At 47.6% G+C, this 124,146-nt stretch overlaps 1 protein-coding gene across 1 annotated transcript; it reads left to right on the top strand.

Annotated features, from left to right (window-relative positions):
- The first annotated feature begins 23,333 nt into the window (after positions 1 to 23,333).
- FGF18 (fibroblast growth factor 18) lies at positions 23,334 to 70,823 on the top strand. Its single transcript, XM_026061303.1, has 3 exons — positions 23,334 to 23,514; positions 49,908 to 50,014; positions 70,543 to 70,823. Exons 1-3 carry the CDS (start codon positions 23,334 to 23,336, stop codon positions 70,807 to 70,809), a joined length of 555 nt encoding a protein of 184 aa, XP_025917088.1. The 3' UTR covers positions 70,810 to 70,823.
- Positions 70,824 to 124,146: the final 53,323 nt, after the last annotated feature.

Raw genomic sequence — 124,146 nt, 5'->3', positions numbered from 1 at the left:
CGCCGGGACGCCCGCCCGGACCTGCCGGAGAGCCGTGTCCTCGCGCCTCCCCGGGCAAGGTCTCGGGGTGCCCTGGGGGGCGTTTCGGGGGCCCGGAGCAGCCCCGAGGAGGCACAGGGTGCAGGGGCGACGCCAGGCAGGTGGACGTGTCTCCCCGTCCTCTGGTTTTGGCTGGACGTGGGGTCGAGAGGCATCCAGGTGGAGGCGCGGTTTAAGCCAAAGTTTACGCTGAATACCCCAACAGGATAAATTATAACAAATGGAAACTGAGGCAAAACAGGCTTGAAAATTTTAATGGCACCAAGCGAGTTTGGCAGAGCAGGAATCATCTCTGCCCGAGGTGGCTGCGGGGTTGGAGGCAGCGAACGCCTGGACCGGGGTGCTGAAGGGATGCAGCCTCTAACGGGAAGGGACCTGGGTGTCCAGTGACTCCTCTGGTAACACTTTATAATAAAAATCACATTGAGATTAATTAATGTTAAACCTTGGCGAAGTTCCCTGGGACCTGCATATTGCATCCGTGCAAATACCGGAGTGTAGCAATTAATTAATAACGGATTGCTCTTCCTACTAGGTATTTCCACCACTGCTTATTGCTCCTACATCGTTTTTCTTCTGATGCATACTGCAGACCCCTTTCTTTCCTGCTAAAATGCTATCTTTGGCACCGTTTTTAAGGACAGCTTGTTAAAAAGCTGTTGTATCTTTTGGAATACCCTGAGCTAGTCTTCTGCAAAAATACAGAATTAACACAAAAATACAGGAAAGAGTGGAAAGCATATAAAATAACTAGGATGATAGTGTGTGTGCTGCATGATCATAGGCACGGCCAGCAAGGTACGTTTCCCCAGGCCCTGGGAATGTAAGTCAGAAAACTGGATGAAAGGCAGGATTGGTAGAAGGGAGCTTTACTACTTCTCTGCTGCGATGAACCATCTAAAGAGTGGTGGTCTCCTGGTTGCTTGTGAGAATTTACTCAGAAGGGAAAGACGGGTTTCGCAATTMGGTTCCTACCTGACAAGCGTTCACGTCATCAAACGCGGCACCCAAGTGCTGCAAATTGCATTTGCTCCCGTAGCTAGACGTGGAGCGTCTGATGGACGCTGCGCGGCTTTGACGTCTCCTGAGCTGGGATTCCTGCCGTGCCGAGTGCCTGGCTGTAGGCTCACCGTATTTCATGTCCATAAACCCTTCTGACACTGACCTTTTTTTGCTAGGTGATCAGGCAAAAGGGGGGGAGGGGAAAGGCAATTCAGGTTTAAGTGAAGTTAATCTATGCAGATTATTCAGTTACTTTGAGGGCCTTTGCCTAGGTGCAAGTGCGAGAGCTGATCCGGGCGGCTGCTCCGTTTGTCGCTCCGTGGATGGTGAGTATGGATATAAACCTTCAGCGATACGTTAGCCTTGATGCTCTTTGGGCTTGTTCTGTTGCGTTGCCTCAAAGGCAGATGTGAAGCTGAAGCGATGCTGATACTCATTTTCCCTAGTTGGGTTCAAACTGTAGGTGGAATTTTACTCAGTTATGCGGATGTACAAATTAATAGCTAATGGGCTTCCTGCTCCACTTGCAGCCATGATTTACAACTACAGGACGAAAGCGGATTTTGACCCCTTAAACTGCCAGGCCTTGGGGTTACAGTACTGTATGAGTCGCATTAGTGCTTCAATGTGACGCTGTACTGTAAAATTGCATGGTGCAATTTGCTATTGATTATCTGTAAAATAAATTATGATGTATGTAGTGCAGGTTTCTGACCCCGTGGTCATGACCTTACTCTGATTGGTAAGACTTCCGACCAGCTGAGATCAGAATAGCAAACAGCCCGTAGCGATCAATAGCTAGGGAAACCGCGGTTCCAATTGTTGGGGCCTTTTATAGGAATACTGTTTTCTGCTGTGTACGCGCAGCATTTTTCTCCCGCATTTTCAGTGCTTTGGCAAACTTCACCTAGAATTGCATGCAAAACTCTGTGCCTAATTTCCTATTTGTGTGACAAGGCGGTCTAACTCCAGGGGAATCACTGATAGAAAACTTTGCAGGACAAAATGGGGCATTCAGATCTTCACTTCAGCGTTTTTAATTATCAGCGGAAAAGCGCGTGCTTCAGGTTTAAAGAGCAGAGCGAGCGCCGGTCGGGCGGCAGAGCTGCCCGTGCCCAGCTGCGGTCTGCGGTGCAGATCCCAGGCAAGGCAGCGAGGAGCCACTGCGCCTATGTTACGTATTTTGCGAATTTGAAATAACGTTGTCTCAGTGCCTCAGAGCAAATTCTGCTGAAGCGCAGGCCAGACTTACCGATTTGGGGCAAAATGTATAAGCCCAGATCCCAGGGCTGGCTTTGCAAAGACATGTAGCTGCCTTACGTAGTTTCCTGGTTGCTGCCGACGGAGGAGAGACTCGGGCGGTTTGGCGGCGGGGAGGTTCCCCAAGCCGGCGGGTTTCTTCCTCCCCAAATCGCCCACCGACGGCTCGCGCTCCATCCGCCCCGGCTCTCGGGTCGGCTGGACCCTGCTGCTGTGATTTGCGGGGGAAGCAAATGGACGGGAAAAGCCTGCCAGAGCGGCAAAGCGCCTGCTTCCGCACTGTTTATGTTGAGCAAGCAGATAATACGAATTTAATTGCCGTTCGAATTTAGCAAACGAGAAAATGGAATTTGCTTGTGCAGCTTGCGTTTCTTTCTGGGAGCCTGATTTCCCCCGTGTGCACCGGAGCCGCGCGTGCCAAGAAGCCGCACGACACCAGGCTGCGCAGCGGGTTTCTGCCGACGGAGATCTGCGCTAGCCCTGCCGCGGGGCGAGCTCCCCGCGGCCCCAGACCAAATGGGACCCTTCTGGCTTCCCGTCGTCCGTTTTCCGCCGCCGTTTCGCTGCCGGGAGCCCGCGGCGCTCCGGCCCGTCTCGCCTCGTGGGAGGACGCGGGGGACCTGCGAGGGGGCACGGCGCTCTCCAGCATCCCGGGGCGTCGATGCGACCGCCGGTGTGCCAGCAGAAAGGATGGCCGAGGAACCGCCGCCTGCGTGTCAGAAGTGGCCAACGATTCTAATGGCTCTTTTTCTTTTTGTCCTATTTAAAGCGCTTCAGAAAGGATCCATTTTCAGAAACTGCTCGCAAGTGRTGCCTGAAAATGGGAAACCTGAAATAAGAAAATAATTAAAAACAAACAAGCAAAACTTTTCCCCAGCTCAGCAAAGCAGAAAGATAAGAAATCCTATTTGTCCTGCATTTGCAGTGTACAGATTTCCATGCAGGAGCACAGCTAATAGAGATCAGTACAAATCTTGTATTAGAAAACAAACTATGCTTTTYGTTTCTGGCCCTAGGCTCCTACGTTTGTTATATCTGATCCTGAAGGCAGATTGACAGTTTGGTTTGGATTAAATTCAACACATGGTTTATGCCATGCTTTTGATAAGGCTCAATATTAATCTGATTTTTTTTCATGCAGTCTCTAGTACATTAGCAGCAGAATTGTCCATTCCTAGGAATATTTTTGCAGTGTAACCATTGAGGAATTTATTTCTGGAGGGAAGATGATATTGCTGATTTTAGAAGCTTTCAAGATCCCGTGTAAACCCGAAATCCCTTAGCTTCAGGGGAGGCAGTAAGCTTGACATGATTTGGTCAGGTTTAGAGCTATTTTATCAGCTGATATAGAGAGCGTTTTCCTTGAATATCTTTGTAAAGGCAGCAACATGGATCCGGCTGGACTACTTAGAGGTATTAGAGCAGGTTTCTGTACTTTTACCACCTGGTCATTAGTTCATCGTCCTAGTGAGCAGGGAATGAGGTTTGGTACCGTTTGCACCTGTATGTGCTCGTGAGCTCAGTTTTCCTTGTGGAAATCACGGACATTGCCACCATCCACAGATTCCCTGTGTGATCTCCTGCGGTAGGTCCTGAGATGGGCGTTTGGGTACGTTGCAGGGCCAGGTGGAGGGACACAAGTTATATTTGTTCTGTTGACAAAGGGGCTTCGCTCTCTGGTCGATAGCTTTTAAAACCAGTGTCTTTCGCCGTTGCTGAGTCCCTGGAAAGAAAGTGGGGAAAAAAGGTGCAAGAATGGGGGTGGGGAGGGGGGGAACAAGAAGAGAAAAAAGCAATGGAGGAATTGCTTTTTGCCCTTGACATCTGTGGCTCAGCAGTTGTTTGTCTGGGAACGGAGCCGCAAAGCTTTGAGTTCTGCCCTTGCATGGAAAATACGCGCTGGGAGGCAGCTATCTGTTGTGGCCAGTTTGGGGGCCCCGTCCATCTCTGATAAGTGGGGTGACTTGCGAGTGTGGTTATTTTGTCAGGGATGAATTTAGTCCCAAAGCTGATTGCTAGCCCTTGGAAATAGCTGGCCCTGGCAGGAAGCCTGTTGGTTGTTTGTACAGTGCCAGAATCGGACACTTGAATAGCTCTGACTTGACAGCAACGCTTAAAGCAATTGAGATCCTTATCCGAACTGTGTATTAGCTTCACTGAAAATGAAAGCAACGGAGATGGCGATCAGCGTTGCCCGCGTCGGCGTTGATTGGAGGCTGCTTCCAGCGGCGTGGCGGGGAGCTGGACGCCGGGGTGCGCGGGGGAGCTCTCCCGCGGTGGCGGAGGTCCCTCYGGGCAAGCGTCCTTAGGGGACGTGCTTGTTCCTTAGCCAGACAGCGYGAGTTACCCGTACCCGCGCTGGGCGAGCCGGCCATCTCCAGGCTGAACCTGCAAACGTTGCGCTTGTGCCTGCACAATTAGCACGGCCCCTTGCTCCCCTGAAAGCCGAATAGTTTATTGATTTCTTTGGCCCGCTCACCCCCACCTATTCAGAAATAATGACCCTTCCACCCCAACTCTAAATCACCGCAGCCTGACTCACCCGTAAGCCCTCTAATCTTTTGGGGTTGTTGTTGGTATTTATGCTCGTGGAGGTTTATGATCTGTCGGCACTGGCTGCTGAAATGCTTTATTTATCCATATGCTGGGCCACACAGGGAGCGTCCTTATTCTGGTATCATGTTCAGGATGCTGTAGTTAAGGTTTGTGTCAGCACTTCCATGTACAAACCGTGTTATTCAGGGGTTTTGCAACTCTGTGGAAAAGAAAACCAGCAACCTGGCACAGCAGATCACGGCTCAGAGGCGCGCTGCAAAACCTAACAACCCACTGCCCGTTTAGGGATTATTAGATGGGCAACCTCTTTCCTCGGGGAAAACAGCCAGACACATCCTCCTCCTTTGGGCTGATTTTAAAAAGAAAACCCTCTTTTGTGTCTGCGTAGATGTGTCAGATGGGGAAAACACAGTGAGGTAAGACACAGACGGGAAGCTTCTTCGTGTACTTAAAAATGAATGCCCAGCCTCTTCAGAACAAAACTGTCCTTTTACTCTGAACAAGTTTTCTGAGCTTTCTACAAAAGCTAGAGACGATTTGCAAGAATACAGTCTTCCAGGCCAGCGACAGCAYGTGACTGCTGTACACCTACTGCCATCCAAAAGCTGCAGGATCGAGTTCAGCAGACAGAGCCAGAGATGCCGTTTTCAAGGCTGCAATTAGCTTGTTTAAGTAGCCTTAAAAAAAGAAGAAGGGAAAAAAAAGCCTGTTCCTTCAGCGGAGCTGCTCTTTACAGCCTCGTGCATGCTTCAAAAAACACCTCTGCCCAGTGCCCTCCAGACACGGGATTTAGGGCTTTTTTTTAAATGTTCCCATCAGGGTTGGGTTTAGCCGGCAGGGGCTGCGCGGGCGCGCGTGGCGGTGGGAAAGCGGGAATGCGGCGTTCCTGCTCCCTCTCCGCCCGCGTCGCCCTGCCCCGCTCCCGCCGCAGCTATTCCCACGCGCGGGACCACGTAGCCAGGAGGCTCCTCAGCACTGCAGCCCTCTGAACAGTAGGCGACGTGGTGCATAAATGTGATTTATTGGCATGTTAGCGCAGGAGCTTGTGGGCTTATAAATTACGCTGAGATTTCTCGATGATGGAGGGAGTGCGGTATAAGCAGGAGAGATAATAGGGCTTGAGAATGTGTTTCAAACAAGTTCTTTGGGGAAGGAAAACTTTCTTGGCTGTTTGCAGGTATGCAGCGATGGCTGGCTGGGGCGGAGAAAGAGCATTTAGAGACCAACAAGTCAGGATATTTATTTTTTCTATTGCTCGCTCTTAATGGCTGATGTGTTTTCTAGGCACTTCATGGAACAGCATGGAGCAGAGCAGATACGTCAGAGTGCAAATGCTCATGTATCCCATTATCCCGAGGCAGCAGGCTTGCGTTTGCATCGGGGGATAATTTGTTTAAGCGGCGTTTACCAGCCACAGGCTCTGCCACTTGCATCTGCAAGCAGGAGCAGGCAGCGATGAAGTGCTCTCCGGCCCTTTGTCGGAAAGGGAGCACGCTGTGCGGGCAGGAATTTTACAGGGAAGCGGGAAGGGCCAAATATACGCTCAATCCTTTTGTTATGAGGTACGGCGGCAGTGAGACACGCAGTGCAGTTACTGCTCCAAAGCTGTTTTTTCTCTTTTCCGGGATGGCGCCGGCAGGTGCTGCGCCCGCCGCTGGTGTTGCYGGCAGCAGTTGTCTCCTGGGAGAGCCGCGCTGCTGCCGCGACCCCGTGGGCCGGCCGTGCGGCGCCCGGAGCCGGCCGCAGTGGCTCCCTGGGGTCTCTCCCCTGGACTGTCGCGGTGTCCTGCGCTGGGTCTGCGCCGCAGCGGTAGCCGACAGCTGGCGGGGAAACGCGCAGTCCTGTTAGCTTGTGAGAAGGAACCAGTGGTGGGCAGCGGTCAGGGGCCGCGTTTGTCTGAAGGGACCCGCTCGCTGCTTGCGCGAGAAGTTAGTTAGCGCGCCGTGGGCTAAAAGCATCAGGGATGCTGCAGGAGCRGCGTTCAGGGGCTGCCGCTCGGGCTTGGGAAGCACCGGAGTATGTCTCCCTCGGGGCTGGGTGGGAGCAATCCCCCGCGGTGCTTGGTGCTCCCCTCCGTCCCCTTCCTCGCTTGGCAGGATAAGCGGGAAAGGGGTTGACGGGCTTTCACCGAGCTCTCAACGTAGACTTTAGAATAACTGGCCGATGAGGAAAATCTTGGGTGCTGATATTGAAACAGGCGTTTCACATCTCTTCTGTTTTAACATGGAGCTTTTGGAGCTGATCATACAGCCTGTTAGCAAGATGTGAACCTCTAAGCCATTTCTGAAAAGCTCGGGCTTGTGTCGTGAATGTTTTCAGCGTGAAATTTCGCTCTGCTCTGATGGCTCCTGGAAACTCTGCTGAGTGCCCTGGGGGGCTTCGTGCAGCGCTGTCTAATCTGACGTTACGTCATCTGTGGCTCTTCTCAGCACAGACCAGCGTTCCAGGTAGGGCTGTGCTGCAGAAATGATCTTAAACAGAAAAGGTTAATGGAAAAGTTAATGATCAGTTCATGTGAGTTTTGCTATATGAAGGTGGGTCTTCACAGGTAAGTTGATTTGAAGAGATTTATTTAAACTAAGTAGTATATTCTCAAATGGAAATCGGCTCTATCCGTCTTCTGCTTCAGCAGGGTTACCGTGGTGATATACTGGGTTCAGAGACCAGTCCAAAGAGCACCATCGCGCGTTAGATTTCATAAAATAGCTTGTGCAAAGCAAGCAAAGCGTACAGAAAGATCAAAAGAAAATATCTCCCTTGCAGAGATGGAGGAAATTTTGCATCCTGTGTTTCAAAGAAGTGAATTACTGATCAAAATCATCTCTGGAAAACCCTGTTCCAGAAATAGCTTGCGAGGTGCTTGTAGATAAAGATGTTTCTCATGTATGCTGGCAGAGGACTACGCAGGACAGACGTTTGCTTTCTAGGTGCTTGGTTGTGTTAGCTTGGGGGGAAAGGAAAGGGAAACTCGTCAGCTGTTGGCAGAGCGTGCGACTGAAAGGGTGAAAATGTCTTTGAAGAGCGTGGAGGTGCTCATCTCCCTGCCTGAGGGCTGTTGCTGAACAGCTACACAGTGCTGAGGACTGGCTTTCATAAATTACAGTTTATTTCTTTTTTTAAAGTAAATTGCTGGCCTGCTCCACTTTTCACCCTGTCTGCTCTTCCTTCAGTCTGTGTCACCGCAGGACTTTGCCTCCTCTGAGTACCAGTGGCTTCAGAGAGCTCCCAGGGGCTTGGTCCTTGGAGGTGMTTTTCTGCTGCATCGTGCTGTGGGAGGCTCGTCCCATGGTGTCCCAATTCCCTGCTTTCTCCTGCTCATGAGCCTCCAAAGCTGTTTCCCCAAAAAGCTAATTTTCCTAATTTTTCCTCAAACTAATTTCCTAATTTTCCCCAAAAAACTATTTCCAAACCTAACCCTTTCTTGTGGCACACCAGCTCTGAGCATCTCTGGGCCACTGAATGGACAGGGCAGATCAATCTTATGTCTCCTGCTGTGCATTCTTTTTTTTTTAACATAGCTCTGTACTTTGTTTTTTGGAAACAACTTTTGTGTCCCTTCCTCTTCCAACAATATCTCAAGTCAGGATTTGTTTAATAGACTATTTGGAGATGGTGGAAAAAGACCAAGGGTAGGAAATATGTTCTAATATATTGCCAGCATCACTGGCAAGTGAGAATCGGAAGGAGAAAAAGAAATGCTAGATTGTGGTTGGTATTTTATTGGGCTTTTTGAGCTGTGTAGAAGTCACTGTCTCTGTGAATCATGGTTTGAGGTCTGCAGAGATCTTATTTGCATACAGCTCCTTTCCTTTCACTGTCCTGAGGGCTTTGCTCTGCCTTTCTTTTTGCTCAGTTGTTTAATGGTCTTAGATTTCTGGGTTTGAGTGAAAGCATCTGATTATACTGACTATACCGGAAATCAAAGGGAAACGGTCCCTGTAAGGACCAGGCCAAGGAGGAAACGACCGTGAGGAGGCAATGGGGAAGGGCACCTTTTACCGTTATTCCTCACTGCTGACAAAGCAAGAGGAATCTATTTTGACACTAAAGCTTCGTATTAGTCTGGCAATTGGAGAAGGCCATGGCCACCCATAGTGCTTCCACGAGTCAGCCAAGCACGGCCTTACAGAGCACGTTGTAATACGCTTTATTTAATTAGATCAGGAGGAAGAAGGCACCTATAGCGTGTTGTGTAGCTGTACCATCAGAAGCCTCRATCGGTCATGTGGCAGGGATTCGGTTCTTCCTCGGCCGTTGAACCCATGCTGGTGCTAACCGTTCTTCTTAGAGGGGTGCACATGGTAACCGTGGGACACGCGGACGCGTGGCGTCCTCGCTGGTACCTGCTGTTTCCTCTTGGGGTGGTGTTTCCAGAGAGGTTTGCCACCACGCTGGGCGTCCCCCACCAGATGCTCCACRGAAGAGCTGTAACTCTTCCCTGAAGGAGAGAGAGCCACCCGGGAGACAGCRGGCTTGTACTCGGGGAACACAGAGCCATTGAGGTTGCTATGTATTTACCAGTTTCTGATAATTTTTTTGGTAGTTATACAGACATAAAACGGATTTAATCCTTGGCCCGAACCTGCAAACGTTTCCATTCAGAGTAGTGCTATTGGAGACAGTGGAACTACTTGTAGGAGTAAACAAAATGTTCAGTTGCAGGTGTCTCTAGGTCCCAAATGGTGGAGAAGACAAATTTAAATGTAGAGAAGGAAGGGAGCAAGTGGGAAGGATTTCGTGTCTCAAACAGTTGATGTCAGCCAATCCTAAAAGGAGGAATGGAAAAAAATCAGTATTGGAGGCAGGCTTATGGGAATGAAGGAMAGGCACAACTGAGATATCAACAACATAAATATGGATTAGCCTCAGAGTGAAATGACTCCTGCAACTTCAGGAAATTCCCTGAGGTGCCTCCAGATTTTGTTAGAGGGATTAACCTTCCTGTCTTTGCTCACAACCATTTTCTTATATTCCAGCACCACGTAAATACTAGCAAATCATGGCATGGCTGAGCAGTGACACCTGAGGAGGTTCCTTTCCACCTGGCAGCTTTCCCATGTTGGGCCATAATTTTGTTGTCTTGCCAGACTAAGCAGGAGCAAGACTGGGCTGAGTTTAGTGAAAGGTTTCCAGAGGGGAAGCTGGGTGGAGGAAAAGTGGCACGGGATAATTTGATAAGGTCTCCAGACATCTCTGCTAAATCAGCAGAGTAATGGGAGCGGTGTGCTTTTGGAGAAGCCACCTTTCACGTGAGATTGCTGCTCGTGGCTAATCTCCTTCGGCAGTAGCTCCCGTCTGTATTTTCTTTGCAACTTCAATGGAAAAAGGTGTTCTGAAAATCCTGCCCAAAACTGCTGTGCGCTGCTCAGCAGTTGCCATGATTTACCCTAGAGGGAGTTGCTTTTCTGCAATGGAAGCAAGGATTTCTGTGTGTTCCTTGGACAACATCAAGGGACTGGGATGAAAGGAGCTACCTGTGTAAACATCAGACCATTGCTGTTGTGCCGCCACTGCACATGTTTATTTCTTTTATGGGGAGATCAGTCTCTGGTGATCGTCTGTCTCCTCCTGACTGTTCTGGCGTTTTCCCGCGTATCTCTCGGATTTCCTGTGTCTTTTGCTTTTGCTCCTTTCATCTTGGAGGTCCCACCTGGGATGTTCCTTCACCGCTGACTGAATGGTGCTGTACGAATTGGGAGGGCTCYGGCCGCTCGGTGTTTAGGAAGACGCCCTGAGCCACGGCTGGGTTTTGGAAGGGCTGGACTCCTTTCAGCCGCATGCGTGCACTGGGACGAGGAAAAACAGTTCTGTGCTTCGGGCTTTTCCCAGGTTGTCTGGGTGCYGGGAGAGGAACCGCGGTTGCCTCTCCTCCCTGGCTGACGGCCCTGCGTGGCCATCGGGAGCTGGACACGGAGGACATGTACTCCCGAGGAAGCGTCGAGCAGAAGAGCCAAAGACGTGACTTTAGATTTGATGGGCTGGTGCTTTAATATGGCATCGTAGTTCCAAGGGGGGAATGATCCTGCCTATTTCCAGGGGGATCAGAACCCCTTTTTGGGGTAGGGGGCTTAGGTTTTCTTCTCTTTGTTGTTACCATGGCCAAGCAGGTTTGGATTTGGAGAACCTGCACTGGAAAGAAGTTGCTGCTGCCAGAGGGAGGGAGAGAAAAGGTCAAAAGTGGTTCAAATCTGGGCCCTGGCAGTTGTCTCAGTAACTGGTCTCCTCAGGTCTCACGTGAAGAAGTGAACAAATTGCTTGGAAGTGTTTTTAGGGGAGCGAACGTCGCTTTTGTCCCAGGGAGCACCCCGCTGTGGGGGCTGTCCTGGTTCCCCTGCAGCCCACGGGTGTAGCCCCGCTCCCACTTTTCGCTGGGCTCCTCGGCTGCCGCGCGGGGAAACGCGGCGAAGCGGGGGGACGAGCAGAGCACGGCTGTCGCCCCGCACTGCTGACCAGCGCCTTCGCCCCGTGCTCGGCCGGCGAGCTCGGCCGGCAGCACGCGGGGTGCGCGGCAAGCAGAGGGGCAGCCCTGCCAGCGCGCCCTGGCCATGGCCACCGCCGCTCACCTTTGCAGAGCGTCGTGCAAAGGCTTCTTCAGTCGCCGCCTTGGGAGCACGGAGTGGCTGCTGCTCCGGGTCTGCGTCAACCTCCCCCCGCGGCTGGCGGTGCAGGCGATGTGTGTTTAGACCCGGGCGCTGCTGTGCTGCTACCTCGTCTGGGACCGGGCTTGTTCTTTGTGCGGGTTTTGGGCTGGATAGGTTTTACATTTTCTTCTCAAGGTTTTGCTTTCAAGTGCCTGTTTTAACTGCTCAGAAGTACTAGCAAAATGCAGTCTGTTGAATGGTTCCCATTCCTTCATATCGGGGCAGTTTATTTCCAAGGGAGTATTTTCTCCCTGCTGGAAAGAAACACCTTTTTTTTTTTTTTTTTAGGGTAATGAAGGCATTTGGTCAAGCCTCCCCCCCCCCCCCCCCCCCCCCCCCCGAATTAAATTGCTGGTTTTAGTGGATATCACAGGTGTTGACGGTGGCTGTTGTGCAATGACTCGTTGAAACCTTACGTGGAACAGTAGCGGTGCCGTGAGGAGGATGGCTTTGGTGATGGTGGAAAGGGTCACGGGGATGAAACTACTTTGGAAGAAGGACTGCTTAAGTCCTGGTGTTCATGGCAAGGAGTGGTGGCAGCAGCCTGCAGCAATGYAGAAATCCAGGGAAATGCGTGACCCATGTGAAGACGTAAGCGTATTGCCACCAATTAGATGGGAACCTCAGCTGGTCAAAATTACAGCGGCACTAGGGGCCTCAGAGGGCCCTGGATGCTCTTAAGATGTGGTTGCCCGTGGCTGAGGGGCCTGAGCTGCGCATCATCTCGTGTCGGCGCTCGGGGCAGCCGTGTGCAGAGGCTGTGGACTGCGCTTCTTTTAGGAAGGGGCTGTGCGTCGGCAGTGCCAAGAAAGCCAAAACAGTTGATGCGAGCTGGGAATGCAGAGCGTGTGGTGAAGTAATGAGTACTGAAGCTTCCTCCTGAACGGCGAGCGCAGCCCTTGGAAGACGTGGTGGTGGTGGGGATTGTTTTGGGGTTTTGTTTTGCCCCCACTGAGCTTGCAGGTGTCGGAAATAGCTGTGGTGAAGCAGCAACAATAGGAGCTTAGCTCTAACCTGACGCAACCGTCTGGGGAGAAACCGAGGTAGGAGATTTCAGCCCTGAAGGGGAATGTTTTGGAAAGCTCGGTCTTGTGAAAACAGTGATTTTTCCAGATTGGGACTGTTGTGAAACCTTCACCGCTGTAGTGTAACACATCCTCCAGGGTCRTAATAAAAGCTCCTGCCTTTTCTCCGTGGGTTGTGTGTCGCAGGCTGGATTTGATGTGCATCATAGGAAGGGTCTAACCTGTGCTCAGAGCAACATAAGTGCTGTGAGACCATGGGTCCTAGGGAGGCAGGAGGGCTTGCAGCTGCCACCCGGGTTTGGGTTGCCATGGTCATACGCTATCRAGATCCAGGCCATCTAGGTGCAAGGCAGGGTGCATATGTCCACACACCTGCATCTGCCCTTGGCACTGTGGTGGGGACATAGACACAGAGGGAAGAATTAGGAGCAGCCCAATTTGGCACTGGCACGTCTTGTTCAGTCAACWTTTGGCACCAAAGACGACTAGGCTTGGATGGGTGGCCAGGCTGAGGGMTGGCAGGTGGGGACAGCTCAGAGGGGACACTGGGGCTTCCCCCTGTCCCTGCGCTGCTCCGTTGTGATCTAAGGTGAGCAGCAGAACTAAATAAGCAGCTGGATGATTTGAGTCTGGCTTATTCTTACGTTTCTTCCAGTTAAAAAAAAAAAAAAAAAAAAGGAAAAGAAATATTTAGTGCAGTTGTAAATGGGCACTTTGTACATTTTGGAGAACCTAGTGCAGAACACTGGAGCAGACTTGGAGCCCTGAAAACTAGACTATTCAAAATCCGCCTGGCGAGTTTGACAGCTATAGCATTAACTCTTTAGAGCTTCTTGCAGTCCAAGGTGCACAAACACACACCRTGGAAGCCTGAAGTGACCTCGCGAATCCTCCAGGGAAATTTAATGTATTTCACTAAACAAGGGGGAATTTTGTTCATTGAGTTGTCTGTTTGTTTTTATTTTAATAGTCTTCTATTTTTTCCCCTATCTTTTGGAAACACTTGTTCTTATTATTCTAGAATCATCACTCTATTTCCTATACAATACTTCCTACTGAATATATTTTAACCAAGCAGTGGCTGAATTTTTTTTTTTAATGGAAAAACAGAATGGATCTTGTGGGACAGAGTTGTAGCACTCCAGTGCAGGTAAACTGCTTTGCACCCGTGCAGGCCCTAAGTCTCCCTTCTTCAGTATCTCTTGTCTGAGACGACATCACTTGAATAAAAGACAACTTTGAGTCAAGATTGCATCACCCGTGTCCTGTGGAACCACAGRACAGTTTTAAAACTGTTAAGTTAAAATTTTAAAACTCTCTATTGATCTTGTGTCTCAGCTCGGGGACTCCAGAATGGAGAACCAGTTACCTGACAAATTTGTGCTCCAGCCTGTCCATCTGCAAAATGTAAGAGCTAAATTTTTCCCGTGAGACCTAATCTCAGTGAGCAATGGCCTGAGTTGCAGCAGTGAGCACCTGCGAAAGCGTTTGAGTGCAGCGGGACCTGCGGTCACTCCATGACTCAGAAATCAGGCCCTGTGCTTAACTCCCGCGCTAACTCAGGGCAGGTGAGRCTCCAAAGGGAGGGCGGCATAGGACAACTTATTACTGACATCGCTTGCTGAGATCTTACTTGTGCCCAGATCTCATAAAGTAGTCCAGCTGCCAGCACTGTCTGAAAATAAATACTTTAGTTCTTTGATGTCACGGGCTTGGCACAAGTCAGGACAGTAGGAGGAAGCAGAAGAAAAATGCATTTGTGCCCTGCTTYAGGGTCAGCATTTGCTAGAGACTGTCAAAATAAAGTTGCCAATGTTCCCTTAAAATTACTTTCGTATTGCTTCTGTAGTGGCAAAAGTGCTTGCTGGTGGCAGAAGGCAGGATTAGGCTGTCTGAGCCAAGGTGCTGAGTCCCTGTAGCGGCTTGAGGAGAAATGTGGGAACAGCGGTGTGGGCAGTGGCACCGGGGGGGAACGAGGCCACCTGAGCACGCAGCCAGTCAAAGGCACCTTTGAGCTTCGGAGGGCAAAACGTTTGCCAAAGTTTGTGCAGTGTCCRGTGGCTTCAGGTGGGATCGTACGCGGCTGACCTGGTTTCAGTGGGCTGGGCGCTCTTGCAAATATGGGGCAGAGGCTGCTGGAAGGCAACTTTTTGCCAATAACAGTGGAAGTCAGAAGGACCACCCAGTTCTGGTAATGGCAATTTAGAAAGGAAGGAGAAGGTTGTGAAAAGGGGGGCAAAGGGGCACAAAGAAAAAAAAACAGAACAAAATGAAGATCAAGACTCTGCTGTTAAACACACTGCCTGYGAGGGAGGTCTCGATCGTGCCTTTTCTAATCTAGAGCCAGCAAGGATCGTATTAACAGCTTCAACGCAATGGAACAAATTAATCCCTGATGTAATTGAAATCGGTGAGGTCTCACAATAGGTGAGTTTGACCCAGTGGGATAGAAATAGAACAAGTATTGGAATGAAGTAGTGAAATGAAGTCACACTGTTAAGACATTGGTATTTCATTCCTAGAAACAAAGGCCAGACGAATGCAGAGAATACATGGCTCTGCAGTGCATGGTTGAAAGCTACTCAATAATATCAAGCTTTGCAGGGGTATTTCTGTGGAGAGAGGAAGTATGTAGTAGAGCTATAACAAGCATTAAAAAGAAAGAAAGAAAGAAAGAAAGAGGAAGAAAAAGCCCTGCTTGCTTATTGCCTGTTTGATAGCTGTAGTAAAATAATACTAGCCCTGAATTAAAAAATCACAACTTGAAGAAAAATAAGAAAAAGAATCAAGTTCTCAATTGTATTTCCAGAGAATCATATCTCTCTAGAGACCTAGTGGCAAGAGACAATGTATGCTTCAGCGAGCCATGTATTTGAGATGTCCTGAAGTTGTACAGCTTGGCTACTGAACTGGTCCCACTGGGAAGGAGGTTTCTTTGGTGCTGGTAGTCCCGTGAGAGGGCAGCTCAGCCGTTGTCCCGTCGGTGCTCCTGCGCTACGACGGTGAAGCGCCGCGCCGGCTCCCGCGGAGGGAGAGGGCGAAGCCCGCGGCGTGGGCTCACCCGTGCAGATTGCCGAGCTGCCGTTGCGCTTGCTAATTGTATTAATAATTTGACTTGGGTTCCAGCCAGTGACCTAGTTTTGGATCAGTGAGAAAGGGAGACTGACAGATATAGGTAAAGATGTGGAGGCTGGTGATCCTGGCGCTGCTCTAAGAGGACTGCATTGCAGCACTTGAGCAAAACCCAAGCGCTGCTGTGCTTTGAAGCAGCAGGCAGAACTAGTCAGCACTGGCTAGAGATGCCTGGTCCTGTAAGCCTTCTGGTACCTTCTAAGCTTTCTCTGTTTTCATGTGARTATGTTTTTGTTTTTTTTTAAACCATTGATTTAATCAAGACTGAAATCCTGCTCTTCCCCAGACGGAAACATTTCCCTTAGTGGAAAAAGTTTAAAATGTCACCATCCAACAAATAGTACATTTTCACGGTTCTGGCTAAGAGTCATTTTGTCATCAAAAGGCGAAATCTGGTTTTCTTGAAGTGACCATCATCTTTCTGTAGAAAATGACAAAATATTCAGAGAGAAGGCCATAAAACATTTGTTTCTCAGACTCTCTCAAGTTCCAGTTTTTTGGCACTACCTCACACCTTCCTTGTGTTTTCATACCACCCTCGATAATACTGTCCTGTGTCATATGAGGGTTGAAGGATACTTTGGTCTAAAGAACTGAGTATCAAGTAGTACCCAACTTGGAGAGTGCTGAGGGATCTCAGTGAAGATGCTGGGCTGTTTGGTGAACAATAGCCAAGTTTCTGTGGGGCTGTGTGATGCAGGGAGGATGAGACCTGAAGCTCTGGTGCTGTCCATGGAGTTTTAATATGCTTCCCCTCCTAACGTGGCAGGCAGCTCTCCTAAGAAAATGAGGCTCAGCTTGCAAAGCCGCTTTTGGATCCAAGTATATGTCACCTAGCTGAGCTGTATGGCCCCTTTTCCAAACCCTAGAAAGTTCTTCTTTTTGGGTCTTGTTTAACATTTCTGAAATCCAAAGGGAAAGCCAGGCTTGACCCCCTCATCACCTTGTTTCCATCTCCTTTCCAGCTCCATCTCTAAATGCGTTTTACTTAGAAAGCATTAAACAAAGAGGTTTCTTTAGTGAGCATCATTGAATTTCACATACTACAGCAACTTAAAAGCACTCAAGTCAAAGAAATTAGATTCTGAGTGTGCTTGGTTTCGGAGCACATCAACGCAGGAGATGTAACCGCCAGGGAAGGGGCCCGCTGCAGATCGAGCCTCTCTGYGGACCGAGCCCCACGCGGCGCGGGGGCTTCGGGTGCGGCGCATCGTTCGGACGCCACCTCTGCGCTGGGCTGCTCGGCGCGGGGCGGCCGCGGTGCCTCCGGGAGGGAAGTTTCGGGGCGGCCCGGGGGAGCCCGGGGGGGACACGCTCAGCACCGACCCTTGCGCAAGGGCGCTGCGCCGCGCCGGGAGCAGGCGAGCGTGGACGGGCTGGACAGAAGTACGCAAGCTAGAATATTAAGACTTCTAATATTAGGGAAATGTGTTTCTGAAACAGCTTTTGAGGGAAGCAAGGCCAAAAGATGATTCATAATTCCTGACACGGGCTACAGCGTGGCATAGCTCACGTGCAGCAAAGTCTTTTGGCATCTGGATTTTGAATAGAACTTTCCCACTTCTACATGGAGTTGTGTTTTTTTTTTCTTTTTTTCCCAACAAAAAGGTCAAAACACAAAGCATGTCAATTGAAATCATTTGCAAATGCCGTTGGTGGAGTCTTTTGTGGAGTTCGGGTGTCTCGTGTCCGGCTTTGTGGGTTGAGTGACCTCTTCTGTGGCGCACGGTGTTGCCCTTTTCTTATAGTGCATCCTGGAGGTTGTATAGCCATCATTCAAGGTGACGTCTCCCAAGACGGAGAGTCTGACTTAGCTTTAGGGATATTTATTTTTCAGGGAAAATTCATTTTTCTGTGGAGAACAGGAATAAATTGTTCAGTAAGACAAGAAAACAAAGTTCTGTTATTTTGAAAGGTTTCCTTAAATTTGTGCAATTTTTGGCACTGCCGCACCATAGCCTCTCTCCTGTTGGATGCATAGAAATTTGCTTGGGATTCCTGCTGTGYGTCTGAATACGGAGCTGCTTTGTGTCAGGTTCATTTCCAAATGTGCATCTAAGCACAAAGAAGTGAATACGTCAAGCCAGCGCACATCCACGACTGTCTTGCTTTTAATGAGGCCGTATAACCTGAACCGAACAATATCCTGGCTATGAATTGACTTTGCAGTTGAGATGCAGTGAATAATAATAAGAAAAAGCAGCGAATAAGGGATACATCATGCTTCACTCTATGACTGAAAAATGACTGTAATGGTGAGCTAGCAAATCTTGTAAATTGGCATGGAGGAGTTTTGCCAAAGTCATGGGAGCAAAGTGGTTTGTTACTCGCCTTGGCAGATTTGAGAGAGATCTGTCTTGGATATCCTCTTGTTGACCTTATTAAGTCAAGTTTCATGTGTTTAAAGGTCATGGCGAAAATCATTAACATTAGGTTGATGGCTGAAAGGTAGTAAGTATTTCCTGCTTATCAGATTGGGTTTTGAAAGGACTTTGAATTGCTGGATTTGTTTATCTTTGGAAATCAGGAAGGCCCTCGGTGAGAGGGATTTTGTATTTCTAGTTCAGTTTTGGGAATGACATATGGTTTGCTCTCCGATGAGGTTTGGAGACTCGGTATGATAGCAAAAAAACAGGAAATTCTAAAGTCCAGCTTCCAGCTAATTTGGTTGTGCTGTGGGCCTCGAATGTCTAAGGCTGTAACAATTTGTGACGTGAACAATAACATATTAACGTTCCCTTTTACTGGAAAGCTAAAAACAGAAAATGAGACGTGTGTAGAGGTTGGTTGGATTGAAAGCCAGATGCTGTAAACATGGCTTGGCACTATCAGAATTTCATTGACCTTGGCRTGGCTTTGATTGCTTGCAGTTCAAAGCAGCGCATTGGTGTTTGCAGAGTTGTGGCATAAGTTTATGTAGGACCAACAGCGCAGTATTGCTGTCAGAGACTTTTGCAATTCCTGACCGTTTCTTGGATTACTTAATGCTGAAACCTTAGGCTGCATCAGCAAAATTCTCTTTCCCTCGCCCTCCATCTGGGATTTAACAAATATGATAGTTATTCTTTAAATTGATGGATCATTGTAAAGCCATTTAAAATGAAACCCATTCATTGTTTGAAAGTCATTCTGCAAAAAAGCTCTTGAAAATTTGCCGTTGTGGGCTGGCTGAAGGCAGATAAGACGTTGTTTCTAGTTTCTGTGTTTGCTTGAAAAGGAGCTGGGGCTGAATGCACCCACCTTGACTGTCTGGGCAGGTAAAACAGAGAAGGTGGAGAGATGGGAGAACATCCTACTGTCAGAAGTGCACATACTTCTGGGAGGCATTTCTGATGCACCAGTTCCTTGAGGTGACGGTTGTTTCTAAAAGGAATGCTATTTTTTCCCTTGAATAAACGTTTGTATTGCCAGCCATATTTTTAGTATGCCTTTGTAGGTCGTATGTTATTACTGGAAGATGTAATGATAAATAAATAATAAATGTACAAGGAACTGCTTGAAAAGAAAGGAAAAATAAAAATGAATCTGATGTTCTSTGTTTTAATGGCCGAGATCTTCTAGGCTATAAACAGCTGGCAGAGAATTAGATGGAGTTACATGAAAGCAGTTATTCTGAGACGCTCAAGTTGCCCTTCATAGACAGTGGCAAACACCAGTTGGGTAGGTTTGCAAAACAGACCACAAAATACAGTACCAAATCCCAACAAAATGCTGGAGGAGATAAAGTGGTACAGGGAATCATTTTCCTATCTCTAGAGAGCGTCCCCTACAGCCTGTTCCCCATCTGGAGCTAGAAGCAGAATCAGCCGTTTCGTGCAGGTGCAGGTGCTTGGCCGGGGGCCTGTTCCATGGTCCGTTGAAGCGAATTGGAAAGGCAACTGCAAATTTCCATGGGCTTGGGTTGTACGCGTCTCGCAGGATCGGTGGTTACAGGGCAGGTTGCCTGGATGCTCAGACTGAAAGTCAAAAGAACAGGCAGTCATTTTGTATGTAATGTTTTTTATATGCAGTAGTAGCACATAGTAACGATAAAAGGAAGATTTCATTTTGCGTTGGCGAACGGAAGTTAAAGCCCTTAAGTTCTTAAATGTGGCTGGGACTTGATAAAGACATTTCTGTGTTCGTTCTTGTGTGGTTGTGATTGTTGCAGAAATATATATGGGGGGGAACGGGCTTGGTTTTAGGTGACCTTCCTGAGAGAGTGTTGGCGATCAGTTACTGCAGGAGGCATATGTTACTAATTTTTTTTTGAGATTTATGAAAGAGAGCCTCTCTTATGGTATATGTAAATGGACTTCCTTATCTCAGTAAAGTTAGCTGCTTGAGGGAGTACACTCTTTAGGGCAGGGATACTGTGAGAGTGGATTTCAGCAACGATCAAATAGGTTTTATCTTATGAAATCAACACTGCATGAAATTTTATTTTAGAATATTGATACTCTCTGCTGTGGGCCAGATGCAACCCAGGCTGGCACAGCTAATTCACTTTGGCCATGCTCCAGCAGAGCATCCTGTTTCAGCAAAGTGATTAAGCATGTACTTATCTTTAAGCACACAGCTAAATCCCGGTGATTTCAGTGCTTCTCTGGATCAGGGCTTCTTGTCCAGGGGACAGTTCAGCCACAAGGAGAGCACTTGTAACTCTACCTTCCTCTTCCAGGATTTCTCCCCCTGCGAGAACTGTTTTAGAGCCGGGTCTGTTGCTGGCAAGATGATGGGGTGATAGGTACTCGGGTGGATTTGCTGCTGGGGCTCACGGTCCCCTTCTGATCCCTGCCAGGCCACAGCTCATCTGTTCTGGTGAGAAACCTTTCCCATTTCTCAGCTCTTCAGAAGGCGATTGCTTTAGCGAGCTGAAGATGAAGGCTGTCATCCTTCACAATTACTGCATTTAATGTTAAATGCTGGGGCTCGGTTGGACTGGCCACGTGGACGCGGCTCGGGAGGATCAGGGCACGGGGAGGAAGCCTGGTAGTTACAGCCTGGGAGATCAGACGGAGCAAGGGGAAATCTGGGGAAGYCGATCCACCCCAAAGGTGTTTCTGTGCAAAGAGACGATTAAAATGTGCTTTGGAAAATAGATTGCCTTTTCTATTTGAAGTTTCCAAGAAAGCAGAACAACCTTCCCTTCCCCCCACTTCCAATCCCACCTGTTTTGTTTTTTCCTAGAAAAAATGTGAAACTCATTAACATGTGGTGAAAGCAATGTACCGACGTCATCTTGATTTAAAATCTGTTTTAAATCTTAAAATGATGGAGCCAGAATCTTTACTGCAAATAGCCTTGCTTTTGTGGCTATGAGGCAGACTGTCAACATTATTTGAACATCTCTATTTTTAGTACTTTTGCATCCTTTGTAACAATGTTATTTGAAAAGAAAACAAGAAGAGATGTAGGAAGAAAAAAAAATTAGTATTATTCATGTTAAAAGCCAAATCCTGCTTGCTTTGCTCAGACTGAGCTCCGGTGACTTGGGATGTAGTAAAGYGAGCGGAGCAGGACTGAAGCAGAGGCCGGGAGCGCCGTTAACCTTGTGCGGTGTCCTGGCAGGTGCGAGGGCTGTTTCTGCTCTTGCTTCCCGAGTTTGAATCACTGCTTCTTGCAGGACTGTTTTCGGAGGGTGGGAAATACTGCTCCTGTTAACCGTAGAGTCCTCGTCCTTCACTTCTGTTGTCACCTTGAATGTCTGTTCAGACACAGTGGCTCCCTGTGTCTTCTTTTGTGCCACCTGTGTATTTAGCTCCTGCAGGCTCCTTTTGACTTCTGACAGTAAAATAAGAGAGTTAAATCGGTTTCTTTCCTAGGACTCAGGATTCAAATAGCATAATCCCAGCATTTAATGAGGGCAGCAAAGGCGAGCCTGTAACATCCCTGTGAACCTCATTGCTGTTGCCACTGTGTTGAATATAATGTTTTTGTTTGGGTTGCTTAGTGAAGGGCTGGTGCTAAGCAGCACTGCCTGCCCGAAGTTTTCCTCCTGCTGCTGATCGGTGTGTCTACTTGATAATTGGAAAAGCTAAAAAGTTCTTGTGAGGTTTTGACTTTCAGGGAGGATTTGTCTGTTTGGCTTAGACCTTTTCCCGGTATGAGATGACAGATGCAGAAGGCTGAAGTGGGACTGCTTTGTGCATTGCGGCCACTTGCTCCTGTGTGTTTCAGGCTGGCATGGACCCGAGCGAGGATTTATTGACCCTTTTCCATTTGCATTGCCCGCTCCATCCCCACACTAATATATCAGAACATTGTTGCATCCAAGCCTGAAGGAGAAGAATGCTGTAGCTGGAATGTATTAAAAGTAGTAACTCTGCTAGGAGTAAATTTTGTTCCTTTGCCAGCCCCAAACCTAGGCATCATTAAATTCCCATGTGATTCTTATTTTGCGGGGAATTTCATCTCTCACTTGCAGCTCGTACGCAGCATTACAGCTCATCAACGATGAGTAGATTTTGAACATTATTTGTCTTGGTCAAATTAAAAATTGCCTATTGTGAAGAAGTTTTGTGTGTGTGTCACTTGATAATCCTTTGCCGCTTTTGGTTTCTGAATGATTTATTGTCCCGTGAAGGGAGTCTGCCACCAAAATGTTGCCCATGCGTAGGATTTGTGTGGGCAGTGTGRGCACAGTGGTGCAGATGCTCTCAGATCATGGAGTGATTTCTCTCTCTTTTATGTTGAGCGTGAAGTGCTTCGGATGTGTGCTGCAAAGCCTCCCGTTCAGGCTGGCCTTCTCCAGAACTTCTTGGTCGCCTGGTCCTCTCACCCTGGGTGAGCTGGGGTGACTCTGGAGCAGAAGCAGGAATGCTGTTTCAGTGTTTTTTGGGAAACTTAAGTTAAGGTTGGAAACAGTATCTCCAGAGAAGGGCAGATGTGTCAGAGGAAGTTTCTAGTAGTGTTAGAAAGCTGTAGTTAACTAAGGTTAATTTAATCCGTAGGCCAGAAAAAACACGGGAAGTGGCTCAAGAGAGCAGATCCCTGCTGCGAACAGCTCCTTTGCTCCGTGCGCTGCTTGTGCTCTCGCTGACTCAAGTGATCTCTCCCCCAGYGGCGATCCCGTTGGGGCAGACAGAGATGCAGCGGTAGACTGTCAGCAATGAGCTGGCTTCGCTTAAAAGCAGAGCTGGCTAAAACGTTACTCTGAAGAGAGCCCCATATACAAATTCCACTTTTAGCTTAGTAGATTTTATGTCCATGCATATTCAGAATTGAGGATGCTAATGTCAGCATAAGTAGTTAGTCCTGTGGAAGCAACGTGGCTGCTGAAGGTGAAGCACAAAGCCTTTTCTTTGGAACCGAATCGTCAGCCCCCTGACTCCCATGCATGCCCCTTTGCCCTGGTAGAGGCTATGCATATGCAAGCAAGAGCCTAATTTATGGACAGTTGGGCTGACCAGGATTAAATCAAAGCAGGACTGAGCAGAAGTTTTTACTCAAAACAAAAAAAACCCACACAGTTTGATTGTTAAAATCAAGGTTTGGTTTACTGTCTAGAGCCAGCTCCGGGTAGAATTACATTTTGAGTGCCTGATACAGTGGCCTCAACTGTCAAGTGAAGGCCAGCCAAATTCAAGTACTGTTGCGCCATGTGCCCTTTGGCAGGTTGATGTGTAATCTTTCTATCCAAGATGCTTATTTTGTTTCATAGCCTGTTCTCTCTCATCTCTCCCCTTACCGCTTTCAGATGTTTGCTGCCGAGGAGAATGTAGATTTTCGGATACAYGTGGAGAACCAAACGCGAGCAAGGGACGATGTGAGCAGGAAGCAGCTTCGGCTCTATCAGCTCTACAGCAGGACAAGTGGGAAACACATCCAAGTGCTAGGCAGGAGGATCAGCGCCAAAGGAGAAGATGGAGATAAATATGGTAAGAATACTTACTGGGATCCCCAGACTCTAGTTCAAAAGCTTTAATTCACTATGTTGGGTTGAGAACTTTTTGGAAGAAAAACGAGATGAGCAATAAAAAACAGGATAAGAGGGAAAAAAACCTTTTTCAGATTAAGATCATGGGATTTGCTGTGTGAGAGCAGGCTGTCAGCCCAATCTCCCAGCTGCAGACAGTTCCCACAGTAATGTGATGCCCCAATTTATTAGTGTATGATGGTGCTTGAAGAGAAAATCTTTCTCTGCCCAACAGGTGGGCTTACAGTGTGTCTCATGTAATTCACAAATGATCCCAAGGTTGGTGATTTGGGAAGTTCTTTCCATGTGAACTCTGGCCCCAGGCTTAGGGACCTGCGGTTGTGAATTTGGCCTGAGTTTGGGTGAATCCAGTCTGATGCTTGAGTGAAGCATTCCCTTCTCTTCATTTCCAGGGGAGGGATATTTAGTTTGAGCTGGAATGAAGCAGATTTTGGAGCTTTAAGAGCTGGATCTCAGGGCATGTGGGTCCTGCTGGAACACAAATAACTGAACTGCTTGTAGGCCAGCAGTGGATTCAACTGTTTTCACCTTGACTTGCACACAAGAAACATGATAAAAAGTGCTGCTGAGAGACTGAATTGTGAACAAACTCCRTAGTCCTGGTACATTTTGAGATGGTTTTGGCAGAGATACTTTTGCTCCGCTTGGTTTAGGCCTGAATGACCACTGCTGGAAGGGTTTCCTCTGTTTTGAGTACTGTTCCTTTCTTCTGTTATGGATGGACAGCCCTGTGCGTTCATGTGTTGTTGCAGAAGTCTATTTGTATGTGTTGGCCAGAACGCATATCCGCATGATGCTGATTTCGCATGCAGTGCTGGTGGAGGTGGAAATGGGGTACAATGAAGGGCAGGTCAACATTTGTTTGAAAATAGTTGTTCCCAGAGGATACTTCAAGCAGGATGAGGGATGGTCCATGCCTACCACAGAGGGGCAGCTACTGGCACTGTGAACATATGCAGAGGAACAGGGTGAGTTGTGCTGTAGCAAGCGTCAGCTAGAAAGTACCTGACCGGTGTGAAATGAACCCCCCAAGGCTGTTTGGTAAAGTGACCCTGTGGCTCAGAGAAAGCTCTGCCCCGAAGGCTCATCTACGTTGTCCTTTGTCATTCCAAAATTTTGCGATAAAACAGGAGTGGAAAGTACTACCATTTGGTTGCTAATTATGGTGTCATTTTATTGCATTCATCCTCTTCAGGTTTGATATGCAAACTAGTTACTGCATGTGAGCTGCTGGCTTCTCAGGAAACGCTCTTGCCCACAGTAAATGGCAGGTAACGTGRTGCAGTTTTCTTCTCCGTAAAAGAAGGCAGCATTTACAGTGGGGTGCAGCAGGGAAGTGTGCCCGTGAGCAGCTGACAAGTGCTAATTTATGTGTCAAAGCCCATCTTGTCCCCTTCATACATATGCAATCATGTCTGAACAACAAATCCTCGCGCAGGAGAGTGCTCGTGGCCAGTAGAAAAGCTGCACGATTGTAGAGCCTTAGATTTCCAATCTGAGGAGCTCCCCGGTACGTGCACTGCTACTTGCCACCAAATCCTCTCCACTCCTGGTCGCCGGCATCCTTCTAATAACCCGAAGTGCTCCGACCATTGAGTCCATTTGCTAACGCCCCTGCCTGCTCCCTCCCCCGCTCCCACCGATAAAACTCCTTGATGTGTCAAGCTGCAAAGCCTTCCCATTTCTAGCCATGCTGAAAGGTTATGGAAATCTGTTCGTCATCTTGCTTGGCACAGGAACACTTAGAGCATGATAATCGGGGAGACAGTGAGGTGGGGCCTGGAGGTCCAGGATGTGACCATGCAGAGCTCCTAGCTGTGATAATGAAGGGGGGAGAGATGTCAGAGTTACTGAAGTGAGAACCATCTGTGTTACAGCCAAAACTGGATACAAAGGCAATGACACAGGATTCATTATGTGCTGGGAACCCCTCCCCCAGAGGCATTATTATGGAGTAACCTTTGATCAAGACCAGAGAGAGGCTTAAATCAGGTCTGGGGATCTGAACAGTTGCGAACTTTTGATCCAAATCTCAGTGTTGCTGGTCAGATCTGCCTCGGTAGCAGGACACCTTTCCTCTTGTGCAGCAGATGGCTGTTTTTCCTCCTGCCCTTTCTCTCTTTCCTCCTTTGCTGTCTCCAAGTTGGCACAGCGAGTTGGAGCTAGGCTTAGCATTTGGGAGTGCCTAATTCCCAGTTCTTTTTTTGGCTGCACTGCCCTTGCAGACAATGCTGTCTCCCACAGCTTCTCCACTCTCTTAACCCTGTCCCCACTAAAAGGGGAGATAATGGTGGAGGTGAAATGACGTTGTCGGGATTACAGAGACCACGTCTCAGTCCAGCAAAGGGTTGGGGAGGACAAGCAAGAGCCAGTGTCTGAGAAAAGGCAGCGTAGGAAAAGGTGGATGTGAAACTGGAACGTGAGCTGGCTCCGGCCCTGAATCCTCCTGCCTGCCACTTGCTGAGCCGCGGTACAGCGGCAGGCAGGGCTGTTGCCGACCGCTCGTGCTGGACACCTGCTCTGCAGTCCAGCGGGATAGCTATAGCTGGTCGGGCACAAGCGTGGGCAACGGAAAAACGTGCCAAAGTGGAAAGCTGTGAGACAGAACAAGTGATCCTGAGTGTGCCACCAGCAGCAGGACTCATTGCTTCAGCACAGCAAGGCCGTGAGCAGGAGGCTCCGCAGAGCTTACAGCGTGGAGGGTGCATCGAGGGGCCAGAAGCCCTTTTCCTGGCTCATCGAAGTGGCACTGTGTCCTTCCAGCTTAGTCCCAGTAAGAGAAGGCAACATTGGGCAAGGGCTATACGGACTCGATCTTGGTGCGGGAAGCAGGGGAGTCTCTGCAGAGCTGCGYGGCCATGGCTGTGTCCCAYGGTGCTCATCACGCGCAACTAGCACTGGCCAGTCCTGAGGATGGGCGAGCTAATTGAGCTCCTTTTTCCCCTCGCCCCCATCCACACACAACTGATTAAAGAACAGAGTGTCCAAGTGAAGAGGTGACCTTTTCTTGTGCACGTATACAGCTTCCAAATGGCTGGTGTGTGAGGGTTACCCTGCCTTTGAAGACCGGGAAAATTGACTAGTTTTATTGCAAGCTTTTATTGACTTCTGTAAAACTTCTCACCTCTTGGTTGAAGAGAATGCCCAGAAAAGAAGGGAAGYGACAAATCTTAGGCAGGGAATTGCTGTTTTCCAGGCACCATCATGAGTACAGCARAAAGACCAGCCAGCCACGGCTCAGCGAAGAGCTGAGATAGTGCGGGGTCTGGAGCAATCCAGCTGGAGGAAGCCCCTTGAATGYTTCATCTTGCCCTGCAAATTCCATGTGCAAAGAAAAACGCAGGCTCTGAAATAGATAGTTTTACTGGCATAATAATTCTGGTATGTGATTTTTGGTTTATGCCCTATTCATGGCCAAGATCTGGCCCCATGTGTCGAATTATTAAATGGCAAATTAAGTCAGTTAATAGAATTAATTGAGTCGATGTAATCCTTTTAATCAGATGGATTTGATCCCTTTGCAGATGAATTAGAATCCATTAACAGATAAGTCAATTATTGGACTAAATTAAATCTAATAATAATGCCTGCTGCTCACAGAAGCACTAATTAATCTAAATACACTTACCTATCTCCCATGGCTGKTTTTTTTTAAGGGTTAATTGATGTTCCTAAAGTGCTCTGAGATCTTTAGATAACAGGCGATCTATGTGAGCAAAATATTATCTCTTAACAGACTATAAACTAATTAAAAGACTGATCTATTTACCGATTGCATTTTTACTTTAATGTCTTCAGCCTATTCAGAAAGAGTTTGCACTGGCTCAGAAAAACAATATTCCTGTTATAAGCTTATTATTACTTTACAGGTTCCTAAGTGGTTCTTTCATTCAGAAAATGAAAGGGGGAAGGAGAAAAAACAACCATTAAAGAGCTTGACAAAAAAAAAGAAAAGGACCTGGAACCTTTATTTTCTACCTCCGATAAATGGTACAGATAGGGAAGAGAGGGATCAGTGACCTGAAACCTTAGATCCTTTCATTTATTTTCATTTCACAAAAGGCAGAAGACATTCTATCCTGTTTGTTCACTATCTTTGTATCCGGTTCACTCGGTGAGACAGAGCTCTCTTGGTTGGGTGAAGGCATTTTTTGCCTCATTTGTATTTCACAGCCATGTGATTTTTGTTTTAAAGTGTCCCTGTCTACTGTTGTCCTGGGGGGCAGCGTGAAGTGGTGGCCGTGAGGAGAGATGTAAGGGGAGTGTGAGGGGTGTTTTGGGCTGGCCCTCTCTCCGGAGTTAAGTTGTATCTGCAGTGAGGAGATTGCCTGGGAATACTTAAGGATAGGATGTGGTTATTAGYTGTTGGGTTATTAGGTAGGTTATTAGCTGTTACGGGTTATTGCCATTGGTATTTTGGCCTGAAGTACAACATTGACTTAGTCTATCCCAATTAAAAAAAAAATTCTTGAGTCCAAACCTCCTAGTTTATATTGTAAAAGTGGCTTGTTTTAAGATACCCCAGGCAAGGGGCACAGCGCGCAGGTGTGATCGCTCTCRCTCACAGCCTCCCTTCAGCCACCAGCATTTTCAGCCTCCCGGAGGACCCGGCCCTGAGCTGGCCAAGGATTTTCAAAAATTCCCACTGAATTCGGTGGGTTTGAGCTCAGGACTCAGCACGTCCTCCGCAGACAGGAGCCTCGCAGAGGTTAGCAGAGCATGTGTTTGCTGACAGAGCGTGAACAACTCTGGGCTCAGGTAGACCAAGGAGGGAGGCAAACTGCAGAGATGCTGCGCACGCGTGATGCCAGCCTTTGCCTTCGCTTATCGTGAAGACGCGTCCTGGCTGTTCCTCGGCGCTGGCATTGCACCCGGCACAGAAGTGCTTTCGCAGGTAGGAAGGTCTCTAGCTYGGAGGGTTGCACCGGGCACACGAATTCCTCCTGCAGCCTTACGGAGGAAGCAARGAGCTCGGGGAGGCCGGTGCCTCCTTCCTCGGCCACGCCAGGCTGGGCGAGGTGCTCAGCAGCTKGCTGCCCCCCCTTCCCTTCTAGCCGGAGCATCCCACAGATGCCAGTGGACAGGCCCATGTCGGGCACGTTACAGCTGTCTAGACATCAGCCACACTCCATCCCGACGGAGATTTCATTTGCGGTAGAAGTGGGCTCTGTTCCATGAGGAGGTGTAATACGTGTGGAAAATATTATTATAGCAAAATAGCCTCCTTTAATTGACTCTAAATTTTGCAGGATTCCTTCCTAGGTTCGGGTAATCCTGCGCTCTCCAGAATTAATGAGCTGACATAGCACTTCTTTGGGTTTGGCAGCCTGACAGCTAATTTAGAACTCCCTAAACTCATTTCACTAATGACTCCCATTTGTTCTATCTCAAAGCCGGGAAACAAATGCAAAATACCAGTGCCATTGTCCCATCTTTAGCAAGTCATTCTTTCCCCTCAGCATTTCTGGCACCTTAACAGCAAGCTGCCTTGGGAAAACTGATTAACCCTTTCCCTTCCTAGAATAGTTAAAATCAATTTTGACCCCCCTGGGAAGAGCAAGAAGAAAAACTATCTCATTGTGGCTGGAAGGCACAGAATTAACCTGTAAGAAAGACAGGAGATGCATCCCAAGTAGTGACTAGGGCTAGAAGGTATTAGACGTATTTCCACAGGCATGACGTTCAGAAATTGCTTTTCTTCCCAGGAACCAGGTATGTGCGAAAGAGCCTGTCTGGCCCAGTACAGATCAGCAAATACCCTGAATGAACTGTGATTTGCTTTGTAATTTATTCAGCTGAAACATCGGGATGGCTGTTTCCTATTTAAGCTACGTATTGCTGCCTCCAGTCTCTTCCCATTACAGTTTTGACATRACAACAAGACAAATAATTTTTTTAAAAGACCTTTTATCTTCTAAACCATTTATTTTCACTTACTTAGCCTGGGGGCAGAGCTGACCTCAGCGTAAGCGATGATCATTCACCATGGCAGCTGTACAGTCATATGGGGTCGGTGATTGGCCTAAGCCAGGCAAGCCTTYGCTGTCCAGCTGCTGTGTTGTCTCGGTTTTTTTCCCTCTTGCCCAACATCGCCCGATTCCTTTATTATTACTTTTTTTAACGTCTCCCCTTCTCATTTGGGCAGCGCGATCAGCCAGTGGCAAAGTTTTCCCTTGCGCGGCGGGGCCGAACCGGCAGCGCTGCAAGGCGACTCGGTGCTTTGCTGAGCCGCTAACAGCGAGGCTGGAGCTGGACCTCCCCGTTCCCGGCGCGGCCAGGAGGCTCCATTGCCGTCACCTTAGCGTCGGCTCTGAAAGGTTCAGCAGCCATTTGAAATATGTTGTAATCGTCTTATACGAACCATCTGTACATTCAAGACTTTTTTTTTTTTGCTGTATTCTGTGTCTGTGCCAATGTAGGGGGAAGCTCTGCTTAGACAAGATGAGAAGTCTGGGGAAAAAAAAACCCAAACCTTTTGCTTTTTGATTTATGAACAACCTATTTCAAACAATATGTTTTTTTGCCAAATTCCTAAACCTTTGTTTTTGATACCTGCTACTCCAAACTCCCACTGAGGCAAGTTTTGCACCTGAAGTTCATTTGTCTCTGCAGACTCTGCTTTGTATAAGTACCTGTAGTAGCCCCTGTAGCAGAAGCAGTTGTTCATTTCTCCTCCTGACAGTAAAGTGATTTTTGATTTCCTTATTTCTGGACCTTGAGATGTCTTAAAGAGTCTTGGCTTTTAGGAAAAAAAACCCAGTCACCTATTTTATGTATGTATTTCTGTGTCTGAAATTAAAGTCCCCTAAATCACTGGTCATGCTTTGGAAAACRTAGGCCTGCCTGTCAGTAAATATTAGGTACCCAGAAATAACGAGGAGAAGTAATTTAGAGGTCTGCTGATAATTTGTCACTTTTAATTTCTATGTGGAGTGGAAAGTGAGCTACAAAATGAAAAATCTTTATTTTCATGCAAGTCGTAAAAGGGTTTTTGTTAACAGTTTGTGTGTGTATATAATTCTATGCTGTGATTTAAGTGTTCCCATTAGAAATGCAGAATAGGAAATAGGATCCCATCTGTGAGCAATTTAAGAGGAAGTGAGACAATGGAGTCGATTGCTGCTTCAGTTTAGATAATCAATACAAATATTATTAGTATAGTGATTTATCTTCCTAGGCACTTTATGAAAATGTGAATGCCAGACCCTGAAGACAGGTCAATATGATATTATCTGTTCCTGCCTTGCTGTGATTACGCTTTTTTCCCATGAAGCTTGAGCAGCTGCTTTGCTAAATGTTCTTTCCTGGCTGTGATGAAATAACACAGAAACAAAGTTGGGGGTTCCCTGTCTCTTCTGTGATTCTGGAAACACATTGTGTATATTAGTACAAAAATTACTTTTATGCAGAATTTATATACGGGAACTCCCTTGTGGTTACTGGGAGAYGATGAAGTTCTAAAAGAAGTTTGCGTAATTTTAATATTTCTAGACCATGAGTGATTTTATGCACAAGGGCTGAGAGAGTCTCAAGTTTATTCTAGTTGTTTTATTTTCGTGTCTATTATCAAACCTTTTATTGTGGTATCTGAGGTTTTCCCGTATCTCGTCATTTGGATAGTCATGAATTCAAGTTGGTTCTTGGGGCACAATTAAAAGTACCCTGAGAATAGGTTACCCAGAATTTCTGAAAGGCTTTTTTAATTACTTTTGAGGGAGAGGGAACAGGAAAACATCTTAAACAAATTGACTTGTAGTAATTTGCTTCTTTGCCTTCTGCATGCATTAATGTGCGTTAGCAAGTGGCCGCTGAGATTTGTCCTTTGTCGGAAATGCAGCTTGGGGGAAATGAAGAATGTCAATAACTGCATTAAGAACATTCTAATTAATTTTTTGTTACGCATTCTTCCCTCTCCCCCTGTATTACTAAGAATTTCACAGGCAAAATGGGTTTGCTTCAAAAGAACTGAAGACAAGATGGGAAATTCAGAATTTGATGTGTAAAAAAGCACACTTCTGCTCGAAGGTAACACGTATACCTTGCTAGGCTGCAGTCTGAGAGACCTAAACTGAGCAGCTTGCTTTGCCGGAGACTTACGCCAGTGGTGGCAGCTGAGGCAATCAGCTGGAGCATCTCCCCTGCTTCACTCTCCCCAAATTAGATGATGAGACACTGGGGCTAGACCCTCTGGGCAGTGGCAGCCAAAGGACCCTAGCTCCTTACGTAGAGTGACACGGTATGAATTTCTTCCTCCCTCTTCGTCTCCTTGTGGGTCCATTCCTCATCCCTAAAAYGAGAGTTGCAACATTACCTTACCTCATAGGCGTCCTGTCAGGATAAAAACATTACAAATGGTGAGATGCTAAAGAGAGGGTGATAATGGAGACCCTATCAGCAGCTTGTTCAGAACTAATTATTTGGTGATTTTAGATGCTGTGAGATCATCCCTGTTTTTCAGGTTTGGGTTTCTCCAGGAAAGGTGCTAGGCTTTATAAAAAGCAAGGCACTTCAATTGCATAAGATTTTACCTTGGCTTTTTTAAAAAACAGATAGTTAGGAATTTCTGCAGCTGCGAGGTGGAGCACAGCAAATATTAACAAAGCCAGTAACATTGCGTGGCCGTCTGGAAGAGCAGGGAAGAGCCTGGTGCCCTACTAAAACTGCAGAGAGCCTTAGTCTGGGCAGAAAGGTGAAAAGTAAGAAGTTCTGAAGAGGAGAAATTGCTGACGCATGACACTTGGAAATCTGGAAGAGTCCAAAAAGGGAGCTGAAAATACCCCCCAAAAATGAGTATCTGTGGCTTGAATGAAATAGTGTCCGATCAGCATTCAGAAACCGCTGAATTCAGGCCGTTCCAATACTGGCATTTTCCAGACTGCCTGCCAGTCGGATGCTGAGGAGAACACGTGTAGAGCGTCTGCGGTCTCCTCAGCGTTCGCAAGAAGGGGAAGGCATGCTAGAAGGAAAGGGAATGAGAAGGCCCAGTAAAAAGCCCCATCTTTTTCTCACTGCGTGTGAGGAAGGAAAGGGGCACTGGGATTGGAGGGAGATGGTAGCATGGCTTGTACTGTGTGAGCATCCTTCTTAATGAACCATGCCAGCAACAGTACACACTCTGTCCATAATACATTTTCAGTATTTTTAGAATACCCGAAACAGAAGAGTCATACTTTTTTGCTGATAGAGAAGCTGAGAGCTTCTAAATGGCTCTTGAGCTCTATCTCCCTGACTTTGGTTGTCATAGCTTTAGAAATGCACCTTTTCTTTTCTTTGCTTATGCTACCAGGAGTGATTGAGTTTGAAGAGTCTCTGGGCAGCACTCTGATTATTATTATTATTWTTTTTTTGTCCTTGTGTCTCAGAAGCGAGATGGATGCATACAAGGCCTTCTCCTCCTTTGCATCCACTGCTGCCAAAAAGYGTGCCTTTCTAACCAAAGCAATAAGAAAAAATCCTGCCATCTGCTGAGACCCTGCCTTCTGCAACTGTAACGAATTTTGGGTCTTCTCCAACAAGCAGTTTCCCATTTATCACAACTGGATGGCAGCTGTTTTGGCTGGAAGGATCTGGTCCCAGGTAGCGCAGTGTAGACGAGTCCTTATTCTCTCCTGCTGCTCAGCTGCTTCTGTTCTCCATCAAAGAACGGGACTTGTGCAATGGAGGAGGAGCGGGTATTGTGCCTTGAATGATGATGGTGGCAGCCGAGATGTTTTCTGGTTGGCATTTGAGCATGTGGTAGGCAAAATACACTTGGGATTCAGGCTTCAAGTTGGTGTGGCAGGTATGGTTTGGTTTATACCCTTTGTTCTCAACTGCTTTTCAAGAATAAGTGGGAGTGGAAACTGGCAATTAARTATGGGGCGGGGGGCTCTAGCAGCAGGGGATAATCGGCCACAACCGTTGGAAGCGGTGAAGACCCCATGCTGTGGAGAAGCAGCAGGGGAGAGCTAAGAATAGGACGGCATATACACGCCAGAGAAGTCTAAAAAGTGGAGAAGACGTGTACAAATGGCCTCAGCACTGGGCCAGGGACAGCTGTGAGGSCCATGTTGTGTCCCTGGCTCCCACCACGTGGGATGGGCTGAGGGGAAACCTCAGTGCAAACGCCATTATTACTGTTGCTGGTTTTTGCAGTGGTGAGTGACAAAGCGGTCCGAGGGGTGCTTGGATTTCCCAGTTTCAGCTAACGTACTGCGTCGAGGCAGAAGGAAAACTCCTCAGCTGCTGCAATCTGCTCTTGTCCTGTTGGTATCAGTGATGTTGTCCCAGATTTGACCAGCTAAGCATCTTGCCTCATACCTTTAGTATAAATCCAAAATAATGTTTCTACTAGTTCCATGGAGCCAGAGGGATCACCAGGCTGCTTCTCTGCTACAGCTGAGGCCTGATTTTCCTCTTGCCTGCACTCCTGAAACTCTACTGACATCTGTAGAGCCGTTCCTGAGCCTCCTGTGTGAGACTGAAAGGAGATTAAGCGCCCAGCAGTGCCTCCCGTTCATCATGCGTCTTGCACCTTTGATAAGACCTTGCATTTCAAACCTTTTTAGCCAGTGGGAGGCAAATCAAAGCTGTTAAGTTTTAGCCTGTGATAATAGTCGGGTGCTGCGTGGTTAGCCCGGCCTCCCGGTCTTTGTGTGACATTTGATCAGCGGTGATTCTTACCTTTATTTAATTTGCTTCTGCATCTGCATTTTTAACAGTCTTTTTCAAGTTAAGTTTTTTAACTGGCAACAAGTTAGGAGGCAAATAAGAAAAGGATATTGACTTTACACCTACTAATTTGGGGGTGCTAACAAGTAAACCTAAGAGCTTTGTAGTCGCTGGGTAAATTGACCCAGCTGGGAGGGCTGGAGGAGGGGAGCTAAAAGGCATTGCAAAGAAACCGCGCTGTTGTTTCTAGCTGGAAGCCTTGGCTGTTCTTGCAACTATAATGAGTTTGGGTGAACACTTGGCTGGCACCATTGCTGTAACCTGTTTTGGGCTATGCCAGGATTTTCTAGGGCTGTACCAAGTCCACAGTGCCAGGACTATTAGACCTGCGTGGGCACAAGAAGAAGCTGAGATCCTAATTAGAAGATGCTAAATATGTTGCCTCCGAAATGAGGTGCCCTTTTCGGTGGATGGTGGAACAAAGCCTTCTTCCTGCAGCATATGTGAGTGCAGTTGGATGGATGAGTCAGGATGCTCGTAGTTATCAGGTCTGGCATGCTAAGAGGGTTTTTTTTTGACGTGATGTGTATGCTGCAGGCAGAAGGGTAGCTATAGAAGGTGCAGACATATAGTAGCTGTAACACAGCTAGTGTAGATACCAGCAGCAAAAAATGGCAATGTGGGAGCACAGCTGCTAGCAGTCCCCAGCGGCAGTGCGGAGGCACGCAGAGAGCGGGGAGGTGTGTGCAGGGAATGGGGAGGAAGCTTCAACCTCCAGAGCGAAATACTGGAGACGGTCATGATGGTAACCAAAGGAAGGAGCTGTGCGGGTGGGGACTGTAATGTAGAGTGTATATTAATGAGCACTGAAAAGGTACTTAGCAAATGCGAATCAGCGTGGCTCCATGGATGTTGGATGCAAGGACCGTGGAGGCCTGCCCTGGGCTGGGACACATACGTGGGCAGTGGGCTTCTGCTGCAAGCCACTCTGTCTGGACCACTGCTGTTGGGGCTCAAGGCAGCTGTGGATGTGTCTGTCCCTCTCCAACCGTATCTCTGACACCGTAACTACTCACCCTTATGTATTCTTAAACCAATGCGAGGATGTCAGCCTTCCTGGGGGGAGAAACCCATTGCAGGGGTGCTGGAGCCCAGCTAAGGAGTGATGGTCTCTGACCCTGATGATCGTCCTTGAGCCCAGGATTGAGCCAGATGACCTCTGGAGATCCTTACCCACCTAAATGACTCTGTGATTCTGTGCCTGTCTTTCAACACCAACTCTCAGGACAGACCTGGCAGACAGTCAGTGATCTGTTGCTTTGAAGGCAGTGGGTCTCCTTTGGGGGAATTCAGTGGGACCCTCAGGAGGCCTGTTCTGGAGGTCTGTCTCTCCCTGTCCTCCTTGTGGTTTTGTATTGCGATTTTAAGGAATTTGTATTCTGTAAAAATGGAATGGAGGCAAAATTCTCCATACATATTGTTGGGGTGACCACTTACATCTGTAAGCAGTCTACATTGTGCAGGATGGAATAATCTGTAGYTGGTGTTAAAAGGCCTGCACTGTGGCGTGGAGAGGCAAGCTTTGCGCACCACTGCCATAACCAATACCTCGTCATCTTTACCTCTTTCAGGACGTTAAACCAGTTTACTTTGCCCTTTGAGTGGGGAAGAAAGGCAGAGGTGAAAGAAATCTCTTGGCTTGAGCCTGTCTCTTTAGAGTGCTTCCCAAACTCCAGATTGTTTTACAGTCCTGTTGTATCTGTTGTCAGGCGTCCTTTCACAGTCCAACGTTGCGATTGTGACTTTCAGCCTCAGTCCTTCTCCTTGGTGTCTGACCTGGCTAAAACCAATATCTGTCTCTCAGCAGGAAGAATCCGAGGAAACACAGCAAATTTCAGCTCCTGGGGCTAAATTGTTGTGCTCTTTAATGGCAAACTGTGTTGAACTAATTGATAACCAGCTTTAAATATACCCCCTGATCAAGAAAATACATTGATTTATTTTTTCCTCTCTTCCCAAGTGTTAAGCAGCTTCCAGCTTGGTTTCCTCCCCAAGATTTGGATAGCTCATCTATTGTGTAGTAAAACTGATGGGCAGTTTTGACCTCTATACAATCCTTTCAGTATGTCGAGGGAGGAAGGAGTTTCTTATACTTGTATGAATGTTTGACCACTTAAAAAAAAACAAAACAAAAAAGCCCAACCCAAAACCACACACAACAACAAAAGATGATCCATTTTCTCTGGATGTCTTTGAAAGAAGCTTAGTCTAGAGACAGACTGGAGAGAAAGGCTATTGATTTTGTTTGACCTCCAAACAGACTGCGGTCAGTATATTTTCCCTGTTGGAAGCAGTTCAGGACTCTGAATTTCAGTGTCAGCGTTTGTATTCTAAAGTGCACTGGCGCTTTTGCTGCTTCTTCAATAAATAGCGAGCTGTAAGGAAAGGTAATGCTGGAACATATGTATTTCCCTCTGGATCTGCCCTTCCTTTCTTTTTCTTTCCTTTATAACTTGGTCGTGTTGCTGATTAAGCATTTGCAAGTCCTGTTCACTGAGCTTCGGTGCAGGTTAGTGGCTTCGGCCATGACTGCATGCAACGGTTTTGTAATTCCCACCTTGCTTTTTCCAGTGCTGAGCCAGGTCCTTTTCCAGCCTGTTAATTTCTTTCCTGCACTAGCACCCATCATATACCTGATGTTAGGAAAGACGGTCTGGATTTTCCGATCAGCTGGGCACATGCAATGCTGCTGCAATCTTTATCCCTTCGGCAGAGTGTTCCTAGTTTGGCCATATGTTAGATCTCATTTCCCTCTCTCTTCCCCCTTCTTCTTTTTTTTTTTACCCCTTCTTGTACAGAATAATAAACCCTCTGAGAAGTACCATCTCCATCTTATACCCCCAATTGCTCTCAACTTCATATAGGAAAGCCTTCCTAATYTGCACTTAGCATCCTGCAGCTAAATGGAGTATTCCGTTCTGTGACTGCCGTAGTACTGGAGGAAACACAGTTACTGCTCTGTTTGACACGGGATCGCATCATTTGTAGAAGTTCTTGTAAAACTTCTTGTGACAACTGATTTGCCCTTTTCCTGACAACTGCCTGCGGAGGAGTGGTTAAAGGGATGGATACATCTAGGACTGCTGTTAAAAAACAGGCCATTAAATCGGGGAAGTTTTTGGTCAACGAAGAGCCTAAAGCCACAGGAGATGCATTGTTAAGGCCACAGAGCTCTTAAATGTCAGGTTTCAAATTAGCTTCTCAGAACCCCTTTGAGATGAGCAATCTCAATCAGCATCTGTCCGTGCCGAGGTGTTGACTGCGTTATCTCCTCGTAATTTAACAATAATGCTTTACACAGTGTGGTTTTGGTTTGTGGATTTCCGCCTGCTTTGTGGCAAATTCAACCCAGTGAGCTTGCCGCTGTCAGCAAAGGATGCAGATCAAAGGGCAGCCAGATAAACCAGAAACGATTTAATCAAGCCGTAGGCAGAGGGTAGGTGATGCTGGATGCCGGTTGCTGAGTTCCCCTGTTGGCTTCGGTAGTACATGCTCCATTTCAGCCCGAACAGATGGACACTAACAGTGCTAACACTGACCCCTTCTTTAGAAAAATCGCTGGGCTTCATTGCCACCGCCGGCCTCGTGTGTGCTTCCGAGCTATGTTTTAGGTGAGGGAAAGGCTGCTGATACAGATGCGTGACAGCCTGCCTGCAGCCTATGTGGGCTGCTGACAATCATACAGCACCAGTTTTTGACAGAAGTGCTTCATTTCCCACAGTGCCCACTGCATCCCTAAGGAATAACGACTGACGGAATAGGTGTTTGCACAGCCTGTGCCAAGCCTGGCCGAGGCTGCAGCCTCTGTTGTGTGTGTAGCTCCAGTGACTCCCCAGAGCAGGACTTTAAGGGTCCCCCAGAACCTTTTCTTGCTGTCCTCAACCCAAACCCCCTCTCCCGACATCTGAATATTCAATTACGTTAACCTTTTGCAAATGGCTCAGCAAACACCTCTGGAAGTGGTGAGAAAGAGAACGCAGGTTTATGGCAACTGTTAAACCTTTGCACAAACACGAAGGAAAGCAGCCGACGGCCAGAGATTACGAGAAGTGATTGACTCGCTCTTAAAAACGCCCTCGCCTCCAGCCCGAGCGCGAGCCTGCCCAAGGTGGCACCTCCGTGCTGCACCCGGCAGCGTCTGCTGAGCGTCCAGCTGGCGCGGAGCTGGTGGAGGCGAGTCCCAAGGGTGCTATCCGCCAGCCCGCCCCGTTGCCCAGCCGCGCTTTACGCGTGCACCTGCCTGTGGGTGCCCGTGGGTGCCCGTGCCGAAACCCTGGGCACCAGCGGTGCCAATTATCCCTCAGCCCCAGCTTCCAGGGCCTCGTGGCGAGTGGTCCCCATCTGCTCACCGCGGGCCGTCAGGCGGAGAGGGAGTGCAGACAGGCCGGCACAGGCTGCGCGCCTCCACGGCCAGTCTCTGCRGCCACAGTAACTTTGTTCACCGTCCAGTTTCAAGTGGTTTCCTGGGAATAAGCGACAATATTCATGTGCCTGCTCCTCAGCTTGGGAGCAAGCAGCCACGGGCTTGCGCTCTGACCACCGGCTGCTCTGGCCGGTTWTTACCCCCCTCCAAGATATCATGAAGCCTTGCTAATTAGTAAGCAGGAAGTTTTGGAAGATGCCTGAGTGGCAGGTGATACATCAGTAAAATGTATCATTGGAAACTTAGGAAATCACTAGGAAAGCAGCAACACAGTGTGTTACCATATTGCATCTGCTGTCGTAGGCGTTCTTCATGCATTGCAATACTGGAATAGGAATATGACAGTTTCCCTCTAATGGTCTAAATCAAAAATTAAGCGTGTGTAGAAAAGCTAGGATGTCCTTGTCTTTTAAGTGCCTGTAATCTGTTTCTATGAGCTGGGCACCAAAATATCCCTTTGATTCTCAGAGGTAATTGTACCTCTTAATTAGCTGGAGGGAAAAAAAAAAACCCCACAGCCTGAGATCTTGCTATATAAATTATAATTAACCCCTTGGCACTGGAAGTTGAGATTTCCTGCCCCCAAGCACAAATGCAAAACGCATTAGCGGCACTTAACGTCAGGCGCTCTCGCCCGCCGCAGCCGAGGGGTCGGCTCGCTACCCAGTAAATCCTGCCGCCCTCGGAAGTCCACTCGGGAAGCGGCGGGGAAGCCACGGCAGCCCGAGGGGAAGCGCTCCGTGCGCCATGCGGGGATGCCTGACCTGCCGGTTTTGAGCGCCGCRAATGCCGCGGCGGGGAAGGACAACGCGGGAAAGCCCCGGTGAGGGGGCGCGAGCGAGGAGCGGTTTTGCCCGCCGCCGCGGCCGGTTGCCCCGCCGTGAGAAGGGCTTGCCAGCGCCCCGTTCGCAGCCCTCGGCGCCGTGGCTGTCCGCCGCYGGACACGCTCGGCTGCGCCTGTTGTGGGCCGAGCGCCCGGCCACGGGCCCTCGGCCGCCCGCTGCCCTCGTTCGCCAGCGTCCTGCTTTTTAGTCTCCCTTTCGGTCGTGCCCGGTGGGGGATGGATTTTAACCCTTCGCGCTGGACGGGGACCTGGCGGAAAGCGGCAGCAGCAGCTCGGCGCCGGGCTGCACCGCGCTGCAGAACGGGCTCCGGTTCCCCCGGCCGGCTGCCGCTCCGTGGGMCGTGCGGCGTTCCCTGGCCGCGGGGCGCCGCGGCTCCGACGGGATTGCCTGGGCGAGCCGGGAGAAACGCAGCCGGTGCGGGCTCCGGAAGGGCCTGCCGCTGGGAAAGGCCCTGCTGGGCTCCCGCGGGGCTTTCCGTGCGCTGAGGTTTTTGCAATGGGACRATACGAGTGATAAATCGCGACAGAACTGGGGCTTTCAGTAAAAGCGCCTGCAGGTGTACAGCCGAGCCTGAACCGAGACGTTTGGGCAACACCGCGAAAGTTCACGTAGAAGTAAACGTGGGAGTGAATCTGAGCTTTTTGGATGGGGTGCGCCTCTAGATGCATCGAAACCGGGCTCAGCAACAAATAACACCATAGAGATCCTACACTGTCAGTACTGGCTCTTGAAACCCAGAACGGCAAAAAGAAGCTGTTAGAGATCCTGCCTCTCTTCCTCGCGGCTCGTGTTTGTAGCCCGCGGAGGAGGACTGGCTTAGTCTTGTACTTCATTCACTTTTATATCGCGACTTAGCATGGGGTCTGTTTTCTAAATCCAAACGCTTGTGCTTCGAACAGAGAATTATATTTGAGATATTTAAAGTACATTTATTAAAACATAAAACTAATTTTACAGTTCTGACAGGTCTTATTTAAATATCCAGTGCCAGATGCCTTTTGTCCCAAATGATTCAAGTAATGAAAAAAAAAAAAACCTTTCAAACTTCTCACGCAATTAAAACGCACTAAAAGGCAAGTAAACAGCCTTACCTCTGCTGCGTACTGAGGGTAATAATTTAAGAAAACCTTCGTGAGAAATATGCTTCCAAAAATAAATATTCTCTCAAACCAAAGGTGCTAAAGGCAGAGTCAATGTGGTATCTGATTTTCGTTATTGTTGCCATTGCTGCTGCTCTGAGCAAGGCTGAAAGAAAATATCTCGGGGGGAGAGGCCTTTTTGGCAGGGCTGATGCAGAGCCCCGTCCTCCGAGGGACTTGTCTTGAGAGCGCTTGGTTCCCGAGCGTGTCCCCTCAGAGGAGGGACCAGGCGCTATAGAAGATCAGTCCTTGTTCCTCTTTCAGCCTTTGCCCCCCAAATAGTCACACTGTAATATTCTTATTTGAAAGCGATGGTTGCGTACGTCATTCAATAGTATTATCTTTTACATGGCAAAAGTGAGTGCTAGTAGCGTGAACATTAAAAATCAAGGTCAGGCTTATTTGATACTGGCTGTGCATCTGTTTGTCACAGCAGAGACTGTTTTTAATCTTAAAGCATAGAATAATCTTCCCCACGTTCAACATTTGTTCTTGTGGACTGCACTACTGCCTTTGCCTCTCTGAGTTCCAGAGCCCCAAGAACCCTATTGAAAGTGCTGTAGATTCGTGTGACTTTGCTTTCAGCATATTTCTTACTTCCTGGTGAAGTTACAGTGTGCCCCTTTGGGAAAATGCACAGATGATACACATATATTCCCATCCATAAAATTAATTGTCATAATTTCAGTTTTTACTGGAGGGCACAGAGTAATAAAACCTGCACAGCGCACAGAGAAAGTAACACCTTTTTATAGCAGGCACAGCTGACAATCTTAATTCGCTGCAAATTCTTTATGGATTTCTCCTGATTAGCCCCAATTTGGAGCACTCACAAGTCCAGCAGTGGAACCTGGATGGACTAACTTTTGGAGTATGTGAAGCCATCATGATGTTGGTATACAGAGGAGATTTATGTGTTTGGGACTCCTAGATAAGAGGATATGGTGGTGCTCACATCACRCCTACTTCACTGCTGAGGACGAGCAGCCAACCACCAGGCTGCCCAAGACGGATGGGTGAAGTGCTTCAGAGTAAATACGGTCTGTCCTAAACTTCTGGCTGCAAATAAAGCAGCTTTGAAGAAGCAAGAGTACATGGGGTTCCCATGATTGTCATTCACTGCTTATTATTATTTTCATGTACATCAGTATTTTTGTTGGGTTCAGCTGAGACTGGGAACAAGAGAGTCAAAATAACCTCAGCAGAGTTTGTTCTTGTGGTAATTCTAACCCTCTGCGGGACAGGAAAGGTTCATGATATTTCCAGACCCAAGAGATTCCAATACTTTGGATGCATTTCAGCGAAACACTCAGGGCCAGGCTCTAAGGTCCTTGTCTGTTGGTCTTTACTGTGTCAGTAGGAGTTTATTCAAATGAGAATGATCAAAGACATCAGAGTTTGGCCCTTTATTTTTCATTTTAGGTGCTTTTTCAAGCATAACAGAGCTTCTGAACTTTTTGAGGCTCATCCTTCACTAATTCCAGACTCGGAGCCTGGCAGCTTTTCAAGCAGTTTTCCTGCCTCTGTAGAAATACTGTCCACTTTTGAGCTGTGTTTGGAGACAGTAAGACACCCTGGTGAGATAGAGGAATTTCTGTGCTAACATTTTTAACGTTTCTCTTTCCAGGCCTACTTCTTAGTCATTGCAAGTTTGCAGGTGGTAAAGTTCAGTTCAGAATTTGTTCGTTGCCACTCCCCACCCAGACGTTTTTTTAAAGCACACAACCTATTGCCTCCAGTTTTACTGAATCTTGTCTAAATAAGCTTATTCAACAGAATCAAAGCTGCTGCCAAAATATTTTTAGTGCCTCTTAAGGTGAATTATGCATAAAACATCTGCAAGAGTCCAGGTCTGATTCTCCACTGCTTTATCCTGTTTTATTATATCTACAAATGGGTGCAAATGGCACCATGACAAAATGACAATATTTTGCATTCATTTTTCACATGGTAAATGATGAACACACTCTGGATAGTGGAGTCTTGGGCTGGTAACATGATACCTGTAATCTTAGCATTATCCTCATGTGTTTTGTGTTTTGTTTTTTCTGAGTTAAGTTGGGCAAAATTTCTAAGATCTACCTTGATATTTATTCTGGTCTTATGTCAGCCTAGCTAGCAAAGGATTTTCATAGGCACGGACTGATTAGAGACCTCCAGGTTTAGCATATTTACATTTAAGCTTCTCCCAAAATGTGGTGACTAGAGTTAGTTTATAGAGACCATGTCTGAAGAGCTTTGTCATCCTTTAGGCATCAGAGTGGGCAATACTGAAAAGAGTACTTTGTTTCAGGATCTTATTTTTCCTTGGCATTGCCATGCTGGCATAAGCAATACGTCCTCTACAGAGCTGTGAGGCAGCTTCGCCCCTGAGATGATCCCTGAGACGCTTGGGGAGCACCAGCAGATCAAAGTCATGCCTTGTGGATGTTTTAGAGTCATTGCTGAACGGGTGGTGGGAGTTTTGGGGTGGGCGCCCCTTATGGTTGAACCCCCGTGACGGTGGCCAGGCTCACATAGTGGATTTTGGCGGTAGGGCGCAAGTGGTATTTTAGTACCCGAATACTGTGGTCTGTGCACACTGCAGGGTTAAGTGCCTGAGGCAGTGTGTCATGCTTGCACATCTGTATTGGGCTGGGTACTCAGGCTAGCGTGGTTGGCACGAGCACGGATATTTCCGCATGTCTTGGCATCGTGTCATGTAGACGTGCCCAGTGAGCGCAGAACGGATAGCTCAGGAGCCTGGAAGTGGGACAGGACGGCCCTCGGTTGTGAGATTGCTGCTTGCAAACGAGAGTGCCTGAAAGCCGTTCCCTGACCCTCGAGCTCTTATCAGCTAGCTCGGAGGCGAAACCTCAGGAAGGTAAAGCGGAGTGCGTTAGGGAGGGGGTCTGAGCCCTCGTTGCTCTGTTAAAGTGCTGGGATCCTACACGCTTCTCCGGCTCTTCCCTTGTGCCAGCTGTAGGTAGGCAGAGCACAGAGACAGCCCAGCGGTGGGCTAGGAAGGCGAGCAGGGTGTCCCTCTGTCCCAAACCCGYGCTCCTGCCGTGTCCAGCCCCGTGGCCCATGGCAGGAGCTGGATGCTCTGCAGGGGTCTTCACCAGGACCTGTGGGACTTCTGTGTGTGTGAAGGCCTTGGTGTGAAAGCATTTCCAGGATCGGATTGCTGCAATGAAAGTGCCTTGGAGACCTTTGCAGCACTAGAGACCTTCCTGTGGTGGCTCCCATACAAATGCTCAGCCATGTCTGGTTCCTGAGACCTGCCAGAGCTGGTGGGCGCTGTCACGAGACGGACGGACTGTCTTTGTAGTCGTCCCTTTGTTTGCACCGAACTCTCCGTTCTGCTTCGCCTCAGTCCCAAAATCAGGCACGGAGAAGTGCAACAAGGGACTCGGCGCTGGAGGTGTATTACTGTGTTGTTGCTGTAAGGGCTTTATGGGCCTGAAATCTTCTCTTTTCCCTAACTACATGAGCTGACCTAATAAAAGATATTCATTATCTCTTCAGACCTGGATACTCTGGGATGTTAGAAAGAGAACCTCAGTTAGACCACAAAAAAGGCTGATTTAAGACTATTTTAGTGCGCTGTTCACTGCATAGTCTCACTGATTTAAGACTGGATAGTTCCCATTCTTGTACAAAGCGATGGCTTAAAAAACGTAAGTACCTGGAGGCTGAATCTTGGAGCTGTTGGTATGGCACCTCGCTGGAGAGGTGGGATTAGTAGAAACGTCCCGATGACCATGCCTTTTTATAATTTGACATCTATATTCTGTGCTCACTAAAGACAAACTTGATGAGCTAACTGTAATGGTATGTGGGTCAGAGCTCAGCACTCCTGAGCACCGACCTTCTTGATTTCTGTAGGTACTCCTGATTTGCACCTAACTGAGAAGGGAATTGGATTGTATGGCTTATAACTTTTTAAAATGATACGCTTTTGAGAAATATGCAAATGTGCAAATAAAACTTCAAATGCAGCGGATTCCCTCACTTGTTCATAGCCCGCAGGCTTTATTAGACCCTACAGACTTTACATAATTTTGGCATTATTCCCTCTTCATTATGTCATAAATGTGAAGTGGAGACAGGGTCATTCTGTCCTATGTTGTGGTCATGTAAAGCATTCAAAATTTTGGGGGGCAGGTTGTGTTTGAACAGGTTTCAACTATTTTAAGCGTGGAGGCATATAAGAATCCATGCTCAGCTATACTGAGCTTTTCCCTGGAAGATACAGTCTTACGAGAAAGTAAATCTTATTCTCCCGAGCTCTTTGAGGGTGAGTTAGATGTGGTACATGCTGAGAACTGTGGCAAGTGCACTCTGCCTCGGTTCATAGCAGTAGACTTAATAAATTGGAAAGCTGCTCCCTGTCACAGAAGCTGTGGTCCCAGCCTCGGCTTATCTGTGCATCATTTCTCTTCATTAGCTGGAAATGGTTTCAAGTGCTAAGAATAGTTTCCCTGGCTTTGTAATAATATGAGCTTGTAATGAGAAAAAGTGCAACAAAAGCTGGGATCCTGGTCCCCTCTGGGAGCCTTTCCCACAAAAGAGGTGTCTTAGCCGGCCTGCTTAAAGATGACGGTGGGCAGCAAAAGTGGCAATATTTTCTTTTCCCCCACAACTCCTTTTGCAGGATTTGTACCTGCAGAAAGCCCCTGTGGATTGACACAAGCCTGCATCGTGGTTAAATCTGGTTGGCATAACATTTCCTTGGGGACTGTTGCAGCCTGTGCTGTTCAGCCTTGGAGCTTTTAAAAATTGTGCTCAAGACCTTGTTAGTCCAGGAACTGCAAATATAGCACAGGCGTACCTTGGTTAGGCTCCAGCGCCCATCATTAGCAAACAGACTCCTCCAACCTCTGCGTTTTGTCTCATCCGTTTCCCCTTTAAGGCAGCAGCAGCATCGCTACTGCAAGACGGCTCAAGTCTGTCCACTGTGCTTATGGCCAGTGCTTCTTCGGAAACATTTATGAAGTGCCCAGTCCTTCTGCACCTTAACTGGGTTTTCCTCTGTCACTTAATTTATCTGAAACTTGCTGGAATTTAGGATTTTGCGATAGATACTGTGTGAGCCTTAAACGTCTCAGGTGCCTTCTTTCTCCTGTCTTTTCCTCTGCTTTTCTGGCTCCCATCCTCCCACTCCCGGGAAATATTTGAAAGATAATTTGGCATATTTTCTGCCACCTTCACATATCTCCCTGACTTCATGTTTTCTTAGCTGGAAGATAGCTTTTCAACATATATATGTAATCCTTTTCACCTAGACATGTGAGGAATTCCAATCTCTTCCAGTGGGAGTTTTCAGGAAGGTTTAGGTTAAATGGGCCAATAAGGCAAAAGCATGTAGCAGAAGATCTTACCCTCTAAAGACATCTTTTCTCTTTCTCTTTTTTCTTTCTCTTTTTTTTTTTTTTTCTGGAAAATATATCAGAATATCTAGCTGTCAAAGAATTTAAACAATAATACCTGATCTGGAGGCTAGAGTGCAGGGCTTTTGAAAATAAAGATTGTAATCTCCCTACAGTGTATCCAGGGACTAATGGAGTTTAAAGTAACACGTCCTGCAGGGCGAGCTAGCTGCGAACTGCCACGGGGACACTGCTCCAACCTGGTGTCACTTATTTCCACTGAGCGCTCAGGTAAAATTCTCTTGAGTCCTTCCTCACGCTTTTTTTGTGGCTGCAGTATTTTTATTGCAGAGTCAAACAAGACAGCAATCCAAGGCCAATTTACGTTTATTGAGATCCTGTTGGTGGTGACTGAACTTTTTTGCAGCCTCATGTGAAGGGGGTAGGAGACCTCAGCACCAAGTTCTGGTGGACAAGCATCTATGTCGCAGAAACTCTTGCTGCAGTGTTGGAGGGTCCAGGGCTGGGATTCATCCCAGGTAATTTTAGCTGTCTAGCAGTTAGACGTGTTGTCCAAGCTCACTGTTGAGGCTCCTGAGAGAATTTGGGGGGAGAGAGGCAAATCCTCCCCCCGTTAGATGCCTGTTTTAAAGAGGAGAGTCAGTTGTAAAGGGGAGCCTTCGACTGGAAGCCAACTGGGTGGTGAACCTAACCCCAAAGCCAAAATGATCTCTTGTAAAAGGAGGAGGATGAGGATCCCTAAAAATGAGAATATTTCCAGCAACTGAGGAAGATTAAGACTCAGATTCTTGAAAGATGGGTGCCTGTGCTTTGGCTTCGTCACCTGCGCCCTGCTAGCTAGCAAAGCCCGTCCTGATCCCACAGYGAGGAGCAGAGGCAGCGCGCTGACCCGCTGTCCCTGAGCTCCTGGCTCCYGACCACACCACGGCGTAGGGTGATCTCCGGGGCCTGAGAACTGTGGCGGGCAGTGGGGTGGGCTGGGGTATTTCCCGGTGGAGGTGTCGCACGGGATGTTTGCCCATCCACTGCTGCTCGGTCCATGTTGTGGCGCTTGGTGATGAGGCATTTAAGTGCAGGCATAACCTTCGCAGTCCACAGGAAAGGTGAGTCCCATTTAGTTCTAAATTATGACATTATTTTATTAGATCTTTAAACTTTATTTAAATTCTTTATTTAAAGAAGGGGGAGGAAGGTATCATATTTTAATTAGTAGCAGTGTCAAAGGAGACCTAGATTAATTATTTGAAATCACTCCATCCAGATGGTTTTAATTTTCACAGCAGGGAACCGGCATCTTTTTAAGGTGATATTTTTCAAATTAAAATCAGCTTGGATATTACTCATACTGGCTGCAGTGAGAGGGGGTGGGGAGCGCAGGATGGTGTGCCCCGCAGTTGTTAATCCGAGTACATGCTGCCCCAGCGAGCGCCAGCGTTGCAAAGGTGTGGGTGGCTCACTGGCACACAGGACTGCTGCTCAAGGCCCTAGCAGAGGCGTGCTGCGTTTTATGAACATCAGGCTGGCCAAAGTTATTATCTGATATTCAACATTATTCTTAGCAGTTTTGAGTAGCAGCATCGAGACTTGAATGGACAGGGAACGCCTTGCAGCTCAGACACCGTGTTTCCGGAGCAGGGATGAGCAGATGGCATGGGACACGCTTGCCGTGTCCTGTCTACAAGCTGTCAAGCCAGGCCCTTTGGTGGTCCCTGGTCCTTTTGCATTGCCAGGTGGATCTGCGGATGACTCCTTGGAGCTCTCGCAGTTGGCCGTGGTGCTTGGGCCAGTTTTTGGGATCTCTAGTGCTGGCCCAATGACCTGCACTTGGGCATGGGCTGCTGCGCTCTCCCTCTGCAGTTGACCATTAGTCCTCTGGCCTTTGCTCGTGGTGGGGAGAGGACTTTTCACAGTCACTTCTCTAAAGGTAGTCATACCCCGACTATCCCTGGTCTGTTTGTGTGGCTGGGAGAGCTCCTCTGAGCACTCTCCCTGAACTCCTTGAAGCTCTTGGTATTTACCAAGTTATTTACCATTTTGCTCAGCCTCTTCTTGAACGCCTCTCTTTGACCCAGCGTCATCTCCCCCATCGTGGCTTTGCTCATCTTTATATCCTTGCTATCATGCCATATTTCTGGTTCATGGAGCTCTTCCTCACTTAAGTGGATGGGATGTCGGTGGTTTGATACCTCCTGGGCAGGTGGGGAGACAAGGCCTGCAGCACCTAGTTATCATCAGTGAGCTGGCCTCTATCCCAGATACCCCAAAGTATGGATACATTTCTGAAAGACTTAGATAAATGCCCATATTTATGTGTGTTTGTAAGTAATGTGCTGGCATAATACAGGCATGATCCCATTTGCTATTAGAAATAAGTTAATCTTTAAATATCCCTTGTGATRAAGGTGTAATAGATATATCTAAATAAATGTGAACAGGTAGTTACTGAAAAACCCTGAACTTGCATATGTGATTGAGCTGCAAAGGGAAAACTCCATTTAGGGCCCTTGCGAGTTAAAGGTTTGTGATATTTGCGCTGCTGCAGAAGCCAAAAGCTGACTTTACAAGTGGGAAAAATATTGATGTGTTTAAATGAAACAAACTCCTATTTCTATCCCCATGGTAAATCCTTACAGTGAACATATTTGCTCTTAGAGGGTTTTAAAGTTTGAAATATGAATGCCAAAAAGAATGTGACTTTTTGCAGCACAGATCAAACATTCTCCAGAGTTTGGCAAAAGCAGGGTTTCTACGGCAAGACTTAGTTCTTACAAATGTGAGGATTTCCAGAACAGGATTGTGGATTTGCACTTGCTGACACTTACACATTCTTGCATTGTGTTTCGACCATGTCTACTTTCTCCCCTGCATATCAGAGATGGATCTGAACCAAAATGTCCAGTCTGCATGTTCCTGACTCTCCAGGGAAATTTGTGGAATCTGAACCTCGGGCATGACTGGAATTCACGTTTAGATCCTAATTCTGAAAGGAGACAGAATAAAACGCTGACTTCAAACATGTCCAGGTTTTAGTGATGATGGCAGCATGCTACATCCGGCTGGCAGCTTGGCCCACTTCTGCAGATTAAATCATGTCAACGCAGGTGACATATTAAGCTGCAGAAGAAGTCCATCCTCTGCCATGGCTCCTGGAAATGCTGCAAACCATGCGGCCCTCATAGACGGGCATTATGTGATTGGCCGTATTTCTCCCAGCCAGGGCAAGAGTCATAGACTCAGCTGAACTAGACTGACACAGAGCAATTAGTGACCTTCTGGGAACAGGTTTGGACACAAAGGACTTCTAAAGTGCAGGTGTTCATCATAAAGAGTAACTAGCACTGAATTTCTCCCCTCCTAGCTGTCTCAGTGACCTCTAGGAGGCCTGAAGAGTGGAGTGTTGTTTTGCCCCTCTAGTGTGTGGCTGGGACACTTTTGTGAAGTGTTTCAGGGCTGCTGACAGGGGAAAAAGGAATTTCATTCTTGTGCTGATCTTCTGCCTTCTGCAAGACTGTGATCTGCAGCCTCAGTGTGAAGGAGAACCTCTAGCTGCATATTACTGGTGATGTAGTAGTGTTGGGTGGACAAGCGGAGTGCACAGGTGTATATGCACGTTTTCTGGCATTAAACCTGGAGTGGGTGCACGGGACTCGGTGGAGACCGGGTCCTGCACCTGCGACAGGTTCAGCCTACGGACGGGTTCTCTGGGTTTCCTTGTGGTGCCCCACAGCTTTGCATGGTTCAGGTAGCTGTAACGGGAGAACATGGTGATGAGCCTTGCACACCCCATGACTTAATGTGACCACACTGGTAAATGTTTTTTCTTCTTCTTCTTCTTCCTTTACAAGCCCAGCTTCTAGTGGAAACAGACACTTTTGGCAGTCAAGTCCGGATCAAAGGGAAAGAGACAGACTTTTACCTTTGCATGAACAGAAAAGGCAAGCTAGTGGGGAAGGTAAGTGTTTCCTATTAATTCATTTGTAACATGAGTGTTACCTTTAGCAGCCTCCTCAAAGCCATAATGATGTGTTCGAACTTTGTCTGTCAGCCCCAAATGAGAAGCGGGACTGAGGGAATGTGGCCTTTCCAAGGCAGCCCGTGCATTTCCCAAGCCCTCCCCCATGTCCATAAAACCAAGCGCTGTAGCCAGCCGCTGGGGTTTTATGATGATGGTTTGGATATGCATGGGTTTGCAGTCGCATAAATGGGCAAAAGATGTCATCCCCCTGTCACAGTGCTGGGGACATTTCTGCAATACTGCACTGCTCGATAGAAATATAACGTACTTTGGGGTGGAATTCAAAAAAAAAAAAGGCAAAAAACGTGCTCAGAAGGTTAGCAGTGTAATGCTCATTTCAATAGTGAGTCAGGGTATAGTGTGGCAAAGCTAATACTGGAATCTGAACATCTTACTAGGGCTGGGCCTCACGGTTCTAACATTACAGGAATATTTTATTACTTTGGATCCCTGCACAATGGAAGCATGTAACAAATTACAGCATATTCGCCCGTGTAGCTGAACTTCTTTGCTGAAGTCATATTTTTTATGTATTAACTTGTTTTTGTAACTTAGGCAGTTTTTCTCTATTGTTGGCAAACCAAGAAGCTTAATAACCAGGCAGGAGGTTGTTCAGAGTTGAAGTATCACCAAACACCCATAAAAGGCCCCTTCCCCCGCTGCCCACGCTTTGCACCGCCAGGAATTAAAATCTGGCATCTCTGTGGCTGTGAAAAAGGGAAGCTGAGTTTTGTTTTGTGTCAACCAAGCCGGAGCAGCGAAAGCCGCGCTCCCAAACAGAAACCAGAAACCAATTGCTCTGACGAAACATTATTTACTTTTGTGGTCCCAAGAGTGACACTTGCGGGGCAAGTGCCTTTCCCGGAGGATCCCTCCTGCCACTTTGGTTTTGCTCGCAAGGAGCGCGGATGCTTCTTTTGAGACTCGGGCCGGATCTTTCAAATGCGGCCACGAGTTGTGGCACGCTGCCTAAGCCAGCTTCGCGAAGCACCGAGCTTCCAGGATGCTGCTTCAAATCAGAGGGGATTTGGAAATAACCTGGTAGGCTGGGAGAATTGGACCCGAACGGCCAGTTTGCTGCTGCTTGCGCTTCTGTGGTTTATTACCTGCTCCGAAGGAGACATCGTTGTTTGATCTTGGACAAGCAAATTAGTTCTTTAACTGGGCTTGGATTGCTTAGGATACGGATGGATGCTTTTGAAAATTGCTCTCAACACGTCTAAAATCTGACCCTTGATTTCTTTATGCCTTAGTTTTCCATCCTTTAAATGTGATAACAGCAGCTCCCCTTCTCTTAGAAATGTTATAAGGATAAATATGTTAATGTTTATGAGGTGCTGATAGCACAATAATGGAGGCCTTAGCAGCGTCTAAATTAGATGGGATAAAATGAGCATAAAATCTTACTGTTTTCTTTAATAGCATTTACCCTAGCGTGGATCACTAATGGTACACAGCAGCAACCCACTTCCTTTCCTCATCTGTGCCGAGTGTCCAGAAGCGCCCTGGCAAAGTCGGAGGCTGTTTTTCAAAACGTATAGTATGTTTTGGCAAGATCCGTCCCTTCGGTTGGCCCACTGGGCAACAAGGCAGGGCGATTCTTTAGCCTGTCACCTTTCATGCCACACAAAGCTTTTGTTTTTTCTCGATGTGCTTTTTATAACGTTGAGTTGGCGAACAGTTTGTTATTTAAAAAAAAAAAACACAACAGAAAAMCCCCTTTTTCTTGTAAATATCCCATCTGAGCCTTCCCGCCCCGCACTGCTGACAAGTTCATAAACCAGCCGACCTGAGCAGGAGGGGGTACTGAGCATTGCGCTTGGAAGGAAAATGTTCCAGACGCACTGCCCRTATTAACAGCTTCTCATGAGCAAAAAAGAAAATAAGAGCATGTCTTCTTGATACCAAAGAGTGTGGTTTTAATTAGTATCATAGTTTCAACTCTTTTTGTGGCAAGCGTCTGAGGGAATGCTTTTTAGACTGAATGCTCTAAACAGCTAGTAAACCCCAAGGAAAACATTAGATAAAAGTTACGCCTCGGCTTATACAAATATTTAAGTTCAGTCTGGGGGTGGAGGGGAATGAAACCCATAAACTGATTGTTTCACGGTTGCCCCGGTATGTTCATTTGGCAACGGAGGAGCCATGGGACAAAATTGGTTTTTTTCTCTGCTCGTTTCCTATTGCCTTACACTGCATAATCCCCAACAATACCAGCAGATGCCATCTGGCTTTGTTCTCCTTCTCAGTCAGCGTTTTTGGATCCCCCCCAGTTGAAAAACCTGCTTTGAATTTAGTGCTTTTTTGTTTCCCATAATCACCTACAAAGGGTATTACAAACCCGAGCAGGTTGTTGTTGCTCTCAACTGGAACGTCTGATGAATGTGACCACTCCAGAAACTGGGCTCCTTCCCCACCTTGGAGCTAGCTATGTTACATGCAAACGCACTAATCCGCAGGGTTCAAAAGAGCAGCCTTTGGGTTTTTTGTTGTTTTGTTTTGTTTTATATCAGGCCTTGCAGCCATGCCAGCTTTTCTGAGCTGCGGCCATCTGATGGAGCTTTCTCGGGAGCCCAAAGCCTTGCGCTTGTTTCTGCACGCGAGTTTGCGGCTCGCGTCGGCCAAGGGGCTCGGAGGTGTTACGGGCAGGCTTCTGACTTTATTTATTGTCACAGCATGCAGCTTTTGAGGTCAGTTAGGTTCTACATGGTGCTTATGAAAACTGGCGGCAGGGCAGGTGTTGCACGGGGAAAGACTTTTCTGCTAAAGACAACCTGTACCAGGCGAAAGCAAATTGGATTGCGTTTCTTGGTTGATTTTTGGTGTTGTGTTAAAGAAGGCCCAAGAAAGATCTCCTTTTATTTTTTCCTTCTGACCATATTTTTTTGCTTCTGGCTTCTTGGTGTCTCTATTTTAACGCATGAAGAAATTGTATGTCCCGACTTTTCTGATTTTCCTTTTCTATGGACCACTGAACTTTATGGTGGGGTTATATTACAAGGAGAGAGATTAAAATATGAAAATTCAGAAGAGGAATAGTAGATGTTTTTGTTAAAGACTTTTTTCTTTTATTATTACTGTTTATTTAACTCGGGCTTCCTATGAACACTGGGGAGAAGAGGACTCTGTGAAAGGTTCAGCCTCCCTTCCCTTTCATGTGAAAATGCTTCTGTTCGAGGTCTTTAGTATTCCTACACCATCTCTCTAGTTACCTCATTTTAATAATTCCTCCTAATATTGTGATTTCCATATTGAATAGAACCATTTTCAGATACGTTTCAACTGGTGCTCACACGTGCTCTCCCTCTCTCCYGTATCTGTAGCTTCCTACGTATAGACGTGTGAGGGTGTTCATGGCAAAGGGCATAGTGTGACTTYTCATGTAGAACATAGGAACCCTGAATATTTGCAATAATATAATGTTAGGGGAGGAGAGGAGCTAACGGTGTCTTTGGAGGAGCTCTGGGTTTCTAGCTGCGTTTCTCCCGGTGAATCCTCTTGTGGCTTTTCTCTCTGCCTCTGCTTCTCTTATCTCATGCGTCGAGATAATGATGTCAATAAAGCGGGGAACTTCACGTTTGTAAAAGGCTGTCAAAGATAAGTCTTTTAAATCTCCGCAGCAGGGAACAGCAGACAGGGATGTGAGCAGGTGGCWGTTAATTAGTTTGGCCACCTCTAACTGCTCTTGCTGCGCCTGCCCTTACTGCAAATTCGTGCTATCTAGAGTAGCAGGACGTTGCAGAGGTTTCCTTTCCCTTTCCTTGCCRGTCTTCTGTCCCCCTCACCAGGAGAGTGTTTGCAAGAGGTCACCGATCTGTTTGAAGACTTAGACGGGATCTGTCGGCAGGACAGGATCCCCTAGCAGAGCTCTGCCCCTTCCCATAGGGAAGGGCATCCCATGATCTGATTCCCCATCTGCCTCATGTAACATGTAGGCTTTGAAGGCCCCAGGTCCCTGGTAGTGTCTTCTGACAGACAGCAGCTTAATTTCTCCCTGTTATTTCCATGCAAAGACAGAGATGCTACGCTGTGATTTTCAGGGGCTGATAGCCACCCCATGCATCGTAGATCTTCAGCAGAGGTGACTAATAAAGGGCTCTGCCCTTCCTTCCTTTTCCATACCCTGCACCCCTTAGTCTGTGAGGATATTTGAGGTCGGAGCCAAAAGTGGCCCAGTCTTGCGTGAGGCTCTCCTAATGCTAGAGTGGCTGGTACTTGGTGATTAGAGCATCTTCAGTCCTCAGYGCGCTGTTGCTAGGGAATTTTCTGTGATTCTCTAGCAACCACCCATGGGATTATACAGTACAGTGAGCAGTAGCGCTCAGGTTATCAGCTGGTGTCCATAACAGGAATGTTTCACACTTCGAACCATAAAGGAGAGGCAAGAATAGGCCTGTCTGTATGGACTGACCAAGAACAGAGGAGAACAGACCTTGGCTTCCCTCAAAGCTGCAAAGTGGGAGGAGAGGCTGCTTACTGCAGGCCATGGGAAGGGAGACATCAGTTTTCAGAGCAAGATGTAGGAGCAGTGAAGGTAAGTAATGACTGGCAGGAATCCAAAAGATTTGAGATGAATGGGGAAGGAGCTAAGCATATCTCAAATTTGATCCAGAGATTGCTTCAGAAGGTGCTCCAAGCAGTCCCACTAATGTTCTTCYGTGGCTGGTCCACCTTATCTGGACTGTGTCTTTTCCAGATCCATAGGTAATATTGTTCCCTGCTTGTTGTTCCTTTCATTTTGAATACAGCTCCTCCTTTCAGTAAGCTAAATCAGTCCTGGAACTCTTCCAGGAGGGAGAAGCAGGTGCTGGGTAACAGAGCTTTCTCCTCATGGTGGCCAGGGCTCTTGACATGGAGGAGTCAGGACTGCGCTTGTCCGTTTTGTGCTGTGGTCCCATGTGATGCTGTTCCACATGGTGTGGCTGCAGTCTTGATACTGCGAGTCTTTAGGAAACTCCCACCCCACAGGAATTAGGGTGAGTTCTCGTCCTGACATAGGCTGCGACTATAGAGAAATGTCAAGAAACAGGAGCAGAGTTGGATAAGCAGTTGATGGAATAGTGTGTCTATCCCAGGTGTCATCCTCTGCCGGTTTATTCTGATAAAGGGAAGGTGGGGAGTGAATGTGAAAGTATGAGAAAAGCCRCAGTTACTTTTCCAAGGTGACTGCTATGACCAAGCCTGAATCTTTCTGGCTGATGGCTTGCTTAACTGTAAATCAGGCACAACTGTGTTTTTAAGGAGGGGGGGAAGTGCACCGCATGTCAGATCTGAAGTCAAACACGAGCAAGAATCCTGCTAGTCCGGATTCATAGCTCTGCGTTCAGATTTGGCTTTGTCAGACTTCCCTTGACAAAAGCCTTGGGATTTAGCCCAGTGGGACTACTGTCTGTGTAAGAAGTGCTGCTTACTCCGGGTTTTGTCTCCCTTCTGGGAGCATAGTCTGGGAGGGAGGGGAATACATTTTGAGCCCTACAGAAAGTGAGAGAAGTAAAGTCATGTCCCTAGAAGTCTCTGCTCGTTTGCATCAGTTCAGCTCCTTCTAAAAATTCAAGCCTAAGAGCATGTGATACTATAAAATACGTGTTTTCCCACCAAATCTGCATGCCGACTTGCACCATCTCACTTTTGGATTTCTTTAAAACACCCTCAGTGATCCTCTGTATAAACACTCTCAGAAAATCATTAGAATATATATGCATTATTCTTAAAAAAGCTTTTTAATGACTTTGTTTTTATTTCTCCCTTCTGTCTGTTTAATATGAATAGTGGGGAAAAAGCTGTTCATTAGAAGGCAAGGAGCCCCCAGCCACTTGGGATGCCTGGAGCGTTGCTTCAGCTTTGCGTTGAGCCCAGGAGGAGGATAGGTATCGCGGGTGCTTTCCAGGGCCAGCTCTGCGGTAGCTGTGTCTGCAGCGCTGAAGCCCTCGCAGCGCGCAGGGAGCGCGGACGGGGAGGGCTGAGCCCGTGCCCTCGAAGCTCAGTCCAGCTCCTCTCGGCCCGGGAGAAACRGCTGGGCCAGCCGAAAGGTGGCCGTGCCAGCAGCGCGTCATCCGTGGCTGGAGGTGACACGGCTCTGCTGGCCACYGTCACCTCCCCTTGCTCCCCCGACCAGCGCCGCTGTGCTGATACCAGTTTACAGCATAGACCTGCCTCAGAAACGTAGGATTTTTTTCTGGTGTGATAACTGCTTTCCAAGCCAATATATTTCTTAATGTTACCAGAAAGTTGCTAATACCATATGGCAAGGCGCTCTGTATTTTTGCAGGACAACAAACAAATTGTTGCTAGATGCCAGACTGCTCTGGCAGAGCTTTATCACTGATTCCTGCCAGCAGTAGCCTTTAGGGGATAGTAATAATTTGGGGTTGTTTACATTACAGCTTTAAAATAGGGGTTTTCTTGAAGCATGTGTGTGTTTAGTCAGGAAAGTTGGCTAAAAAAACCTCTGACGGCATCAAAGAGTGCAGGCGYTTGTTACGGCCCATGCATGCGGTCTTGGCCCTTCATAATACCTCTGGCCTTGCAGGAAAAGGAGTGTCTTGGGTTACACGAAGTCCAGGTTGCTCCGTGGGAGCCACCCTGCGGCTCAGGGAATCCCCCGTTGGACAAAGAGACGTGCCTAGGTGAGGAAAACCGGGCGGATTCTCCAAAGCCTTTGTTTTTAGTGCATCTGGAGCAGCCGTGGGTTTTCTTTTCTTTTTTTTCTCTTTTTTAATGCCTTGACTTTGGTGATCAAGACTACTGAGGTTGAGCCTTCTTGAAAAGCTACCTTTGAAATCCTAATGGTGTGAAACCRGAGCGTTTCTGTAAAGCTGGGGAGCTGTGGCAGCTGGAGGAGGAGGAGAGCCGGGGATTAGAGCGTGATGCCTGTAGCTTGCCTGCGYGCGCCTGCACAGCGTCTGGCCCCGCTCTTCCGCGTGTTGTGCCGAAGGCTGGTCCCCGTCGCGGGGCGGCGGGAAGCCCGGCGAGGACCGCCGGCCAAGCGCGTTGCAGAGACGGGGGCGCGCGGACGGGGGGCGCGCTGCCAGCCGCGCTGTTATTCAGCGCTTCTGCGTAGCCAGAGGTTTGTAGTTTGAAACCCTGATGCAGCAGATGAGGTGTTTGCGCTCCTCAGCTTGTATATTTAAAACCATGCCTAACTGCGTCTTGGATTTGGGGCAAAACTCTGCTTTTTACAGGGTTTTGATGCTTGTCCAGATTTTTTTTTTCCCCGAGTTACACAGTGTTAGGGTTGCTCGAAAGGGGCTTATAAAGTCAAACAATTTCTGGGCTGAATGTTGCACTTGCAACAAAGCCGGGACCAGATCTTGGTGGAGTGTCAGGTTTAACAGCGCACATTTTGCAGATCTTTGTGACATGTTGGATCATAAGCTATTCTGACTTGGCATCTCGCGTGAAAACAGAACTTGACATGGTTTTTGCTGGATTTCACTCATCTCGTTTTGAACTGCAGTGTGGTTCTTCGTATATGGCAGAACTGGTTCTTTTTTAAAGTGAACTGTTGCTGCGTTTTCACTCCCCTTTGAGTCTGCCTTCCATTTTAGTCATCCAAATAAACACCCGAAAAAGAAGGTGGATCCAAACAACCATGAACCTTGTCATACTTTTAATATGGACCTAATCTGAAACCAACCTCAGTTATCCAGAAATCTTGACCCAGGGCCCCTTAAATTGTAAGGGTCTTAAAAACAGTAAGATAAGAAAAATGATATTTTTTCGATTGAACTATTAGTCTTCTGAATTCACTTATTCAGACTTTTCTCTGCAACCAGTGGAAAAAAAAATTGAATTTTTGTTCTGGAAATTCAGTAGCTGAGATTCTCATGAAACTAAAAGTAGAAGCGGAAGCTAAAATCAGCCATCGCCCTCCTCCAGTCTGAGTCCCAGAATATCACGAGGCTTCGGTAACACTGCAGCTTTTCGCAGCTGCTCCTTTTCCACTGCTGGGCAAACTGAAACATCACACTCGAACTCCCGTGAACGCTGGTGGGACTTGTAACTGGCTCATTTGTCACAATTTCACACCTTTACAGTGCCGGAAGCGTGTCGGAAAGCCTCTCCGAGGAGGGGCGGGGGGGCAGCGCGGCAGGCACGTACAGTCGTACAGTCTCGGGGTACGTGGACACACAGTAATTGCGTTGTCATATTACTTCTCTGTATGCGCACTGCATTAAATGCTGGCCCGAGCCCTCGTGCACCTTGGTCCCTGGCGGCTTGTGACGATCCTCCCGTCCTTTGCAAAGTGGCACCGGGTCTGGGGGCGAAACGCTGCAGCCGGAGGGGCGGCGCGGTCGTGTCGGGTCTGCCCAAAAGCCAGGGTCAGACGGGAACGCTCCTTCCCTCGAGCAGAGCRCAGCCGAGGCGGCCGCCAGACGCTGCGTGTTACCTGGCTTTTCCTGGAAGTCTTGCCCTGAACGGCACAAGCCGTGTAATGATTCCCCAGAAGCCATTTATGGTGGAGCCTAATGAAACTACTTTCCAGTGTTTACTACGCTGCGGCGGCTTTGGCTCAGAAGCGAAGAGACGTAGATGCTGCAGTGGCTCCTTCAAAGCGGCAGGAGTCTGTGTGAACTAACTGGACCTTTGCAGCATTAATATTTGCTATTAGCAATGGGCCTTGTCCTGGTTCTGTGTTTTTGATCGTTTGTTTACAGCAGTATTTTGCATAGAGGTTCCCTGGAGGTAGAAAGGAGAGGGGAAAAATGACATAAACACAGGTAATGATTTCTATGGAAAAAGCTCAGTTTTTTTTGTAATGTTTTGGGATAGGAAACAGCTGATCTTGGTGTTTCAGGGAGATGAAAACTGAAGGTCGTTCTGGAGCTCCATATGCTCAGGAGAGGGAGAGCAGTTTTGTGGATGCTGATAAATATGGAAAAGCAGCAGAGCTTGGGAAGGAGAGATGGGAGAGCTCGCACAGAGAATGGGGATAGCTGGGAGATACGGAGGTGCTTGAGCTGATGTGCTGTACCCACTTTGGAAGAGAGGATGAGGCGATGGAAGAAACTGGCTCATATGGAGAAGGCCCCTTTGTTTCGTAAATGGCTAAAAATGGCATTAACTCTTAAGGAAGAGATTCTGACCTCGGTTGTGTGCGTGTGTCTGTGTATTTTTGGATGCCAAGGCTCTGAAGGGTTTTTTTAGCCAGAAGACTGTAATATTCATGCCACTGAATGGAGAGAGAAAAAGAAGCTTATCACTATTTAGGCAATTTTTGAATATATTCCCTTCAGCATTCATTCATTACTGAATGTTTAATCAATGATTTCAGAGGACTGAATAATGTATTGTATATTTTACCGGTGTGTTCTCATGGATTTAGGTTACAGGTTTCATAAATGGAGATTATTAAGAATGTATAAACACACACAATGTGGTTGTGGTTTGGTTTGGATTTAGCGGCTTTGCCAGATAGGACGCTTACGTCGTTGGTTTGACATCAGCTAACGTCTTATAGCAATAACGGGAATATTTAGGGTCTGTGCTAAGTTGTTGTAAGCTACCTTCAGTCTGTGCAGTCTTTCAAGCACCCTAGACTGATAGAGATACTCTTAGGTCCACCAAGGACCGAGGGTTTTCACTTCAACCAAGCTGTGGGTAGAGGAGTTGTGCATGACATGAGCTGTGTATCCTGCAAGCGGGACATCCTAAGATGGCAGCGGGAATATCTGAGATGGGACGGGTGCTCCACACACCATTTCACAGGACAGCCCAGGTGGTCCAGAGGGGCTAGTAGTCACACTTAGGATCTATCAAAATCTTCAGTTATCTTAGGTTTCTTAGTACAGCCAGAGTACTTCAAGTCAAGTGTTTGCTCAAAGATAAAACAAAAGGTGCCTTTGGACAACCACTTATCCTGTTATTTTAAAAATAAATTTCTTCATGATATGGGTTTATGTTAGGGAGCCCCAGTTGCTCAGCTGAGGATGTGAACGTTGGCTCTTTATCTCCAGGCTATATCTGGTCACCAGAGACCTGCGTAATAAGCATACGGATTTCTTGAGATTCCTCTTTAGCAAACTTCATGTTTTCCTTTGGCTATTCTTAAGGAGCACCAATTATCTGTCTCAGATTGAAGTTTCGCAAAGTCTAGGTTTGCATTACAGACCAAGCTTGTAAGCTTGACCTTTAAAGCTTTATCTTACTCCATGGCCGGAACCTGTATATCCCCTTCCAGAGAAAAGCTGTCTTTTTCAAAACTGCATGAGAATTTAATTTAATCCTTTCTGTGCTCAAGGAATGAGTATCACCACAAGCCTGCTAACATGCTGTCCCCTGTGTTTCGTGGTGTTTGCAGCTGTGTGTCGTATTGGAGCCGCAGTGGTGCGGATGGGAGGCTTCCTCTTTGGGCCTCATCCCTTCCCAGTGCAGGTGCAGGATTCCTGTTCAGTGTGAACATTACCTTTGCAGCGCTAGGAGAATGCTCCAGGAAAGACTATTTTGACCTTGTCAAACAGGAATAATTCAGTTTCCTAAGGTCAAACATTAATTAAAATTATTGGGAGGGAATGATCATCCCTGAGCACTGGCAGTGTCTCGCGCTGCTTGGGTGGAGAGGGTGTGTTGCATGCATCTTGTGTAGACGCTTGAATAAAGATGAATTGCATTGCTTTTTTCAGACCACCTTATCTCCCAAGTGCAATTTTTGTTGGTCTTGAGCCTCTCCAAGTTGGGGGTGATGTTTCTTTTAAATGTTACTTCAGAAATACACTTTTTTTTTTTTTTTTTTTTTTTTAAACTTGCAGTAAGGAGCAGAATAATACACTGTTGTCATTCTCAAGTGGATGTGGTTGAGATGCACATTCAGGTGAATCCTGCTGCTCAAGGACTGTTTCTGCTTGACTCTCGAGTGTGTTCTGAATATGAAGTGAGAACAGATGCTAATTTTGAAGGGAAGGATAAAACCTGTGCTCCAACTTCTGCAAAAGAGAATACATTTAATATGGCCATTACAATAGCATTTTTAAGGTCAAAAAAAGTAGACCTTGTTTAAATATATTTTTGGCCTAGACATTTTCTTGCATTATTTTTCGGGTACGTAAAGAAAGGTATTAGGTTTTCATGAAGGAAGACAAATCTTGCAACTCTTACATTTGTGGTACACAGAAGGAAGCTTTTCATTCCCAGGCTGGAGCAATCCTTGATGACCTGTTTTTTTTTTAATACATGACACTTGATTTCATCATGGGATTCTCTTTTTCTTAGTAATATAATGCTTCACTGAGAATTAACACTACCCTGCAACAGTCAGTGACCACCTTTCACGGTCTTAAATTCCACCCTGATTTAAACTTGCCCCAAGGAAACTGAAGTCATTACAAGAATGGCAGTTGAATGAGACTGCACTAGTTTAAAATGATAACTTAAAATGTCCATGCATATGTTTGGTTAGTATGAATAAACCTAGGATTTACCAGACCTGTTGCCAAATCAACACCTGTGCTCATTGCCTAGACCTGGTGTTTTATATAAAAGCTTTTTTTTTTTCTTTTAATTTTTGTGGGATGTCCTAGGCCCCTATATAATGAACTTAAGCCTACTTAAAATACGCTGCTCTTCTTAGTTATCTTTTGTAGAAAGTTTAGGACAGTCATGTGTAGTCTCAGTGGAGGCTAAAAATGACTGCTTTAAAAGGAAACGCAACACACCCCAGCAGTGTATTTAACGAAACAGATAGTCCTTTGTATGGGTGGATAGAAATGCCTACCCACCCCTAACCTTAATTGGCACCTAGAAGCATGCATTTGGTTGGATCAGGTGGATGCAGGTAATGATAGATGTCGTGAAATGATAAAGTATGTCCGAAACCTGCTTATGGTTTCGAACCTCCCCAAGCAATAGCTTCATGTGGCAGCAAGCCCAAAGTATGTGACTTAAATTAAATTTTCCTCAGTTTTCTGTTGGTTTCATAAAGTTCGTTTAGGAAGTGACTGACATTCTCATCATCAATAGTAAGTATACACTGTTCTCAGAGAGACAGTTTTGAATTTCTGTTAATCAAATTTACGTCTTTCTAGATGAAGCCATCCTAGTTTGCTCCAGTTGTGCATATTTGCCTTCCTGCCGTACTGTTCGCAATAAACTTGGCTGGGACCGAGGCAGCAGGTTAGGAGGCAGCTCCTGGCATAGCCACAGCCTTGCGTGGCTGACCTTTACAAATACTCGTTTGATCTCTTTGTGCTTCTGTATCTCCTACAGTGAAATGCTATTCCAGGGTAGTACGAGGGTTAGTGAGCAGATAATAGTGAGAAATGTGAAATTTTTGAATGAAAGGTAGAAGAAAAGAAAAATATAAAAAGTGCATCCACCTAGAAACCTCTCTTCTGTCCTTGGTTCTCGCGGTTTCTGCTGTGTCCTGCACCGTGAGTGCAACGGATGCTGTAGATACACGGCAGTTGGACAGGACACAGTGCCGCAAAGCAGTAATTCCCATCCCACGCAGGCAAAAGACTGTGCCCATGCTTGCAGGAGAGGTGGAAGCAACCCCCGGACACATGGGCAAGCTTGTGCGAAACTGGCAACGGGGCCTCCAAATGCAGGTGTGCCTTCTCTCCAAAGCGTCTCCTCTTCGCGGCCTGAGTCTTGCTCCCCCCTGCTTTATGCATGCACTTCGCTGTCCTGCACCCGTAATTAACCTCCCTGGTGCGCCGGCAGACGTTTTTATCGAACTGCCCGTGGTGACTCCTGAGTATTTTCCTCGGAGGATTGTGCCGGTTCAGAGGCCAGCGAGCGGGAGGAAGCGGGCTGGCGGCTGAGTGACTCTGGGCACTTAGGGATGCAGCTGCCCTGATTTACAGCACCGTGTGGGAGCAGAGCGTGCATTCGGGTCAAGAGGTGTCTTTGTGGTCAGGATAAGTGCCGTAAATCCAGGAGGCTGAGCACCAGGATGCTTGTGACGGGTCTGTCCTCTCATTTCCCATAAAGTGCGTGAGTCCGGCTGGGCCCAGCTTCCCGCCAGCCAGCGCGCCGAGATTCGCCGTGCTGCGGGGAGGGTGATTTCTCCCAAAGCTTTACCCAAGCTGGAGCAGGCAGCTGCCTCCCCCACCTWATTTGTCACACCTTCTGACCTGCTTTTAAAGGCCGATGCGTGAGGGGGGGGAGCGGGACTGCTAAAGGCTGCTGCATTACCATAACCGCTGCCTTACGTTCTTCCACTCGGGATTTTTCCAAGCCGTGTGGAGTGAGTCTGGAGGCTTTGAGCCTTGCCCATCTGTTCGGCTTTGAGCTGAGCTTGTGCTAAAGCACAGAGAAGTAGTATGCTGCTTGAAAATCATATGCCGCTGTGTAAGTGGGGTTTTAGAAGGGTACCAGTGATGCTGGGCGCCTCGGCCTTTGGCGCTCAGCTGGGGGTGATTTGGGAATGGCCTGTTGGATCTGCTGTGGGAGCAAAACCCTGGTGTAGCACTGACCAGGGAACCGAGCTGCGGGGGCAGAGGCATGCCAAAGGGTCCCTTTTCCAGGTTTTTCCTTAATAATAATTTTGTCTGAAAGATGCATATGTGTCTTGGAAACATCTTGGTTGGGTGACAGCTTTTTTGGGAGGAGGGGGCTCACAGAGAGGAAAGCGACCCCGCTTTGTAGGGAGGGCTCCATCTCCAGACCTGTGCTTCGAGCCTGGGGGGCTGCACTGGCCCAGAGGTGATAATTAGGCAGGAGACTCGTCCCAGTCTCACTTGAGAGGTTGAGTCTCGCTGTGGCCCATGCCAAGCCGGCATTCCTGGGTCGTACCAGCCGTGTTTCGTACAGTTTGTTATTATTTGCAGCACATCGCCGGTGCATTCAGTCACCCCAGCCTTACCCGGAGAGCTTCTAATTTCAACGTGGTTTGGGGGGGGGGGGAGCGTGTTAGCATAAACTCAGCTAACAACAGCTTAACGCAGCATTACTCGACAGGCTTAATTTGTGCCCTGATCTTTGCGAACAGAGAAACCTTTCAATTTTGGAGGCATCTCTCGCCGCACTGCGTTGTTATCCGAGCCGCTTGTGCGAGCTCATTGTTGCCATAAAAGCCGAGCGAAGTTTGGATTTGCTGGTGCCCACTGAGCCAGATTTGTGAAGCATAAATGAGAAAACCTGCCCTGGCCTCCCTTTCCCATAAAAAGCTGCTCAGGTGGCTTAGTGTTGCAGGCTAATGGGGAGAAGGAGGAGGCGGCTGCTGCACCTGCTAATGCTTTGGCTCCGGCTGGTGGCACAGAGGCTCCCAAGATTTCCCTCTGAGCCGCAAGCTGTTAGCGGCAGCACCGGCTCGCTCCGAGGAGCGCTCCTGCTCCAACAACAAAGAGCCCTTTGATCCTTTCCATTTGGAGAACTTAAAACACGAAAGCAAAACTACAATAAGACCAAGTTGGGCCATAAAAAAAAAAAAAGGAGCGCAGGAGAGAAGGAGCACCAAAGAGCTCCAGCGTGTAATTGTAGAAGCAGCAAATGCTTTGGCACTTAATTCCGCTTTAGTGTCAGTTCAACATGTTTCATGTTTAATACTGGAGGGGCTGTCGCCAAATGCTCTGCGCAAACAATCCAGCGCTCCGTGTTGGTAAGTTCATGGCACTCGGAGACACCCTGGCTGGCCTGCAGCTCCTTTGACTCCGCTGCCCGCAGTTGCACATGGGATGGAATTGGCCCACGGCGTATAAACAGCTCTGCGTGAGAGACATCCCCGCCTGGAGTGGGAGCCTTGCACAGCTGCTGCTGCTCTAGCCCGGCCTGATAAAGAAACTGCAACCATTTGAGTTTATTGCCTCGTTACTGGGCAGCAGTTCTCCYGGTCCGGAGCGGATCTCCGGCTGTTTTATACTGGAGATGCCCCACTGGAAGGATGGTGCTCTGTAACGCCTGGATCGCATAGTCCATCTGTTTGCCCTCCGCTGCTACCGCTTCTCGCACCTCTTTGCAGGCCTGGGTGATACCTGGGAGTTTTCTGTGGAAGGTGGAATTTAGGAATCGGGCATTTATAAGAAGCTGATCAAAAGCTAACAGCTACCACCTCTTCCCCCAGGTACTAGGGATGTGTAAAAATAGGCTCTGAATTATTCCTCTGCAAAGAATTGAGGTCGCAGGAAAGCCGTTTCTTTCCGTTCTCCCCCTGGAGATGGGTGTCGGTGTCCTCGTTGCGAGAGCGCGGGTCWGTCCCGTCCTGGAGCCCTTTCCGCCAGGCAGCTGCGGGCCGGGACCGCTCCCGCGGAGCGCGCAGGGAGTTGGGAGCGCAGCGTCGGCGCGGCGCGGGCGCCTGCGGAGGAAGGCTTACGTGGTGGGYGCACGTGAAGGGCGGTCTGCTGCAAGGAGTCTCTGCTTTCCGAGTAAAAAAGGGGAAGGAAAACGGGCCAAGCCGACATGCTGCATGGCGCYTTTGTCTTTAAAACTTCATTTACGCGCCATCCCCCTGCAGCCTGACCCCCTCCAGGCGGGCGTTTGCCCCTGGGCCGCAGAGGTAAAGGGGGCTGGGTGTCAGCGCGGTGCCAGGCCGGGGCGTCCCCGGCGGGTGGAGATGGCCTGTTCCTTCCGGGGCCACCCTGGCACCCCAGCTGGTGTTGACTGGGGCCGTGCCTCGCCGTTAATTGTGGATGTGCTGCCTCCTGAGGGTGAAGCTTTTACGTGCGATAGCAAGGCCTGGCAGTCCCCCAGCGCGTGACACGCCGCGGCCGACCAGCTCAGGGCGCGTTTGCAGCCTGCATCTGTTTTGCTCAGCTGGTGCTTGTCGGTGGCACGTAGGTGCCGTTACCTGCTTGGCTTAACGACGAGATGGAGAGGCACGAGGCAGCTCTTGGAGCAGTGCAGATGCTGCATTGCTCTCTGCCCTCTTTCCCGTGTGACGGTGATGGAGCCGGGCTGGCTCACACCAGCTGCTGCCCTGCCTCCGGCAGGGTGGAGCGACTTGCGGGTTAGACCAGGAGTGAGCAAGCAAGACTTTTGGATGGGAGGGAGAGGAGATCGAAATGCTCCTGGATATTTATTTTTGTGAGTCCTGGAAAYTCGGCAGTAGCCTGGGAAGGTTACAGACAGTAGCTTTGGAGAAGTGTGCATGAAGGAAGCTTGGAAGGAATGATCGCCATGACGTGTCTGTGAAGGATTACTCTGAGCTGTGCTCAAAATGGGCAAAAAAATTACTGTGTAGGGGAGGGGAGTGTGTGTTTGGCACAAGCATGTGCTCCTCCAAGAGCAACGTGACACAGGTTGTCCCATCAGTGGGATCTTGCTTGCACCTGGCAGTGACTTTCAGCTTTCGCTGGAGTTGAACGAGTTGGTAACTAGAAGAGAGCTTGTGCTTTGGAAGAGAGCTTGGAGCACGGCTGGGGTCTGGCTTCCCGAATGCCACGGCCAGTGCGCTGTCCTCCAGCTCTCCGTGCCCAGCACGTAGGTAACTGTGTGCGGGGGGGACAGCAGCGCAAACTGCCCTGCCCAGATTTGGGCAGGGAGGACCAAAGTAGCCCTGGAGCCATCTGGTGGGAGGACACATTATGGGGGATGGCACTCGCAAAAAGGTGCCTGTTTCTAATTCAGGTTGGCCTGGGGCAAGATTTCAGCTGCAACTCTGCAGGTGGAGTTTCTCCCTCTGATTTTCACTTGTTCCAAGTCCTAGCACAGTTCGACACCCTTGTGTCGCAAAGTCCTTGCCTCAATCCCGTCCTGTGGGGCTAGTCGGGAATTGGGGCTGCAGATAGTCCTCCTGCATTGCTCGGCAGTGCCACCGCGCTGGGGCCGGGCGGCTCCTGCCGTCTCCTGTGCTTTCAAGTGTTCTTGTTCATTTTAAAGAACCATTTCAACCTGTAAAAGTCCACGTTTGGAAGGGTGCGTGCTCTGCGAGGTGCATCCTGACAGCTAAGTATGTATGAAATGTAACTTGGCAGCGTCCCACTGCTGACGTCTGCCTGAGAGGGTACAACCCCGTATCGGTGGCAAATGTTTGCACTAAAAACTCTTAGGAAAAGGTGAGCAGGCAGCTGGAGCAGAGAGTACGGGTATCTTCATGTCAGGAAAGCCAGCTCTGTCTTGGACCTGAGGAGGGCCATGTCCCTCTTCTCGCGCATCCTTCCCTCTCTTTGAGGGCAGAGGGGGTGAGGGGACAGGCCCAATGAGTTGTTTAGCTGTTGCTTTTAAATAGGAACATGATTAGACCTTAAACAATTGGCACCCAGTGGAAACAAGGTAACGCTTAGAAATTATTGACATAAATTGCATTTTCCCCCTAATAGACTGTCCGGGGTCCAGCTCTCTGTGGTGTAGGTAACGTGTGTGAATGACTTACGTTCTGCTGGGGTTTATAACAGATGCTATAAAATCATATTGTAAGTATTTGAAGATCATTTGTCTGTCTCCGACATGTCTTAGCATGTACARGAATGCTCTGTTTGGGGAAGAGTGAGGTCCTTATCCTGATTTATCTTGAAGTACTTGTAAATGTTACTGTAATTTCACGTTATCAAATCGTTTAGCTCTTCCTCTTCCAGAACGAAGTTATTTTATCTCATGCACCTTGTTTACTTCAAATTAGCCCTGAGGYTGGCCTGAAGTTGCACCTTGTTATTCCTACACCTCCTGTCTCCGTCTTAGGCTCTGTCGGCAGATTTGAAGGTATAAGTAAATACTTCTTTGTTATTAATAGAATAACTTCCCCCTCCTACACACACGTTTTCTTTTAAATCCAGTCTTCATTTTCCATGAGAAACTGACATTGCAGTGCAAGCGGAAACCTCCCAAACTGCATGAAAATGCCTAAATTCTCCTAGCAACAAGCTCGTGGCTCAAATCCAGGACCTTTCTGCAAGTATGAGGGAAATGACCGTTCCAATTACCTGCTACCCCTGCAGTACAAATTTGGTCGGTTCATCAGCACCTGGTTTTGGGTGGATTTGAAACCCAGCCATGGTATTGTTTAAAAATTCTCCATTTATTGGTGAAAGGTTTGTAGTGGGCTGAGCCCTGAGAAACCTGGGGCGGTTTTTATGGCCTCGCATTGAAACCTGGTGGAACCCTGTGGTGTCAACTGATTTCCCCCTTCTCCGCTCATGTGGCTTTGATCAAACCCAGGACTCGGAGAATGACCCCCCCAGGAACCGAGACCCCTCCGCTTTGCCCGGTCCTGCCATTCATTAAGGCATTTGTGAGCTTCAAGTTGTGGATGATAAAATCAGGACCTTTGTGCCGAAGCAGGGATGGAGTTTGCCAGTTGCACGGCTTTGCCCCCGTGCGCAGACGCCGGATTCRGCATGTTTGTGGAGAAGGGAGGCAACCCGGCACCTTCTTTCAAATCCTTTGCCTGTTGTGAGCGCTCTGTTTTGCTGTTGCAGACTTGCTGCTGTTGCCCCTGCCTTCTTCATGAGACCTGCGTGTAATAACAACCGCTTCGGCAGGAGAGCACGCTGATGGCTGTAACCTTAACGTCACATATTATCGCATTGATCGAGTTGAAGGTCTGCTGAAGTATTAAACCAGGGAGGGATGGCCGGTTCCGGAGGCTGGGGATGAGGCAGCYTTTCCTCTTTGTTGCCTGCGTGAATCCAGCCTGCGTTGTTGTGCCGGACGGTTCCTGTCTCGCGGCCGCTTCCATAGCTCATCCACAGTTATTTGGGGATCGCAGGTGCCGCGAAGCCGGAGCCAGCTCCGGCGGCTCTGCCGTGCTCCCGCCCTGCCGTGCCCCGCCGTTCCCGCGCGCGGGCTCTYGAACCCCACCAAGCTCTGCTGTGATTTTGCAGGGCTTTTTAGAAAGGCTTTTAGAAAAGAGCAGGAGCGCTGGCTTCGCCGTGCCTGGCCCGGCCTGGCTCCGAGCGCTGCCGCTCACCGCCGCTACGGTTTGCTGCAAATACCCTGCTGCTTGGTTGTCTGTCCCTTTCCGTTCCCCTCAGACGTACGATGGGTGAAAAGGCTGAGGACTGAAAGGGTCTGATCCTGTTTCGTTTGTGCGGGGAGGGCGCGAGTTTACTAGTAAAAGTAAATATAGGCCTGCAGTACATTTAAAAAACCCGTGTTTGTCTTCAGCGGGAGTTGGATTGGACTGATGCTACAAGGGAAATCCTTCCTTTGGCTTTGCTAAGCATTAGATTAAATCCTGTATAATGTTCCATGTTGTGTTTACCGCTGTAAAGCGCCCAGCGCTGCGACGGTATCCAGGGGCCGAAATGAGCACGTGTCTCCTCCTTAACGTCTCTTGACTTACAGAGCCGAGGCCCGGTACACGGAGGGGAGGCACTCAGCGTGCGATACGCTCTAGGTGCGGGACCGGTAACTCGGCAGTTAAAGCACAAAACGTGTTTTCTGGCAGGAGGCTGGAGGCGAGAAGAGCTTCCCCTGCGCTGAGCGACCTGGACGTGCTATTGTGTGATGCTGCAACTCCCTCCAGTGCTGCCTGCGCTGCACAAGTGAGAGCCCGGCATCTCGGCCGAGCGCCGTGTTCAGAGTCCCCTTCCGTGTCTCGTTAAAGGTCCAGATCTTTCAGCTGCAGCTTTTTGCCAAAATCTCCAGCCCGCGAGTGCCTGGACAGCTGCGTGCTGCCGCTTCGGCGGTGCGTGGCCCTAGCGCTAGCAGAGGAGACGGGTTCACGTGAGACTGCTCCCTCCGTGAGCAGCGGAGTCATGCAGAGACGTGTTTTCCTAAGCCAGGTCCTTTGGGTGTCTGCTTTTAGGCCGGCGTTGAAAGGTGGGGAAAGGGGAAGTATCACTTCCCCTCTGCCACCAGGAACGAAACCCCCTCGAAACAAAAAACAGCCCTGAAAAAGCAGAGGCTTAAAGTTAGGATCTTTCGTGCTTGTGTTACCACCTCCGGCCGCAGCTCCTAAAGAGCTGGCTGGGTTCGGGGCCCTCCATGGTCCCAGGGACTCGCCAGGAAATTCGAGGTCCTTAGCACCCATGGGTGCTTCCAGCGCGCATCCATCGCCTGGACGAGTCGGCTCGTCCCCGGCTCCCCGTGCACCGTTAACTCGCCTGGCCCCTATGTGGTGCCTTGGAAACTGAGGGASAGCATTCCCAAAGCACCCCAAGGACTTAGGCTGAGGCTTGTAGTGGTTTTAGCGGGATTTGGAGATATGCACACAAGGCCAAAAGGTATTTTTGAAAAATATATCAGAAGTGAGCAGTAGAAGTGGAAGTGCTGTTGCCCATTTGGGATTTTGATCACTTTTCTTCCGTTGCAAATATGATGCTTCCTTGGAACAAATTCACTTCACCCTCCTTTCTATTAGAAAATGCAAAGCCAAACATCTTGCTTTTCTTGCAGTTGAAGGAGCTGGGTACCTAACAGAGCTCATCTATCTGAGGAGAGAAAGATTTTTCAAAGGAGTATATGGAAAAAAAAGTTGAATGATGCTCTCACACTTTTCTTATCRTTTCTATTTCAGTTGACATTTCTTTCTGCTCCTATTAAGATGTTTAAACCAAAAAACTGGTCCAAATGTGATGATTGTATTTATGCCAAGTTGGGTTTTGGTTTTTGAGTTTACGTTTGAATAATGGATTTTTTTTCCCCTTTTTCAGCCTGATGGCACCAGCAAGGAGTGTGTCTTCATTGAAAAAGTCCTAGAAAACAACTACACGGCACTGATGTCAGCAAAATATTCAGGCTGGTATGTTGGATTCACCAAAAAAGGAAGGCCACGAAAAGGGCCCAAGACCCGGGAAAACCAGCAAGATGTACATTTTATGAAGAGGTACCCAAAGGGTCAAGTGGAGATACAGAAACCTTTCAAGTACACAACAGTCACCAAGAGGACTAAGAGAATACGACCCACCAACCCCAGTTAAAAATAGACAAAAACAGTGTCACAATAATAAACCACAAAAAAAAAACTGCACCAGAGGAATATTTTTACATTAAAAATAAGGAAGAAGCTCTATTTTTGTACATTGTGTTTAAAAAAAATAAAAATAAAAAAATTAATAAAAGACTAGATGGCAAACGCTGGGGAAAAGCTGTTAGGGATTTATTGTGACTTGAAAAAAAAAATGAACTGCTCTATTTAAATTGACTTCTTGTTGTTGATGACACACAGGTGCTTATTTCTCTTTTTGGAAAGGACAACTTTTCAAGCATATCCCCAGAGGAAAAAGTAATTATTAAAAATAAATAAATAAAACCAAAGAAAACCAAAGTTCTTTCCCAAAGTTACTGAGACCCTGCCCTGAAACTTGCCAGTTTTGCAGTAATCTATTTATTGTCTGCTGCAAGCTGGACCGAGACAAGATGGTGTGTGCCGCAGTGATTGAGTTTCCGTGGAGTTCTCAACGCATCGATCTTCTGTAACCTTTTTGACGACATAAGGTGTCACGGCTCTGTGATCCTGCATTATGCTCAGTTCTGGAGAATGCTGCTAAATACATTCAAGTGACTACAAAATGACCTAGTACACCAATGATAAGGGAATATTTTAAAACCAGCTATATTATATATATTATATATATATAAGCTATTTATTTCACCTCTCTGTATATTGCAGTTCCATGAACCAAGTATTACTGCCTCAACAATTAAAAAAATTATTTAAAACACATGTACATTTTTTTTTTGCTGTTCACACTTCTTTCCCCTTGCTGAATAGTATTTTTTAATGAACATTTCTCTTTTAGCTGAGGGCAACAGGATGTGTTTGGAGTAGTTTCCCTACAGCAAATTTCATTGCTAACTCAGTAATTCCTCCTTTTCCGCAATGCCATCTTCTTTCTTCTCCCTAATTGCTCCCAAAAGAAACAAATCTTTTTATGTGGGGTGATGGGCTGAGAGTGGGGAAATACAGGCTGAAGTTTTTCAAGAGCAGGAGTTAAATTTGACACGTCTCAGTCTAATGAATATTTCCTAAAGCTTTGGCCAAGGAGTAGGTAAACTGGAAAATTAGCATATGGCTCAATTAACATGTGCATATGTACAGCTTGTTTCCTTCACCAGAGTTTTTGAGAGGGGCTATTTGTTTACGTGAGGTCAATGTGATTTAATATTGTATCTTTTAAAACTTACTCTAGACTGAAAGAACTCCCCAAACAAAGTTTCTTCCCTCCTTGCCATGAGTAATTCTCCTAGCCTTTCTATGATTTGGTTTCCTCATCAGTACAGCCAATTTTCATCGCAAATGTTTTGCATAGAATTTGGAGTATGTAAACACAAAGTGTAAATCTTTCTTTACCAACAGCGCATATACTGACCTACTTGGCCGTAGGCTGAGACAGACTTAAATGGAGAGTGGGAAAAAAGAAGAAAGATGCCACGTTAGAACTCAGTTGAAATAAGAATTGACCTCAAATTTTGACTGAAATGACAATTGATCCCAAGAGCAGCTTTGAGAAGAAGTTCTCCTAACTTTTTTGTTCTTGCTGTTTGCATGCATTGCTCTGCTCCCTGATTCCAGCCAGGGCTAAAAATGCTCAAAGCCACTAAGAAAGCTTTTTCTTGTTAATCAGAAGAATGACTCTCCCAAGAACAAGCTTTCTCAAGATAACTTTGAGAGCTCCAGCCAAATCCTGCAGATCAAAGCCATTTGGGAGATGGCTGAGATAAGCATGCAAACTCGAGGATGCTTATCTGAACAGAATCGCCAAACCTCGCAAGCCTAGAGAAAAATGAACAATGTGAAGCAGGGTCACTCCACGTTGCTCATAGAAAAGCTCCACAGCCGTACAGGTGATATCTTGCCCTGCAGCTAAGCACGGGTGGTCACTTGAGAAGCCTGTCTCACCAGGAATATATGGGGAGCTGTTCTCGGGACCCATCTGGGGCCAGCACTTGAGATGAGGACCTCACTGCCTGACGGTGCAGCGAAGGACTTGGCTGGTGGGGGCTGGAGAGGCTTGCCAGGTCTGCCTTTGCATTGATTCACGTGGCAGAGATTTGGGGGAAGTTCAGAGGAGCGTTGGGGCCGGGGAATTGGGAGTGGCAGTAGATTTGCTTGTGTTAGTACCTCGAAGAGGAGAAACCCAATTGATTTCAAGAGTAAGAAAGGATTTATGGATTTTTTTTTTTTTTCTCCTTGAAACACAGCCATGGCCCATGGCACTGGTGGTTTCATTGTCAGACCGACGGGACTTGTTTGCAGTAAGGGAAATCAGAAGGGGTGGAGGCGTTAACGCAGCAGAAGGGCTGGGCAGAAGGGATCTCCCCAGGGGTGAGCGTGACCAGGGGCAAATTCCTCCCCGTCCTGAAGAACCCCTGGGCAAAGGCAGCTTGGCATCCTTCAGGTGAGAATTAGAGGAGGTGCAATCTGTGGGAGAGGTCCCTAACACTTGTGTCAGATGATAGATGTCTCAGGCCATGAAAAGTCAGTGTGGTGAGAAGATACAATGCTCACCTGAGTCAGGTGTCTTTGGAGCAATTGGTTGGCTGAGGACGGTGTATGCTGAGCATGTGTGTATGAACAACTGCTCTTTATGCTTTATTGAACAAGACAAAAACGGCAGAAAAGATCAGAAGAATTCAGTCAGCAGGTTCCCTGTTCAGAGCACCTTCATGTAGGGCCATAGGGCATTCTGGGGAGGAGACATTCAAGAAATTAGAAGTTAATTAACAGGGGAAATTAATTGTGTGCCCAATAACCAACTCAGCCTTATGCTCCTAGTCTGCTGCCTGCTGGGTACTTGCAATTTCTGCCCATGGGCCATGGTCAGTGGTTGGACCAGAGGTTTGCAAGCAGTCTTCAACAGCTGAGTTGAACGCTTCTTTCTCTGTTGACCTCAGGCTTATAGAGAAGAAGGTTGTCTGTGTTTAGGTGTGATTCCTTGTGTAGACTATTACATTTGATTTACTTTATAATTGAAAATTGTTAATGAGGATTTAATTACTATTGTGGAAATAACCTCAATAGCGAGGGGTGTAACACTAGGTAATTGCTTGAAGCAACTGATGCCATTAATGTGTGTGGAGCTCTGGGTGGGCACGCTTTAAACAAGCATACTACTTAATTGAATTTAATAATAGCACGTTGTAGCTACTGTTTCAGAAATACTGCTAGATTTATAGTAAGGTTTTTATAGCTGAGATCAGATAGTGGCATGCTCTGATAATGCTGTGGTTGGTTTTGTCATGAATCTGGGCACCAGCGCTTGAGGACCCCTGGGCATTCTTGATATGTGAGCCCACCTCCGAGGGGAGCCTATGTGGGCTTGGAGAAATTCCCACTCGGTACCTTGAGCATGTTGAACAAACTGGGCTGCTGTTCAGTGAGACCTTTCAGATGATGGGTATCACGCTCTCCATGGCASTGAAGGAGCAGCAGCAAAAGCTCACAGCCAGGCTCTGCATCTGATCCGTGCYGCTGACCCGTGTCTTTATGCTGAGCCAGGCCAGACCCTCCAACAGAAACCCTGAAGGAGCTTTGCAAAAATCTGGATCCTAGTCTAGACCTGAACTTTGCACTTAGACATGTAGTAGTACATAAAATAACTTGTCAGAGATGCAACGAAGGGAGAAAGCATGTGGATAAAAATACGCCTGGCAGTCTTGGACTGCTGTCTAGACAGACACAACCTAAGGTGAAGGCTGTGGTGAAGTGCAGTGTATACGCAGCACTAGGGTCAGCTTTTTCCATTTCAACATCACCTTCCACAGAGCTATTGGCAGAACCGAGCGAGGGAACCCATTCCCAAGTTCATCGCCTCCTGGCTTGGACGCGTCTCTCACTGCGAGGGCAATGAGCGTCCGGCCGGTGTGTGGTGTGCGTTCTGACTCACCTGAGGCCTTTCTTAGATAATAATAATAAAAAAAAAAAGCTCTTAGCAGATGGTGATCAGCCTGCCAGGTAAGTTTACATTCCCAAAGCTGGAGTTTTCGGTTACCCAGACAAAAGCACGTGCGGTGTTTCCTGTTCAACAACAGAGTATTTTTGTTCTGCCCCTGTAGTGTTGATGCAAATGCAGCTGCCATTGCAGACTTATCTCTGAATCCGCGGGGTTGCTGCACCTGGGCTGCACTCAGGCTCTGTGAGCCTAACTTGCCACGATTGTAAACAGCTGGCTTTTATCACCCCTTCCCTTGAGAATGAAAGACGTCCCTKCCTACACTGGGGCTTGACAGTACTAGAATTTGTGCTTGTGTTCTTCTGCTGTACTTGCAGTCTTGTTTAGCTCAGTATCATTCACATAACACTGGCCCACAGACTAACCTTTAAAGATGAGCTTTTTGCAGATTTGAAGCAGTGAGAAAGTCTCTTCCAAGAACTCACTTGCAGTTTTAGCTGTGCCATTCTGCAAGCGCAAGATTATCCTGTAACCTACCTATGCAGAGCAGTCGGTCCCTTCCACTGAATCTCCTCTCATAAGCTAAYGTCTGTGATACTTACCCAGAATTAATATTAGTTTCTGGGAGCGTAGCTGATGACACACTTCTCCAACAAATGGCACCTCAGTGACRTAGGTTATAGTCAGGGTAAGAAAGATCAGGACCAAAATGATGAAGTCTGTGGAAGGGATGCTGCCTTAATGCTTCAGCGAGAGCCTGATCAGACCACATTTTTGCATTCATGATTCGTAGCATTAAGGCCATAGCTCTCGTGCCAGTGAACCTGGGTGTCTGCAGGGAGCCACAGAGCAGCAGAGCAGGACTTGGGGGCGCAACCCAGAGAGCGCAGTAAGGCCTGAGCTCGGCTCAGCCCTGCCGCCTCTCCTGCTGGAACCATTGTGGTCTTTGCAGTGGCTTGTTTACTTTGGCTCACAAAAATATTGCTAAAGGTAAGCTTAGCTTTGGTTTGCCTAACCTACATGAGCTCTGTGACCAAAGCTTGACAGGCACATGCCTGGAGGACTGTTGCAGGCTACAAGCAGTGTTTTGCTCCATGGATGCCCATCAGGTTTCCTAGATTCGCAGAGCCGTTTTGCTGCCTCTCCTGGCACATGTACTTTCACAAAACTAGTGGAGCTAGATCTTCAACTAGGAATTAAAACTTCAGCTTTAGAAGATGGTCTAGTAACCTCTCTTATTCAGGAGAGTCTGTCCACCAGTGAAGATGTGAMTCTAAGCAAATAGAGTCAGCTGCAGGGAGGATAGCTTGGATAATGCAAAGCATATGTGAATTAGGCTTTAAGAACATGCTATATTATCATACATACCTTTGAAAAATAAGGTTGTAATATGTGAAAAAGTGTTTGTGTGCATGGAGCAGGAGTGGCTGTTCTTTTTTAGGGCAGCAGAATGGATCTACAATCCAGATATCTGCCTTTGAAGAACCAGGAGGTGTGTGCGCGTGGCCGTGTAGCTGTGTGTAAATGCACCCTGCAAAGCCCTCCGTCCAGCTCGCCGCGGCCGAGACCCCACTCGGTCTCGCTCGGCTGCCCCTTGGATGTACCAGAAAGGGAAGGACTAAGCCTGGGTGACCCCCAGGAAGAAAGCTGCACTCTCCCAGGCACTCTCAAGGTATTAAACATTGTGATTTTAGTCTACTGCAAGGGAAAGCAGGTATATTCCTATGCATAATTTCCTGATTTATTGCCAAAGGGTGGAAGTTTATACTTAAGATTCACAACAGCTGTTTAAAGTGCCTATGTCTCGTGCCAGCCATACCACCTGAATGGCCAAGGGATATATATAAAACTTCAATTATTTTTTGAATGTTTGTTGTTATTCATTTGGAGACGGATGAGAGGAGATTCCTCACGAATGATGTAACCTACGTAGACTCTGTTATTTCCAACGGTGTGAGCTGAAAAATTAGGGAGGAAAAATCAGGTCAAACCGAAACTTTTCTTTTTTAAGTGAGGCAAAGTACAGGGTGGAGAGGTCTGGGTTTGTGCAAAACTTTTAATTCAACCTATTTAACAATTTATTTGTTTTCTTTAAATTTAGATAATTTTAAAGGGAAAAATGAGAAATCCAAAGCTTCATTTTGAAAATAAAAAGAAGTATGTGGTGTTTAAAAAGTCTCCCTGTCTATTTCTCCATTTAAACTCTTTTTTAAATCTTCAAATAGCTTTGATACCCCTCTCTAAAATTCTACTTTTGAGGCAATGTACCGTTAGTTTAGAAAATGCCACCTCACTCTGYTTGCAAGTGTGTCTAGTCAGGCCCTGGGTGAGGACTGCCACAGCCTTTTACTGGARCCTGCTGCAAGGGGTCCAGATCCCAAACCAGACCCAGGTTATTCGTCTCTCACCTGTTTCTCCTGCTCCTCCTCTGTTGCCATCCCTTTCTTCCTGGGGGATGGATCCCAGCTGTGCTGACAGGTACCAAAGACGAGGCTTCTCCAGCAATCGTAACCAGAGGAAAACATTCATAACATCGTTTCCTATCTCCTGTGGCCTTTTAAGCAGTCTGACTTTTGCAGCAGMCAACAGTCGTGTGCAATACCCGTGTCAAGGTGCAAATCCAGCGAGTGCTGGCTTGCAGTGGCCGCTTCAGCGTTTCCCCTGCAGGGACAGTCTGAGCAGGAGGTGCTGTCCTGCAAGAGGGTTTGACAAAGACCATCATCTCAACAGACGTAAAGACTCCTAGATTCAGTGGTTACCCACTGAGACAAGCCAACCCCTGAGCTCTGGACCGATGGAGGCTTTGGCAATACCTGGCTGTGTTTGTTTTGGGTGGGACCTGTTCCTAGTTGCAAAGTTATGGAAAGTTGTAGTCTGACCAGGGCAGCCCAAAGGTGGCCGACACCTCCTTGGGCAAGAGCTGATTTAAAATTTCAGACCAGACAAAAGTGTAAGTGTCTGAACATCCCTTGTGTTTGCCAGCCTGGGAGACCCATGGCTAAGCCACAGGAAGCTTAACTGAATTATGCTGGGCTTGGGAAATTGTYGGTTGAGTTTCCCAAGCCACATCAAACCAATCTGAAGAGAGATGAATTGGTCTGCTCRGGCCTAAAGTATAGAAAACACCGCCTTTGTTTTGAAAAAAACAACCTTAGGGGCCAGAAATAACAGAAGATGTAACCGCAGTGAACCCTTTAATGATAGTTTCTTCCGAGGTTAAACAGCACAAGTGTCGTGAGGTTCCCTGTGCATTTTGAGGGATGTAGCTGTTAAAAGGACAATGCAGACAGGCTGGGCAAAATGCTGCAGGTAAAGTGAGAGATTACCTCTTCCCAAACTGGAGCCAAGGAGCTGTTTTTCATCTTCACCTGTGTGTGCAGTCCCAGGCTTGGAAGTGCCATTTTATATCAGAACGGGCAATTCTGGACTTGCTTCCACCTTGAATAAAATAAGAGCTGTGGAATTCTCGAGGGAAATTTATAATTTGGAGATTTCCAACCCAAAMCTTCCAGCTAAGGACTTTGGAGAAACGTGCCTGTTTGGGAGTCCTCTGTCAGGCACCCGCTCACCACCTTCCTCTCGTCCCGCTGTCAGTGGGCCGAGGAAATGGGCCATCAGAGACTTTGGCATGGGTCGAGAAGAAAGAAAGAAAGAAAGAAAGGAAAGACTTTTTTCGGAGTGTTTTGTGATGCCTCACGGTAAGTCAGCTCAAAGCAGACCTCGGTTATTTTAGAGCCAGCTGTCTACTTGAGGGATGTTGTGTGCAAAGACAGGAGGAAGCAGTGTCAGTAACAACGGAGCAAAGCGATGGTGTAAGATAGGCCGTGGCCTGCGGCGCAGAACTGATTAGTGCATTAGTTTCTGGGAGGTAGCACATGTTACTTTGATCATATGACCATATTTGCATGAATCAGAATGTAAAAATCTTGGCYGGGATTTACAAAGGAGCCTAAAGGAATTAGCTGCCTATCTATCTATGTATCTGACACAAGCAAATAGTGAAAACCCTTCCACTCCCGCACGGTACTATTTCCGAAGGAGAGACRGCTATGTGGAGCTTAAATGTTGTTTACAGCAATGGCAGGCTTTAGGGCTGTGATCATCTTTGCTCGAGAGCTTTCAAAAGGATAAAATGAGCCTCCTATTATAAGGGTTGAAAATGATCCTAAATGAATAACACACATGCAGCTTTCGCAGGCACACATTTCTGAGACATTGGAAATGTTGGCACATGCAAACAAACAAAAACACATGTCTCGGGTCTCTGGTTTTCATAGATTTCTGCATGCCATGACATTTTGGGGGATGGCATTGCCAAGAACTAACGAACCAGATTCCCGAGTCTGGCTTGCACGACYGGCTCGGTGACACCGGGGCAAAGCGGGGAGGCCGCTGGGCTGTGGGAACGCGCGGGCGCCGGGGAGAGCCCTCGCCGGGTGCCATCCGGGCGTCCAGGACGTGGCTGCTTCCCGCGGGAAGGGAGCGCCGCTGGGGCGGCYGGGCGGGCGGCCGGGGAGGGCTCCTCACGGGGCTCCGCGGAGCCGAGGAGGGACCCTGCCACGCGGGGAGTGCGGTTTGCTGGTCATCTGCAACCCACCTCCTGTTACAACCGAAGAAATGACGGCTCGCGATTGCCCTGGTGCGGTTCGGGCACCCGCGGTGCCCCAGATCACCCCCAGAGCTTTCGGCAGAAAGCTTCGGTGAGTCGCGCGAGCGTGGCTCCTGCCAGCGGATCCTCCGGCCCTTGGGTTTCCCGGTGGGATCCCAAGAGTGCGCTGATGGCTACGCTGGTCGTTCCCGTCGGAGCCTCCGGGGTGCCTCGTCCTCACRGATGCCGGGTGGCACCCCAAAACGCCGGTGCTTCCGCGGGGTGAGCGAGCACATGGCTGGTGGGGCTCACCCAGCTCGTGCGCACCGGCCCGCCGTCTGCCTGCCTGTCTGGGTCTGAATTGCTTGGGAAAGGTAAAATAGCATTTCCTCTGGGGTCAGATATTTTGGAGAGGGAAGAAAGCAATTTGCGGCTGTGTTGTCTGCCTGATCAAAAGTGTTACCGGACTCTGCTACACAATGTGCACTCTTTAAACCAGTCCCAATTAGCCCTTCTTGCTAATGCTGTGTTTCATTCCTGGGAGACTGCACTCGGAGCRCTGTTATGACTTTGTGATTGTGCACATACCTTTATGTGCTTTCATTCTTAATCCCCTTTTTGCAGAAGCCAAAAGGTCTTCCAGCCAAAAAGGAAATCAAAACCTTTTGTTGGCTGCTTCATAAGAATTAAGGGTGGGATGAAGGTTGTAGCAGGATCTTAATTAGCCATTGTAAATAATGAGAGCGGCAGTGCCTGCAACCATATACCACCTTGGGTTGCGATATTGTCAGACCACACAAAGCTAGGTGAATGGGCAGCACAATGGCAGATGCAATTCTCCGCTGACAATTGCAAGGCACGGCACACTGGAATGAATAATTCGAGCTACGCATGCACGCTGCCGGGCTCCAAATTAATTGTAATCATTTGCGCTTTCATTGAGCTGTCCGCATTGATTCCTGGATCTCTTTTTCCTTTTTGCTGTCAGAAAAGTAAGACAAAATATGAGGCTAGTTAAAGAGAGGGATGTAAAACGTTACTGAAAACACACCCGCTAAAATCAGAAATCCAGAGGAGACCCTTGCTCAAAAGCTGGGTTCCTCTCTGGATATCTGATCTCAAAAGAGGATATAGTGGAAATAATAAGTGTTCAGAAGCTGACAATGAAAATGATTAGAGGCCTTGTGAGGGAATGCTTTATGAAGAGGTATTGAAAGGACTGCGCCTGCTTCGTTTGGAGACAGGAAAGTAATGAATAGTCTAGACTGCAGAGAAAGTAAATTGGGATCTCCTACTCACCTGCCCTCATAGCACGTAGATGGGGGAAGTTCAATGAAAGGCAGGAAACTTCAAAACCTGGTAAAAGGGATTAGTTCTTGACTTGATGAAAATTAACATATGGAGCGGCGGTTAACCTTGGGAACTCGCTGCAAAAAGAGGTTAGGGCATAAATGGGATGGGATGCTTATCAGGACTGGATTTCACCCCTTCTGCCTTTGGGCTCTGGCTGTGTGAGCGTTCTCATAGGGCTGATAGCACTGGTCTGGAAAGTGAAACCAGTTCTCAATATTCAGCTCTTMGCTGGTCTGCTAAGAGGCTAAGAAAGGAGGGGCTTAATAGGGAATGATTATTGGGGAAGAGATTATGAAGTGAATTCAGGAACTGCTCTTTGGCAATGAAGACTTCATGCTATGAGAGCCTGAAGGAGAAGGCATTCAAGCAGTGCAGCTGCACGAGGACAGGTGCTTCTCCCGTTCCAGTGACAAAGGCCCRGGGGTACGTCCTTGTTTCACTCGGGTTAAACTGCACTGAAGAAAGTGCAAGATGTTGCCCGTTCTACTTGGGGTCCTTTTCCATTTCTAACACACAGACCTGTCATTTCTCACCCTCTCATGCTGRCTGAAGGAGCAGCAAAGAAACAACATGATGCGCGAGTAGGGAGGCCTTCCTTTCCATGTGGCAGGGACTGTGGGAGGAACACAGTATGGCTTTCCTTGGGAGCTGTGATGAGCAAGAGCCACCATCCCTCTTGCGCTGGCTGATGTGGCACATGCGTCGTCGCTCCGTGCCGGGGTTGTGGACCCTAGAGCCAGGAGTGCTGTAGTGCCTTGGAGCCCCGGCCTGACCCATGCCTGTGTGGCCGGTCCCGAGTCCTTCCTCTCTCTCTTACCTTCTCAGCCCCGCAAGAAACTCCAGGGGATCTCACCTCCAAAGAAAGCTTTTTCTGGGCTGCTGCCATGCCRCTTACAAACATGCCACGTTTTCTCTCGGTGCCTTTTGTAACAAAGGATCCCAAAGTACTTTCCACGTAGTCCAGGCACAAGCCCATTTGCTCACCTTTGAGGACCAGCCAGCCCAGGAGCATGGCAGCTGTACGCTGTAGTCCTTGCCAGCTGTTTAGAGTTGGAGAGAAGAACAATCAGCCTTTGCATTTACAGAGGCTCCCAGTTTTTCTCCATCATTTGCTTAGTTTCACAAAAGCCATGCCAGGCAAGTGAGTGCAAATGGTCCCATTCTGGGGGTGGAGAAGTTGAGATTATTCTACTCGTTTGATCTTGAACGTGGAAAGTTTTGATTTTGGTGTTTTAGAGCCTGATTCTACAAGCTCCCTGCATACATACGGGCTGAGATCTTTCGTCGCCTGGAGGATTTGGGTGTTCAAATCCCATTCATTTAGCATGTTGCAGCCGGAGTTCTCATGGATTTCAGGAGGGCTTCCATGTGCACAGCAGGCACTCGCTAAGGAAATCCAAATGGGCACATGGTGTGATTTTCTGGGAAGCATCCAAAATACCTGCTGGGTGGGAGGTGAGGCTGACTCTGAAACCTCCAGGGCGCTCCTGTGTTAAATGCAAAGCGGGTTGTCTGAATGTCCTCTGCCCTGGTTGTGCAGGGAGCAGGGTTTGGCCTGGGCATCTGCACTGTGCATTGCTGCCTTCAGACGTCATAGTAGGTGGTCTGAACCCGACCCAAAGTGCTCTAATCTATGATCTGCTGTAGGAGCCAAGTGATTCAGGGCTGGATGTTTGTTTTGTACCAGTTCAAGGTGTGAACTGGGATCACGTAATGCTCTAGGAACAAGACAACAAAAACAGACCCTCGCCCTTCCCACCCAGCTTTCCAGGCAGCCCTGCTCTGGTGGGTGGGAGACGCGCTCAGAGGGTGCTGCTCCTCGAGTCTCCTGCTCAGAAACAAGCCCTGGAGAAGCTCTCCTCTCTCCGTGGGGCACCGCTCGCCTAACGCACAGTGCAAGTCGGGTGGCACCTCATGGCAGCCCTGGGCTGCAGGGATCACTTAGATGTGAAGGTGGAATTCTCATAACATTTACTGAAATAAATTAGGGATTCTGCATCAATAAAGACCAAATAAAATTAAAGGCTCTGGGATCTGGGCCTTTTCATTAATATGAACTTGTTTTGCTTTGTTTTGGTTTCATTCCTTTGCAGGTTGCCTTGAAAGTGGATGGTGCATTCCAGTGCGACAGGCTATTTCACAGCTGTTCCATAACCTCCCCTTTTAAATTTATAGGTGGCTTCTGTGTAGCCACRTATTGTGCGGGAGCCAGCAGCAGGACTTTGTGACTGGGTGCATACCTTCACGGTATGTGCTTCATTAAACACCTTTCCACCAAAGCCAAGTGGTTTGCACACCAGAACGGAAATCAAAGCCTTTTTTGGCTGCTTCACAACCAGACGAAAAAGGACCATGCTGTCTTCTGATACACAGAGAAAAAGCTCTGGGAAACAGTTGGCAACAAGTGGAAGGGAGCRTCGGCTCAGCCCGGAGCACCTGGAACAACCCTGGTGGAAGAGACRCTCCTGCACACAGAGGTTACCTGTTCTGGCAGACAACAAAAATGTTGCTTCGGTAGACATTACCACAACTCGTTGCAAATGGCAGCAATAGGAGCATGAAAAATGGATCAAAGGAGCACACAGAAAAGAAAGATTAGTAAGAGTTATTTGCTCTGGAAGTTTCCAGAGAAGCGATCATAGGTGAGAGAGCGAAACGTGGCTCTGGCTGTGTCTGGTGGTTAGAGAAACAAGGGAGGGCTGAGCCCACGTCTTCTGGCAAAAGTCCTAATTTGAGTATTTTGTTTAATTATATACTTTTTGGTTTTGTTATCGACTTTGCATCTGTCCTGCAATTTCTCCTCAGTTGTTTGAAGAGCACTGCTGTTGGGTTCCCGACCAGAAATAGCCGCGTGTTCCTGGAGGGCGAAGGGACACCTGCTAAAGCAGTCGAGTCCTGTGATCAGATCGTGGGGAGGAGGGCCAAGTGCAGCCCCCGTACTGCACTTATCAGCGTTCGTTCGCATGTTGCTGCCGGCCGGGTCCGCGCCGCTACGTGGGAGATCTCCGGATTTCTGTCRGTGTAAGTCACTGTGCCGTATTTCAGTCATCTAACCACCCCGGTGCCCTGCACCAATGTCAAGAGTTACACTCGGGGTGAATTGAGTCAATTATCTTCCACCATCTCTGTTGAAAGTGGTACTTAATCCTTTCCTCTAAACCTTTTATCTGATATTAAATGGTCATTAGTTTAAAAGAAAAAAAAAGTTAAGCTGACTCTCTTTCCAGCTGGAAAAACCTTTATAATTGCAGTAAAAATGCACTGAGGGCATGTACTGATAACATTGTTTTAGGGCACAAACAAAAACCACCATCAGCTTTGCATTAATTATTTTTCTGAGCAAATGAATTAAACAAACAGGACCACTGATTTGTAACTTGTGGGCACATTATTGTGTTTACTATCAGACCTTCCTGGAAATTTCCCGAGTTAGAAGAAAYATTTAAATTATAACCAGCTACGCGTTTCTGGTGGGAATCGTTCCCAGTCATAAATAATAAAGAAGTCTTTAGGCTGATGAGAAGGAATTCAGATTCATCTCGCTGATGTTTTCCGTCAAAAGCATGAATTCAAGACCCTGCAGTTTTGCGCAGAAGCTTTTGCTGCGGAGGGAGCAGCCGCCGGGGAGCCCATGGGACGAGTACAGCCGGGACCTGCAGAGACGTCCGGTAGGTGAGAGCGAGAGGTGAGCTCGGCAACCTGTCCTCCTCCGCCGGACTCAGTAGCTGTTTGCAGCTAATAGTTTGCACCGTTAAGCAAACACGGCATGAAGAGGGGCCCATCCCACAGCAGGGGCTGAGGTCTGCCCCAGCACGTGCTCCTGTTGGAGCGAACRTGCTCGCCGGGCACCGTGGCCTTGCAGGACCCCTCTCAGAGCTTTTTTTCCACTTTGTAGAAGTTAATGTTCCTCATGGCAAACGTTCAAGCTGAGGAACTTGGTGCCTTGCCCTACAAGCTCCCTGAGCCCTGGATAGTGCTGATGTGCCTGATCCTGCCAGGTCCTGAGCAGCCTTGGCTCGCGGCCTCCCCAGCCCTGCACCCGGCTGAGCACCCAACGGKGTGCAGCCCCCAGGAGCATTGGTCTTCTGCGAGGGTGTCTCCATGTGGGCAGCATCCTGATGCCTCTGTCATTGGTGCGTGACCCTCCAGGCAGGTGGCTGGTGCTCCAGGGTGGCTGCCCCGTGGTCTGTGCCGAGGAATTTGGGGTGAAATGTGGCGACTGGAGCTAAGCAGGGACTTTCCCGCGGCGCTGCAGTTGAGCACCAGGGGCTGCCAGCCCTGCGTGAGGGGGGTCCTTGGATTGGGGCCCATATGACGGGTCAAATAGTATTAGTGGCCTCAATTCCTCAGCTTCCTTACCCTGCAAGGCTTGAAAACCAGTGGTGATGTCTCTGCAAGTGCCCAAGGCAGCCCTCTGCCCTCTGCCAAGGTGCCCGCCACAGCTCTCCCCCGGCCGCGGTCACCCTCCGAGGCTCTGCTGAGCCATCTCCCAGGACCAAATACCTGGAGAGCCAAGACAGGGAAGATGCGGCACTTGCGGTGAGCTGACTTGGCAAGGAGCACACAGCGAGAGCGTCAACACTTTTTTTTTTTTTTCTTTTTAACATCTCCTATGGTAAAAATTGTGCTGCCGCTACTGTAAGAGATGAATCAGTTCATTCACGGGCATCTTCTTTATTACGCAATAGCAGCCATTCACCCGCTTCCGCTGAATGGTGGTTTAGAAGTAAAACCAGGGCGGTGTACTCCTGATGTGAAAGCGTCTATTAATAGCTGGATTTGGACCTCGGCTCACGGTGGTGCAAACCTGGAGTAATTCCGTTGACGTCAGTGGCGTTAACCGCGCTGGTTGAAGTCGAAGGCAAGGCTGTTGATGTCAGCAGCTGGTGATTTTTGTGTGTGTGCGTGCATTTTGGGGGGGTTTTGGTGTGAGCACATGTTGCAGCTGAGATGAGAATCTGGCCCTAAGCGCTCTTTGACTTGAGATTTGTAAACCTAAGCAATTTTTTTCTTTTTCCTGCCAGCCCAGAGTAAAATAATTGGGCAATTAAGGAGAACTGCAGGAGTGAATGAGCAAGCAGGTGGGATTTTGCGCGGAGAGAAAGGAATGGGGAGAGAACAAGAGTTACCGGGGGCTGGCCGTAAGCGTCGCTGCCTTCTGCATCCCTGGCTGTCGTTGGCTCATTGTGCGACCTGGGACGAGGAAAAGGGGAGCCCGCGGTCCGCTCCCCCAGCCCGGCCTCTCGCCCCGCAGCGTACCCAATTACCGCGCGGCCTCCAGGCGAGCTTAACAGTCCTGCTCCACACGAGGGCCGGGGCCGTTTTAACATCCTTGCTTGATGTTTGACATTGCCGACGGCCTCAGAAGGCGCCTTTATCAAGGCCAGGAGCTGAATCAGGGGGTTGACTGAGATGATTGAAATCTGACCCCCCCCCCCAAATTAGAAGGAACACCGACTAAACATTAAGTAAGGAATTAGGTAGGTGTCCGGTGAAATGTGACTGAGAATCTTTTCCGCTTTGGATTAGAAAGTACAACAAAAAGGTTAACAACTTTTGCATTTTTATTGCATTTTTTTCTTGGAAAGCTTTTTCAACCTAGAAACAAAGCCTGGAAATATTTAAGTGTGAGAATAATGCATTTCAGTTCCCATTTTTTCCCCACTTTTGACAGCAATGAAGGTTTTTTTTAAATGTAAAGTTTTTGCTTATCTGTAGACATGCAGAAATTTCCAGCCAGCTCTAGCATAGATTCTGCGCTCAGGTTGTCAGTTTAGAAATTAAAATGCAGAGTTTCCCCAGAGTTAGAAATGCTATTGAAGCAACTGCCGACGGAGTGAAAAAGTGCCGTTACGTCTTGAGGGGCAGAAGCCCTCTTTCCGCCAGCCGGTGTTGCTTCACCTGCGTCCAAGAGGAACGCGGATACACGTGAGCCCAGCATCCGGCAGCACCACCTTCCCCACGGTATGAACGGGAGGAAACCTGTGAGATGACGTGCTCCTGCCAGCTTAGTGGAGCTGCATCCCGAGCGGGGCGTGAGCAGTGCGTTAAGCTTTTGAAGGACACCAGGACCGGACTGACTTGATCAAACCAGCTGTTGACTTCTGCTTGTTCCGAACAGCTTGTTCCGACCTGGAGARCAGGGTGCACCGTTGCCCCCTCTGCCGGGAGCCTTCCCGGCTGGGCGCTGCCCTGTAGCATCCTTCCCCAGGCTGAGCGTGGCTGCAGCCCGCGCGAGGTGTTGCCCTTCCCATCCGTATTTAATATACTCGCATATTACAGACTGTGTCTATTAGCTGCTGTGCCGGCGCTGTTGGTGTTTGGTGTTTACGTGGAAGCGGCAAAGTTTCCAAGGTGAAAGCCAGCAGTACATCCGCACAGATTAAAACCCTTCCRTGGCCTCGGGAGGTCAGCCAGGCCATCCTCAGCCCGCTAGCCTCCAAGGCCAGGCTGAGAGTCCAGTCGCCCCAATGTCAGGGGCAGGTTTGCCAATGAGTGAGGGCCTGGGAATGGACCCCAGCCCCGCGCAGGTTGTGCCCTGTAGTTAGACTCGCTCTGTGTTGCTTGAGGACATTTTACTGATGTGACATGCAAACCAGCTGGGGCTGCCCCATTAGTGCCAGGGCCTTAGGACAGTGGGATTCTTTACAGCTGTTTTAGCAGTTTGACTCTCCCAGAGCTGAGCAGGTCCCTTCAGACTCCTCAGCAAGCTACCTGCTCTACAAGCATGGCACAGAAGCGGCTCTGTGCATCGTTCGCTATAACCGAGGAGCTGGCAGGACCAAACGCTCATTTTGCACAGTGTGTTTCATAGGGCTAAGTGGAAATAACAGCARTAAAACAGTCATGGTAAGAGACAAAGGCATGGGCAAGAACAGCCTACGTTCAAGTCTCACCRCTTCTTGTGCGCTGGTGCACAGATCTCTTCTTTGGGCTTTGATCTGGGGTTTATCGAGACTAAGCTTTTTAGGGCGGGGTAGTGGGCTTGCACAGCATTTAGCATGCCAGCGTGAGAAAAGTCGTCATAATGAAAGAGGAGGACAAAGCACGAAAGAAAGGAGCTGGCGGACAAGTCCGTTCCCAGCGCGAGGCACGGCACTGCTCCACTCCGAGAGGCTCCTGCTCGTGCCGAGCCGCAGCGCGGCTCTAGCTGTCTGCCCTACTCATTTACACTTTTCTGCAGTCAGTAGCCCGAATCCAGCCAGACTTGACATCAGCGGATGCCAAGTGAATATTTGCACAAACGTTCACCAGCGCGCTTCCTCGCCGCTCCCTCGCTCAAGGTGGCAAGGGTGGGTGCGGCGGCGGCGGCGGCGCGTGCTTGCGAGCATGTCCCTTTGAACTCCCAGGCGGGGCGGGTGAAGGAGAGGGGAAAAGGTTTTCCAAGCAAGGAAAGAAATCATCTGAACAGGTTCCAGCGTGTGTTATTTTGTTGTTAACCCAGAAACCTGTGGCTATTGGAATCTGGGAAAGGAGAGCAAGAATTGAAATGAGCTTAGCAAGAAAGGAGATRTGAAGAGAAATAAACCAAGCCCGAAAAAGACCCTAATGATGACTTCAGTTTTGTTGATATGAAAATTAGACACATACAAATTAGCTAGGAAATATCCTGTTTCTTGAGGGGGGTGGGGGTGGAGAAGGTATTAACCTTATAAAGGGAACTCTCCGGCCACCCCAGGGAGAGTGTGAAGTAAGTGTTGGGTGATGTGTTGACTTTAATGCAGGAAAGAAGTCTGCTGCTGAGAGTAATATTAATCCTGCGTCTGCATTTGGTCTGCAGTTGTTAGCATCCTCCCTTGTCTCCGAAATGTAAGCGCTACATTTAAAGCAGTAGTCAGAGGATGCTGCCGTAGGCAGGGCTGCCGACGCGGGGCCGCCCTGCTCCGGCTGGCCCCATCTCCGGGCGGGACGTCTGGCCTCCTCCTCCTCCCCTAGACCCCGCTGGCGTGGAGGTCATGACGGGTCTCGGGGCCCGCGAGGAGGAGCTGGAGAGAAATGTCCAAGGAAGCACAAGTTAACAGAAGATCCTTCTGGTAACGGGTGAGCCAGGGCAGAAATATCCCAGTGTCCCCTGTGAAGAGGGACGTTTTGGACCCACCTAGGGCTGTGGTAGCTTGGGGTGACTTCTGTCATGGGGAGCAGATGTCAACTGTGCTGTTAGCATTTAGGTATAAAAGACAAGTCCCAGGTGGGCTGGAATAGAAATGTGCCTTTCCCCTTTTGGTGTGCCCTTGCTTTGGGTGCACTGACATCCTTGGTCCTCAGGGGAATTCCAGAATAATGAGCAGTTTTTAACTGCTGAGGGCACATCATGCCACGTAAGTGGCTCTGACAGAGACTGTTTTCTTCAAAAACAAGCAGAAAAAAAAAAATTACGTATCCAGCATGGCTGAGACATCCCAAAGCAAGGTGTTTTGTCAGCAGGTGGTTTATTGTTGGTGCTTGCTGGGCTAAAGGGGCTGGTTCCAGCTCCATCTTTTTGAGTGACGTCCAGTGTCACCTTCCCCACACAACTTCACTGCTTTTCCCCAAAGCTGCCTCCTCTGCAGGCTGAGGGCATCAGCACTCCGTCTCCCCTGACATTACTTCGGTCTTTGCACATGAAAGGTGCGTTGCAAACAAAGCGTTATTGATTATTATYACCTCTAATTTCAAAGTAGGATACCATTCCGTGCATGTGATACAGTCCACGGACTTGCTGGAATAAATAACACATGCGGGCTTGTTCGTATGCCTAGTCAATAGGGAGCTGTCGGCTCACATGTGATTTCACACATTTTTTCAGCTAGCTCAGCAATCCAAATGCAAAATCCTGCAAACAGGGCCATCATGTTTATTTCTGACAATCCCTGGAGAGGTCTGTATCCGTAAACCAATGAATGGATTACACTCATCCATAGATGATGGGGTTTTTTCCATCTGTGACAGATAGTATATGGAAAATCTCCATTTAATATGTGATCCAAGAATAATTCAATACAAGTGAGTAATATAAGTTTAAAAACATTGTAAGTTCTTCTTAACTCTTTCAGAGTAGTATGTGCAGGAGGAAAGCAAAAGCCCGTGGAAATCACTTGCAAACTGGGGGAGGGGGAATGACACTTTGCAGTTTGTGTCTCCACCCACGTACCTAACATTCATGCAACTCTTGAGAATAAAGGTTGTGATGGATTGATCAGGTTTTGACCCTTCTGAGGGGCATCCTACAAGTCTGATGGTGAAAAGAAAGAGGGCTCTGAAATGCAGAGGTCACTCTCAGATCCCAGCGATCTCAGCTTTGCTTCAAGGCAATATCTGGGGAAAGCTCAAGTGCAAGGAAAAGAAAGATGCTTTTCTGCTCTAGTCCCTGGACTCACACCTGGATGGATCATCCAGGGTTTGGGCCAGCAGCTTCAAAAAAGTGATAAGCCATTAATATGAGGTCATGATGATGTGGTGCATGATAAATGCTCATGGGTGAATAATTGCGACATGGGTCACAGAATATCTGCGGGGGCTTTTCGCCTTCATTAAAGCATGGTTGTCAGTGTAGTGATGGCAATACCATCCTGAAGACCAAAAACGTGGTGGTAAGGCAGTTGTATGAGATTCCTGAGCTGCATTAGCACTAAGGATAGAAACACCCTGAGCAGAGAGTGGTAGAGCTTTTAGTGAAAGCCTCAAAACATTTTGATGTTGGGCTCTGTGCACCAGGCTCTTGCCTTTTGGGCCTTCAAAAGGCAGCTTCCCGTAGCTGCTAACTGGGTTGAACTGGATGAAACAGGCAGCCCACAAGTAAAAGACTCCAWGGCCTCAGACCTTCTCCTGAACTAGCCAGTGCGTCCTAGGACCAGTGAGTGTGATTGTGGTATGAGCTGGATATTAGACACGGAAAGGAAGGGGATGAGCCCCTGCTTTCTGCTCTCCTAGCCTGGCATTTTTAAAAATTGCTGTAGTCCTTCTGAATTTATACCAGAGCAAAGGAGCTCTGCTCATTAATAATCGTGTATTAATAGGCTATCACTGCGGTATTTTGGCTCATACAGACTTTGAAAGATAGTGGACCATTCCTAATATGCTCTGGTGTTGGGCAGAGGGGCAAACCAGGACAGTTGTTAACAAACACAGCTAAGAAGTGAGTAAAAAGTCACTCTGGGCCGAAAAGCCATAATATGAAATGTCTCTAATTGAAAAAAACAAGTGTCAATACAGATCTCTGCAGGAGTGTGAGTGTGGGTGAAACACTGCCGGTATGCGCCAGCAGGCTGGATCAGAGAACCCCACCCAGAGCCAGCTCCATCCACATCGGCCTGCCAAAGCAAATGGAGAGTCAGCTGCTCTTACAGCTCCAGTCGCATAGTCTTTACTTGGGCAAAACCCACGTTAAAATACTTTTGCCTGTTCGAGGATTTCAGGACTGACTTTCTCAAGAGCCTGAGGTCAAGCTTTTTGGCTTGCTCAGGACTCGCCATGATGGCAATTTATTTTAACAGCTAAATGCTACTTAGCTCTTGTAAGTTGGCTCTTTGTCCGCCTTGCACAGAGACTCAGCGCTGCAAGTATAGAAGTGTGTGCACAGGGTCTGGCCCTTAGCACACGACTGGCCCACGTCCCTGCCTACGGCAACGGCAAGAGGAACAGTTAGCGTAGGACAGTGTAGTCCCTCCTGTTCCTTCTGGCCCACCTTGTCCTTAGCAATAGGAGTGAAGGCTGCAATCTTCATGCTGAAAGGGATTTTGGTAGTTTTTCACAGTGAAAACTCAGAATATTGAAACTTCTAACCACACAAAGAGCTTAGACAAATTCCAGTGTGGAAACATTATCTCATGTTACGTCAGGTCGTGCTGATGTTACTCAGTGTGTCTCTTGAGCTGTCCCAGGGTCTTTAAAGAGTTGTAGCTGCAGGTTCCCTCATGCCCCCAGTCTCATTTCAGAGCCCTACTCTTCCAGCTGTCCTTTTTCTCATAATACTCACTATAATCCTGCTGCTGAGCTGCCCCATGCGCTGTGGTAATGTCTGGCCATGGCACACCGTGATGGCTCAGGCAGATGTGGAATTTTCTATTGGTCTGGCATGAAATGAAACACTTTGATTTTTCTGCTGGAAGAATCTGCTCAAACAGATCTCATTCTGCAGACGTTTAGATTTCGGCGAAGTCCCATTTTCTAATGGGATTTGGGTTTTTTTTCCACCTAGCTAGGAGAAACAAGGCACTGACTACCAAAGGCTGGACCCTGCTGAATACAAATATATATGTGTGTGTGTGTGTGTGTGTGTGTGTGTGTGTGTGTGTGTATGCCTCTCTGTCTTTACTGCTATCATTGCAGCATCCAGAAGCTTTTGTTGTTGACCTGTGTTATCTGCAGTACCAAAGCTTCGAACCTAAGCCTAAGATGAAAGACAGCAGATGGATGCAGACAGAGAGAGAGAACAGGAAGACAATGAGCCAATATTGCTCAGCATGATAGACAGTGGTCTTAGCACACCAGCAGCCTAATTCAATTTTTTGCTGTCAGTTTTTTGGTAGATATGCTGACAAAGGACAGATTTAAGGAGGAATGCGTAGGAGAGCAGTGGCAGGCCTCCACTGGGTTTTGCGGAGATGGGCAGCCTGCAGGAAGCACCCAGTGGGCCTGCGGGGCAGCCGGCACGGGTAAGGGAAGCAGCCTGGGCGGCAGCGTCCTGCTATGCATCCCCACGTTTCCAGGTGGCCCATGCAAACAGATGCAAATGAGCAGCCAAGGTGAAAGATGTGAAAATAAATGGTCGCGATGTTTTGCACCGGTCAATACTATCGTGGCGCGGGTGAAGCTCCAACTGAATTCAGTGTGGATTTTACCTGCCTGGGAGTTTGGTGCACTTCTGATAAACTGAGGGATGAGATCTGGAGTTGACATGGGGAAAAGCAAGAAGAGAGGGGAAAAATAGCAGAGAATCAATGTTTCTTTTTGATGAGGGAATTTTGTGTGAGATGATAGGCTTATTTTAATCTTAAGAGAATATGATCATGGAATCGATACATACTGTATATATATTTATAAATATATAATTTAATGGCATAGTTTAGCATTCAGAAGGCAGGATACAAGTGAACTTCCTCCCTGGCAATGTAATCTCTACACAGTTCTTCCCCCTATAAACGAGGGCAAGGTAAGACTGTAAAGCTCTGCGTGCATCAGAAGGCTGAAGAAGACCACGGAAAGAAGCCCAGCTCTCCAGGAAAAGGACACCATGCCCACAGCTGGGCCTACAGCTGGGCCCACAGCTGGGATGGAGGGGCCAGGATTTCACCTGCTCTGAAGAGCTGATTTCAGTGGGGTAAGTGGGGAGATGGGATCCCTCCATCTGAGGGGATGGGAGAGGCAGGAGACAAGGTGGAAAGCAAAGAAGAGCAGTAATGACAGACCTCCTTCGGGCAGAGTGGAGAGCAACCCATTTTCCCTCCGCAGGAAAAATAATAGAGTTGTGGTAAGAAGTCATGGGGGATGACTCGGTTTTGCTCCTCAGCCCTTCATGCCAGTGGCTTAGATGTTCAGTGTAGCCCCTCTGCCCTCAGCCTGTCAGTCACCCCCTTCTTGACCTGGATGCTACATCCTAGACCATCTATCTCCTTCATCCTGGAGGTTCCCCTTCATCTCTGAGTGCCAGGTGCCTCACACCACCTTGGTGTTGTTTCATGAACCTGATACCATCTTTTACCTTAGTTTTCAGCCCTCAAGACCTTTTAGCTCTTTGCAGGTGTATTTCCCCACTCTTACTCGCTGCTGCCAGAAACAAGCTCAGGATTTGGGATTCCTGCTCGAGCTGGATACTAGCATGAAAAAAATCACTGTCCGAGGGGAAAGCTGCCAGGGAGCTCTCCGTGTTCCCTTCCGCCGTCCTGCAGCTCATTCCCTTAAATACTTGCCTTTCTCAACTTCGAGGACATTAGACTCTTTCCCTGTGCTGCACTGGTTTCTGGTATAATTTTTCTGGGCATAGGGCGGCCAGCTATGAGTCAGCCAGTTCTAAGCTGCAGGTTGATTTGGTTTGTGCTCCTAAGCACAAATGCTGCTATGAATGATGAATTCTGCGTCCTTTTCTCTCCCCACTGCCATACCCTGGGCCAAGACTTTTTCATCTCTTTCTACATAATCAAGCATAATTCTTTGCATTTTCTGGTTTCCCTAGCACTCAGGTAGTTCCTAGGAATTTGATAACACTTTCCTTTTTCCTCCCGCTTCACTGCATTTTGATATTGCCAGTGTTTTGGACTGTATCCTATTGTGTCCTTTCAGCCATGAACTTCAAGTGACTACACTGTATTCAGGAATATTTTTGAAAAAAATGTTACTCCACCTCTCCAGGGCCAAATCTTTCATTTTATTTTAAATGTCAGGGAGGAAATAATTGATTAATGTGGTTGTTTTAGTCAGTTCTGGTACAGCAGAATCTAGACATGTGAAGTATAATCCATGTCTCTTTGTGGTAAGCATGGTACAAACTTATATTAAGAGACTGTAATTGCCTTTTCAGTGTAATGCTTGGTATTTGAGAAATGAACCCAATTCCAGTTTTGCATTTCCTGGTGAGCAAAAATTACATCGTTGCTACTGTCATATAACTTTGGATAAACCTGCCGCAGTCTTGAAGATGTTTGTTTATGATTAGAGCCCTGCTAACTCTTGCAAGGCTTGTATTGTAATTTATAGTGCAGTATAATATTTGCGTGTGTCCTTATGCTTTTAGTGTTCAATCAGTGAGAAAAGAAAGAGGAAATAAGATTTGTTAGCAATAAAGCAGTATACAATAGCTATTAAAATGGGGTAATTACATAATTAGCACGGTAGTGGTAACTCACCCAGCATGAACAACAGTAAAACCGGGCCCTGTTTCCCTCGGTCTGACTCTAGCAGGGACCCTAACAAAACCTCCAAAATGGTTATTTAGTTGAAACACACACGAAAAACTTAAAAGCCATCGTAAAACTGAGAAGGGAGGCCCAAAAAACCACAGGGAAGCCAAACACTTTCAAAGAAACAATAGTAAATTAGGTGTTAAAGATATAAAAGCCTGTTCCCTAACAATTTAATTAGGTAGCATGTCTGTTACAGACATTATGCTGCTAGTTTTGGAACCCATGGCAGGGCCTCACAGCTCTCAATTCACACTAGCCCCCAAGAGAGGAGTTTGTTATGAAGGACTGATGTTTTTGCTCTACAGAAAAGTGTGATGGTAATCAAGTGAAAATGGCAGGTAGCACAAGAAATTACTATTTTTCTTCCCCTTTGCAACTTTCCTTGACATATTTTTACAGTAATTAAAAGCCCAGTTTGAAGAATAGTCCTGTTTTTAATTAGCACCTGCTTCGGTTTCATCTGAGCTCATTCCCCTGTAAGAAAGAACAAAACAACAAAACTCTCCTGCAATGGGCTCGAGTTTGACAGGCGTAAGATAAGCCTGCCTCCAACTTCTGTCCTGGATGCTGGAACAGGACTTAACAGCCAGATGCATGTCAGCTGCAAGCTCCCCTTTGCTGGGTGAGCAGCCTGCAAACACCAGTTTTCTGCATGCTCGTTTTTACTGTTTTCATTCTGTCTTTTAACTCCTCCTATAGCCGGTATTGCATCTCTTTTACTTAGCACTTCTTCCCCATCTGAAATCTTTTTGGTGGGATTCTGGCCCCACTGAAGAAAATGAAAGTGCTGGTGGCTTTACCTGGGCTGTGAGTCCACCATTAATGACTTAAGATTACTCCTGTAATGTGGAACAGGGGACAGGCACGCCTGCGGAAGGATGGGAATTCCTTGCTGAGAGTCTGTCACTAAACGGAAGGGAGAGGTCTGTGCCTTCCTGCATCTCCAAAAGCCACACCATCTCTAGATACTGGAGCAAATCCTCTCTGGAAAGGATAGCTTTTACCTCTGAGGCTCTGAAGAGGCAGTTTTTGTCTTTTCGGCAAAGAAGGTTGCACTTAATGACTGCTATAGAAAGAAAAGGATCTTGTGGGAAGACTCTCCCTGACCCCTTCTCAAAGGCAGGATACTGAGCAGTACTCCTGCTGTGCTCAGGGTAATTTTCAGGGATAAAGTTTCCATTGGAGTGTTGCTTGATGGTTTGCTCTTCCATTACTTCTCAGCAATGTTTATACCCAGGAACTCGGAGTCCATCATGAGCCAAGGGGTCATTTATTTTTAGTGGAATTTCATTGTTAAAAAAGGATGGCACATCCCTGTTGGAGTTAATCAAAGGGAGAGGAGAGGTCCTGAGGTAACCTTTCTGTTGTTTTTGGACTTTGCCTGAGCAGTCAGTCTTATTTTATATCATCTAATGGTAAATGTGCCATGCATAGGCAGCCTGTACAGCATGCTAGAGCCGTGTGCTACCTCCAACTAGCACACCACTTCGGTGCCGCCCTGGCCTGCTCTGAGTCATCACTTCCATGCAGTGCTGCTTCCTACCCAGCAGATCTTGGACCGGCGACAAGCAGTCGCTGTTCCAAACAAGCCCAGGCCCATTGGAGAACTGACCCTCCTCCCTCCGGAAATGTAGACCTTCTCCTCCAGCTTAATGTTTGTTTAAGTCTCAGGATGCAGCGATGGACATTCAAGTCCACTCCAACCTAGCCAGTTGGAGTAGAAATCAGCGCTGTGTACTCTGGGAGCCTGAACACTCTGACGTGCACACAAATTGCTTTGAGCCCTCCAATTGCACTCCCGATATGGGCGACAGCTCTTTTACGTGGTTTTTTTGGAGGCTTCTAATCTTTACTTACGGCTTTACGCCCACCTCYGCTCCTGTCCTGCTGCGCTCAGCCGGCGAAAGGAGTAGCGCTTACAAACAAAGGCGAGCTGGCAGCAGAGCCAGCCCTGCTCTAAAGGACGGGGTGATGGGGAAGGAGCAGCACCGCTCCCCTTGCCCTGAGCCTGGTCCCCGTGTTTGAAGAGCACGTCCCCCTCTCCGGGTCGGGTGCTGAGAAGGGGCCTCAGCTAGAGAGAGGCAGGCACACCGCCAGGCCTGGTTGCACCCCTCCGGAGCTTCTGGAGACTGGCGCAGGCAGAACCGGTTCTCAGTCGTGCTGACTAGCCGGAGCGGACCGAGCGCTTCCTCAGACCTCGCATCAGCCGCCCAGCCGAACTGAGACGCTGCCCTGAGGCGTGTGGATAAGGAGTAGAGATCCAATGACTTTTCTTACTCTGGTATCCGTGGCCAAAGTTTCCTCCCCAAGCCACCGAGATTCCACTTCTCCTCCCAAAGCAGCTGGCAGCAGCTCCCCTCCCCAGAGTGCAAAGGCTCCTGCATTTCCATGCTGTTGTGTGTGTTGTTTGTGAAGGGCTTTGGAGTGAAATCTTTCTCACTAGGCTTTTTTTTTTTATTAGCACTTCATTGTTTTTTCAGGGCTGGAAACATAAGCTCAGCCATCCTGATGCTATTTTGGACCTCACACCTCTATTTGACCTAATAGAACTAAGGACAGCTGCAAAAATACAAACAAACAAATAACTGAGAGCATTGGATATGCTTTAAACCACTAATGAGCTAAGCCTAACAACCCCCCTAGGAGGCATATGTTAATTTATATGTTTTCATTAAATCCGGTCTTCAGACTCTTGATTTGTCTGTGAAGCGTGCAGCGTTCCAGGCAAGACGGGGTCCTCGGTAAACAGAGGAGACAAAGGTGATGCTGAAGCTTTGGCAAGGTTTGCCTGGTGAGCATTTCACATTAGAGCTTTTTCTTTCGTTAAACATTTCCTGCTTAAGCTGGACAGTGATGGTGTGCGTTACGGCAGAGTGGCGAGACATTCTGGTCACTGCATGTGCAGATGCAGCACATGAGGCTCCAAAGAGCTGAAGTAATTCTCCTCGAGTTGAACGGCAAGGGAAGGAGACGGCGCAGATGCTCGGTGCGCTGGCGCAGCTCGCACAGAAGCCTCCCCGGGCTCCTCGCAGATGATCCCGCAGCGGGGCTCCCGCGGCGAGGGGCTCCGCTTTGGCGAAGCCGTGTGCTCCTGCCCGTCTCGCTCCATCTTATTCCAGCTGAGTTCAGACTTTTCACACCCAGGCATGGGGGAAAAGAAGCTGTTCAAAGAAAGCACTATAATAGTATTCCCCCCTCTTGCTTCTCAGTGTTACTAGATGTCAAGCGATTCTGGCATAAACAGCATGTTCCCCCCTCTTAACGCTCTCTTCCAGCTCGTTCCCGCGAAGCTGCAGCTATTTGTGACTTCATTCCAGATCTATTGCTCTGGGACTCGGGAAGCGCTGCCACTCCCTCAGCCCACATTGCCGCGCCGGGGCGGGGAGCAGCCGGGGCGGGAGCCGGCCGGCATAAACAGGGCCGGCACCTGGTGCGAGGAGGGCGACGGAGCCCGCCTCCGCCGTCCTGCCCCGGGCAGGCAACGCGGGCTGCGTCCTTCCCCTGCCGGCGCCGAGGGGCTGCGGGATGCAGAGGAGCTAGAGGAAACCTTTGCCCCGGTGTACAGATGAGATGATAGTCACATAGCAGTTGCAATAGCAGACCAGTGGATATGTCCATGCACTGCGGCTCCTCCTCTATAATTTCTTGTACCCAATGCCTCCATCTCCGTGTGCGTTGGGTCGTGCCTGTTAGGAGTAGGAGCAGGCACCAGCCAGCAGGTCAGCTGCTGGTGAGGCAACGAAGTAGGCTCCATCCCACACCTTGCTGTCCTGTTAGGGATGCTTGTTCTGACGAGTGGCGTCCTCAGCCCTCGGGGAGAGCGGTGGGAGCTCCTTCGCACATCTTGCTCCTCGTAGAGCTACACAGGGCAGATTTGTCCCCCGGGATTTTTGTCTGGGGTTGTCTGTTGAGTCAGTACTGATCGATCAGAGCACTGTGCTGTTGATGAAGAAGAAAGCGAGGCCCTACCCTCTACTCAGTAGGGAGAGCTCCTTGCATAACTCCACAGAAGGCAAAGGGACACCTCTGGATTTTGGTGCTGGACTGATTCAGAGCAGAGCCCACTGTCTTTAAAGTGTCTCTTTGGTTAGTGAAGTGAAATGTGTAAAAATAGCAGCTTACTGTTCAGGAAAACTGCTTCCTGTCTGGGCCTTATTTCATCACCCAAGGCTAGAGCTGTGCAGAGCTGTGCAGCTGTGAAATCATATTCTGGACTCGGCCCTGTTTGCTCCCTACCAGGACATGGGCAGCTTAGTTCTAACCAGACAACTTCTGAGGTAGCCTCTAGTCCTCTGAGCTCTGTCTGAGGGTAGCCAGCCTGAAATATTTGGGGCTCCAGATCAGTCAAATGTGAAGAATATTATTATTTGTTTATTTGCACTGAAATTGCCTTAAGAGGCTTCAATTGAAGCCCTGCTAGGAAGTTCCCACCCTGTTATACTTATGATCTAACCTCATGGTTCGTAACCTTTTGGCTGGGGGTGGGCACATGTGGTCTGAATAGCTCAGTGCCCTTCGTCTTGTGATGGGAGTTCATTTTGTTTGTATGCTGGATTTGTCTCTAGTTGGATGACAAGTGGAAAAGGCCAAAGGGCCCTCAGGAAGGTGGACAGAGGAGCAGGTCACAAACTCAATAAATTCTTCTTGGATCTGATCCAGAGGTTGTAGCTTAGGCACAGTTAAATATTAGTGGGTATAGGAACAAAGGTTGAAGAAATTGGAACAATTTGGCCAGGATAACCCTGCAATTACCTGATCTTCTAAGTTCTCTTATCAGTGGTGAGAAAGGTTCTTCAGCTGCTAGAACTACAGGACCATCCTTGGTTTGCTTTGCAGAGGTGAAGTCATTTTGTAGGTGATCTTAGAAACAGCCATAACCCTGAAAATAGGTCCAAAAGTTTTTTTTCAAAGGCAAATGCCCTTTGGGTATTCTCCTGGATTCTCCTGGAATTCTGAGATGACAGCTCTAGAGAAATGTGGAAGGACAAGGACAACAAGGAAACAAAGGAAAGCACAGGGAAAAAAAGGTGGTTGATTTGCCAATATCATTTTGCCACCGGGAGACAAAGTGGAAGCACTGAAGGGATCAGATCTCATCCTGACAAACTGATGCTTCCTCTCTTTCTGCAGATGACTTGCACTCAGTGTTGCACCAGCCTATATGGCCACCTACTTTCTCCTTCCTTGCATTGCTACTTGACCACCAAATAAATAGGAGGGAGCTATATTACCTGAAAGTAGTAAACTCTAGAAAGTGGTGGACGAGTTCCAGCAGTCAAGGAGGTAAGTTCAGAAAGAAAGGAGTAGCTCTGTCCAGAGGAATGTATCCCTGTCTGAAGGTGTTTCAGACAAAAGAGGAGGGACTGGCTGAATTTCAGCTGGGATGTGCCACTCTGCGCTCAGAGTGGTTTCCCATTCCACAAACACTCAGTATAACTCACTTGGGGAAGGGATTCCTTGCTTGTGGTGGGATCTGGTGTAGATTCTAGAAGCTCCTCAGTCAAAGCCTGTGGGGAGAAGGGATGTCCAACATCACATGGTGTTATTACTTCAATGGCCTGAGCTTGGAGCCTTGCATTTCTGTCTCGCTCTCATTTTTGGTCAAGGTACATTTGGAAAAAAAGTTTTGCCTGTCTTAGGAGTAAAATAACTCTGAGGATTTGTTCCACTACAATTCATCATCCCAGAAGAACAGTAGATAAATATTTCAAGCTGCATCTGATTTAAGATATTATTTCTGTTGCTGAGGTACATTTTCCTCGCAAGGAGGGCAGACTGCATCAAAGCTGTGATGATTCACTGAGTTTCGCAAATGGATGATTTGCCAGTTGTGTTCTCTCAGACTGTTGCTAGGCTTGTGAATCAGATTTACCTTATACATTCCCACAGAGCCAAGGACTTCAGCTGGAGCCATGTCTGGGTGAGCACTGAGCAGTAGAGTTGGTCAGAAGGTGGAATTTCCTTTCTAGGAGAAATTCTGACGCTCCCCATTTCTTTTTGTTATGAATCAACATGAAAAGGTGAAATTTTGGAATTTCCCATAAAATGTAAATTTAGAAAATACTCAGAAAAATTTAATTTAAATGACATTTTTGTTTCTGCTTTCCTACTATGTAAAAAATGGAAAAACTAAGACGTTAAGCAGTGCAAAATCTAAAATATGTGTAATGTTTAAGTCAGTATTCATATATGTACAGAAGTGGAAGTGAAATGAGCCTAAAGAAATGGAGCATGTCAGTATCATTGAAAAGAACCATTGTGGTGGTGATGAAACAACATGTTTTGACATTTTCCTGTTGTAAAATTTCATTGAAATTGACAAACTGCTGAGAAATATTTTGATTTTGAATACACTGTACTGGATGAGAAATTGCTCTGTTGAAAAATTTTCAGCTGGCTCTGCTGCGAACTGAGGGAAGAGCTGACGAGCAGTCCATCATCACTGCTACAGAGGACTTGGAGACAGTGACGCAAACATGTGGGGGTCAAATCCTGAGCATTTTAGCAGTCAGTCAATCAAAATGTCATTTGACTTGAGCAGGGAACTGGACTAAATAAGGACTGCAGCGTTTGGCACTTTGCGGGTCTCCAGATGGTCTAGCATTAGGCACTGGCTTCTACCAGTGGATACTTCCCAAGTTAGTGTCAAGGCTACCCGCAGCAGCCATTGGAGAGACTGACAACTCTGAATGCCTTCATGAGGAGCCAAAGTCAGGTCTGCTAAATCACCCTCTAAATTTCAAGCGAAAGAAAGAGACAAAAGTAGGTGGAAGAATGCAAGAAGAGCTGTTCCACTGGAATAAATGCACTACAGCATTCTCTTGCCATCTTCTGCTGGATGGGCCTCTGCCAAAGGAGAACCTCAGTTCTAAAGAATTGCTGGTTCCAATTGCCATTAATCCCTCCAAAAGAGTGTTCATGTATAAACACGGCACACAGTTCTTAACTGCCTGGTAAGTCTGAAAGTCCACACCATCCTATTGTGAGCTTCGGGTAAGGCAAAACAAAAATGCCAAAATCCACAATTGCTTCACTTAAACTAATTCCTTTTAAACAAGTTGAAGTATTTACTTGAAGTGCTAAAAAAATAATAGTCATTTAAAACTTCAGAGGAGCTGTCAGTTAGAAAAATGCATGTACTGTTTTTGAAAACATAATGATATACCACTTTGTTTTATGTGCAAAACTCAGCAGAGCTCAACCTGAGGCGCCGCAGTTGCCACTTACACTGTAAAATTTGACTAGGGCTGCACTGAAGAAATGTGCCAAGGCAACAGATGCAGAAAAATGCATAACACTACAGTATCCTCAACCGTTGTAAATTAGGACTATTGCATGACAGGAGGATTTGTCTTCTGAGTTTTATAATTGGAAGATGTGAGTGATAAATTTGTGGTAGTAGATAAGACCTTTTTTGGATGCATAAAAAAAGAACGATGTAGCTATCTGAAATTACACAAGCCATGTTGTTTTGTAAAATCCAAATTAACAGTAATGCTATCACCCTAAGGAAGGTGTGTATTTAAACTGGAGTTTTGACATGCCTCATTTTGTTGATAGCACACAGGAGCTTTGCAGATTGAGACAGGGAGATGGAAGTTGTTAGATGCCAATATGCAGCATGGCTGCAGCTTTCACGGTGCTGAGACAAGGGGGGCTTCACAGGGTTCACTGTGAGGGCTGTATTTGTTTTCTATTATGACTTTGGCATTGACAGGGAACAACAGTATGCTAGTAAATGTGGCAAACGCTGCTTGCAGATAACCTACATTTCAAGGGGGAAACCCTATAAAGCATTGCTCTGTTTTGCAGTAAAGTTCTAGTGCTTTGCTTCCACTGATTGATCTTCTGGAAGGTCTCAAAAACCAGATGTTTTATCATCTGTTTTGACACTGTCTGCTTTTTTTTTCCTGTTTATGACAATGTGATGGGAGCTCGGTGAATGGCTTCTTATAATTGCCTCCTGATGTGGTTTGAAGGTTAGAGGTGGGCAGACAAATCACTGTCTTGGGCAAAGCAGTTAATTTTTGATGCACAGCAATGTGTTGTAGGCCTACAATAAAAGGCAGTGTAAGACTGTAAAATTTGCACATGGATACTGTGGGACAGTGATACTACAAACTGAAGAGGAAAAACAAAACTACCCAGGAAGTAAGCTCCTCGGAGCAGGCAATGTCCTCGTGTACATTGCATAACATGGTGGGTTCCCACTGCCATTTCTGCAACAGTCACAAACATTCATTGTCTAAACCTGCAGCTCCTTGAAGAGAGCCTGAACTTACTGAATTTCTCCCCGCTCATCTATGTACAAACACGCATGCATACAAACGCATCATTTAACACCGAACGTCTTCCAGTTTCTGCTGTGGCTTCAGTAACACTCTACACCTTCCCCATACACCCCTCCGGAGGCTGTAGATCAGTACCGTTATCTCATAGTCCTCCCAGTGGAAGGGAGCTGGGAAGAGACTATGCCTCCCACCCATGAAGGCACCTTCACTTCCAGGTCTACGTAGATCCCGTCTGTCACTGCTCTAAGCCTTTCTAACCACACAGAAGTAGTGCGGTGTCGGTGAGGCATTTCTCCATGAAATTGCAACAACACTTTTAGTTACTTACTGAAGATCTCCATGCAGTTTGTGCCATTTTGTTTTTATTGTTTATTTTGATCATACCTGTGTGTCCCTCTGCAGACAAAAAGCTCCAAAGAAGCTTTACTGATGCCCAGGTTGTCAGAGTAGATATTTGCTGCTGGGTTTGGTGGAAAAATTAGAACCTGCATTGCAAAGGATGGACTTGATGGTTTTATTAATGTTGCAAAATATCTGGCTTCTACAATCAGCAGGGAGTGGAGCTAGTCCCTTTCCCAGCCGCAGGTGGTCTCACTTGTTAAACACTTCCCTTGGCAGTGCAGTGCAAATGTGGGAGCCATGACGTCTCCTGCAGATGTTATCACATTTCTCAGGGATCCCCAACAAACTGCCCAGTCTGGCTTAACTGAAAATATAAGATGCCTCTTTACCATAGCCAGCCCTGCTTGCTCAGGTGTGCTTCCAGGTGGGTGAGGGAAGGGAGGGCAGATTAGCATCCTGACAGCAAACTGGATCCCACTGTCCCATTTCAGACCCAATCCACCTGAACTCAGCCTCGCTGAATGTCACTGAGCTGGCTGCAGCGACCCTTCTCTGTCTGAAGTGACTCTAGCTTTGCTTTTTCATGGTTCCAGGTAGAGGAAAAGCACGACTGGCTGCAAGAACCGGGTGAGTAATCTGTAATGAATAATTTCTGTGATTAATGTTGCCTTTTTTTTCTGCTATGTATGTGAGTTGTCTGTATGAAAAGGCTGGATTTTTTCCCTGAGAAACTTATTTGGAAATGTTTATTGAATAATCTCTGAAAAAAGAAAATCTTGTTCTGCAGCTTATTAGTGAGTTGTTTGTTGTGAGTGTTTGATAGTCCAAATCCACACTGTCTTGCATATATGTACACAGCTCACATGGGCCTGATTAAAGCCCATCTAAAGTCAGAGGGAGGCTTCCAGTTGGCATCACTGGGCCCTGGCATGGACCATAGAGTATATCTATTGATTTGAAGGGTGTAAGCAGTTCTCAGAAACAGGTTTCTCCCATGCTTGCACCTGGAGTATCCATTGTGTTTGCTGAGAATCTTCAATTTTGGCTTAAAATTTTCAATTGAGGGAATAAATCTATTCATGAACTCAGTCACCAGAATCCTCTGATAATAAACACAAGGGGGCTTTGGGCAGCATCCTTGTAAACTCAGAATTTAACAAGAGAGTTTCTACAGAGTTTTGCAAAAGCAACTTCTTTTGGGGCAGAAGAAAGAAGACAGTCTGGCATGTACAGGTTTAAAATTATGCGGGATAAATTGTTTGAAAGTGCTTTTCCAATTTTGGAGCACAATTCCCACTTTCTTTTCATCTTCCTAAGTCAGTTCTCTCCATTAGATGATTCCAACCTTTATTATAGCTGTTGGCTTTATTCTTGATTCCAAATCTTTGAAAATATCATGCTGCCTATTTCTCTCCCGGAGCAGTCAGAAGGAAGAAGGCACCTATACATCTGTGAAGACTTGGGCCACAGTTCCCACCCATTATAATGAGAGGTATAGCAGATCTGCGCACAGAGAACTAGTGATGTATCAGTAACAAGCCTGGAGAAAGGACTGCAGGCTGGGAATGGACCTCCTGGGCCATCCAGTCCAGTGCATGCTACCACTAGTGAGCTGTAGCAATGTCCTGTAATCCCATTCGTGACTGTTTTTCAGACTGCCATTACATTTTTTCCTGGTGGGCTGTTTCAGAGGCTCACTATCTTGATGGCTGGAAACTTGTTTAGGAACTCCCAGTCAGAGCTTTCTTGTACCTTTAGATAAAAGTCTGGCTTGGCAAGCATGAGTCCCATTGACTTTCCCCATCTGTTGTGCTCCAGAAACACTCATTCCCATGGACCTGCTTCCTAGTGCTTTGGTTGATGAGGCTTTGGCTGATGCAGTATGTTATATTCCTTGCAGCCCACAACCAAACATACCAACCCCTATCGAGAGGAGAGTGTAACTACACAAGGAATACAGCTACCCTCCATGTTCTCTGGTCAAGGTTACCCCAAGGTTAATGCACCATAGGCTCACGTGTGTGGTGAGTCGCAGAGGGGAGATGGTCCCCTTGAGCTCGTGTGCAGTACAGCATACATTCCCTTCTGGATGGTAGATCACATTCGGAGAAAACAAGAGCAGTGCATTTTTGAGAGTAGTTGTACATGGATGTTGAGAGCCAGCCTCGAGATTGCTCTCATCCAGCCTGAGTCATCCAGGGCCTTGGCCTACCCTTGTTAAAGTGAGGACATCAAGAGATGCCTGATTTCCAAACTGAGGTATTCTTAGAACTTTGGAATACTGAACTAGGGTGAGGCAGTTCCTTTAAAATGAGAATGCTCAAAGCTGCTTCTTGAAACAGTGTCAGCGCTGAAAAAGCAAATTTATCTCTGAGGGAGGAGAGAAGATCCTTCCTGCCAGTTTGGCTTTGCAATCCAAGAACTTTCAGGGGCTCCCTGGTTGCTCAAATGCTCTACAGTCCCCTCAGGTTCCTGAGAAAGCCTCCATCTTTCATCATCTCTGAAACTTGGTTGCGAGTCTGCTACTACAGATTGCCTGCTTCTTGCAGGAGTCTCCCAGCTTGCTCTCCATGATGAAAACTCTACAGGTGCTCCTCACCACAACCTTCTCCTGCAGTCTCCCTTTCCCCAAAATGGTTCCAGCTGGTCTAGAGCATAGGAGCTAGGACAAGGCCTACTGCCCAGTCATAGGCTTCTAAACGTAAAGTACAGTGGACCATACCTATGAATGAGACTGGAACATGCAGGACAAAGGTTTTCAGCCTTTGCCTTGCAATGAACTGAGGGTTTGTACCACCTCCTGTGGCACATCTGAGAGCTTAGGCCCAAACCCATCCACACTGTATCCCTTAGGTGAAGCACTTCTAGCACTCGGACCTTTGTCTCTGCCCAGGCTTGTCCATAAGCAGAGGAAAGAAGAAGTATGTAAAGGAGGCAGAATGGGTAATGTCTTTAAAAACAAAAGAGGTGATAATTTTTTGGTGGAATTAACGCATACACATCCAAGGAGGGACTGAGAAAGAGTAGGTCAGGGAAAGAGCTCTGCTTGCACCACTGCATGGATGGCTACGGCTTAGCCGGCGTGTTCCCAGCTGTGCAGCGAGAGAACGAAGCAATGACAGGAGACTGGAGCAGTATCATCTCAGATTATTAGTGTCTCTTGTTTTACAAGCTAAGTTCTGGGGGAGGAAATATGTAGTGAAGTGAAACTGGTGATTGCACAGGCACGCTGGCGATTAAGGTTGAAGTGGGTGGGCAGTCTGTGGGGGCTGGTGTGTTAACTCAAGCCAAGGAGAGGCACATGCTTTCCAATCTATGCTATCTCAGTTTCAGCGCTGCAGACAACCCATCAGGGTGTCATTAACAAGCAGTTACTTTGCTCTTGTTGCTGCGCTTTAAAGAAATATGTCAAAGGCATGTCTGGTGAGCGAGGGCTCTGCACGATCGGATTGCTTGAGCCTTCTCACAGCATTCCATTCGGATTATAATACACAATAGTTCAGACCCTGCTGTGTCCCATTACTCAATTATGAAATTGCTTTAGAAGTTGGGAGCTTACTGATTGGCTCTGAATGATTTCATACCCATCATATTTCTGTGTGTGTTTGTGCTCTTGGGCTGATTGCTCTGCCTGGTTGGCTAAAGCTATTTCACCTTCTGTTTCAGGCACTAGAATACATTTTATACATCTCTATGGCACTGAAGAAATATCCCTCAATGTACTTTGCAACTTCCAACCGTGTGGTGGAGGCACAAATTACTTTTGAGGTCAGCTGTTGTGGTTTTGGACCCTTAAGGTAATTGCGTAAGAGCCAGGAGAAACGATAAGGTGTAGTGAACCGAATTACACTCATATTGTGCAGAAGTCTTCTGCCTTACCCATCTGGCGGGCTGGGAATATACAGACCCCTGTGACAGAGCTGTGTACGGAACGAGAAAAGAATACAGGAATTGCAATTGGATTTATTTGTGCAGTATCTGCCACTCAGACTGCATCCTAAAGCACTTATGTTAGTCCAGTAAGCACCATAATGAGTCCATTTAAAATTCAACTTTGTTCACGAATGATATGAAAGAGGTAAGAAAAAAGTTATACTTATAGTTTGTGCAGATACGACCTGGTTTTCTGTATATCAGATCTTTACGTATCTGCATGCCTTCCTGCCTTTTGTGTTGTGCGGTAAACATTTCTCCGTGATGGACGGCTTAACGGAGAGAGGCACTCCTGCTTTACGCTTCATGGAGATTTTACACCTGTGTGAAATAAAACCCACGAAAGCTGAATGGATGCGACTTGATTCTGTTGAACGACCCCATTTATCCGTATCCTCTGTAAAACTGGAGGGCCCTGAAGGACTGGAGTCAATGGGTTGCAGTTTGTGCATCTCTGAGACGTTCAGTGCTGTTCGCTTTAGTCCACTCAAGAATTGAAGCAAGGTCCTCTTCTAAATTGAAATAGTGTTATATGTTCTAGTTTGGAGAGCTAAAATAAACGCAGTCTCTGAACTTTTCTGCAATTTATGGCAAGTGGTTGCTTTGGGCACCTATTGTTAATAGCAGTGTCAATTTTAGGGAACGTTTTGTCCTATGCAGAGCAACTGAAAGCTGAGGCTGATAACCTGATAGCAAGATTCATTGCCAGAGGCTATTAAAATCAAACCATTGACATTTTCTAGGGAGACATTGAGCTTATTAAAATTTTTTGAGTAATAATGGCCTTGATATGCAATTAGGAGTTTTCTCCCTCCTCCATCAATAAAGCAATGTCACTTAAAGTCAGAGCAAACTGTTCAGGGGGTTGGATGTGTTTAGAAGCCTGTGGATGTGGCCAAGCAATTAAATGTTGTTGACCTTGTATGCAAGCCCTAAATCTGCTGTTCAAAGGGGTGAATTTTCTTAATTTCTTAATAAAAAAAAAGGTGGTCCCTTAAGAGTTCCTCCTGGGCCGAATCCTGAAATCCTCATTAGGCGAAGTTCCCAGCTGGAGACATTTGGACATGCACAGGTAAAAATGAAATGAGGACACTGGGTCTGGCTTGTTTTTACAGAATGGTTTTTTTTCCAGAATCAGCATTTAGGATTTTCTTTTTCCTTGTTCAGATTAGACCACCAGCAGGCTTGTTTCACCCTCTAGGTGTTATCACGGAATTGCTGGAAAGCAGCATGACTTTCTCTACCTTTGATGCCGTTAAAATGATAGTCCCTTTTGCCTGCACAGGGATGTAGCTAGAAGGTCTGTGGAAGGTTTCAGCTATGTTTCCAAGAAGAACCACTGATTTTCTGATGAGTTAAGGCTTTGGCAACTGCAACTGGATTCTCTCACCTGCCAGCAGATAAGGATCATTGTAAATGTTCATCATTCTGGGCTGTGCTATTCAGCCAATTGAAAACTCAAAAAAAAAAAAAAAAAAGTCCAATATTGTGCCATCTAAACTTTCCCCTTTCAGAATTTCCATTGGACATGATTGTTCTGACAGTCTGCCATGCCACTAGCACAGAGAGGTGCTTATCTTGCAAAGTTATTTCATGTATTTATTAACTCATTGTGTTTACTTATTTAAATATTCTCTGCAGATGAGACATATGGCAAAAGCTGGCTAGCTTAGTCTCAGCTGCTTCTTAGATCCAGATGCTAATATCATTTCATAACTTGGCTTGTGCAGTTCAGATTTGTACCAAAAGATTCTGTTTTGAATTACCATTATATTTGATATTAATACTAAGCATACTCACAGCTGTCCTACATTGCTATTTCCACCCTCCCTGGGATTCGGCTCTCAGACAGAGGACATAACACTCTTGTATGTCTGCCTTCAGGCTTTCAGATCTATCCTGGACTCGCAGTGTATTGTCTACAGCCGAGAAGATGTGCTGATTGCCTCTGCATTACTCTCAACTTCTAAGCTGGGTGACTTCTTCCAGGTCAGGCCTAGCCTGAAAAGATTTTCCAACATCATAGCAGTGACCTTTAACTGGGCAGCCCAGAAAAGACTTACGTGGGGATCATCCAAAGTCTCTGAGGGCATTTGGGACTGCATTTCGGAAGTATTTAGTCACCTAAAGATGAGGAATGGTATCTAATGGGATTTTCCAAACCGTGTTGGGCCCAGATCCTCAGTGGTGTTGTATGTCTTCGTCTCGGTGAAGTCAATGGAAGTTAAGCACTTAAACATGCTGAGGGTGGAGGTCGCAAGGCCCACGTCTCTTGGCATTCGTCTGGACAGCTAGCTGCATGTTTAGGAACGTAAATACCTTTACAAGCCTGGTGATAGCTAGCCAAGACCAGGCAGCTGAGCACACGGCTTCCTCGGGCTCCATCGGGAACAGCCTCACCTCTGGACCTCTATCTTGTAGACATGCTCAAGTGAAACTTTTTCAGCTTGTGTGAGTTTGGCTGCTCTGCATGGAGACCATGCCCACCTCTCGGCCACGGCACTTGCGAAGGGTGTGGAGGGTGCAAAAGAATAAAATCTCCAGCCTGCTAAGGGTAGTGCTCTACCAGCTGAGACTCGGGAAACATCCCCCGTCAGCAGGAACGACACTCTGGTCAGCTTCATGACTCAAGTATTTTCTTTTTCCCACAGAGCCAGGGTTGTTAGGGAGAAGAAAAACATCAAACAATTATTTGATTTGTTTTGCTCTCTGAATCCTGCCTGAGCAACAGGCAGAGTCACCTTTTTGTACATGGCCATGGAGGTGTCCTGGGCACTGTTTCTTTAACACGAGAGCAGAATATAGTCTTCTGTTAATGAGCAGGTCAGCAGTTACTTTTTCCAGGGAGAGGGGTCGTGTGCCTATCCTTGCCTGCTAAAAGATAAATACTTCTGTTAGTGACAAACTAACTTATCACCTTTTATCAGAAAAAAAATCAGGGGAAAAAAAGCTGTAAATCCCACAAAATCCTAAGGAAGCCCCTCAGGATTCAGTGCAGAGATGTTAGGACAAAGGCTAGAGAACATCTTGGGTCATTTTCAGATTTGAGCAGGTTGGCATCCTTGGCACGAACCCATTAAAATCAACAGCGCTGCACCAGGCATAAATCTGGCCTCGGCGGTGAAATGTTCTGGCCGGACGTGGGTTAGAGGTGCACCTCGCCTGGGTATTTTCCAAGGTACACCAACATGCACGCTGTGCAGCGGAGAGTCAGCTCCTCTCCCTCCATCTTCTGCTTTCTCCTCAGAGAGGATTCAAGTTTATTTAATCTCAGATTTCTTGCTGAAAAACGCTCAGTGAGCATGAAATGCCTTTGAACTCTGGGAGTATTGCTACTGCCTGTAATAAGGCTGGGTAGCAGGAGACAGCCGCTTCCGTAGCTATTACAAAGACATCTGCACAATGCGATTCAGGAAGCATCTAAATGCCCCCACAGCCTTGGACACTTTTGTAAGTGCATTAGGAAACATGAAGGGCGCAATTTGTGACCTGTGCACCCCACTCACTGGCCCTCGCACTGTATGCAATGGGGGCAAATTGTTGAGCTTAATATAAAAGCATTTCCAGCCCAGACAACAATCAGTTGCAAGGGACTTGGAATACATTAGAAAGCGGATAGCCAGGAAACCCTTTCCATGAAGTGCAGAGAGGATTTAGTTGCTGAGTGCTGCAAAGATGCATACATTTTCCTAAAAAAACATTCTTGGTGCCAACATGAAGATTCAGTGCATTGTCAAAACAAGCCAAGATTCTTATTAAAACCAATTGCTTTGGTTTGTTAGGCTACTTTACTTATGGTGCCTCTAAGCCAACATATGTATCTGGGTTTAGAAGAGCTGTTTCAGCCAAACCTTAGGTGGCTAGAAATGAATGCGATCTGAACAGATGCAGGGTATCATTTGCCCGCTGTTGTCCTTTTGAGGCTGCTTCGTAGTGCGCGGTACACAGTAGGTCGGCTGTTGGCTTTCTCGTCTGTGAGAGTAGGTGGCTTCGTGGTGGAACTGTACCATATAACCCTGCGAGAGGTGCGAGCAATGCTGTGAGAACCCTAGGTGCCCCGAATTTGTACACACAGTAATTTAACAGAAGAGTATACAATAGAATACACTTGCTATTTCTTCTAATCCAGATTTCATTTGGCTGAATGTCATGAGTATGAAAGGCCATTTTGAAGAAAGAGGCAATCTCTTTTATTAGACTGTTATAATTTCAAAAAAAAAAACAGACAAGCTTTTAGGCATGTGAAGAAGAAGGCCTTGTGTGCCTGAAAGCTGATCTGTTTTTTCCAGCTACATTGGTCTAATAAAAGATATTACCTCTCTGCAAACCTTACCTCACTTGTATCTTTTGCCCGTCGTGGCTACAGCAACGCTGCTTCCTAGAATAAGAAATAAATGGTGTGTGCTTCTGAAGCATGGCTTCTGTTCTTCACGGTATCAGAGCCGAGGAAGAGCTGTTCCGCCTGTGTCAGTGAAGGCAGGCTGGGGTAAATGAAGCTGGAATCAGGCCTGATGTGGCTGTGATGCATGGGCTAGTAAAGGTTTTATATTAGTATCTAAGCAAACTTAAAAAAAAACCTTTGAAAAATCTCTTGAATGTTTATTTGAAGCCAGAATTACTAATTTTTACATTATTCTGAATATGGTTCCAGAAGGTTGACTCCGCTTTAATAATGCGAGGCAAAAAAAAGTTTAAGTCTTCCAGGCTGATGGGTAGAGATGCCAATTCCACATATTAAAATGCACCAAAAGTCATGAAGCTGAAAAATAAACAGAAGGGAATTTTTCTCTTTGCTAGTTATTTTTGAGCCTTTTAGTCCCTCTCAGCTCAACTCGATATGGTACGGTGCTGGTGTGTTCCTCTGAACACGACTCCTGCGGCACAGCTGTTGCTGCTTTCATGATGGCAGATGCAGAGCAAGGAAGAAAACCCGAAAGAACCTATTTGGGGAAGAGTTTGCTGAAAGCAGAAGGCTCTTTAATTTCGTGGAAAACAACAGAATGAGAGTTAGAAACTGTGGTTAAAAAATATTCAGACTCAGCTTGCACAGGCCTGGGATCTTGGCAGGCCCCATGCCTGAGTTCGGTCCCTGACTCTTCCATTAACATGTTTTGTGACCCCGATCAGATCACTTAGTGCTGTTTGTGTCATGGATTATTTATTTCCTAAAAACATTCAACAAACCAATGGCATTGTAATGAGTTGGCTAAGGAGGCAATCAGCTGTGCTGTACACTGGGTACTGGAAAGAACAGCTCTGCTGCGACCCGCGGCCCCGTGGCTAACAATTCGGGAGCATGTCATTTTTAGGTGTACGGAAACAGAATTAAAAAAGCACACGGGGAGAGCTGCTTTTCAGCAGCGAAGCCCTACGTGTTAGTAAGCGGCACAGCAGAGAGTCTGTGCTCCGTGTCCTCCAAGCACCTGCCTTTTCTGCAGTGCTGCCTTCTCTGCAGCCAGCTGAAGAGTGACCCCGTGGAAAACGAAGACCTGACTCCCTCTTTTCCCACCATACCCTGGAAGCTATGGAGTGTCCTCACCGTGGGTTGTGGGGGAACACTCAGTACAGTCAGAGCTTTTTAAGAGAAGGAAGGACATGCACCAAGTCCCAGATTCCCATGAGCCGAGCAAAACTCAAATTCAATCCACCTTCAGAGAGCTTTATTCGCACATCTGAGCCTCAAGGCAAGCTCCCAGTCTAACTATCAGACTCTTGGCAGTAATTTCCACATGGGTTTGTTGTATTTGGACTCAAGATTCCCCCTTGACCCCAAAAGTCACAGTAAAACTCTAAAAGTATTTTCTTTACTTGCTAAAGAAAACACAGAGGACTTTATTTAGTTACTCAGAACTCCTCAGCCATTCTTCAGTCACTTCATGATTTCCAGAGATTGTATCTGTGCTGTTGTCTCCTAGCTAGGGTCACTCTGTGCAGCACCGAGGGGAAGAAAAGCTGTTACATTTCATTGTCCTCAAAAGAGGGGAGAAAAATTCTGCTCATGCTCCCAATCCAAACAACTCCATTGCCTTGTGCATTCTTGACAGCTAGCAAGGCTTCATTGAAAAGCATTTGTAGCATTTAACTCCCTTCTAGCAAGTTGGCCATTTCCATAGAGAAGATTTTTTTCTCAGCTGATTTATGAGCTTTAATTTATATGCAATCCTGGAATACTTGCTTTGGGAAGAGTTCTACCACAAGCCAAGCTAGCACTGAGATATATAGCAATTCGCATGGTATGTTCTGTATTTTCATGGTCCAATTGTAGCAGGCCAAAAAATCTCAAGTTAGGAACAAGTGTGATAGTAAATGGTGCTTAGCATTCTCACTTCCCAGCGGTTCTGGCTGGTTGGGCCAAAAAGGTGCATTACTTAATCTAGCGAATTTAACAGGTTTGGAAAGCCTCCACATGACCCAGGCAGATGCAGTTTGAAAGTGTTAAAGTTCTGCTGTTGCCTGGGCTCCTGTATAGCCTATCACATGATCACGTAGCGTGGCTGTGAAATTGTTTAACTGTGTCTCAATGGGTGGTAATGGGATTTTCCAATCCTGAGCTGACTCGATTGAGTCCTGGTGTAGGTAGGATTGTGCTGACACTGCCATTTCCTTTGGAAGGAATTGAGAGCGTTTGGCACTTTTTTGCATCAGGTCAGGAGCTCCTGACTTCTTGCTTCTTGGCAATTGATGATGTGCACCCTGATCTGTGGTGGTTACCCTTTTTTGCTTTGCATTTGTACCTGACAGGAGCGTGCAAATTGCAGTTACTGTGTCTCAGCTGAAGGTTGGTGCCTTCTAGCTGAAAGGTGGTAAATTTTTAATATGCTTTGCTAACATCATGGCTTGCAATGTAGGAAGAACACACTTTTCATCCCTCCCCTTTCTCCGTAGGTTTGTTTTGACTATTTGTTGCATTGTATTATACATATAAATGAATGAATTGGCTTTGGTACACTTTAAATCTAAGGAGCTGTGTTAAAATTATTTGAGTTCAGTGGAGCAAGGAAAAACACTCATCAAACTCATCCCTTCCTGCCCTTTCAAATAGAAGATTTAATGCCCAGGAAATGTGCCCTGTGGGCAGTCCCATTGCTTGAGGTCACTCTCCACAAGAGAAGAGGCATTTTGTGCTTGTCCGGAGCAGCAGGTCCTCCCAGGACTCTGCTGAGGTGGCTGCGACCACCACGGGCAGCAGCCGTCTGAGAGCTGACGAGGAGGGACCGGCTGATTGCACGTGGCCAAAGAGGACTTGTCAGACAGTAACGCCTTTCAGGAGTGCCTTACATTGGCCAGGTTGCAGGGCGAGCAATGGCACCTGGTTGCATGCCTGTGGCTGCTCAGCCATGCACGTGTGGTTTAAGAAGTGACCATCCTACAAGCGCTTGTGACTGTCCCCTCAGATGAGTCACACCAGCCTGGGGAGGTGGCTTGTGATCTGCGTTGCAGTGGCCAGGAGCGCGCAGGCGGCTAGCAAGCACGCGAGCCTGCCCTCGGGGCAGAGATGCACCACCGAGTTACCCGGCGCAGCGGGTTACGACACGCTGGCTAAGCCACGCCAGTCTTGTACTCGCGCCCGGAGCCCGTGGCAGGTATGGAGTACGGCGTGTCAGCTTAGACCTCGGGGAAAGCGATTAGAGCTGATGAGTTTGGGTTTGCCTTTGTGAGAGGCGAAGAGGGTAAGTGCAGGCACTTACTGCAGCGCAGTAAACTTGTTAGCTGTAGTAACAGGATCGTGTCTGAGCCCCCAAGGGTTTGGTCCAACAGCACGGCCAGACGCAGCGCAGAAAAGCACTTAACTGTCTGGGTAAGTAAGTCCCTCTACGCAGGAAAACACTTACCAACATGCTAACAGTGAGGCACATGTTTAAATGGTTTTCTAAACACTGTGGCCTTAGGCCAGGATCTTCAAGGATATTTAGCTCTCTGATTCCCATTGATTGCACTAAATACCTTCAAAGGCCAGGGCCTTAGTGTCTGAAACCTGACTGTAGAGGAAAGATTCATGCTGGCTTCATTGAATGTTAATGAAGCCTTGTAGACTGGATTCATTGAATTGGCACTGGACCTTGATGCTTACAGTCCTGGAGCTAGGAAGACCTGCTGGCCCGGCGGGTCACCTGCTCGGAGCTGTGAACGAGTGGCGCAGCTAGTGGTGTTTACACAGTCCTGGTTGTCTGATCTTTATTGTTATTATTATTGTACATAACTTCCACAAGCCTCAAAATGCTTTATCTAGAGCGTTGATGCTGGGGTCTTATTACTGACTGCAAATGTGCCTCAACCTTCATACAGGAATAAAGAGACAGTGCTTTAACATATGCTCTGCTTTAAGTAAACCCTTCTAAGAGGGTCTGGGTAGACAGGGAAGGAGATGATTGTCTTCACAGATGAAATCATGAGGAGCTCAAGCAACAAGTCCTTCAGCCTATGGGTCTCTGCAGCAGGTTTGTTCTGCTCAATGCCTAGCCAACAGAGTCTTCGGTCAGCAGCTGGGCCACTTCCACCCCATGGTGGTACACCCCATGGTGTATCACCCCATGGTGATACAATTAATAATGAATCATTAATTGCATCTGAAGCTTGGAAGGACCCTGCTACCCTTGCAAATCATGTTTCATCTGACAGATGACTTCTCTGACTGTGTAGTTCACTGGAGCCCACTGGATTACTACTGGATCTGTGGGAAGACTCACAGAAGGGCACCTGGAAGGTCTCCCTTGGAAAATGTGTGGTATTTATGGAACAACCATGTGGGTGGTGCATTCAGGTCCTGAAGATGGATGTAGCTCCATATGGGAGAGTGTGATAGACATCCCAGGAGGCTGGGAGTGTGACATCTGGATCCAAGCACCGAAGCTCACTCACACCCTTATGATAGAAGGCTTGGGGGAGAGGCCTGGGGTTATTTATCCATTTGTTTGGCTGTAGACCAGGCAATAAAAGGTGATCTTTTAAACTGCTAAAAACGAGGAAACCTGGGTCAGAGACAGCCTCAGCCTCCTTAGCTGTTATCTGTGTAACGCTAAACAGAATAATTCATAGCTCTCTCTGACTTACTCAAAAATTGCACTCTTGGATTTGAGCTCCCTCCCGGGACTCACTCCACCCACCAGTACCTCTCTGACCTCATCTCCCCTCTCCCTTCTCCGTCCGGAGACTCGCTCCTGCGGTTTCGGCCTCCTCGTTGTCCCCCGCAGGCAGCTCCTCGCAGCGGGGGGCTGCCTGCTCGCAGGGCGGCTCGTCTCGCGGTTACCAAGTTTTCCTTTGCTCGGTTTTTCGGTTAAGCCTGGGAGTCACCTCCCCACGTCGGCTCTCACCTTCAGCCTACCTTTCTGATTTCCCCCTAGACAGCTTCCTGATCCTCCCTCTAAAAATAGGCTCTGTGGCTTGGGAGTTTCCAAACACGCAAACAAAACCAGCGGAAGGCTGTGGTTTCCGCTTACCTGCGGTGATAAACTACTGTTCGTACAAAGGCCCCACCACGCGCCACGCAGAATTAGGTCTTATGCAGTTGGCTTCAGCCGCAGCATCTTGGCAGCAGAGGATTTCTGCGCACAGCCCTGCAGCCTCTCCATGCCCCGGGCACGTGCCCTGGGAGACGATCCTCACGGACAAGGGAATCCCGACCCCTTAACGCCTCTCCCCATCCCCACCAGAGGCTCTTCTGAGTTACGGTGACACATGAGCCCGGTTTTACTGTAAAGAAAGCAAGACATGGAGGTGGTCATTGAAGCAGTTTGGTCACTGTATGAGGTTCTCCACTAAGTCGGGCAACGTGAGATGAGCTGAGAGCACTGGGTGTATTTGCTGTTGTGAAGCAGATAAAATGTTCATTGCAATGCTCAGGAACCAAAATTATCTTTAGATATGACATCTACGCTGTTTGATCAACAGTTGTATAACACGGGGAAGGTCTCACAAGCAATTAAAAAAAAAAATCTAAACTATACATACATATGTATTTTATATCTCAGGAATACAACTTGTTTGATTAGTTGGATTAGTAAAATCCCATATTCTGGCTCCTGGCAGCTTGCTTGCTCCCTGCTTCCAGAGGTGGGCATCTCTCTGAGTCCCAGTGACTCTGTTGGCACGATGAGGCATGCGAGCGCTGCTGCATTTTTCCATGCCATATTCCTTGGTCAGGTCGTTAAATCCCCACCAGCATTTCTGCCTGAAACGGGGAGCCATTTTATGCTAGTTCAGACGCTTTCCTCTACGCATCCGAGGCCTTGTGTGTGCTAGAAAAGGAGATTGGTATTGATAGGGTTGTGCTAAGGGTATGTCTGTGTACAGAAATAGTTATTCTGGTGCAACACTGAGCGTGGCTTTGGTTAGACTGCTGTTCTTGTGCCTTTTTCCAGCGCTGCGTGTTCCCTTCCCCAACCTGTAAGCGTATTTGTAGCAATAAAACCGAGTCCATGCTGTTCCCCCACTTTAGCTAGCCCAGAATTGCTTATGGGGCGAGATTTCCACATGGATTATAAAGATTTCGAACATAAACCGGACTATGGATCCTTAGAGAAAACACATGCTTTGGGCTGCCTCCCTTGCAGACTGTGCTTTGCTTATTCTTTTATTGTTAATTTACAAGAAAAAGCATTTGACCTGGAAGTACCTGTTTGCTTTTTGTGTAAGGGAGAAGGAGAAGAAAAAAAATCTTGTCCTAAAGCATTAGCATTAGTAGTTGTGTTCCTGACGCAATAGTCTGAGGGCGGAAAAGAGTCAAAGTTTGCAGAGAGAAGTAATATCTTACATGCTCATCTCGTAGGCCTAAAGGCTTGTCAGGTGTTTTTTTTTTTTTCATCTACATCAGTTTGTCTGATAAAATATCCTGCCTCTCTCTCTCTTCAAGCCTTCCTTTCCAGAAGGTATGCCGCAAAATCCCCACACTTCCCAGGGATTATGAGATTAATCAAACAATCTCTAACCTTTGATGTGCGGGAAACCAGCAAGAAATTGCAGCATCTTTTGTTACGTGCTTGGAGTTGCACAGATGAACGCTGCTATATAAACTATGTATCATCCTCATTGTATTTGTTCCTTCTTTATAGCTCCTGAAGTCCTGAAGCTGCAGATCTTGGATTTCCTTGCATTTTGTAGAGTGTGGAGGAAAAAAAAAAGGACTCCATTTCATAATCCTGCTTCAGGCCTTTCCCTTCACTTTTGCTTCAGAGATTTGTTTTTTTACACACTCTCACGGGAGCTGAATTCTGTCAGCAACTGAAGTAACTCTATGCTCCAGTAGTTACTGGCAACAGTTATTTATGGTGCACTTTCATGGTGGAATGCTGAAAGAAAGGAATTAGAGAAAGATATAGGAGTGATGAGGAGCCAGCTCAGGATTTTTTTGTTCCTGATACCTAGCATAGTCCTGCAGTTAGCTAGAAAAGCTTTTTTTTTTTTTTTTTTTTATATATATATATATATATATATATATATATATAAAGTCACTTATATTGAGATGGGAAAAATACAAGCCAGGCTTGTCCCTAGTTGTGAGTCTCTGGGCTGAATTTTGCCCTGTGAGACTTAAATAATCTCAGACTAGTTTGCCAGCGTCCAGTAAAGCTCTGAACTATATCGGGTTTACTTCCTCGCTCTGAGGCTTCCCTCAGATGAAATCTAGAAATCAGTTAATAATTTTCCACCAAACAGAAACATACCTGAGCATCCCAGCTATGCTGGCAGCCTTGTCGTACTGAAAAGCCCTTAGTGTCCCTCTTTTTCATGGGTTTGAGGAGCTTATTTGCATACCTGCTTGAAGCTAACTTGTTTTATTTTCTCTGGTAAGTTATTAACGATGTGCCTGTTGGATATGCTGCTCCGTTTCAAAGCACACCGCAGTGATAGCTGTAAGGCCATAACCGTATAAAATGCAGTGCATGGGAAAACTCAGGCAGCTGAAACATAAAATGAAAATGTGAGGAGAACTGGGAAAGAAAAGGGTTAACCGTTTAAGTGGCTGAGTTAAACAAAACAAATCTGTGCAAGAGCCTCCCCAAGGAAGCGGCTGAGACCACATCGCTTGGATCATTTAAAATTGGGCTGTACAAAGTAATAGAAAAAATTCTGCGGGGAACAATCCTTCACTGGCAGGTGGGGTGGACTCAGGGACCTGATAAGTCTTTTCCATCTCTAAGTCTATGAGATGAGTCTATAACCAGCGCAATATGGTTTTGCCCAGAGCTCTCACGTGTTGGTTATGAGCAGAGCCAAGCTACACCAAACCGTGTCTTGTTTAAGTTAACTGTTTACGTGGGTCTCTTTTGCCCCAGACTGGTTTCTTTTTAGCAGATTCCCTTCCCAAACAGGTGATTCTTTTGTACTCACTTCTTTTTTTAGTATGTAAAACAAGTTAAATCAGATACTGAGTCATATCTTTTCCTTAAAATAGAATAAGAGTGCAGGAAATGGTCCCTTTTCTCCTCCATTTCTGCAGGTCACTCTAGTCTCAGGCAGGATCTGAACTGCCAGGCTCCGTGGCCTAGTTGTGCATCAGGCAGGCACTGGCATCTCTTCAGCCACTTGGCAGAGGAAAGTTCCTGTCTTCCTGCATGTGCGATGCGGCACCAGACAGGGCCCCCCAATTCTCATGGGAGCATTTCTCATGCTCACCCTGCCCAAGTAGTGGTCCTCTTGGGTCTCAGAGCTCAAAGCCTATTACCATGTTTGCTTTTTCTCTCGAGTGACAGATTAGGCACGGGCAAGGCCAGCCAGGTGACCTTAAAGTCCATGTAGCCTGTGCTTTGCACCCAAACTCAAGTCCACAAGGGGAAAGGCACTGGGGAAGTGCAGCTGGCAGATGCTGGACCTGTCAGCACATCTGCAGGTGGGTGACCCAGCTGTGCCCAGAGGGGAGCGTTAAGAGCCCTCTACTTCCTCAGGATCTTCTGATGGAGCCTATGGCCCTGGCCAGTCCTGCCTGGCAGAGGGCCTGCTCCTAGTCCCGCAGGAGAGCAAGCACTACAGATATTGTATTTGGCTCCAGATGGTTTTTTCTCCCCTCCGCCTCAGAAATGTATTGGCAGAACCCAGGCAATGAATTTGGACTGACTGCTATAGATGATGGGACTGACCGAAATGATCTAAGAGCTGCGGCTGCAGAACCTGGGACTGTGTTTAGCTTTCTGCCTGCTCTGTGTGTCTACTCAGGCAGTAGGGGGTTTGGGCACAGGCAGCCAAGCGTGTGGCTCTCGTATTCTTCTCTGGCCTCAAGACCTTCCATGAGAGGAATCTAGGAACTGGCATTAAGCAGAGAAAGCTCGTTCTATGACAGGATTTGCTGGCTTCCTAGGCGCTCACTGGAAGGAGAGTTGGGTGTGAACCTTACCAAATTACACTCCTTTTTCCTGGAAATCTCTGTTTCCTGGTGGGAAGCCTAACACAGTCCCACTGAAATAAAAATAAATGTTCCTATTGACCTACGTGGCAGGAAATACTCCATCCTTTGGGAAGAAGGAACAGGACTGGTCTGTCTCTCTGTGCTCCTGAGCCTACTATGGAGCACAACATCCTCCGTGAAGGTGGTTTCCTTTGAAACAAATGGAAACTGAACTGAGCTGCTGTCGAGTCTGATGCTTGTGTGTGCCCCAAACGCAATGCCCACATCCTTTCCCCAGAAACAGTGGCCCCTCCACGCAGCAGAACTGGAGCGCTGCTACAAACCAAGATCGTGGAGAAACATCTTCCTGGATGAGCCTAGAAAATGTTATTGACAAAGGCTAAGTTGTTCTTTGCCCAGCTGTTTAAATGGGAGAAATTTTCTCAACAGCAAAAGGTCTTTGCCGTGTTTGTAATACCTGAACGCCTTGCAGTGTCTAATGCCATGTGCCTGCTGTTCCTGGCACACCAAAGAATTATTCCACTTACTTTACAAAGCTGAGAGCTGAAGAAGCTAAGGGCTACTTTGCTAGTTTTTAAAAGTAATAAGGAATTGAAGTCCTTCTCATTTCAGTGAGAGTTGGGGCCCAGAGTTGCATGGCTTAGATTCCACCTGAGATCCTGTGCGTCATGTTGGGTAAGGTTCTCCAAAAGTTTAGAGCCAGTCAAAAGGAAGTACTTTCCTGAGTGAAATGAAGTGCCTTGCGGCGTAGGTGCCTAAACACGTTTAAAAAGCTAGCTCTAACTAGGGGGTGTGAAGACATCCTAGGACTCTCTGGTCGAGGAGAGAATGGACGTCCATTTTTTCCTGGCTTGGGTTAGGATCGACTACGCTGTGTCTGCAAGCTGTGGCACACGGCCCTGAGGAAGGAGCACTGAAATGCAGCACCCCAGCGCAGCTCCGAGAGATGCTGCTCCAGTGTGAACCTTCAGTCTTGCCTTCTCCTCCTTGCCCTGAGGTGAGAGTAGCTGGGTTAGATCAACAGCAAAGTATGACATGCTCATGATAGCTTAGCCGTAGCAGGAAATGGAAGCAGGAGACAAACTCAAACCTCCTCAAATTCCCCGCTCCTACTCACCCATCTGACTTGAAGAAGTAAATCAGGACGTAACATGCAGTTGCTTCTTGTCTAGACCTAAAGCCCAGATAGCTTGTACAGGGCTTTGAGGATGGGTGTGTGGTAATTCGGTGTGCTTGCACAGACATGTAATCCAAGTACCCCTCTTGCGTGCTGAGTTCAGCGAGGTCGCATGAGTGTAACTGAGAGGAGGAATTTGCCCCCGGGACTATACAGCGTGCAGGAGCCCACTCACTCCTTTCTGGAGGCCTGGGTTTTCTTCCGTCCCACGGAGGGACCCTGCAGGGCTCGCTGAAGTGAACGAGGATCTTCCTGTGGACGCAGCGGTCGCTGGAAGAGACTGGCAATGAGTAACGCTGGATATTCCCAGGCTGACCACACTGACTTCATCGCTCGCACTATTTATTTCTTAGCTCCGTGTCTGAGCAAACAGAACTATTTCAATTTGTATCATCCCAGGCTAGTAAACATCACTTCTCCTTGCCAGGGCAGCCAGACTTTCTGCTTGGCCTTTCGATCGTTTGCTGAGTGTTTCCACATCTGCTTCGGGCAGAAGATTGGAAAACAATCTTTTGACTGCTGAGTTCAAGCAGTTCAAAGAGCGGCTGTTACTCGAGCTGAATCCTTGCTGCTCTGTTGCCTGCTCTGACATCCCATCGTGCTCTGAATGTCTCCGCTCTGACCGGCCTTCCCAGGCTGGTTTCCATGGAAGTGGGGTGGATGGGAGGATGCAGAAATCAAGCAGTGAATCAGGATGACTCAGGTTCGCTGCCTGATGTTTCCCACGCAGGGATACCTCTCCCTGCTCTCTGCTAACTCATGATCCTGGGTATGATTTGGCAGAATGTGGCCTGTGGCTCTCCGAAGAAGAAGAAAATACCCTTGAATGCGGTAACCAAGCCAGCATGGGGCTTGGCATCCAGCCAGTACAGTGATGTTGATTGCTAGCACTTTGCAAAGGAGAACGATACACCGGGAAGCAGYGGCGTGGCTGTCAATAACACCCAAGAGCAAGCTAGCATGAAGATGTGCAACCAATGGGAAGGTTGACAAAGACGGGTTTGAGTTTTTGGGAATCTGGGTACAGAACCTCTCAGGCCTCACTGATGTCACATTTGGGGTTTTCTGAGTTCATGTACTGGGATGGTGTCACAACCCATATCACCTGAGTCCCCATAACCCCCCTAGGAGCCTCCTTCCCACCAGTGACACTTTTCCTGGACTGAGGCTTTTAAGGGGTCCTGAGGCTGTTGTCTGTTGTGCCTGTTCCTAGGAGAAATCAGTTATCCCAACTGTTTTACAGAAAGATAAATATACATACGTGTGTGCACACACATGCACACACACCGCCCCCACGGAAATCTGGCAAGAATAATTGGAATTGCTTTATCGGCCAAGAACATTGTCCTCTCTCTGAGCCGATCCGGCCGCGGGGGAGCGAGCTGCAGAGAGCTTCCCTCCTGGCGGGGCCGCGGTCCGGGTGCCGGCGCAGAGCTTGCTCGAGCACGCGGTATTTGCTGGCGTCCTCCCCGGAGCCCCTTGCGCCGGTGTGACTGAGCGGGTGGCAGCGCTGCTCTCGGTCTCCGAGCACGGCCGCCGGGCAGCTGGTGAGACCCGGCCGTGCCCAGTGAGCGTGGCCAGCGAGCCGGAGCCGGGTCTGGTCAGCAAATACCAGCAGCCTCCTCCCCTCCTGGCTGTCGTCTGCCTGTGGGGAGAGATTTGAGGTAGGGATGTCTCCGGTTATCCTGGTCCAGCACAAAGACTCCACTAAAACAGCTCTGAAAACACTATTAATTAAGGCTGTGTATTAATCCCTTTATGTCCTGCTTCTGGAGGTTCTTTGTTCTGGCAAGGCAACATACAGAAGCTGTCCAGGAAGGGCGTCGTGGTCACCAGCTAACTCGAGGAAGGGTTGCTGGGCTCGGCAGGTCCGAGCTCCTGCACGGGGCGGTCCAGCATCGCCTTTGCCTAGACTCCACGGCTTGGCGTCTGTGGTGAAGAGCGCTGGCCCGGCGGGTGGCAGCCCTTCTAGCCTCCGCTCGCTGCTGCTGTTCTTTAAGGTTTCCTCTTATTGGAGGAAAAAATCTCCTTCCAGCTGGAGGCAGAGCGAAGGGCGAGATTACAGTGAGCACCAACAGACAGCGCGTCTAGAAACGGGCCGGTGGCTGGAAAGGGCAGTTACAGGCCAAGGAGACGCTGACTGGTACCAAAATCTCCACCTCGTACCTCCATACTCCAGCTCGCTGCGTGGTTACAAAAATACGCGGTTGTGTGAAGTTTCTCCAAAGTGAGTCATTCGTGGCAGAACCTCCGTCGTGCACGGAGCGTGCGAGGCATGGGTCGCTCTCTGAGGAAAGCACATTTCCCTTCACGGCTTTTTAGACCTTTTAAATATTTGTTGTGATTGCGGTACTAATTAAATTCAGCTGTTGCAGGTAATATAACTCCTAACAGCTTTTTTTTGATGTTTTCTTCTCCCTTTTAGGGGGCAAGTGAGCAGCCCTTAAAGGTACACCGGCTGTCCGTGGGGATGGCGGCTGGCAGAAGTGCAGAGCTTTGGTTGATCTCTGAAATCACTGCTT

This window comes from Apteryx rowi, unplaced genomic scaffold (assembly GCF_003343035.1).
Source record: "Apteryx rowi isolate R43461 unplaced genomic scaffold, aptRow1 scaffold_18, whole genome shotgun sequence".
Taxonomy (NCBI): Eukaryota; Metazoa; Chordata; class Aves; order Apterygiformes; family Apterygidae; genus Apteryx; species Apteryx rowi.
The sequence above is the reverse complement of the archived record's forward strand: the minus strand, read 5'-3'. Positions and strand labels throughout refer to the sequence as shown.